Source organism: Melospiza georgiana, chromosome 3, assembly GCF_028018845.1.
Source record: "Melospiza georgiana isolate bMelGeo1 chromosome 3, bMelGeo1.pri, whole genome shotgun sequence".
NCBI lineage: Eukaryota > Metazoa > Chordata > Aves > Passeriformes > Passerellidae > Melospiza > Melospiza georgiana.
In genome coordinates this window covers 100075723-100210764 of record NC_080432.1, presented here as the reverse complement: position 1 = coordinate 100210764, position 135042 = coordinate 100075723, and the positions used below count along the sequence as shown (strand labels likewise).

At 41.0% G+C, this 135042-nt stretch overlaps 4 protein-coding genes across 6 annotated transcripts; 2 read left to right on the top strand and 2 right to left on the bottom strand.

The window, feature by feature from the left end:
- Positions 1-7802: 7802 nt before the first annotated feature.
- On the top strand, positions 7803-14491 carry LOC131080966 (glutathione S-transferase-like). Its single transcript, XM_058019775.1, has 7 exons — positions 7803-7855; positions 8933-9045; positions 9642-9693; positions 11897-12029; positions 12897-13038; positions 13732-13863; positions 14181-14491. The coding sequence occupies exons 2-7, from the start codon at positions 8959-8961 to the stop codon at positions 14298-14300; spliced, it is 666 nt and encodes a 221-aa protein (XP_057875758.1). The 5' UTR covers positions 7803-7855; positions 8933-8958; the 3' UTR covers positions 14301-14491.
- A 2150-nt stretch (positions 14492-16641) lies between these two features.
- Positions 16642-27468, top strand: LOC131080965 (glutathione S-transferase). 2 transcript variants are annotated; one of them, XM_058019774.1, is made up of 7 exons: positions 16642-16724; positions 20826-20932; positions 22318-22369; positions 22612-22744; positions 23363-23504; positions 26277-26408; positions 27135-27468. In XM_058019774.1, exons 2-7 carry the CDS (start codon positions 20846-20848, stop codon positions 27255-27257), a joined length of 669 nt encoding a protein of 222 aa, XP_057875757.1. In that variant the 5' UTR covers positions 16642-16724; positions 20826-20845; the 3' UTR covers positions 27258-27468. The 2 variants fall into 2 exon arrangements, with proteins under 2 accessions (XP_057875757.1, XP_057875756.1); XM_058019773.1 differs by lacking the exon at positions 16642-16724 and adding an exon at positions 17995-18233.
- Positions 27469-28584: 1116 nt separating this feature from the next.
- Positions 28585-37093, bottom strand: TMEM14A (transmembrane protein 14A). 2 transcript variants are annotated; one of them, XM_058019776.1, is made up of 5 exons: positions 37010-37093; positions 35649-35734; positions 33940-34041; positions 30473-30557; positions 28585-29475 (listed from the first exon to the last, which is right to left on the bottom strand). In XM_058019776.1, exons 2-5 carry the CDS (start codon positions 35722-35724, stop codon positions 29442-29444), a joined length of 297 nt encoding a protein of 98 aa, XP_057875759.1. In that variant the 5' UTR covers positions 35725-35734; positions 37010-37093; the 3' UTR covers positions 28585-29441. The 2 variants fall into 2 exon arrangements, with proteins under 2 accessions (XP_057875759.1, XP_057875760.1); XM_058019777.1 differs by lacking the exon at positions 37010-37093 and adding an exon at positions 36536-36608.
- A 36456-nt stretch (positions 37094-73549) lies between these two features.
- On the bottom strand, positions 73550-129142 carry AGPAT5 (1-acylglycerol-3-phosphate O-acyltransferase 5). The gene is made up of 8 exons (XM_058020584.1): positions 128823-129142; positions 114155-114224; positions 113831-113946; positions 108607-108696; positions 101057-101147; positions 91291-91452; positions 77749-77872; positions 73550-76073 (listed from the first exon to the last, which is right to left on the bottom strand). Exons 1-8 carry the CDS (start codon positions 129039-129041, stop codon positions 75848-75850), a joined length of 1098 nt encoding a protein of 365 aa, XP_057876567.1. The 5' UTR covers positions 129042-129142; the 3' UTR covers positions 73550-75847.
- Positions 129143-135042: the final 5900 nt, after the last annotated feature.

The following is a 135042-nucleotide window of genomic DNA, read 5'->3' as shown; positions in this document are numbered from 1 at the left end:
GAAGGATAAAGATGACCTCCCCAAAAGGGAAGAAGACTTAGGCTCCAAAAGCATACCCACTCAAACTCATCCCCCTCCTGGCAGTTCAATTTCATCCAGAACTAGGATGTAACAGGCCCCTCTGTGAGAGGCGGTGAGATCAGAAGAAAGAAAAGGGTGGAATTTTAGTTGATACAGGGGCCATATATTCAGTTTTAAAGCTTTAGTACCTGTGGAGAATGTTTATGTTGTAGTATGGGGAACAATTGACCAGTCTGAGAAGGCATACTTTTGCAAACCTTTAAAGTAACATTTGTACTTAGAAGTTTTTGTACAATTCGCTCAATTCGCTAAACATTCTCAAATGAGGAAGATTACTCTGGAGGCAAATGATATAAAGATGTTAGGCTTAACATTAACAGCCATTGAAATTAAGAAAGACATTGGTAAAGAGATGTCAGAAAAAGTAAATAAGTATTTTTGGGGGTATGGGTCTCTGCTGTACCAGGGAGGGTGAAAAATGCCCCCGCATAGTAATCAAGCTTAAGGAAAGAGCACAACCAGTTAGAATTGAGCAGTACCCCCTCAAAAGGAAGATAGGAAAGGAATCAGCCCAATAATTGATAGTACTGGATTGAGGGCTGTCAGTAGGATAACAAAGAATTTATACCCTGTGGTAGCAAATCCATATACTTTACTAACTTGTTTAACACCTGAGCTAACCTGGTTCACTGTTTTAGGCCTAAGAGATGCCTTCTTTTGCCTCCCTATCCACGAAGCCAGCCAGAAAATTTTTGCATTCAAACACAGCTTACATGGTCCATGTGCCTGAAGGCTTCAAAAATTCCCCACTCCGACTGGAGAACAGCTTGCAAAGACCCAGAGTCCCGGGAAGCTCCACAAGAGGAAATGAGGCTGTTGCAGCATGTGGATGATCTTCTAACAGCCACTCGGATGAGGGAAGCATGTGTGGCCTGGACGGTAAGCCTTTTGAATTTCCTAGGACTCCAAGGACGCAGAGTCTCAAAGAAAAAGGCACAGGTAGTGAAACAGAAGGTAATCTACCTGGGGTAAGAAGTGAGTGTTGAGCAGCAGACTTTAAGGCAGGGAAGCCATATACTAAACCCTGAAACCCCAGACAACGAAGGAACTTCTAACCTTCTTAGGCATGGCAGGGTAGTGCCAGCTGTGGGTTTATAATTATGGACTGCTCGTCAGACCCCTCTATGCTCTTATTGCCAATAGAAACAGAGATCTCCAGTGGACAAAAGGAGCCACACAGGCCTTTCACCAGCTTGAGAGTGCCCTCATGTCAGCTCCAGCTTTAGGACTTCCAGATGTAAGTAAACCATTCTTTCTATTTTCCCATGCAAGGAATTGCCCTGGGAATATTGGCTCAGGACTTGGACCCTTACTGAAAGGCAGTTGCTTACTTCTCTAAGCAATTAGATCCAACAGCCAAAGGATGGCCAGGTTGCCTCAGAGCTGTAGCAGCAGTCATGCTGAATATTCAAGAGGCACACAAGTTTACCCTGGGACAAAAATGACTGTGCTAGTGTCCCACACAGTGTCCACAATACTGGAAGTAAAGGGTGGCCTCTGGCTTTCACCACAGAATTTTCTGGAATACCAGGCCATCCTGGTGGAGCAAGATGATGTAGAGATAGTGGTGACTAATATTGTCAACCCAGCTTCCTTTCTCAGTGGAAATCAAGGAGAAGCAGTTCACCACGATTGCCTGGGGACCATTGAAGCTACCTACTCCAGCCGCCCAGACTTAAAGGACACTCCTCTGGACGATGCAGAGACCTGGTTCACTGACAGGAGCAGCTACATTGCCAGTGGAAAGCGACATTGCAAAGTACACAGTGACTACCTGCAGAGAGGTAATACAGTCTGGACCCTTACCAACAGGTACCTCTGCACAGAAGGCTGAGATAAATGCACTGACCCATGCCTTAGAAACAGCAAAAGGAAAAGAAAATAAACATCTATACAGACTCGAATTATGCATTCAGAGTCATACATGCACATGGAGCCATCTGGAAGGAGAGGGGACTGCTGACCTCACAGGGAAAGAAGAGACAATCCAGCTGCTGGAAGCATTTCAGCTGCCTGAAAAGGCATATTAGGGCACACCAGAGAGTGAGCTCGGAATTGGAGGAAAGAAATGAGCTGGCAGATGGAGAGGCAAAGAAAGCAGCAAAAGGTGAGATAATTATGGGCAGATTTTCCTCAAAGGTAAGCCAGAATACAATAACATTAATCAAAAGAGACATACAACCACAAGGGGTGGGCTACCATTGAAAGAGAGCTGGTAATTCCTTTCCATTTTCGTGGTCACTAGTGAAGGAAGGGCCACTAGAAAACACACTGGGGCCTAACTACTTAAAAGCTTTTATAAAGTGTAGCTCCTTTCCCAAAATGACCAAGGCTGCCAGCGATACAGAGTGCATTGAGATGAAGTGTTGACTTTGAAGTAGTAATTTCGACAGGCTTTCTAGAACACACATCTGATTGAAAGAATCGTTGTCAGGAATTTATATGCCACTATCACTCAGGTGAGCCGACAGTGTGAACCTTGCCTCCAGACTAACCCCAAAATACCCCCTGCCAAAACTCGGTCAGACTGGGAGAGGCCACTGCCTGCACAGCAGTGGAAAATTACCTTTTCAGAACTCCCAAGGAAAGAGGGGTATCAGTATTTACTGGTATTGATAGATACATTTTCAGGGTGGCCAGAAGCATTCCCCACCAGAACTGTCAAAGCTCAAGAGGTGACCAGGGTATTATTACAAGAAATAATACCATGCTTCAGAGTTCCAGCCACAAAATCCTCGGATAGAGGATCACATTTCATTTCTAGAGCAGTGCAACAGATTAGTAGCCACCTGGGCATAGATTAGGAACTTCACACTCCATGCCACCCCAATCAAGCAGCCAGGTAGAGAAAATGAATCATTCGATTAAGCAGCAGATTGTAAGACTGGGGCAAGAAGCTAATCTACCCTGGCCCCAAGCTCTTCCACTGGCACTATAGCAAATTCGAACTAAATTCAGGCTAAAGGAAAGCTGAGTCCTTTTGAAATGCCTCATAGAAGACCATATGGAACACAAAAGGGAATGTCCACCCACTTTGGGGAGGTAACACTGGCCACCTACATGGTGGCTTTAAGCAAACAGCTCAGAGAAATTGAGAAACATGTGGCTGGAACTCGGAGCAGGGAGTTAGATAGCCTGGGGATGATGTATATGTTAAGTCTCTTACAGAGAAGTCTTTGGAACCACAGTGGGAGAGACCACTGCAAGTACTTCTCACCACCTTCACTGCAATCAAAATCAAGAAGCAGAATGCTGGATCCATCACTCTGGAGTGAAGAAAGCCCTAGAAGTCCCTTAGAGAGTGACACCAGGAGACAATGAACTGATACTAAAACTTACTTGGGCAAAGTGAGTATATTGCAGTTGGGGGTAGTTCATACTTTGGTTTACAGAATTGTTTTGTACGTAATTATAACTGAAGTTTTAGAACTAGAGAGTACCTCTATCCAAAGCAATGCTGAATGGCCTTGGTCCCAGGCGTTTAATCAGTATACTGGATCCATGGGAGAACCTTCTGAGATAAAGGATTTAAACCTATCCACTGTAGTAATTCATGGAGATCAGGTACATGAGGAGCAGGAATGGCAGGAACAGGAACTGTGGACACTTCAAAGGATCAGAGGAGAAAAAATCAAGGTAGAGTGCTGGATGATAAATGGGACGACTTATGAGAGACCAGATGAAATGAGTTTCGTAACCTCTCCTGGTGTATACGAACACCAGGAAGTCTGTGATAGCCTAAGTGAATCAGACTGTTGGTGTAATTTCACCTTGATACAGCCTGTAGAAGTGTCTTGCCTTTGGGCTCAGGATGCTATCGGACTTTCATTTAAATTCAAAGTAGGCACTGCACTTTTTACAACAGCAGGCCTTATACAACCCATACTAGGACTCAAATAGTTCAGACTCAACCCAAACTTGAACCTGAAGTGTATGAAATAGCCCCCTACGTAGTGAGGAATGTGGGTGAACACAACTATTATTCAATCCAGAATGGTCTCTCAAACTGTTGAGTTGCTAATGCAAATTAATATGTCAAAAATCCAACCACCCTGCTCCTCCTTCCTAAAAACATCCTTTGAGGGCTGGACAACGTGGTTACAAAGACAAGTATATCTCAGGAGCAAAATAAGAAAGGATCTAACAGGGATATTAGGGACAGGATTAGGAGTTTTAAATGGAATTGATTCAGAAATACTGATGAATAAGCTGGCCACTGCAGCAGTGGCCTAACAAAATTGAAGCAGCCTTTACAGTCATCTCTATTGGCATTAGGAACTAGCCAGTGGCAGATTTCAAAAGTACTGCCAAAGTAAGAAAGTACGAAAAGGCTGGGGACCAAGACCAAAAGTTAATAGTAGAAGCACTGGGTACAGTTCAAGATAATGTGTCTTTAGCTTTCAGTTGTATACAAGCACAGTTATAGATGCAAGCAACAGCAGCTCTGATCATACGGAGAGGAAATGAAGGAAATTTTCCAGCTGAAATTCAGAAAGTTGTCTGGGATAATGCAATTGATCTTGAAAAGAAGTTTCAATACTGGTGGACTATGGTAAATTTCACCTATGATCCTGCTTCTAATGCGGCCACTGCCTTTGTGCTTACCGTATGTAATGACACTGTTTATGTTATCCATCCCATCATTGCACTAAGATTAAACCATGAAAGAACAATACTCTACCCTTCAGAACATAGAGTGTGGATACGAAAGATGAATAAAAAGTGGCAGACAGTAAACTTGGAATCCTGCATTACTAGACTAACGATGAGATTCATTTGTGAAAGCAATACTATTAATGCCCAGGATGTGTTAAAGCGAAAGGAGATGGCCCATCCTTTGATCAGCATCGAACTTCGATTTATTGATCAACCATGCACATTTTATAATGGTGTTAATTAAGTTCATACATATTGCAAAACCCAAGCTCATCATTGGTTACAGATCAAACACTAACCCCTCCTTTTGTTTTCAATACCTGTGGTTTGTTATTGAAACCAAGATTTGTGTTCTCACCCTGATATGAACAGTTCTCAAAACCTCCATGTCTGTTACTTTTACTTTCCCAAAACAGCCAAAGATAGAATGTTTACCTGTTATGAAAAAACTGCCTGAGAACCCTACTGTTTATAAAAATGTGCCTGAGAACCTAGTTATTTACAGAAACAGGCTTGGGAACTGCTGCTTACAGCTGCCTTTTACTTTTCCATCAGCTGTATATTTTCATGGCGTCTTTCCTTCAAGCCATGTCTGAGCAAAATTCTCCAACAAGGATGTTTGTCTAGACACTGAACAGAGTATTTGCCACTTCGAAGTTCATCCAGTCACTGACCAGAAAACTCTGCTCGTATATACTGGAAAAGAGTGTATGTGCCTGAGAACTGCCTGTGCTGCTGTAAAAATTGATAGCAATGATGTTATTTTGTCTAGTAGAAATCATTCTAATTTCTGTATTTGTAATTTTGTTAAGATTGTAGGGTGTGATTTTTCATACTTGGCCCCAGTGACATCCCACCAGATGATTAAAACCAATTATACAATGTATCATGGGCTATCACCTACCCCTATTGGGAGGGACCTTACATTAGTAAAACAATTAATTAAGCACCAAGACCTACTAGAGATCTTGAAGGAAATCCAAGAAAGTGGAAAGAAAACCTTAATTACTGTCCAACATGACAGAAATTAAATAACTAGAATTCTGCCAAGAATAAAACAAAATGCAGATCATCACTGGTGGGATGTGGTCTTTGGGTGGTCACCAACTTCAAATGGAATCTCTAATAAGTTGCATCATCCTACTGTAGTTTTGTTAATATTAGTTAGAATAAGTTTAAGATTATCCATTAACAAATGTTCAGCACTAAAGTACACTTGTTGTCAAAGGAATTTGGACGAAGTAAAAGAATTTACTTCCTCCGTTTAGGAAATGGGGGAATGAGGCAAAGTGGAAATTTTCCAGGATAGAAATCCATTTTGATTTAGGTGAAATGTACATTTTTGAATTGAGTCTGTGGTTAGAAACCGTAGTTATTTAGCCTAACTGCAAGGCCTAAGCTCAGTGAAGTTACTTCAGTGAAGGACAGAGATAAGGGAGGGGAGACAGAAGATGATAGAGACAGAAACTGTTATGGGAGCAGGTCAACCTGACCTAAGAATTCTTTCTGATAAAAAGGAACTAGAGGCAAATGTCACACGAAATTCATAAAAATGAATATGCATGAACCTATTGTGAAACTGTATGCCTATGTATTTGAGAGGGAGATAAAAAGAGACCTGCAGTTCTCAGAGGTACGCATGCCTTTTTAAGGAGAGCAATCTCCGCATGCGTCCAGCGCTGTAACAAAACATACCGGCTTTACAATTTTCACAAAGTTGAGGGGTACTTTTTCTTTTCTCCGCAAAACATCACTACTAAGGTTAACAAGACTGTTGAACTTCGATAAATATGTGCATTTAAGTGGTGAATTGTGTTCCTGTCCAGGGCAGGACGGTTGGAACTAGATGATCTTTAAGGTCTCTTCTACCCCAAACCATTCTATGGTCCTGTGATACTACTTAAACACCAAATAAACCAAGTTTGTAAATGAAAGAGTCAGTGCCTTAAATCCAGCTACAACTAGAGCACTGTCAGTTTTCAGCTGGGCAAACTCAGGGCTCTGTAGCTCTTGCTAAAGCCAACAGTTTCATCATAGGAAATGTCATGCTGCTGGAACCAGTTTTTTTCATTAAAAAAGGAAATAAACCCATGTTTTTCAGCAGCAAAGCATGATGAAAGATGTAGAGATTGTTGCTGGAGCTGTTTCTCTCCTGCCTCACTGAAGTATTTGGACAGCACTTGCAGCTAGTGTCCCGTAAGGATCTGAGGGAGAAAACCCCTCCTACAGTAACAAATCAATCCTTTTGTGTGACACTCTGCAATTTATACAACCACCCTGTGTAATTTAAGAAGAATATTCCTGCTCACTGCTATGTTCAGGGTAATTCAGCCAAATTTTCCATGTCTATGTTGACCTTGACTGCAGGTACTGCCTACATCAATATTCAATACATAGATTAGATAGGCAGGATGGTGCATGGAGGATTACTCTGTATTGACATTTTGAAATCAATACAGTTGGCAAAAGAAAACAGTCGGGAGTGCAGAGGGCCGTTTGACTTCTGATACCACAGTTCATTGTCTCTCGCAGTTCCCTTTGGTGTGTGTTTACACTGAGTCCAATTCAGGGAAATGTTTTTGACGAAAAAAATGTAAAAACTGACCCCAATGTCCTTTGATGAAATTGAGCAGAAGTGTCCTGAAGGAATATACACTTAGCAAGGCATAGAAGCTTGTATCAGATTTGAGCTGAATTAGTTGATGTGATTTATGTAAAGTGCCAAGGTGTAAAAAGTAAAAAAAAAAAAAAAAAAAAAATTAAAATAAAAGTGTGATTGGCATAGCAGTATTTTTTCAATCTGAATGGCCTTTTCAGACACTATAATTATTTTTAAATGGCAAATAGGAGGCATATTACCATTTTGTGCTGACACAGATACTTCCATTGATGATGATCTCTCATGTATCTTACATTTCTGCATTGTCATCATTAGTCATGAATTTGTTCTCTGTAGATGAGAAGTAACAAAACAGAGAGAATTGCTTTTGTTTGCTTAATAGAAAGAGGTTTCTCATTTGCAGAGAATTGTTGGCAATACTTGCTGTGGGAGGGGCTATAGTTATATAATCTCAAGGCAGACGGCTGAGAGCTTAGAGTGAGTTCCACTGTGCACAAGGTAAGTGGGTTCTTTTATTTGGACATGCAGGGAGTTGTATGTGAAACTCAGTCATTGAATGGGTTTTATAGATTGAATGTGTGTATGTACTTTCTTTACTAACATGGTTATGTGTACCAAATGTTAATTCTTAATCAGCTGCTTCTGAGGTGCAGAGAATTAGAAAAAGAAGTGCAGATACAACAAGTGGGGAGTGTTTTCTCTCACCTCCTCCTTCCTACTCCAGAGAAGCTGACGTGTTATTTACAAGGGGAATATGGTGGTGGTTTGGCCGTTTTCCTTTTGCTGCTGTTAAAGCTTCAGCTTTGTTGCTGACAGGGTGTCAGTAGCTGTGAGGCTGGTACAGGCTGGGCACTGTTTGGGTGTGTTTGTGGCTGATGTGCACACATGGTTCTGAGTGGGGTGGGTGACACTCTGCCTAGAAACTGTTGTTGCTTTAAGTGTCTGCCTAGAAACTGTTGTTGCTCGAAATTCCAGCAGAGCTGGAACTGGACCAAGCAAGCATTGCCCTGAGGCTGTGCCAGTGTTAAAGGCAAATCTGATGTTACCAGAGGCAAAATAATTTCCATGTTTTGGAGGTTTGTCTAAAGACATATTAGAAGCATGGAGTGTTGTAAAAGGGATTGACTGATGGAAAGGATTCCTTCCTGGCTGGTTATAATGGAGCATAATGGCTGCTGGAGAAAGCAGAGCAATTGCTGAGTTTATAGCATGTATCTGATTAAACAGTAACTGTGTTCTGAGATAATGCCAAAACACACAAATTGCACATTCAGTGTTCTGGTCAGAACAGAACAGTTTGAATGAAAATTGTTTTGGTTGACTGGTTTTCTCCCTGGGCCAATTGCTGTAAGTACAGAGTTCTGCTTAAACATTCTGCACGTGTTAGTAACATTTGAAGGCAGAATGATATGTGGCAGTATCTCAATACATTCTAACTTTTACCTCCACTGTTGATTAGGCAAAGTCTTGGACGATAAATCATTGGTTTCAAAAAAGAGAACTTTGAAAGCAAATTAGAGAGTTGAATACAGGATTGTGAATGTTTATTGCTCAACCCTGCTTTCTTCATTGCAGATACCAGGGAATCAGGAGGTGGAAACATGTCTGGAAAACCCAGGCTGCACTACTTCGATGGACGTGGCCGCATGGAACCAATTCGGTGGCTCCTGGCAGCAGCTGGGGTTGAGGTTTGCTTCTGGTCTTTTGTGCTGAGATCCTGTGACAAATATGTGCTTCTACTGTTCCTTCTGAAAAGTGTGACTGAGCAGCAGTTTCAAGCTCTGCCTTCAGTGCATTGCTGAGCAGGCCAACAGGGACCACGAGCTTGCCCTAAGCAGGGGGCAAGTTCCTGTCTCACTTGCATGCATCGTGTGCAAAGCCTGCAGGTAGCACCAGAAATGCTCCTCCCCTGTAGCTACAGAGAGAAGAAATTTAGAACCCCAGCAGCAGAACCTGGCTTCTTAATCTTCTGATTACAGAAGTCAAGCACCTGCAATTCTGAGAACCTTCAGTTAAATTCCAAAGTCCAAAACTACAGGTTTTCTTTTTTTTTTTCCCTCTGACAGATTCTGATACTCAACCCGAGATAGTGTATGGGAATCTGTATGTTTCAAGATACGAGGGCTTCTGTCACAGTGAAGGCCAATGTGCCTGAAAGATTTCAAATATGATTTATGTTTTATAAATATAAAATTGCCCAAAACATATCACTTTAGGCCTTTTTTACCTAAAGGAGGAGAGGCTAAGTCATGGAATGACAATAGAACTTTTCTCCTTCCTGCAGTTTGAAGAATCTTACCTGGAAAAAAAGGAGGATCTGACAAAGTTACGGAAGGGTAAGTTTCCTTCACTTTTTGATAATACAAGCAGCAATAATCATAATAATAAAAGTAATCAGAATTAGAATTAGAATTGCTTGTCTGAGATCACCTAAGAATTCTTAAGTCTTAGTGCCTTAAAAAGAAAATGGCATAGACTCGTTTGTACATGAGCTCTAAGAGTTGCACACTGCAGTGTTAGGTGATATCATCCACCCAGGTGCTTCAACCTCCACTGAATCCCAGAAGGGCTGAGGTCAGAAGGGACCTCTCAAGATTATCTACTCCACCCCCCCACTTCAAGCAAGGCCCCCTCCAGCCAGTTACCCAGGACCATGCCCAGCTGGGTTTTGAGTATCTCCAAGGATGGAGAATGTACAGCTTCTCTGGACAGCCCACACAGTCCAAGAGCCTTTCTTGAAGTTCAGATGGTTGACTCTCCTTTGTTGTATTGGACTAAATAGTTCATTTAGTTGTTGTTCTGCACTGGGTGTCTGGTAAATTGCACTGGTCACATGGTCTGTCTCCTTCTCCCCTTTGCCCCCTGAGCCCCAGTAGCAGTGGTTTCTCCCTTGTCTCCTCCTCTCCTCTCCCCCTCCCCACTTGTATCCCACTGCCTGTGGTTCTTTACCTCCACTCTCCAATCTCCGGTTTGAAATCTCCCACCATCAAGCATTCCTCCTCTTTTCCCCCAGGGATGTTGCCTGGATTTCCAGGTGACACGTCTCAAGGAATAAAGTAGGGCTCTGGTCCTGAGGAGAAGAGAGCCTCGAGTCTTTTCCTTTTGTCCTCGTAAAGGCTGGGATGGGCGGGGGTCCAGAGCAGCCGGATGGCACCAAACGGCCCCAGAGATCAGCCCCTACAGTTGGCACCCAGGGGTCGTCTCCCACGAGGTCTCACTCCTTTGCTTCACTTTGTGACCACTGCTTTCCATCCTATGGCCGTAGAGGCCTTTGTCTTCAGATCATCTTCAAAGTCATTAGCATCTTAGGTTGCCTTCAAAGTTGTGGTTTTATGATCCCTATGAAAACAGAGTTCCAGATTTCCAAGTTTACCTGTTCCTCTGCTGCAATCCTGCCCCCAAGGCAACAACCCACCGTGCTGGCTTCCGCCTCTGTCTTCCTGGACATGGTAATCATGTCTCTTCCAAACCAAATTGCATGCCTGTGCCCTTCACCTGGCCTGTGAAAAGCAACCTGAGCTTGGGTTAGCATTTGCAGTCCTGCTGCCCTGTAGGAATAATCACTTGGTCCCTATGTAACAGGCTGCCTTTCAAAAAGTATTTTGGGACACAAGCAGAATGCTAAATGCACCCTTACAAAGAAAGACATATCTGATCAGTCATCTGAGTCAAGAAATATGATTCCATCAAGCAAAAACTCTTGCAGACTCTCTGATCTGATACTTCTCTTTCTGGAGAACAATTTTTACATCTTGCAGGCTAAGATAAGACTTCTGCATGCTAGCAAAAGCGTTGCATGGCTCCAGCCTCACTCCAAGTGATATTTGGGGCTTGCAGGAATCTCATGTAAGTCTCTCATTCTTGCCACTTCATGCCTAGACAGATGAACTTCCATTTATAAAGTCAATAAAGTTGTCACAAAGATCGTTTTTGCTTTTCAATTCACTATTATTTATATATTCATTAGTATTCACATTATATGTGGATCAGTGCTTAGAAAGTGCAATGTATTCAGCAGAACATGACAGAAACTGGCTGGACCAGATCTTTCAGTCCTTCTCATCTCTGTGAACCTCCATGAAAATCACCTGTGTTAGAGCCATGCAGTGCATGTATTGTTCAATGTGTGACAGCTGCAAGTTCTGCCTTTCGCTGTTTCCTCAATCTCAAATTCCCACAACTTCATTTCCATATTATTAAGTTATTAACGAGTCACTGCTGCATGGTGAGCATTTTACACACTTTCCTGTAAGAATGAGGAAGGTTGCTACCAAAAGTGTTGTCAAGCATTGGAACAGGCTGCCCAAGGAAGTGGTTGAGTCTCTGCGTGTAGATGTGCACTTGGGGAGAGGGTTTAGTGGTGGAATTAGGCATTGCTGGTTTTACAATTGGATTTGATGATCTTGGGATATTTTATCCAGCCAGATTGATTCAGATTCTAAATAAAAAGGAATACGTGTAGTTTCTTTGCCTAACACATGTGTGGGTGGTTCTCACTGAGAGACTGAACTTCTCCTTGTGTTCTTCCCCTTGGCCTAGATGGATCCCTGCTCTTTCAGCAAGTGCCAATGGTAGAGATCGATGGGATGAAGCTGGTGCAGACCAGAGCCATTGCCAACTACATATCAACCAAGTACAACCTCTACGGGAAGGACGTGAAGGAGAGAGCCCTGTACTGTAACAGTACCACCTTTGCTTGTTAGACCCCAGCCCACCCTGTAGCTCAGGGAAACACAGGGGTATCCAGCTCCCAGCTGGATTCAGTGGGAGAGGGCAGCAGTGCACGAGATCACTGTGACTGCAGCTGATGTCCACAGCAGAGAGAGCCAGCTGGATTCCATAGGGCAAGTGAGCCCAGGAATCATCAGTCAGAGGTCAATGCACTTATCAGAAGAAAGCAGTCGGGGGGCAGACTGTCCCACTGATGCTGCATTTCATTTTCTCCTGCAGTTGTCAGCAGCATCATTTTACCCTCCTCACATTCAGGGCAATGTCTTTTAAGGGAAGAAAAAACTCTTCTCTCTCTAATTACCAGGAATTAGTGCAGATTTCATAACAGTTTATTGAAGGAGAGGACTCCTGGGGCGCATGTTTTCACCTGAGGTATTTCTGAATGCTTCAGTATAATAAGTACTGGTAAACACATGTGTCACGATATTTGCTAGAAATGGTATGGACCTGCTGTAAATCTTAGGCTGTCTTATTGGATTTATAACACGAGTCTGGATGGCACACATGAGAATTCTGTATTCAGGTTCACAGACCCATATTCCAGACAAGAATCAGTCCCAGTAAGAAGTGGGAGTCCTACAGTCTTTAGGTTTCCCTAGGAATTTTGCATTTGCCTTTGGCCCAAGCTCCCTCCCTGCCTGGCCCCAGTGCAACTGCATTCCAGGGGGAACTTTGCCAGGGTATGTGTGTGTGTGGGGGGGGACAGAAGAGGCAGGGATTTCCCAGCATCTCAGTGAGGTTGTGCCAGGAGTTATTGTGCTGTTCAGACCTACTGTGTGACCTGACCAAGTGGATCTCTGCCTTTCAGAATTGATATGTACGTGGAAGGAATGTTTGATCTGAATGAGTTACTCATGTCATATGGCTACCTACCACCAGAACAAAGGCAGGAACATTTTGCAAATATGATGGACAAGACTGAAAACAGATACTTCCCAGCCTTTGAGAAGGTATGTGGCAAAGAGCTAGTGGCTGAATTGATGCTGTTACCTTGAAGCTCCATCCTGGAAGCACACTGGTTTAATGGAGGAAAACAGACGAGAAGCCACCCCTGGAAAATCAATGCTCTGGGTTTTAGTGGTGCTGGGATTAAGGTGGAGACAGGATACCACAGATGGGACAGAGGGCACTTCAAATCTGGGAGAGATGTACAGCTGCAAAAACCCAGCACACACAGAGCTCCCCAAATGTCCATGTTTCAGTGTGTGTGTTGTTCAGACAAAAGACTCTACAGCACCAGCTTTGACATCAAGGTTCCTACTGAAGTGCAAATGGCCCTGTACCATACATGCTGTGTAAAAGCATTGCAGTTCCTCCTGTATCTCATACAGCTTGGGCTTCAGTGCAGCTACAGCAGGCAAGGCAAGATGAGGCCAACTGTGCTGCCAGACAGGAATGTACAAGTGAAAGAGCTGATAGATGATGCCTGGGGTGGCAGTGCCTTCAGATCATTGTTTGTACTTCAAGTATTTGAACGGCATTTCCTTCTTTCACTGACAACTCTGTGCAATGTGTGACCCTGCTTTGAAGATATATTTTTTATGAGAGAAGAATAGAAAAAGTTATATTTTATATATTTATATGTTATTTTATATTTTATTAATAGAGAAGAGACATGATCTGCATCTGTTCTCTGTCTTTAGGTTTTGAAAGACCATGGAAAAGACTTTCTGGTTGGCAACCAGCTGAGCAGGGCAGATGTTCAATTACTTGAAGTCATTTTGATGGCAGAGGAGTACAAACCTGATATACTTGCCAAATTTCCTCTCTTGCAGGTAAATGAATGAGCAATTTGAATATAGAATGAAAGGAAAGGACCGCTGATTTGCAGTGGCTGAGAAATATGTGGGAGTGAGAGGGTCAGAAGTGACTTGAAAAATAGTAAAATATCCCAAGGTCTGTAGGTGGCCTTGGCTACTCGTTTTTATATTTGTGGTATCTTTTTATAATCCCGAAAACAAAAAAGGGGGAATCATATAGCTTCTTCTGCAGCACCAAGCTGTAATGTGTCTTTCAGGGCACAGATAACATTGAAATGTCTGACAGCTGCAATGATTCTTAAGCACGGTGCTGTTTTGATTTTGTTTTGTAGAGTTTCAAAGCAAGAATAAGCAATATCCCCAAAATAAAGAAATTTCTGCAGCCTGGCAGCCAGAGGAAACCGCTAATAACTGACGAAGAGTTACCAAATGTAATGAAAATTTTCGACTGAGTCTAAAGCTGCAGAAACTATTCCATTGTGCTTGCTGACATTGGGGAAATAATGAAAACACTGAAAACCAAGTTTTGATCCTACCAGGAAAGGCAATAGTTCACTAAATAGGGGGTATATTGGACAACACAGAATGCTTTAAATAACTAAAGAGAATACCTGAAATAAATTCTTACTATTGATACTCAAAACCTGGCTGTTCATTGATTTCTTGCTGCTACTTCTATGCCTAAGATCTGTCTGGTTCTGTTTTTCTGCCATTCCCAAGAATTGTTGCAAAATTAGGAGAGATTATCCCAAACAGTAGGTCATGGTGTTTTTTTTCTGGGAAATGCCAGGAAAAGCCTGCAGGTTCTGGTTAGCTGAGGCTGAAAGTTTGGATTCTTCTTTCCTCTGAGCTGAACTTGGAATATCCTTAGACCAGATCTCCTACTGCACATCTGCTTTGCCACTAGACACTTGAAGTCTTGTAATGCAGCTTCAGCAATGTTTCCTTTATCAGGAGATCTATTGCAGCAACTTTGGAGACTCTGAGAAACAAATGCTGGTCAGCAGCTTAAAACTTGTTAAGGAAGGATTCAGGATGGCGTCAGGTATTAGTGAGAGCCTGGAATGCAGGAATCCATATTGACTTATGTCACTGTATATTAAACCAAGTTTAATGCAAGTTGTACTGGAGTTGTTCATTTTAATCACTAAATCCAACTCCACTATTGAGGTTAAAAAGACTGTTGAACTTTGATAAATATGTTCATTTATGTAGTGAAATGTATTCCTGTCCATGGCAGGAGGGTTGGAAGTAGATGATCTTTAAGGTCCCTTCTACCCCAAACCATTCTATGGTTCTGTGATACTACTTAAACCCCAAATAAACCAAGTTTGTAAATGAAAGAGTCAGTGCTCTAAATCCAGCTACAACTAGAGCACTGTCAGTTTTCAGCTGGGCAATCTCAGGGCTATGTAGGTCTTGATAAAGCCAACAGTTTCATCATAGGAAATGTCATGCTGCTGGAACCAGTTTTTGTCATCAAAAAGGAAATAAACTAATATTTTTCAGTAGGAAAGCATGTATTGCAGAGGGTTGTTGCAGGAGCTGTTTCTCTCGTGCCTCGCTGAAGCATTTATACAACACTGGCAGCTGCTGAGTGCCACCAGAACCTTGGGCTGTGGGTCCTGACTCCACGCCATGAGGCCTTCTCTGAGGATGAGCTCCTGGCATGGCCATGTAGTGTCAGGATCCCTCACAGATATCCCAGTTTTTGGTCGCTCAGAGCCTGACCCCTGGCACAAGGAGTGCTTGCTTGGCTTGCACAGGGCCTGCAGCCCCCGCCTCCCACAATTCACACAATCGCTGCTGCCTCAGGGGCCTCCGAGCCTGTCCCCTGCTCACGGTGTCCCAGCCGTGTCCCTGATGTGCAGCTGCCTCGGAGCCAGCCCAGTGGAAATGTTGTCCAGAAAATTTAGGTTTGTTACCCAGTGTGCAACAGACCAATAATTACACACTTAATTGAGACATTGACTATTAATTTCAGAGTTGTGCAAGCCTGGTTGCTTGGCGGTATTCCAAAAATCAATAACAAATTTTTACTATTTATTCATTTTAGCAAGTAAAGGCATTAATGTTAATTGACTACAAGTTGTCTGGTTCTCTTAATAATCAATATTCTCTCTTCTATGGGTTAATGCTTCTCCCTCTTCTCATGCTGATTAGTCTACATGCTCACTGCGTCTTCTGTCTTCTTTTGACTTGGGTTTCTTGAGTTGGTGGGCTGTGAGTCAGCAGTGTGGGAATCTCTCCCTGCCAGAATTGTCTTATACCCGTTCAGAGCTGATCTCAGCACAGTTGCTGAGTGGGCTTTTTTAGTTTCTTCTCTATCTTGGAAGTTCTGCCAAATGCCCTTGTGCCCCATAAATTCTGTATTTTATGTATCCACTATCAGAGGTACATTGTTCTTTTCAAGCCTTGTTAAACTCCCCCTAGGTTTGAGATCATTAAAACATGTTCAACTCTTAACAAGGCGATTCTCATGACAAGTAATTTCTCTTTCCCACAGCTGGCCTTCACTTAGACCTTGTTAGGTAACTGCTCTCTGTTTCACAGATTAGAACTTCTCTCTTGTTGATTAGGCTTGAAAGTATACAAAGATCAAACATCAAAGCACATCCCTCGTCAAGAAAATGTATACACATTCCACATTTTGCAACAGAACTCGCCAAGACTGCAGGGACAAGGCTGGGGGGGCTTTTCCCTGAGCTGCAGCGCTGGGGGTCGATGATGCGCCCGGCGGGGCGGGCGGTGGGCACGGCGGCAGCCGAGGGGAGGGGCGGCCGCCTGACGGGGCGGGAGGATCGTGTGTGGGGACCGGGCGCTGTTTGTTTCGGTGCCGTGTCGGTGCTGTGGCGGCGGAGCGGCTCGGGCACACGGTACTGCGGCGGCGGGCGGGGGGCGGGCGGCGCCAGCCCGGTGGAGCGAGTGGTTCTGGCCGGGTCAGCGCTCCTGCCCGGTTCTGGCCGGGTCAGCGCTCCTGCCCGGTTCTGGCCGGGTCAGCGCTCCCGCCCGGTTCTGGCCGGGTCAGCGCTCCCGCCCGGTGCCGGCCGGGTCAGCGCTCCCGCCCGGTGCCGGCCGGGTCAGCGCTCCTGCCCGGTTCTGGCCGGGTCAGCGCTCCTGCCCGGTTCTGGCGGGGTCGGCGCTCCTGCCCGGTTCTGGCCGGGTCAGCGCTCCTGCCCGGTGCCGGCCGGGTCAGCGCTCCCGCCCCGAGGGCAAAGGGCGAGGTGCGTGACACACCGGCTGGCCCGTCCTGCCGTGCTGCTCCAGGGAGTTTGTCCAGGGGTTATTCCCCAGCTTGTCTCCTGCAGCAGGGATCGGGACGGGCGGGAGGGTGGGCACAGGTGGGGTTTATTTGTGTTTGGCGCTGGGTACGATCAGCGGGGAAGCTGAAGAGAAATTGCTCTTTGGAGTGCAAGTTTTGCAATCTCCGGGAGTACTTTGCCTTTCCCCTCGTCCGGACGCTCCTCCTGGCTCCGGCGGTAGAAGGAAGCTTTTCGAAGCCGGACTCGGCCCGGGCACAGCGGAAGGCGCCCGCTGGGGAGCAGCTGCGGGTTAAGGCGGTCCGGAGCGATGCAGCGCTGCGCTGTGTGGAGCTGCCCCTGCGGGACGGGGTCGAGCCACAAAGCGCTGCAGAGAACTGCTCCGGGGCCCATATCCGGCTAGGAAGAAAGTTTAAGATCTTGCTTCAGATTATGAGCTTGCTGCTAAATTCATTTACTTGTTCCTCACTGAAAGGCTCGTGCCTGAATTGTTTTGGAGAAAACAACATGGGGTGTTTTTAATACAGCGATCACAGCAGTAGCTGCCTCTCTGACACATGCGTGGCTGTGGTCCAAGGAAAGTCTGATATGCTAAAACATCAAGAAATTTTGTGATTAATTTTCAGGTCCATTCTTGCTATTCAAGAAAGACAGTTTACCAATTTTGTGACTCTTTTATCACTGCTCAGTATTTTACAAAGGGATATTCATTGCAGAGCCATAAAAGGGTCACCAGAATAGCTTGCAGCCTTATGTAAGTGTTCAGCCTGAACCCCCAGTTCGGACCTTTAGCAGTGCTTTTGCATGAGGACATTGCTGGCTTTTCAGAGGATACGTCCAGGTTTTCAGTGGAGCACTGAGCTGAGACTGGCAATCAGGGCTCTGCGTGGGCTGAATTTTATCAGCTCCAGCTCTGCTTTGTTGAGAGGTCAAGGATGTTTGCTATTTCTGCCTGTACTAGCCTGTCCTTACAGTGTGTTTCTCAGCCTTGGTCCCACTGGACCTCCCACTGCTGGAGGTTGGAGTGTTTGTCCATTCTGTGAGGGTTTAAGTGCAGTTCTCCCCTCTGGTGAAGCTGAGACCAACACTTACTTTCTGAGCATCGGGGATTGAAGTATTTCTGAGGTAAAGACGATTAGGAGCTCTCTTACTTGTTCCAGTGTAAGTCATTCATGGGAAATAGAAATGAGGTTTAGATCATGGTCCTGTGTGTGTAGGGCCTGGCAGGGAGCTGTGGCAAGTCCCTTTTTGAGTGCCTTGTTCAGGTGTCAGCCAGGCGTCCAGCAGTGCTGGAGCAGATGCCAGCTCCACTCGAGACACGATCCACTGACAAGCACAACCTTTGTATCAGGGGAGCTTTGCTGCAGGGACTGAGCTGTCCAGGGACACAGACACTGCCAGGGTGTGGTGGTTTTAGTGTGAAACTGGGCAGAAATCCTAATTTTGTGTAGTGGCTTTGGTTTGTTAATTTGAGATTTTATTGACTTTGAGATTCTTTTGGTTAATGTTTTAAAGAGTGTGTTGGGTTTGGTGTTGGTTAATTATTAATGTGTTTTTTTTTTTGTTGTGAGGTGGGATTAAGAGAAAGGTAAAGTAGGTTTAAAATTTTAAAAGTGTATAAAGAAAAGTTTATTAACAGTAACTAAAAGAAAGAGTAATGAGAATTAGAACAAAATTTTTAGAATATATATTTTAAAATATTTTTTTCTTACTGATAATGTCAAGAAACAAAATAAAAAAATAGCTTAATATTTTAATTTTTTTTTTTTTAGTTTACTTAGGGAGAGAAGTCTTTTTTGTTAATGTTATGGAGACTTTTCTGCAAGAAAAAAACCCAGTTTTCTTGTGTTTTGTTAACGAACAGTAGTTGTTCAGGGAAATTTGTAATTGTGAAGTTCTTATTTTTTATAAGCTTTCTTACAGTTTGTTTATGGGTTATGTTGATTTATGGGATTATGTTGATTTATGTTTTAAAGATGAGTTGCTAAAGGTAAAAGTTTTTATTATTTATTTTAAAAATTATTTTTATTTTTAAAATAACAGATTTTTTTCTTTTTTTCTTGGGGGTAGAGGATTACTTTTTAAAAAACTTTTTATGGGATTACTGTTATTTTAATATTTGTTTATTTTAATATGGAGGGTTTTGTTTTATATTAATTTGATTTTTAAATTTTGTAGTTTTAGGTGTTATAAAGAAAAAGTTTTTTCTCTATAGTTTATAAGAGGATTTTAGTTTTAAAATTAAGGTATTTATGTTTTTTCTCTGGATTTGATTTTTTTACTGACTTTGTTTTTATGGTTTTTTTGTATGTTTGTATTTTGAGGGTTTTTTTCTTATTTGAGGGAGGATTGAAAGGGTTAACGTGTTGCTTCGGTCTTGTAAATGGTTACTTGATTTGTTGGTAACTTGTGAAAGAGAAAAAAGGAAGTTCTCAGGGTGTTTGTCGTGTCTAGGTTTTTAGTGATTGGAAGCTTTGTATTATTTAAAAAAATTCCTCTCTTGCTAAACTATGACACAGGGCTAGGCGGAAGCTGAGCAGTGGTTTGGAAGAGCTGCATTTTGGATGGGGGCACCTCTTTCTCCTGTGAGTCATTGCTGGCAGAGTGATGGCTGAGAGCTGTAGAGCCTGTGGAAGACAGCACCCATCACAAAGGACTTCAGTGGAGTGGCCCAGGGATGCAGGCTCCCCTGACACTGTTGTGCTGTCTCTGCCTCTTTATTGATGCCTTGGGATTATGGCCAACATTTTTACTTAGTGGCTCAGCTATGTATTGTGAAGTCAATGCAAGCATAAATAAAAGCCTGCCTGTGAACTGACAAACCTTGGGCTTAACAATGAAGCATTCTGTCAGTCTGTGCCTCTGTCTTATGAAATTTGCTTCATTCTTCTGTGACCCATTAGGGATAAGAGTACAGTGTTAGCTTTGTTTCCAGCACCAGGCAAGCTCACATCAGCTGCCCATGTCATACAGTGGCATGTGACTGCACATGGCAGGGAAATTTGAAAGGACCAAGTGTTTCATCTCAGCATCATCATCTGATGGGCTGACTTGAGCCCCCTGCTGCCAGGGGCGTTGCCCAGGCCTTATCTGCCCGACAGAGGTCAGTTCCTTCCATTTGGTTTTTGATTTTAAAGTTAAATTTTCAGGGCAGATAGAATATAAATCTCTGTTACAGTTTGACTGTAGCAGCTGGATAAGGAATGTAGAAGCCCTGGTGATATATGTTGCTTTTAAAAGCATATTTGTAAAGGCACAGGAGCTCAGGGCTCTGAATTGTCATATGAGAGAGGTGAAAACAGTGCTGGTGACACTAGTTTGGTGTTCTTTGGAAGCCATTCATTTGATACAGTACATTTTTCAAGTATGGTACGACATGTGACAAAACCAACACCTACTGAAGAGATTGCATCACTGCAAGGTTAAAAATGTGTTAGTTCAGGAGTACCCTACAGTTCTGCTTTGGTTGTAAAACTCAGTAAGCTGTTCAAACTACAATAATATATTATTTAGGAGATGCTTATTGTCTTGATGTGGCTGAATGGCTGCACATTCTGGTACTGTGTAGTTTTTCTTTTATTCCATTCCTTCACAGGAAACTTGGTTGCATTCTTCTACTTTCTCATTTATCCAACTGTATTTAATAGTTTGGAGTGAGACATTCAAAATGCTAATTTAAAGCATGCTTCCATAAGATTATCATCTTGATTTTATCAGGAAGCAAGAACTCTGAAATCATGGCGGGGAAACCCAAGCTGCACTACACCAAGGGAAGGGGGAAGATGGAGTCAATCCGATGGCTGTTAGCAGCAGCTGGGGTTGAGGTTTGTACCTTTTTTTTATAAAGTGACTTGTGATTAAAATAGGTATCCTCTGGAAGGGTTTCCCAATTGCATCTGTGCTTAGGGATATGCACATCATGAAAAATTGTGATGCAGAATGCTTAGATTGAGTGATACACTCTTGTGTTTTATTTCATGTATTCCTTGAGCCATAGTTACAGAGTGAAGAGATTTTAACATATAAAGAGAATTGATGGCTGTAATTTTTGAAACATACTTTAAGATGAGATTGTAAATTGTCGCTACAGACAAAACAGTGACTTTTTGCCAATGCTCAAACTTCCCTGTATCTCATGAGTCTTCTCCACTGAAAGACCATGCATACCACGTGAAAACTTATGAACATTCTTTCCAAAGAAAGCACCTTTTGTTCTTTGGGTCAGGACCTGAGTAGATCAGCAGATCTGCCCCAAAGGCAGTGTTAGGGGACCTATCTAGATTCACATAAGGTGAAGGCCATCCTATGACATCTTAATCTCTACATTAAGTTTTTGTTTGAATATGTTTTTTTGAAACTATTTATACTCTGTTGGAAATAAAAGGCTTTTTTAAATGGTGCTCACTTGAGAATATTGCTGACAGAGAATTTGCAGAACACAAGTGCTGAGGAAACCAAGATCTTGTCCTCATTCAAATGTCCTTATTAAAAAAAAAGTCCAGTGGATTAAAGATGGAGATAAATGCTGTGTAAGAGAGGCATAATTTACAAGAATTTTCTCAATATTTCATGTGGCATCAGCTGCTTTTTAATTGCATTATTTGGTATCAGTTTATGGTTCATGCAGGTGACTGTGGTCTTTATAACAAGGAAGTTCTTTCTGGAGCTTAATGCTTTGTACAGTCCTGTGGGGCTGGGGACACCAAAGTCTTGGGTTATTGTCTCTGCTGGAGCAGAGGTGAAGTGGAGGATCTGTTAAGGAAACTTTCCTGTCTGACCATCCAGGAGCCTGTCCATCAGTCCTTAAAGTAATTCAATATTGGTGCAACAACAGAGTAACATTATGCCTCCAGGGAGGGGCCTGGAACAAAGGAAACTGCTGGTCTTTGGTACCCTCACAGTCTAAGTGAAGCTCTGGGGTCATGGGCTCCTGCTGTGGCTCACCTGGCCAGTGCCACACGTCCCCATGCCCTGTGTTGTGCAAAGGGAGGCAGTTCCCAGCTCCTGCCTTGGGCTCCCAGGGCTCCATGAGCAGCTGGAACTGCAGCTGCTCCCCCAGCTCCTGGCACTGAATGGATTCCTCACAGGGTCAACACAATGAGAGAAGTGTGGAGAATGGTGTGGAGAGGTGAGCTCTAACTGCCAGCCTTCCTTCCACTTCTCCACTGCCATTGGAGTGACAGCATTGTTTTCTATTGTTGCTTTTCAGTTTGAGGAAGAATTCATAGAGACAAAAGAAGACTTAGAAAAATTGCGCAATGGTGAGTCTGTAAACCGTCCCCTAAAGAGAAATTCTCACACACAGAACAAAAGAACAAAAGAACAACAGGAGGGGGTTTTTTTAAGACCTGCAATATGATCTGACCTGTAAAGAAGAACTTCTTCCTTGTGGATGCTTTCATCCCTGAGAATTAGAAATGTCTTGTTCTCTTACCAGGTCTCTTCCTTATTTTCAGTGTAGTATTTCAGCAGCCTGAGTAGCTTGATCCTTTTTCTTCCCTAGATGGAGTGCTGCTGTTTGAGCAGGTGCCCATGGTGGAGATTGATGGGATGAAGATGGTGCAGACCAGAGCCATCCTCAGCTACATTGCAGCAAAGTACAACCTCTATGGGAAGGACCTGAAGGAGAGAGCCTGGTATGGTAACAGTGTGCCACTTACTAACACTCCTCCATGCCTCTTAATATTTACAGAAAGAATGTTGCTGTGAAGTATCTGCAATAAATTTGAGTTATACTAGCAGACTGTCACTTACTGTAGAGAGTTTATTTTGTGAGAATGGAAGGGCACCTCCAGAGACTGTGGAGATTATTATGGACTGGCAATTTTTAGCCAGCATCCTCTCATGATTGGACCTCAAAACTAATTTTTTTTTCCCTGAAGTGGTTTGCATCTGCAGTCTTTTCTCCCACAGCATAAATGAATACATTATTAATGGAAAACAGCATGAATTCCACTTTAAATACATTACTTGCAGACTTTTTTTTGCTTATTGCATATACTGTGAGCCTGTTTTACAGTTTGTGCTTTGAAAAAAACTGAAAGTTTTCTCAAAGTGGAAGAACCAAGAAACGAAACCAGTGTATTACATTGCAGTGTATTACTCAGTGATTACTCTGAAGTAATCACTGAGTAAAATGTTTATTATTCTCTAATAAAGATTTTACTCAGTTATCACTTCAGAGTTGTGTTTCAGGAAAAGAATCAAAATGGAAAGTTTGAATGATATATGTTGAACAAAAATATTTGTTTCAGGATTGATATGTACGTGGAGGGAACTACAGACCTAATGGGAATGATCATGTATCTCCCTTTTCAACCAGCTGATACAAAAGAAAAGAATCTTGCCTTAATCATTGAACGAGCTACAAGCAGGTACTTCCCTGTTTATGAAAAGGTAAGTGATAAATCACCAGCAGTTCACAAAGACAGTGAGTTCTGGGCTCCCCTTCCTACCCCACTCCCTCACTATTCCCACACAAATACTTTCCAGAAGGCAAGTGACAGTAGAACTTTAGAAATGTATGATTGACCAGTATCCAGCAATGTGAAAAGAGGGCCACAAAATAATTTTTGGGGTGGTTTCAGTACTGGGTCTCTTTGCTGTCTTTCTTTTCCAACCTAGCTTAGTGGCTGATGGCTCCCTAAATGCACCATTTCAATCCTTGTGCCAGCCTTCAGTACTTATTGCCTGGAAGTGTAATGTGTTACAGAATTGTTAAGGTTTGAAAAGACCTTCTAAAGATCATTAAGTCTAATTGTCAACCCAGCACCACCACCATATTCACTATCAAACTGTGTCCTCCTGTGACACATCCTCATGTTTCTTGAACACTTTCAGAGTTGGTGAATCCACCAGTTCTCTGTTCCAGTGCTTTGCAACCCTTTACATGAACAAAAATTTCCTCAGATCTAATCTAAACCTCCCCTGGTGCAACTGGAGTCCATTTTCTCTTGTCACTGGTTACCTGGGAAAGAGGCTGGCCCCCACCCTACTACAATGTCCTGTCAGGGTGTGGTAGAGAACAATAAGGTGTCACACTCAGCCTCCTTTATTCTTGCTATTCAAAGTAAAATATCTTTGTGCTTTACAGCTAAGGATCTAATTCTATGATCTTCCTTAAATCAATTGCTTAAATGTATTATATTTAGAGACTATGATTTTCATTCTCTGAATTGCTACTTGGGCATCCTTAGGTGTGCACAGAGAGGCTCTGCAAGCAAGATACATGTAGCACAGAAAGCATAAAGCAATTATTTACTGGCTAGCATGCACCAAAGAGCCTGAGCTGTGAGGGAAGGCATTCCTGTGCCTGCCATCCCCTTAGAGCACATGAGGAGGCTTTCTTGGCTAGGGAGGAGTTGGTCAGGAGGGGGTGGATTGTTCTTTTCTTCTCCCTGGAACATTGCCTGGATGTTACTGAACTGCCATTTTCCACCAACTTGCTGTTTGTTTTGTTGTTTTATTTCTCCTGTAAGGATATTTTAAATTTTTTTTTGTGTTAAGATTTTCTTGTTTGAATTGAGCCAGCTGTGATCCTCATCTCACAAGTTTGCTTCTGTTTGTAACTTTTCCTTTGGTGCCAGTGCTTTTTCAGGGCATAGTGGTTCTCCTCAGAAATCTGCCAAGGGTACAAAGCTGTGCTGTTTCTGAGCTGAACTGGGTTTCCTGCTTGAAGCCTTTGTTACCAGGCAGCTGAAGTCCACTCAAAAACTACAGGACTTGATGCAATTTCATGTCTCACTTTATTAGAGCCTTAAATTGCACAAACAAAACCCACAGAGGCTGCCCTGTAAAATAACAATGTAAATGATAATCCAGCACTTCTGTAATCAGAGTTCATATATATCCACTCCCATAGCAATGGAGGGCTGTGCTGAGAGATATTGATTACACACCCAAATCTTTCAAAGTCTGATATGTATTTTAAGTTACTAAACAATAAAAATGCACTAAAATTCTCTAAGCCTGTGCTTAGGTGGCATAAACTACTGTAATGATATGTTTTAGCATGTATGCTTCATGTAGGAGAGTCTTTAAAGTAACCCCTATTTGCTAATATAAAGACACAGCTGAACTTTTCCATTATTTTAGCCTAGTTAATTTTGTTAAAATGGTTAATCATTTTCTTTCTGTACCAGCTGTTTAAGATGTCTATTGATTCAGCTTCTCAGGGTTTGCAGTCTATGTGTTACTCATTTTGGAAGCTGACAGGAAACATACCTAGCTGTGAGAGTTCACTTTAAACACTCAGCAGTCAGATGGAGCAGCAAAAGGCAATATAAAGCCCTGCAGGCAATCAGATGCTGTGTTTGGAGTTTCCACACGGTGTGATAAACAAGCTGTGCTAGACCTTGTTAGAGCAGAGTAGGAAGTAACTATGTGAAGGGCTCAGCTGTGACTCTGCCCATGATTGCTGCCTCTATGGTAGAACTGGCAGATGGGCCTGGAGAAGCAGTTGGCTTCCAGGGTCACAGACTGATGTCTTACTGAACATTTGTTAATTTGGAGTAGCCTTGGTGTGACTTAGGCACAGACATGGCCTTCTCTTGCTCCTGATGGGAGGGTGACAGTCTTCAGGTGAAAGGCAGGCTGGAGAGCTGGTGACTGCTCTGAAGCTGTGCTGCAATGTTCATCTCAACTTGTCTGCTACACTTGTTAGATTTGGCAGGCTGTGATTCTTGCATCAGCAGTTTGCCATAAAGGAGTCCTTCCTTATGAGATAAAGGCTGGGAGGTTGTAATCCTTCATTCTGGACATATTTCAAACTGTAATCAGCAGACTCAAATTTTGCTGAAACATCTGGAAATTCACTTAACTTTTTTCTTAAAAATTAGAGGTGTGCTTACATGTAAACTGGCCTGACTACCTCTTCCAATTACTTTAGTCCTGTTCCTTTTGTGTGATTAAGTCTTTCTTGTAGTACTCGACTTGGTATACAGCTACCTGGTGCAGAAGGTTAGAGTGAGAGATGGGACTGCACACACTGAAACATGAATTCTGATTTAATTTTTTGTTTAAAGAATACGTATCGCTTTCTGACTTCATAGGTTCTTGCATGGCCTTGCTCTGCTGTGTTTTTGCAGAAATCTGTCTGCAATGAAATACCTAGATAAAATAGTTACATCCCATGTGAATTTTTTTTGTTTATTTGTTCATACTTTATAGGCCTTAAAAGATCATGGACAGGATTATCTTGTTGGCAACAAATTAAGCTGGGCAGATGTCCATCTGCTGGAAGCCATTTTAATGGCAGAAGAATGTAAGCCTGATGTACTGTCTGCATTCCCCCTGCTGCAGGTTAGCAATCATCTACTGTCAATATGGGAAGTAACAAATTTCACTGACTGTTGTTGGAAGATAATTGATGTTTACATATTTTGAGCCATTGTACTGACACTTCTCTGGTCTGTTTGACTACAAAAACCTGCACTCAGTGCACTGCCTTGCCCCAGAGCTGCTGGGGACTCACCTTTCTCCAGTTCTGCTTTTCCTAGTTGTTCTCAGCTGGCAGGAATTCACTCACTAGTGCTACCAATTTAGTCCTTTAACTGCTACTTCCATGTCTTCAAACACAGCAGCAATATCCAGAAGGAAAGTCTGTGGCCTGATGTGTCTGCAGTTCCTGTCCTTTACTTTTTGCCAGCAAAATTATATTCTTAAGAAATCATATACAAAGAGCAGTTCAGTTTCCTATATCTTGACTTCTGTAGTGCTTTGCACTGAGATATTCCTGTCTTTGCCTCTTTTTTTTTTTTTTCTCAAATATATCTGCAGGATTGCTATGTGGAGTTTTTTCTTCCAATTTTTACTAGATGAATCTTAACTCTTTAATATTAATTTTTCCCATTCCCATCTGGAAAACAAAGGTATAGCATCAGCATTACAGATCAGAAAAAGCTAATACCTTTTACTGTTTAATAAGTATGTCTGACAAGTAAAAATCCAAGTCACCTGATCTTTAAACTATAAAGGATGGAATTATCATTTCCTTAATCTCACTGGCATTACTGTTGCTTCTTACAGGCTTTTAAAGGAAGAATCAGCAACATTCCAACAATCAAAAAATTCTTACAGCCTGGTAGCCAGCGGAAGCCACCAACAGATGAGAAGTTTGTTGCTGTTGTGAGGAAAATATTCAATATCTAATCTGATGAAAATAACCCAACTGTAGTAGATTACCAGAGCTTGCTTTGTAAATTTCATAGATGTGCTCTGTAACTTGCATCATATGGCCAGTGTTGAAACCATATACTCTGAATACACTTTTAAATTAGAGTAAAAGGCTAATTTGGATCTGTTGCATCTAGAAAGAAGAATTTCATGAAGCAGTTATATGAAATAAAATATGCTGACACTTGGTGTGTGTTCAATTATAGTTCATGCCTGGTAGGGTAAAATGATCAGTTGTAGCTTCTGGAGTACTGTAGAAATGCCACATGATCCCCAAACCCATTTTAATAAACTGCCAGACTGAGGAGTCACACCCTGAAAACTGAGAATTCATTTAAATTCAGGCCTAGAATCTTCTGGGTTGGTTCTTCAGGAGGTCTCCTAGAAAGTTCACTGTATTTCACAGCTTAAAAATTAAGGAAATAAAAACTTTTAAAATAAAATTAAAATTCATGATCCTTTTAAGTTTATGGGCAGAAGTAAAAAACTTTTCTAATCCCCACATGAATCTCTTAGGAGTGATTTTTTCACTGAAAGATCAAAGTCCTTGTGTTTAATTGGCCTGCTGTGATTTTCATCTGCTGAGAGCACTTATTCCCTTGCTTTTCTTTTTTGCTGCTTGGCTGGCTGGTCAGTGAGGCAAATGCCCCTTGAGTGGTTTTTTTATAAGGTTTTACGTTCTGCAGTCACTTCCCACAGTTATAAAGCCAAGTGCTGTGGCTGCTTACCTTTTCAGTAAGTGAGTTTTACCTCAACAGTGCTTAAAGCATGCACTACTCTGTCAGATTCTTTACCCTAATTTGATGAGAGCAATCACTGTTCCCTTTAAGAACATTGCCATAAGCCATCCTTCTTTGCACTTAGTTGTTTCTCCTCAGCAGGACTCCAACTGATTAGGCAGTCAGCCAGGGTGCATGAAGAATTGCTGCCCAGCAAAGTTAACTCCTTCCCTGACTTGTGCCTAAGAAGAGCCATGTGCATCTCAGAGGTACAAACCACACTGCCCCACTGCTGACCTCCAAACAGGTTTACATTAAGATTACCTCAGTAGCTGGAAGCAGTGCTTTGCCCAGCACAGTACTTGTTTCACTGGGCTATTCCTCTCTTCCAGACAAGTGCTATGATTTAGGAACCATCACAAAGGAGGTATCATGATACACAATAACCTTCATAAGCGAGCTTTGTGTGAAAAAAATGAAAAGCAGCAAAGTTTCTGTTTGTCTTCGAGAGGGCACCCACCCATACTGCTTCCTAACGATTTTCCTTATATTCCCTGTACACCAGAAGACAGTCTTAGCCAAGCTGTGAGACTTCAGGAATATTTATTTTGTACACAAATCAAAGCAACTTCAATCCCTGAATGGTTTGTGACTGAACAATCTCTTCTGCTTACCAGAGGGGAGTTCAGCAAGATAATCTGTGAAAGAATGAATGGCAAACCTATCCCAGAGCACTGAGAGCTTGCAACCTCTCTGTGCAGCATGATGACAAACCTCAGCCATGGTTCATGTCACTGGCAATTTACAGCATGGAACATGTTTTAAACCACTACTGAGTACACAGCAGAGCACCAGACTCTTTCATTGACAAAATGCCTCACTCATCTGCTTAAAAAACTGATAAGCTTCAAACCTGTTACATTTTATTTGAGCACAGATTTTTTATATTTAGAACCAGGAGAACAAGAGCGTGGGTTGGAAAGAAAGTTGTTTTTTTAGTGCAACACAGTACAGGCCCAAGACTTTTTTGATTTAGAACTGATTGTTTAATCTCAGAAACTACAAAATTATACTTCAATACAAGATAGCTTTTTAGCATAAACATGTATTTATAGATATTCTTTCAGAGATACAGTGCAAGAGTAATTCAGTTTCCTGGGGTGCTCTGCACCCCTAAAAGAGATCAAACTTACAAAGAAAAATCCCATGAGTTAATAGACTGCTTAAAAGAAAGTAGATCAAAATATAAGAACAAAACACTTGCTTTAGTTTTTAAAAAAGCTTTTAAAATATCAACAACATATCAATAATCGATTAACAGGTACAGATCTTTTTCAGAAAATATAAATGCAGCGTAAGACTTGTGTTCAAACTTGTCTTTCAAGTACGGAGAGCATGTCTGTCTGGTGGTCATGGCAGTCATATTCAGTTCTAAATTCTCCTACAGCAGCATAAGCCTCAAAATCATAAATAGGCTGAAAAAAAACCAAAACAAGAAAACATAAATATGGCTGTCATTAATAAAATCAGTGTAAGTCATCATTAAATAACAGTGCATTCATAAGTAGCTGACACTAGAGTCTCTATTAAGCTGTCTTTTCAGGTGTCCAGACCTCCAGTCTCAGTGTCTAGAAAAGCAAAGCCCACCTAGGCTGGAAAAGCAATCCACAATGGACAATAACATTTTCCAGTGTAAGTCCCGATTCTTAAATTTTTAAATTGCTTCTGATTTTTTCCTCCCTGTATGTAACTGAAGTAAAACAGAATGGTGTTATATTAAATCTGTAATATTTAAATGAAAAAGCTACAGTTATTATTCCTTCAGGAGATGGGGATTCTGATTTACACCTGGAAAATGTTTTGCATTACAGATTATTTGGGAAAAAAGTTTTGAATTTACTCCATAATTTAATTCCAAATTAAGAGATTCAGAAAATCATATTTTCCAGAATGCTGAACAGTACCAATAAAGCAGCTGGAACAGCCAGAATTTTTTTAAAAATTTGCATTAATACTGGCCAAAGTTCTTAGGTCAGGTCTAAAATGTGCTGGTTTTTAACAGTACTGTGCTTCCAGTAGTTTTGAATGCAGCACTTCTAAACCAAAGTGTTAGCCTATTTTTTTTAAGATGACAGTGTTGTATGAAATTAGACTAATTTTATTTGTATGTGTTTGAAAACACTAAGGCTTATCTAGGTTGTTCCAAAAGCCTTATCAATATGTATTAGTATTTAATTGCTGCCCTCTCCTTTCTGTGCTGAGAAAGTCACTTCTCACCAGCTGTATCTGCCTAGTAAGATGAAAAAGCTGCTCACTGGAAAAAGGACTGTGACCTCCAAACTAATTTCATTTAAACTGTGTAGTTGCTGAATGACAGTGACTTCCACCAACAGTGTCTTGAATAGGGTGTGAAAGGGCAACTATTTGATAACCTGTGAAATCTTTACAATAACATCTGCAATATGTATTTACCTCAGGCATGCTACTAGTCCTGGCATTAATTTCTTGGACCTCTTGAACCTCATTCCCATTATAATGGTCAAAAGAAAAGATGAAACTGTAAAAGACAATTCAATATGTTTATGTTCTCACTTTTCTCAGTGGACCACTCAAGAACACGCAGAGTTATCAAATGCCATTTCTGTTTTTCTATGAACTGCAATTTAGTGAAACATTAGATCAGAAACAGAGTCTATAAAGACATTCTTGCTTTTCCAAAATACACCATTATGATTTCTTTTAGCTACAAATAAAGCTTCCCTGTGCAGCACAATGCTGAATCCTATTCCATGAAGACTGGGTAAGTTTGTCAGTCAGTCAATTCTACTCACCCATATCTAAATTCATGGGGATACCAACAAAGTAGAAAGAATCTTGGCCATGGCAGTCACATGAATATTGAATTACAGGAATAGTGTCTCATAAATCCCACCAGTCTAGATCACTGCAGCTGTTTTCAAACTATTCAAGGAGCTAGAGCAGTCAACTTCTTATCTGTTTTATTTTTAGGATATTAGCTCTTTAATTGCTGAGCCTTAAAAGCTATATTGGAAGGTTTGCCACCTGGTTTTGCTACAGAATATGGCTATCAACATCTTCTTCATGACTACAATTCCTCTTTTGCTATGAGGGAACCTTCCTTGCCTGTGGGCAAGAGGTGGGCAGCCCAAGAGGGCAATAAATGCAGCACAAGCAGCAGAGAACAACTATGAAAGAAACTACAACTTCTTCCTGGAGTAGTCTAATCTAAAAATGGAGGCACCATTGAACTCATCAGGCATAGGGATTTCACTTTGAACTATGGCTGCAGAGTGCTACATAAATGAGAAGATTGAGGAGAACACATGAAACTGCAAAGATAGCTACCTTCATTAAATAACTGGCACTTGAAATGCTTCCTAAAAGTGGGCAGAGAGGCAGGACTTCTCATGAGCAGCTGGGCTTTGTCACTTGCACAGCCAAAGTAATGGCAGTCACACAGATCTCCTCCCTTTTTATGGTGTAGTTAAACCATCTGGCTAATTCTCTTCAAATTCCACTGTCTAATCCTGGGGCCAGTCCTGTGTTCATAGGTGTCAAAAATTAGTTTTAAACCCACTTCAGCATACAAAACAAGCCCTGACAGTTACAAGTATCTTACAGAACTCTGCCAACTATGTGCACTCATCAAAGATGTGCTGCGAAATAAATATTATGCTCCATTATCCATTGCTCTTATTTTCTAGTCACATAGCCTTGATCCTCTCAGGAATGTCTCAAGGAGTGAACTATTCCACAGCACGTGTCTTGCCAGAGTCCTGAGTATATTTACAGTTTATTACAAACTACAAAGCACATTCACTCTGTAATGTTCTTTTTTCCCCCATTGGCTTTTCATACATTCCAGAGACTTTTTAATGCATTCAGCTTTCAGACCAGATTTCAGAAAGTGCTATACATTCACTGTTTCACCTTAAACCAAAGAAATTCAATAAATCAAGAGCAATTCAATCCAGTGAATCACACACAGATCAGAATCAACTTGCATTATGAATGCTACTAACTCTTGCATACTGAGATTTGAATTTCTAAATCTACTTCAAACACATAAAAATGCATTAAAGTAGCCAAGAAAACACAGAGCTTATTTCAGGTGAAGTAAGAAAATGCTGGAAATAGTAATGTATAAAACAACTAAGATAATTTGCCTGGGGTACCCCTTGGCTACATACTCTTTGTACATAGAACAAGTTACAACACTCTCACTATCAAGGTCTTGTAGTAGAATATTACCTAAATTACTGTAGGAGAGTCTTGCATAGGTGAAAACTACTGTCAATAATTCTGGTTTGGATGGATGGGTTGTTTTTAGATTTCCTAACCTTTTGAAGGTTTGGGCGCTTGCTTTATTTTACATTGTAATTTATTGTAGTGGTTTCTAAGTTCAGAGTGGTCACTTCCATGCACTTAATTTCCATCTTTGATTTGTGCTCTAGCTGCTTTTCACATTTTGGCATGTTAGGCACAAGTGAAAACATTCTAGTTTTCTACAAAAGCAATACACACTTGTAATAAAAAGCAATTAAAACCTTTCTTTGTAAACATTCTAAACTAAGACTGCTTTAAAAAGTCTTTGTTCCTTTTACTTTATGTAAGAAAAACTTTCTAAGGCAGTTGTAGTGAACTCTATCTCAACTCATTGCTGTAACTTCTGCTAAACAAGTACTGTACATTTCTCCAGTTGAGAAACTCCTCACATGCCTATGGCTACACTAAATGTAAAACACTGGGTATTTTAGATATCAGACATTCAAAAGCACATTAATGGAAAATTTTGTATTAGTCCCTTCAAGACCTGGGAATTGGGAAATGGGCTGCATTTATAAAGTTTTAATGTGTCTTCCATAAATTCTGCATCTAATTTAGTGACTAAATTGACCCATAGGAGTATAATAACATACACTACTTAAAAGCATCTCACACTAATGTGATTATAAATGTACATATATTTAAGGCTATGTCTTCATTCCAAAAAAGTTTTGGGTTTTTTTTAAACAGTGGGATAACTTAATCTGAGCAAGGTCATGGTGGCAAAACTGGAAATCCAATTTAAGGCCATCTAGGAGCAGATCAGGTCCACAATTACCACCTTTAATAAAGAACTTGCTGGGAACACTTTGCTGTCAATGCTACTCAACATTTTTTTAAAATAGAAATTTTTATAACTGTGATTGGTGCAAAGCACAAAGCCAGAATGAACAACACACCACAAATTCTAAGCTGAGAAAAACTAATTGTGTACTCACACAATCTGGATTTAATGCATTTTAAATGCATTTCTGCATGTGAAACCACAGCCTAAACCACCTTTGCTAAAACCATGAGTGAGACAATCTCCCAACAGCTCTTATTGCATATTCACTTGTGCAAGGTTTATGTCCCCCAAAAGATTTTTAGATTTGTAGATTTTTGCCACCATGAGGGTTTCATGGCAAACTAGCTGCCATGACAATTATTGCCCAGTCTGTATCCTGTCTTCTTTAGCAGCAAAGGAAAACCCCTAAGTTGAACTGTTCCATTCCCTGGGAGCTGAGGATACATTATGCAACAGTGGATCCCCACCTCCTTTATTGCTCAGATTGCAAAATTCAATCTGTAATGATTTTATTACAGTACTATCTCCTGTTTATCAGCTGGATTTCGCAATATGTGCAATGTTAGGCAAACATCTCATAAAAGGAGGGGCTGCCAGAGGGTAACACACACCTACTGCCTTTGTGTCAATGATCTGCCTTACCTCGTAAATGGCTCCTGATGTTTCCAAGCTAGGCTGAAGTGCTGAACTCTAGTTAAAACCCAACATTTAAACCAAAGCAATACCCAAAATTTACTAAAAAGAGAATTTTACGTGCAGTTCAGGATGCTGTTTGTTTGTTTGTTTACTGTAGTGAAACACTTACACAATGATATCTTCACATTTTTGGGATCACATGTTACACAGAAAGCTCCATAAGCAGCCACAGAGCCAAAGGTGAGTCCAGCAGCTAAAGAGATTTTACTACCTGCAAGAAACCATTCCAGTGTTATTTCTCAACACAAGGTCTTTAAGCTCAATCTTTATACAGCAGCTGTCTCTCTACAATAGAACTGATTTTGCCACATTCCAGCTTACCCAGTGTGAAGAGAGAGGTAATATTTCTGTAACTGGGTCATTCTAATGTGTGGGATTAGGGGCAAAGTCAACTAAGTTAGAGGGAGATGATCAAGATCCAGTGATACTTGCAACTTGGGAAAAATATAACCCAAAATTTGGCTGTTTTCTCTATCACACTTAAGAAGGATTTTTGTAATTTCTCTGAACTGTATGTTCATTTTAACTATATCTTAGAGCACTTAGAAGTCTACAAAAATGGTAGAAATGTACCAATATATATAAAGAGTAAATTGGAGAACATGTGTGGTCATAATGTCAGGCCTTTCAGTCTGACATCAGTCCTGGACAAAGAAATGCTATCACCAACATCCCATTTAATGAATAAAGAATGAAAAAAAAAAACCCAAAAAATGGCAGTGAGGATGAAAACAAGACTTCTAAAAGTACCTTGACATCTTCTTGCTATTGAAAAACTGATTCATAAATCCCAGATATATCCCTAATATTTTAAATTTCTGAACAGACATTTGTTATATGATAAAAGTGTAGAATCTGCACAGCAGACCTTATTTGAATTAAACTGATCCCCAAATGTTTATAAATAAAGAATTCAGATCCCCGATGCCATTTAGTTCCCAATCCTTTTGAGTATTTTTAATCAAGACTTTGCAACAAAATGTAAATCATAACCAATAAAAAGTCAGCTAGATCTGCCACAAGGATCGATCAAGTATTAAAGAGTGAAGAGAACAGGTGAATGGGATAGTCAGCGAGTGCAGCTGGCTGCAAACACAAAACCACAGCGTTTTCAGAAATTCAGAGATGAAGCCGTGTCTCCGAGAGCAAGGCATGGGCACACTACGAAGGGAGACGGTGGCCCCGAACCACAGGAATGGTGACGGACAATGGCACAGGGGCGGTGACCGATGCGTGCCGGTGCCCTGCGGGGAGCGGACGGGAACGCGCCCGCAGCTCCCGCCCGCCCGTCCGCGGAACCGCTGCGACCTCTGCCGGGCGCTGAGCCGGGACACGGGGCCGCAAATCCCCGGCAACACCGAACTAAGCTTTGCGGTACGCTGCCACCTAAAACGGACTCGTGAGCTTACTGTGAAAGGCACCATTCTAAAGTACCAGAGAATTAACCATCATGAGTAGAGGGCTTTCTCCCACCGTGCATCTGGAAATGTCAGAATCAAACCTGGATTTCTCTGTAGAAAATAAGCTTTAATCAAGGATATACTGTGCTCAACATAGGAATGATTGAAAGGTGATGAAAAAGCCCAAAATGTATTTAAGGTCAAAGATAACATGACAACCACCACTCTTTGCCCTGAAAACAAGCTTACTTAAATGCTTAAGTTGGCTCAAGAACATCTCATGAAACTCAGTGCATTTACAGCAGCATATGATGGATGTAGAATGCACCTATGCTAATTACAGCAAAGTTTTAATGTCTCACAGTGCACAGAAGAAATCAAATGCTTCATTTCCAAATCCTTCTGTCCCAGTACTAACCTTTACGGGTGTATGCTACAACTCCTCCAAACACCAGCAATGAAGCATACGTAAAACCAATCCAGTCAACAGCCATGGTCCCAGCCCTGGAAAAAACCAAATATATTGCAACTGAAGGCAAACAAATTCCTTCCTCCTGGTAAAAAAGAATTCATTATTTAATGGGTTCTAAATAACACTACACTCTCCTAAGTCATGTTTGGCATTGTGTCAAAACATTCAGAAGGTGAAGGTGTGCCTGCTGGCTATTGCACCATCCTTTCACTAACTGCTGCCCTTCCTCACACCCCACTATAGGGGTATACTATATTTCCATTAGGAGTTTTTTTGGGATATATGTGCCATACATTTTTCCCAGCCACAAATACATGTATGCATGCAAAAAGCTTGACACCATCCAAAGCATGTTTAGTTGCACTTGTGTCACGCTGCTGAGCTGAGAGCACACTATGGATACGTACAGGTCTTCTGAGTGCTCAGCTCAGGGCTTGCATCTCCTTTCACCAACACTAGACCTGGAGCACTTCAAGAGGCATGTAACAAACACTGCACCCGGCAAAAACCCGAATTTTTAGAGTCTATTCCAAGTTTCCAGACAGAAACTTAGGCTGTTCTGGGAAGCTACACATACAGGTACTTTATCCTGCATCTATGCCCCTTTTATTTCACCTTTACATTTCGATGCATCGTCTGAAGTTAGGCTTCTGTTCCACAGAAAGCATTTAAGGCTCTGTTGTGATGCTGGTCCCTACTTCGCTGGCAGTGCTGTGTAAAGGCAGGAATGGCAGTGCTCAGCAGCCAGAGGGCCCCGGCCTCTCTGCCATCAACGGTGGGACACACCTTTGCCCTCCTCCTCCCAAACTAATTAATCACATCCTTCTTTATACCTCAGCGTCGGTGCCCTTGACCACAGCGTTAAAGGGTGCTAGCAAAGAGTGCTCACTCAGCATTTCACGTCAGGCCTTTAGTATTTAAAGTAAGCAATTCGCAGCGAGCCCACTCCTCCCCAGGTCGTAACCCCTCAGGACAAAAGGTGGCGTTAGGGGGCCATGGCCCCCCGGAGACCGAGGTTTGCACAGGCGGGGCCAGGGATGCAGGGGACAGGAATTCCCAGGCCTTTGATGAGTCTGGCCTTCGTGGCCGCCTCCCGCCCAGGCCCCCAGCCCGTATCTCGCTTCCCAGCGCCGCGGCGCAGCCCCCGGGCGAAGGCAGGCGCCTGCGGGGGGCGGCTCCGGGGCATGCGGCCCCCAGGCGGAGGCGGCCCCCAAGCGGAGGCAGGCGCCTGCGGAGGGACGGCCCCGCGCCCCGCCCAGCCGCCCGCTCGCCCCCCGCTGTCCCCCGGCAGCTCAGCCCAGCCGTACCTCGTCCTGCCGCGCCGCCCTCCGACCTGCCCCGGCCCTGGCTCCGGCCCCGCCTCCCGCGCCCGTCGGGCTCCGTGGGGCGCCGGCCCGGCTCAGCCCCTCGGCGGCGGAAGGAGGGCGCCTGTCGCCGTCATGGCGGCGGCTCGGGCCGGGCCGCCCGCAGCGCCGCCGGCGGAGCGGTGGCTGGCGGCGCTCGGCGGAGCTGGGCCGCGGGGGACAAGCGGGTGGCAATGAGCCGGCAGGGCCCTTGTGGCCAGGGGGCAATGGTATCCGGGGATGCATCGGGAAGAGCGTGTCCAGCGGGAGGCGATTCCTCCCTCCCACTCGGTCCTAGTGAGGCCACATCCGGACTGCTGTGTCCATTTCTGGGCTCCGCAGTAAAAGACATGGAACTACTGGGGAGAGTCCAGCGGAGGCCACAAAGATGAGACGGCATCTGGAGGATCTCTTTTATAAGGAGAGGCTGCAGGACTTGAGTCTGTTCTGTCTAGACAAGAATGAGAGAGATCTCATTCATGGGTATAAATCAAAGCTGGGTTTTGGGAGGGCGGTGCCAGACTTACTGGTGGTGTGCAGCAATAGGACAAGGATCAATGGCCATAAACTAAACCACACAAAGTTTCAGCTCGGTTGGACAGAGCATGGTACTAGTAATGAACTAGATGGTCTGTATGGGTCCCTTCCACCCCCAGCAGTTCTGTGAGTCGTGGCTATGCTGGTGCAGTAGGGCAGCACCCTCTGTTGGGGCCCCTCAGTTACTGTGCCCTGCTTCAGGGTGGGCATCTCCTGTTTGAGACTCCTTATCCGGTCATTCAGGCTCTGGAAAGGTCCATGGATATTTTACTCTTTAAAGGCCAACCCCCCTTGTCATGTTTAGGATGGAAGAATTAATGAATGGAGTCCCATCTGCAGATCCACTTGTCCCCAAAGTGCGCCCATTCCACAGAGACAGGGTGAGGGGCTGCTGCCTGCAGCCCCCACAGTCGCCCTGTGACTCAGCAATGGGCACTCATTGCTGTGTCAGGCACCCTTCTGCCCCCTGCCCCTCTCATAAGCAGGTTCCTCTCTCTCCTTGCTTGTGTATTTTCAAAGTCTGAGAGCTGCTGCATGAAGCCAGGTGAGCAGGCACGTAGGCTGAATGCTCGGATGTGTTTGTCAGGGTAAACATCAGGAACAAGCCCTGACACTCTGATACTAAACACGTAGCTCATTTATGAAACTGCTCGATGTGGTTATTTTAACACCCTGACTTCTTGTCTGCTAGCCCTTTTTGCTGGACCTATTCCACTGCAAGCTATTTTTGTCCATATTTTGTCCCCCTCCGCAGTGTTTCTTCAGCTTTTTCTCAAGTGAGCGATTCTTGACCAGCACAGGCCGTGTCCTTCGGGGGTGATACAGGGGTGCCTGTGTGCAACGTTCCCCACACTTCCCTTGTTCCCACAAATAGACTGAGCATAAACATGGCCACAACAGGGAGAGACTCACAATGCCATGTGATAGGACTTGGATACCTGCCTCCTTCAGGGGTCATTTGAAAATCTCTGCCAAAATCCTGTGTTTCCTTTAGATTTCTTTGCTTAAAGGTGTGGGAGTTTTCCGCTCCAAAGAGCTAACTGGAAAGCAAATCAACATTCTCATTAGGGTAAACATATCTAATTTCCACTCCTAACATTCCATTTGTTTTTTTCTGGTAGTGTTTAACTGCTGCAATACAAACCCACTCCATGTGAGCTGTCCAAGTCTGTCTGCTCAGTGGAAAACAGAACTGCTCTCCTTATCTCACCACAGTGTCTGTGGGAAGGAAAACTTAAGGTACACCAACTTTGGAAAACAAACATAGGACACTTGAGGGCAGGATGGCTCCAAAATGCAAACAAAAAGTGGATTCATAAACTGAAATCCAGAGAGTGGATTTCTTGATGAAGTATTATGAGACTTGCGGCTCTTGAAAAACACAGTAAAATAAACAGGGAATTAAATGGAGCAGAACCATGCAATTCTATTTGTGGGGATTCCAAAGTGCAACAAATACAGTATCTTTTGGCACCTCTAGGATAATGACCAGTTGTGTTCACTGATTCAATGATACTCATCACTTAATAAGACTGGGTAACCCTGGAAGTCTGAGTAAAATTTGAATTCACATAATTATATGCTGCTTATTATGTTCCCTTCAGTATTCAATTACAAAAAGTATTTTTGTACTGTTTTCCCTAAGGTTTTACTTAACTATTGTCTGATGCAAAATGGTTGCTGTATTTTACAGCACAGATGGGAGGTTTTGAATAGGAGTAGAATTAATTAAATTAGTTTTTGGTAGCATGACAAATCAAACACCTCAGTCCTTACAGAGAGCTCTAACAGAGTTAGCAACATAGCCAGTGTTACTGTTGCTGTGTGCTTTCTAGTATAGTTTTCACTTGCTTGTTACTGCCAATCTGAGCTGAAATTCCCCTGTTGGGTGTCTGCTTCCAGCTGTTTTATTTTAGTTTGTTTTGGTATTTTGTTTTGTATTATGATTTGTTTGATTTGGTTTTGGAAAGTTCCATTTACAACAATTGAGCCAGCTACAAGGATGAATTTAGGCAAAATACATGGTTTTGTCCATTATAAACATAGCCATTTCTCTGAACAGCCCCTAGCATCTCTTTGCTTTGAAAAAACAAACTTTCAAATCTGGCAAGAAAATTCTCTTAGTTTCAGGGATATATTTTTCCATCTTCAGAAAAATGTGACCTGAACAGGAAAAGAGTTAAAAGTGTTGAGTGGAGGCTTCTTAAAATTGTTCAGCCCTGTCCCTAGAAAGTTTCACCTGTATTATGAGTTACCTTGTGTTAGCCCCAGCTAGAGACTCACCTGAATGTAGGCATTCTTCCGTGAGAAAATCTGAGCTCGTGCCTTGCTTTGCTTATGTCGTGTCTAAAACAAGAAACCTCTAAGGGGCTTGTGTAACACAGCCCATCACTCTCCCCTGGAGCATTTTTGCTGAGGCTATCTGTTGTTAGAGAAGGTGTTGGCAGGAGGAAGCACATGAAAGACCCCTGTCTCTGGTGAGATGTTTGTGCTTTTTGTTGGTCTTCCTGTATTAACGCTAAGCGCTACTCATAATCGTAAGCTTCCAGTAAGCTTTATTGCTAACTGCTATCCCAGAATATAAAGTGATTTTCCAGAAGGGATCTGGAGTGGAATGGTGTCTCTGAGTGGAAGGAATGGAAGAGTGCCTCTGAAATCCCATAGACAGAAGAAAAGATACTGAGATGGGGAGAAGAGAGCAGCTAAGCACCCTGAGACAGGTGTCATTCTGGAATATTTTTGTGCAAAGGCTGTTCTCATTGGGTGGGATTATGGAAAAGGAAGAGGAGATAAAATACTGAAGTGCATGTTCAGAGGCTTCAGGTTTAATGATCTAGTTAATCAAGGAAGGAGTCAGTTGTTATATTCCAGTACAAAAAAGCAACTGTTAGGTATAAATTCTGTAAGCTTTTATATACACACTCATAGGCAGATAAGTGGTGGGAAGGACAGTGGTGTCAAAGTAACAGAAGCTTGTTTTAAAAAGCTGAGGAGGTTGATGCACAGACTGATGTACAGCTTTCTGGGCTGACTTTGTGGGTTATTACACTGCAGTTCTGAGGTGTCACTTGAAAATTTAGTATGAAAGCTTAAATCTGGAATCATCAATCAAACAGTAAAAGACAGAGATACTGTTTTTAATAATAACTATGAAGTAACCTGGCAGGCAGTCGCACAAATTTAAGGCCTTTTCTATGAATTAACATGGACTAAAGGCTGCAAAGGAAAAAGAGATGGGTTCTTGGGCAGTGATTTCAGAGGAGATGGTGCTCAGATTTAACAGGTCATTGCTGCCAAAAGGGCCTCGTCATTTCCAGTTTTGTGCTCCAGTCTGTTAATTTGTGAAGTAATTGATGAGTTTTGCTCCATCTCTCCCAGTCCTCAATGACTGAGTCAACTCAGTAGCCTGGCAGGAATATAACCAGGCAGAAAAGTTTACCACCTTTTGCTGAATTCATTCAATCAGTCATTTGTTTAAATTAGTTATGTCAGGAATCTTTACAAAGCATCAGAACACGAAGGAAGAGATGGGATTGCATGACCAGCTGGAGGGCTGGAGAGAGTCTCTGTAGGCATCACCAAAAAACAGTGAGATAACCTGAAGTTGTGCATTTTCTTTGACTTGTCAGGGAGCTTTGCCTGCAAGAAACCATTAGGTATGGCACCAGCTGAAATTCTTGGTAAATCTGGGGAAATGCAACCCATGATTATTGTTGGTCAGTGGTATCTCAGGAATCTTCCCAGATGCTGAGTCCAGCAAACACCAAAAAAAGGTGCATGCCCACAGAAACCTACCTATGGGCCTTGCAAGCTGACAATATCCACAATATTAGGGTGAGAAATTAGGTTCTAGCTACCTGTAAAGGTGGAGAGGTCAATAGTAACAAAATGCAAGAATGGGGTTGTGGTATGCAGTGGTTTGAGAGAGCATATGTTAGATTGTTTCTGCTCACCAGGCATAATCAAAGGGCTGTAGGTGGTGTTGGGAGAGAGTGGTTAAACTGCCTTGGCTTCTGCTCAATGTAGTGGTTTCATTTTCCCAGCTGAGTTCTCAAAAGCTGATAGATTTCATCTGAAGAAATGGAGGTTTTTCTCTTCAGTATCTCAGGAATTCTTGGTCTAACTAAATCAGATTAGGACCACTATCCGTTCTCTGCTACTGATATATCCACATTTTCCATCTTTATAGTAAGTATGTGGATTTTAAAGTAGTGCATGAAGTCAGAGTGAAACTCGAAGGGATTTCAGAGTGAAACTCGAAGGGATTTCACTTTATTTGAAGTGGGTTATTAGTCATTATTTGGTGTTTTCAGCTGATTGAAAATAACTCGTGAGGATGAAAGCTTCTTGGGTGAAAGAAGGGATTTGTGTGTGTGTGTGTGTGTGTGTGTGTGTGTGTGTGTGTATTTTCAGACCCTTTCCCTAATACTTGTCATCCTATGATAGACAGCAGATCTCTGATACCTCTCACCACTATGTGCTTGTACAGAAGGGTCTGTTTTCACCTGCACATACTGAGAGACAAGTTTTTCAGACAACAACTCACTGAAGGACAGAGGCACAGAGGCACTTGCCCTCTCCAAGAAACACCAAGATACACCAGATACTCCAGGAATTACCTAAAACCTGTATGTGCCTCAAAGCTTCCTGGTCTAAAAAACAGTTTGAGGCTAGGGAAGCTTTAGGATGAAAGTTCATATATACATGCCCTGTCCTTACTCTTTCCTAGACATCAGTTCATGCCTGCTGTTGTAACTCTTCCTCTCCTGCCCTTGGCCATAGACCAAGACAGGAGCATGAGCTGGCTGAACTTTGTTCAGGCCCAGTATGGGCAGGCTTGTGAACAGGAGTATCTCCACACCATAGGCATCCTCCAGATCATCCTCACACTAAAAAGAAGGAAAAGTAAGATACAACATCCCTCCCAGATGGAGGAGCTCTCTGAGATCCTAGCTTTTATGGGGTGCACAGAGTGTGGCTGAGGCTGTGATTTTGCAATAACTTATTTCAGTTTCTGAATTCCCCATTCTCAGTCAGTTCCTTGACCCACACATTCAGCAAGCTCTATGCTGAGCCATGATGATAAATCATCAGAAAATTTAGCTCACTGCTGACATTTTTGTTCTGAAACTGCAATCTTAGGTCTGATCCTTAGAGATGATCTTTGCTTATGTTTTGAAGAAGGGACTGAAAGATGGAGGGACAGTCCCACTCAAACCCACATCCAGTACTCTCATGGATCAAATACAGGGAAGTGAAGCTACTCACAGCATGATCCTCAGAATGGATGTAATCAGGATTTATACAATTAAGGCAGTGGGTAGAGTGAATAAAGATTGATGTTTTCCAAATCATCCAGAAGTAGAAGTAGGGACAGTTGTTGAAACTAGTAGGAAATTGGTTTAGAAAAGATAGAATGGAATATACTTTTTTGTAGCAGACATAATGAACTTGTGGAATTTACTGCTGGCAGAGGTTTTGGAAGCAAATGGGTCAGCACACTGGAAAGGAGACTAAACAGTTAAATGGACTGCATATTCATAGACAGATGCAAAAATAATTTAATAGGGATATGCTCCCTAGCATCCCTAATATGATGATTGTGGATGCTGGAGGAGAATAAAGGAAATTTATATGCCTGGCTTGTTCTCTTTAAATAGGATCTCTTGTTATTAAAGAAAGGATACTGGGGATAGCTGGATGTTGGTCTAACCCACACGACATCCTTTATGTTCTTTTCAGGGCTCTGATTTTGTATCTGCAGGGATGTGAGGATAAATACAATGCTGGTAGGAGTTTGTATTTTAATTTTTGAAGATGATACCTCAGGGTTCTCTTACTTCAGTGAGACCGGAACCATAGGTTGCTAAAACTGCTTTGTACCCTATTAAGGAAACATACACTTTTAATACAGTCCACATAATATCAGTGCTTAGATAGGGACTCTTAGACTGAACTATAGCCCTCCTGATGTTGCACTTTCCCCTGAGATCCTTTTGCTTTGTCTGTGTAGAACTTGATGAATACTCATGTCTCAGGAAAGATTTTGTAAGTTGTGATAGAATTTCCCCCAGGATATCAGTGTATTTTGGAAATATTATTTGATAGTCATCTGTTGGAAAATATCTAGTGCAGCTGAAGGAGAGAGAGTGCCAGATTAGACAGATTACTAGGCATGAATCCCAGCCCTTATTTGTGTGAGTACTCCTTCTCCCTTTAGATAATCTCATTAACATCAGGAGTATTGCTTACAAATGTACTACTGAGAAAAAGTGGTGAACAGGCTTAGGGCCTCAAAGCAACGTTCTTTTTCCAGCACTTTCCTTTTGAAATTCTGACCTTTTTCTCATCAGAGTTGGTACATCCATAAGGAGGACCACCCACTGCTCAGCAGCCTCGGGTAATGATTACCAACCCATCTTTTACATCTATCAGAAGTAACATTTTTAAGAGTTCAGATGTTGTTTTCCTTCCCTTTCCTAAGCTCTTCCCACACTTAGAGATACACAAGTACTGTGTTTCATGCTTGGTTGGTTATGAAGCCAGATCTTTTGTCTCTGAGGGTTTTTTTGGTGCTCCTCCAGTGCAGATGAGCCAGGAACCTTCCACAAACATGTGCTAGAGGAGCCCCCAGTGGGTGGTGAGACTGGTATCTCATGGTGGCTGTCATCAGGCAGCGTGGGTTAGGATATGTCTTGCCAAGCCTGCCTGGAGAAGCACAGCTCAGTGAGACCATAGGGATATTGCCTAATAACAGCAGTAACTTAATTTGAGAAAAAGAGAAAAAAGCTGTCTCCATTTTTTTGTGGCTGAGGATACCCAAAGGAGTACTGCTGGGAGTGCAAAGGGAAGATTATGAGCATCAAATGATAGAAAGTGGTTACATGTCTACTGTTGGGTGCAATTACTCATGCTTGGAAAAGATGGAGTAACTTTTCTTTATACACCTAAAAGAAGAAGCCAAGTTGAAGTACTTACATAATTCAGCCACAAACGTTAAAGTGTGAGATAATGCCAACAACACTGCAACATAAAATCCAGATTTCAAGCCAAACACCCATGAAGGAAGAAGAAGTATTCCATGGAAAATATCATATTCTTGCAGTCTTTCTGACCACAGAGTTACACTCATTATGGTAAAGCTATAATTGCAGCCTTGTGAATAGAGTGCCACAGACAATGGCCTGTCAGTGTTTTTCCACTATAAACTCTCATGTGAGGTTTGCAATTTTGTGAAATACAATTATCTTTGGCTGGGATATTCAGCTACATTCTCATCCCAGAAACTGACCTTTTTTGTGTGCATGTTTGTTTCCTTTACTGAGTTGTTCAAAGTTCATTGTTTGGTAAGTGTTTGAGCCTTTCTGATTGCTTGGCTGCTTGTGCCTTATCTGTACTCTGAGGATGTGTGGGGAGTTTGCTGTCACTGGTAATGCATCAATGCTTTGTAAAATTTAGGGCTGTGAGGCTGTTGCAGAGTCCACACTTTGGACCAAACTGCCTACATTTGTAGTGATGTGGTTTGAGAAAGTCAGGGCAGTGGGATTATAGCAAATTAGCACTGACTAGCATACCCAGGCATGCACAGCTAAACGTGCTTTAGGGAATACTAGAGTATATTATTACAGCTATGGAAGGAAGGAGAATTGGCCAGGCCAGCTAAATGGGTAAAATTGTAAAGATTTGTCTGTTTAAAAGAAAAAGAAATTCTGAATTGATGTTTCAAAAAAATCTTCTAAAACCTGTAGGATTAGAGAACCCCTGCAACACGCAAAAAACACTTTTGCAGTTCTGATTGTGGTAATAGAGATCCAAATCAGTCTAGTTCATTTTTTTCAAGGGGGAAAATACAGTGCCAACATTGCATGCTGATTCCCAGATTGAGGTATGTTTAGTTACAAGTGCTAGCCATGTAACACCTGCATATGAACTCCTGTAGAAATAACACATCTGAAATAACCATATGTGTAATGCCTTACTTAAAAATAATTATTTTGAGAAAAATATCACATGCACTTAAGAGATCTCACCTGCAGTTGGATACAGTTCAATAAACATGAATTTATTCAGTGTCAATCAATGCTCTCAAATAATGAAATCCTTGTGCTACAGAGATCTCTGGTTGCTTCAGCAACTCATTACAGGTTGTGGGGTAAAGCTGCTGAGTTCACATAGTTTAAATAAATATGAATCAAAGCAGTTTATTGCTTTATTAGCAGAGTGTAATTATACAGCAATCAGTGAACTATGGAAACGAGATCAGTAGTACAAATAGGCAAAGCATGCTAGAGATTTCTTCTATAACCAATCTGAGAAATATGCAGGTACACATAGGCACAGAGTTGTATGGACCCTCTCAGCTCATGGGCAGTATGGGTTACAAAAACATCCCTCTTCCCAAAGATTGCATATTTCCCTGTTTACTTGTCTCTTGTAGGAGATGTGGATCCTCTATCTTTTTACAGATCCCTGAAGTTCCCTACAAGTCATGGGCTGAACCACACACCCTTTAGATAGTTGTTTCCCTTCTGAGGTCTGTCCTGTTATGAGTTTTCACACTTCTTGAATAATTTTTTTTCAGTCTGGCTCCTGCTTTGTGTCAAGTATTTTTGTAATTCCCCAGTAACTGTTTAATCTGGCTGATGATCATCTTCTGTAACATGATCAGTTTGGGCAAATGCTGGCTGGGCAGTTGGGTGTGTTTCATCTGCAGACACACACAGATACTCAATTCACACACATCTTCATCTTCAGGGATGACATTACCTATGCCATGCTCTGCATCCCTGGCAGATCCATGCTGAGGAAGGGCCCTCCTTGGGAGGTGCATGGGCCACAGGAGCAGGGAGAGGAGCAAGGGGCATGGCCAAGCTGCCTGCAGCCATGTGGCTAGCACTGTTCAAACCAGAGTGACTTCTGTTCTGGATGCATCCCCCTCAGTAGATGGTAATGATAAGTGGGCAAGCAAATCTATTTCCAGAGTCCCTTCATGCTCCAAAATCCAAATATAAAATTAACAGTTGCTTTACTAAATGTGTTTTGAACACCTATTATGATTCTCAATAAAGGCATCGTAAATGGGATGGAAACAGCAAATTGGATCATTGGAAAAACTGCAGAGAGACCATCTGGACCTGGATCTTTAATGGATTGTGAAGAATTTACATTTCACACTCCCACAGTTTACATTTTTTTAGGTGATAAAGACATTTGGATAATTTTATTTTTTGGGTGTTTTACATAAAACAAAGAGCAATGATTGAAACTGGAACTGGAGTCAGGAAATAACTTGATTGTGTACAATGTGGTAAAGTGCTAACAAATACCCATGTGCTACATGATTAATTTAGTATAAATGCCAGTTGTGGATTTGATTTGTCAGCAGTTGGCTTGGGTTTTGAGATTACTGGCCAATAATTCAATTGATGATTTGATCTATAACAGAATCTCAACTTTTGGGAATGAAAGAGAGTTGCAGTGATAGTGAAATGCATTAACTATATGCAGAGCTGTTAGCTGCTAGAGTGGATACTGATACGTTCTGGGGCCTTCATGCAGCTGGTGAATAGCCTACAGTATGATTTATGGTGGTAAATCAGGACAGGGAATAGAACCAAGTGACTGCTATTGTTTCAATATGTCTTCATGCAGTGTTTTTGAATTGCAGATACAGAGGCAAAGCACACTCTGGGTCTGTCTATAAATACAGCTGCAAAGTATGGCACTGCTCTTGCCTCTGAGTCAGTCTCTAATCTGTGTTCTTGGCATATCAGCACTGGGCCGTAGGGAAGGGCCATCTGTCAGAGGTAATTGAAAATGGAGGCACTGACCATCTGTGGTATTTAAAGTCTCCTGACATTTTTTGTGAGCTAAAGGATAATTCAGTGTTAGAATTTATATTGTGTCTACCTATTATCATCTACATTTTTCAAGGGAATACATTACTCTTGGTCTGTTGTCTTTAATTTCCATTGCCCATCTCTTTATGTCACACAAACCTATTTTTCACCCCTCTCTGCAGTTCACTCTCAACAGAAGTGACTCCTGTAAATCTTTGTAAGTTTGAGAATTTTTCAGAAGATGTGCCGTGTAAATTACAAGTTACTGTTATCACTGGACCAAGCAGAAACTTCCCTTAAAACCTTAAGATTTGACCAGGCTAAAATGGAATTAGATCTGGTTTCTACTTTGCAAAAGTCAATCAATGCTGTATTACATTGCTTTCCCATTTTCCCTATGGTGTAAATGATTTAGCAAATGGAAAGGCCAGCTCTATTCCAAAGAAAAGATGTATAAATGTGTATAAAGGAGTGCCTGCAGACTCCCTTTATATGCGCAGCTATAGCTGTTAACACTAAATAATAATGTACAATGCTTGTGGGATCAAACTCTTGATTACATTAAGAAATTAATAAAGATTTGTAATGCTTATTTTGCATATCAAACCGCTGAATTTTATTTAAACATTTTTGGGTGTGTCAGTGTGAAAGAAACCGGCTCTGTCAGGTACACAGACACACACACACAAAGAGTAAGTTTTCTTTCTTCCAGAAAAAAAAAAAAGTTGTTGGAATATTTTTGTTAACTATGCTTCTAATCCAGGCATTTAAATACTGTACATATGCTGAGCTCACATGAAGAGAAAGAAAAGATATAGAGAATTTTTATTAAAAATGCACTCCCAGCAGGATTTGAAGTACACTACTTTGAAATACAAAGCCAGAACTTTATTATCAAAGCCAAGCAAATTTTCTGAACATATTCAAGGTACTGTTAGGGCAAGTGAAGGAAGCCTGTGAAGTTGCTTGGAGTTCAATAGTATAAAAACTAAAACACATTTATGTTTCAGCAGATGGTTGGCAGAAATCAGAATGGAGCCCATTTTTTTGAGCAGGATCTGCATGCGCACAGAATACAGAGAGGAGAGACTAAAGGCCCATTTTCTGCACAGCCTTGTGCTCTTTCCAGGCAAACACTCCATCAGTGTTAGGCAGTGGGGCTCTGAGGATGGGATGCAATATGGAGCACAGAGCAGCTGAGTATGAAGGCTGTGTATTTGTGTCCCAGAGAAGCCAGGCAGGGGATACACCAGGGTATTCCACCTTTCCCCATAGCATCCTCCTCTCCCATTTCATCTTCATACTGCAGCGCCAGGAGAAGAGTGCAGCATATAGGAGTTGCAGAGTAGAGAATGCAGAGGCTGCCCATGACATGCTCATCCCTGACACCTTAGAGTAATAGTGGTGTTGGCAGTCCTGGCCCCTGCAGTGTGCTGAGGCTGCAGTGCTCTGCACACCTGCATGAAGCAGCATGATTTGGACCACAGAGAGTGCTGTGGCCATCTGCCTGTTTATTTTCAGAGTTGGAAGCTGGCAGCTGGTTGTAGAGCTGGGAGGAAGGTGACTTTGTCACCTCCCTGTTCCTGCCACCTCCAGAGCTTGCTTCTAAAGGCCTGAAATGAGTTGCCAAAAAATTTCACTGAAAGACTGACTCTTTCTTAGGGTGGAAGTGTTCTTCTCAACCACCAGAGACTAGAGACTAACTGGCTTTGGTTTCCAACAGGAAAAAAATTTATTTGGATTTTAGTGGTATTTTTCTTCCCTCAGAAGCATTTTGAGGTAGAAATAACTGCATGAATCCTGTGTTAGGATAATTAGTCTGACACAAACTAGCTATCAAATTCATCACCTGAGGGAGTTTCTCAGCTATTCTTGGGTACCACATTGCCTCACAGAAGCTTCTGCTGTCTGTTGCATTCCTGCTGCTGTTTGCTGTCTCTGAGGAAAGGAAGGAATTTGCACTTTTTTAGGGGTTGGTTTGGAGGCTTTATAGAGGGAGGAGGTAAAATTGGTTCAGAGCCTTCAACCGCAGACTCTATGAAATGCTTGTGTTTCCAGCATGGACGTGGTGCTCGTGGTCAGAGTCACGCTTCCAATACTACAGTGAAGGAATGTACTTCTGCAGCTTCTAATGCTCTACCACTGTTATCTCTGTCACCATCATCTTCTGGGACTAGAAGCATCTAATTTCAGCCCAGTCTGTCAAAACCTCTGGTGATCTGAATTCCCTTTTTATGCCTTTGCATAGAGCAATATCTTAGCTGCATTTGATGACAGTGGTTTTAAAAGATAAGGAAGCAAATTCTCACTCTTGTTTATGATTTCAGACTCTTTTTGACAAAAGGTTCAGTGCACCCACATTTAAATGTAACTTAGTGTTCTTCCTTCCTATTTTTGAAACTTACTGTGCATGTATATTATGGAAGACGGATGTTACTAGCACAAAACAGTGTGCTTGTTATCTATTATACCATGATATATTTACTGAGAAAATTTCAATAAATAAACCACAGGCTTGAACCTCTGAACCCTTCTGAACCAGCTGATTCCCATGGTGGGTTCAGGAGTTTTTATGGATGGATGCTGTGTTCTCATGAGAATTTTACTGAAGCTCATAGACTCGAAACTGACTAGCAAGAGAATTTATGAGGTTACATGGGAACGATCACATCTTTCATTCCAACACCCTATGAGTTTATAAAATGAACCCTTCCTTAAACTGTGCTAGAAGAGTGTTATTGCAGCTTTAATAAAATACCTCATGTTATCAATGATTTCTCGTCAGTCAGAACAGCTGGTTAATTTTACCAACTTTTCAGTTTTCAGTTATTCTAGATTAGAGAGTTGATTAAAGGTTTTTTGCTAAAAATTGCGGGGGAAAAAAAAGAAAGAAGGGGGAAGGTCATAAGTTACTAAAGGCATCAAAGAACCCTTGTCAAGATGGATAATAGAAAGGGTGAATAGTGTCCATTATGCATTTGCTTAGCCTCTATTCTGTTTATCCTCTTGAATCCTCTCTAAAATTCCTCTTGTGATTTTGTTTAGATTTAGAACAATCTTGATGTTCTGTAGCTGCTAATTATCCCACTTGAAATTTAACTTAAAATGTTATTTTGCATCATGTAATTGAGCTGGAAAGTTGCCTAATCCAGGAGTTGAGGTCTGTGCTGGTGAACTACAGAGGAAGTGGTCTAAGTAAGACTCCTTTCTGGGGATATTCCAACATTTTATTACATTGTGTGTACTAATGAGTAGAGAAAAGGACTGTGAGCCAGGAAGGGCAGAGTTTTAATCAAATGACTCATGATATGGCCCTCGGCAAAATACGTGACCTTGTAATTCAGTCATCTTAGCTGTAACAGTGGGTAAAAATAGGGGTTCAGTGTAGTGTTCAGGCAGATAAACAGTTGTGCCTGCTTCAGCTGCATTCAAGGTCTGCAGTTTTTTTCCTCCTATGGAATAGATACGATGGGAAGACAGAAGATCTCCTTTCAGCTGCTCCAGAGAAGCTCAAATCCAAAAGGACATATTTTTCTGTGAACAAGAGCTTTTAAAACTGTCAGATGGTGGTCAGTCCTTTCCTCTGTCTGATTCACCTGTGAGTGATCAAATTTGTTGGCCATGGTGATGATCAGGTGCCAGGGAGACCAGGCACAAGGAGGATGAAGATGCACATTTTGAATGGTTGGTTCAAATCAGGTAGAAATTGCTGGTGCAGTTTGCCCCACCAGACAGAGCTAGGAGACTGTCTGGACTGCACAGTTTGGGACACTGATGCCCAAAGGCTGTTCTTTAATTGGTACATGATGTGCATCAGATTTCCAAGTGGCACTGGAAATGCTGGCTTGGCCACCAACAAGCTGTGGTCGTTTAAGATGTCACAAGCCTTGTTTTAAATCAAGGGTACATCTTTGGTACTTGGCTAGTGCTGTGCTATTTAGAAGCAGCCTGTTTCTTCTGCTGCTTCCTTCAGCTCTGTGTGTTAGTCCTTATGGCTGTCTTGGATCGGGGCCCCAGAACTCCACCTGGGAAGCTTCAGGCTCTCAGCAGTGTGTGGAAGCACTCACCTGTCCCCAAGATCCTGTCAGATAAAAGGTGCCATACAGAAATATCAAGGAAACCTATTATGTGTCTAAATATTTCAGGCCCTAAAAGAGGAAAAGGACTGGTTCACTTTGCCAGATTTGGAGCCACCCATTTTATTTCAGTATTATATTACACACTGCATTCTCATTGTCTTTCAGAAATGTGGGGAAGAAAACTTGGGGAGGTTCTACTGCTTACCTGATCTGCTTTCACACCTTAGAGACCTGTTGTGATGGCAGAACAGAAGGAGTTGGAGTATCCTTGGTTCTTAGCCTACAGACTTAGGAGAACTGCATTTTCATATGATTGTTTAAGCATAGGGAAAACATAATAAATATGTCCCATATCTCTAATCTTTGCTATCTCAGAACAGAAAGGAATGGGCAAGGTAGATACTGTAGTGCCTTTTGTAAATCAGTTGATCTGTGTATTTTCACATGTTTATGCAGAACAGGTTGACTAAGCCTCTTGTGCTTCAGAGAGAAAGTATCCTTGAGCTAACATTTTACTGATCCTGTTAAGATTAAAATAGGACGAAACTGTGTACAAACAGGACTACAAATCATTGAAGTTATTTAATAAGAGCAAGACACCAGGTTGGCTCAAAACCAGTCTGGAAAGGCTCTTTGCTGATCACATCTGGCCTAATTTTTTTTTCTATCTTATGTACTTTTATGAATTTGGTTATCTTCTCTTTGACATTTCACATTCATTAGGTTTCTTGGTTTTTTGGTTTGGTTCATGTGACCACAGCAGTTTTGAGTTGGATCATTATTCCTCAAGTTCTGCAGCAGTTAAGGAACAAGTGCAGAAACACTGTTTTATTATTTAATAAGGTCTTTACATTTTTCTCATGTTTATCAGCCCATGAATCCACAATGAATATCATGAATCAACAAAGAGGTTCATTTTATATCTCTGAATCACCATCAGGTTCTCATGGGACTATGTTGCAAGTAATGCAACTGTTAGGAATGGGCCAACAACAGTTTGGGTATTTGGTGTCTCTGGCAAATAAAAAGTTGTTCCCCTCATAATTGTTCCCTTCAGTCATATTGCTGATTATCTGTGTCCTTTTCCTGACAGCCCAGCAGAGGGGATGGCTGCTAAGCCTGTATCTCTCCTAGAACTGCCCTACTTTGCTCTCTGAACAATTATTTCAGGCTCTGGCAAACGTCTGTTTGCACAAGCAGCTGGCCTGGTGCAGCGTTCTGGCTGACACTGGCATGCTTTTACTGCCTTGTTCAGGTCAGCATCCTGCCCTGCTGCCTGTTTGCCAGCTCTGGCTCTGCCAGCTCCCCACGCTTCTTCAACCAGGGCTGCAAAACACAAAGCTTACTAGTAATTGTTTAGTGGCTTAGAGGTAGTTTTAAATGTAGGAAAACAGATTTGATTGTTGTGACCTAGCTAGGAATTATGATTTCAACTTGTCCTTCCAAGTGTGCTTCACTATTTTAGATATTTTCTAGTAAGATATTATTTGACCTTTGTACTATCTGTCAGTGATGAATCTCTGGCCTAATCTAGGATTGTGGTGCCCTATTCATCCATCCTGTTTATCTGCTAGCAAGAAAAGCACTGGCTGTTCCCTACTCATCCACAAAGAAGAAAAAATGCCAAAGGCCTTCTCATTAGCAGAGTTCAGGCTGAGAGAAGGGATGATCTGAGCAGCATTTCAATTTGGAGAACTTCAAATAAAATTTAAAAAGAGGAACTTCTAAAGAATGTTTTCTAATTATGGTTTCTGCCAGTTTTTGGAGTTGGAGTTTGGATTAAAAGAATGAGAGAAGGAATCTCCTTTTCTTGAGGTTGTGGAATAGCACAGAAATGTTTTGGAAATACTACTCAGCCATTTTCTTTCACAGCCAAAGAAAGAAAACCCAAGGGAACTGTTGCCTTCCTAATTGTGGAAAAGTACAGGCCTGCAACTCAAACATGCTTTTCCCATCTTCGTTTAAATTATGCATTATAGTTTAAACTTATTTCCATAGTGTGGAAAACAGTGGATAAATTTGAACTCTAGGTCATGAAAGATATACATATGAATATTTGCAGAAAATGTCCTCATTGGGTGCTGCTTCAGAGTATCATTTCAATTTTAAAATTCCACATCCTTAGAACAATTATGTCAAAGAAAGTTAATTTCATCAAATATAATTGAAGTATATAAAATGTTCTTTAGATATGTTTAAAAATATAGTCTGATAAAATCGCTTTCTAATGGCACTACCATTTTATTATTTATTATTTTCAGGCATGTTTTTGTTGGCATTTTCATCTATGTTTGGCCTCATTTTAATGAACTTTTAACTGCTTAATAGTGATTATCTGGAAAACAAGAATCAAAGGTAGTTAAAGTTCCTCAGACCTAAGAAGAATACACAGAAGTACTGCTCAGCATTTTATACAGTAAGCTGTGGAACAATGAGCTATAATTATCTCCTGTTAAAACAGCAAAATAAGAAATATGCCCGTTTAGGCTTGAAGTTGGCAGCTGTTCAGAAGGTTGAGACAATGAGAAATTGTGGAAATTCATAGCCTTATTTTTCCTTCATGCCTCTTCTATGTCAGTTTTTTAGGTTGTGTATGGATGCTTAAAACTTAGTTGCTCTGGAAGCTCTGTATTTTATCCCTTCATTGTTAATAGTGATAGCCTGAAGCCAATAAAACTCAAAAAGATGTCAGTTGTCATTTTTCTAGGCACTAGGCAAAACACAAATCAGCCTAACATAGTAGTTACATACAGTTCAAATAGATGGGAGAAAAAAGGAGGCGGCAGCGTCCTCATTTTACAGATAAGGAATTAAAATAAATTTAAAAGATGGCAAGTGTATGGCTCATCTTACTGACCTGAGCTGCAAGTTAGATGCTTTATCCTGAGCTAGCTGCTTGAGCCCCTTTCCTGGCAGACACAGAAAGCCCTCACTAATTTATCCCATCTCTCTTAAAAATCTATATTAGAATGGATAGAATGGGTGATCCTGTGGTGAGGCTCTTGCTCTATCTCTCCACTGACTATAAGGGAAGCCAGAAGTGAAAAGTTTTGTCCCCAGTCCTCTCATTGCAACTGGAGGGACTTCACGCAGGACTCAGCACTTAGTAAACATCATCTTATTGGGCTCTGCCCATCCATCCAACCATTCCAGGTCTCTCTGCAGAGCCCTGCTACCTTCCAACAGATCAACACAGGCTCCCAGATTAGTGTCATCTGCAAATTTACTGATGGAAGACTCAATCCCTTCATCCATATCGTCAGTAAAAATATTAAACAGAACTGGCCCCAGCACAGACCCCTGAGGGACACCCCTGGTGACTGGCCCAGCTGGATGCAGCACCGTTCACCACGACCCTCTGGGCCTGGCCATGCAGCCAGTTCCTAACCCAGCACAGAGTGCTCCTGTCCAAGCCCTGGGCTGCCAGCTTCTCCAGGAGTGTGCTGTGGGAGACAGTGTCAAAGGCCTTGCTGAAGTCCAGGTACACAACTCCCACAGCGTTTCCTGCATCCATCCTGCATTCTTTTATGACCAGACAGGTCACCTGGTCATAAAAGAAGACCAGGTTGATCAAACATGATCTACCCCTCCTAAACCCATGCTGGCTGGGTCTGATACCCTGGCCATCCTGCATTTTGGCCACAGTAACCCTCTGCAACATTACAGGCTGGGGATGCTGAGGCTGGACGGTGCCCAGGCAGAAAGGGACCTGGGGGTACTGCTCAATAGCTGGCTGGACACGAGCCAGCAGTGTGCTTTGGTGGCCAAGAAGGCCAATGGCTCCTGGCCTGTGTCAGGAATGGTGTGGCCAGCAGGAGCAGGGAGGTCATTCTGCCCCTGTGCTCAGCACTGGTGAGGCCACACCCTGAGTGCTGTGTCCAGGTCTGGCCCCTCAGTTTGGGAAGGACGTTGAGACACCTGAGTGTGTCCAGAGGAGGCAACGAGGCTGTGAGGGGCTGGGAACACAAACCCTGTGAGGAGTGACTGAGGGAGCTGGGGGTGTTTAGCCTGGAGAAAAGGAGACTCAGGGGTGACCTTGTCACTCTCTACAACCCCTGAAAGGTGGCTGTAGTCAGGTGGGGGTTGGTCTCTTTCTCCAGGCAGCAACCATTGATAGAAGCAGAGGACACAGTTTTAAGCTGCACCAAGGGAAATATGGGTTGGATATTAGGAGAAAGGTTTTTACAGAAAGAGTGGTAAAGTACTGGAATGGTCTGCCCAGGGAGGTGGTGGAGTCACCATCCCTGAATGTGTTTAAAAAAAGATTGGATGTGGGACTCAGTGCTGTGATTTAGTTGAGGTGTTAGGGCATGGGCTGGACTCTGTGATCTTGAAGGTCTCTTCTAACCCAGTGATTTTGTGAATATGATTCTGTAAATATGAAACACAGGAGGTACCATCAAAATACAAAGAAACACTTTTTTTCTGTGAAGGCGACTTAGCACTGGCACAGATAACCAAAAGAGTCTGGGGAGTCTTCATCCTTGGAGGTATTTGAAAGCCAGCTGGATATGCTCCTGGGCAGCCAGTTCTCAGTCACCCTGCTTGAGCAAGCGGGTTGAACCATACCATCTCCAGACATCCCTCTGAACCTCAAAAATTATGTGAATCTGTGAAATTGCAATATTAGGAAATACAAAATATCATTAAAATTATAAGGCCATTCATGTTAAACTACTGAACCTGCCAGGAAGTTCAGCAATGTTTCTGAGAATGAAGGAGGGCTGTTCAAAGGGAGCTATCAGCCACATTTTTTTCACATGACCAATACTACAGTGCTCTATGAAAACTATTCTTTTATGAGTATTGTCTTCTACTGGAATTGGACTCTTCTTGAGGTACAGATGGGTGAAATCATAGCTGCCATCCACCAACAATTTCTTTAAAATCTCAGCATGGCAGAATACTCCAGAGCAAGTGTGTTAGATGACTAGACACCTACCTCATGTTCAAAGACGATTGCCTTGCTTATACAACCATATTTTCTTGTTCAGCTTTGATGCATTTATCTAGGCAGATACTCTTAGCTGAGCTCACAAACACAGCTGTATCCAGACAACATGAATTTTATCCCAAGGAGAAAACTGAAGTGTTTGGTGTGTCCATAACAGCTGTGGACTCCTCAGTTTACACCTCTCCCTGACTGCAGCTCTGTGCTTGTGCAGAGCAGGTCAGCACTGCAAACACTTCAATGAGCCATTGCCACGGTACTCAAGCCATCAGTGCAGCACTGCTTGTTTGTCTTTCTTTTTACATGAACTTTGCAACCTCAGTACTTGGAGTTATCACACCTGGTTGTGTCTAAACTCCAGGTTTACCTGGGTGCCTCTTTATTACACTGCAATCCATACAGCAGATTTGCCCAGGTGTGCAAACAGCACACCCCCGCTGCTGGCCAGGGCTGGCATTCTGCAGGGAGTCTGCTTTGCAATTGAAAGAGTGTAAGACAATGCTGGTTTATCAAAAAAAAAAAAAAAAAAAAAAAAAGATAGGAAGACAAAAGATACTATTTACTGCTACTCATTAACAGAATGAGTCCTGAAAGCCTGCAGTTTTCCACTGTCCAATGTGTAAGAATTTCCATTGCCAGTTAGCCTTAGCCTTTTAATTTTATTCTTACCTAAACAGAAAGAGTCAGGACCAAGAGGGGATAATTCACTTTTATCTTGGACTTTACCCCAAGGCAATATTACCAAGTAAAATAAATACCTTGTATACTAAAGTATAGAGATTTGGGTCTAGGAAAAAAAAATACGTAGACAAGATTTAGATGGGTCTATGTGAAGTTGCAATTCTAAAAATTACTCTTGTTCTGCCCCAAATTTGGAAGATTCAACAGAACCGAGCTGTATTAATTTCAAGGCATTACCTATATACAGATATATGTTCCTAGAAACACACATACATCTATATAAAGAGATTTACAAACTTGAGCAGCATCACATTTGACTCAAAGAGTGAGAACAGAAAGAGAAGATCCTTTTCCCTTCACCTCCAGTGTGGACTCTCATGACCTTCCTTGGCATGGAGTGGGCAGCCCACACCAAACACCAGAGACAAGTTTCCTTGAAAAATTCCTTCTCTATTTGACACAAACACATTAAGGTTAGTTAGAATTTGTGTGTCCTTTGTGAAATATATCCTTATTTAAAAGTGAAGTTTTGTCCTTCTGCATGTTCAATTTTTAAGATATAAAATATACCAGGCATTTGTGAGGTGGAAAGCTGATGACAGTCCAACAAGACAATGTACAGACAGAAAGAGGAGAAGAGATAGAAAAATATAATGCTGAATTTTTGTGTGTTTGACTCCATGATGAGTTTTAACACATTGTTTCATGCTTTAATCTTTGTTTGGTATCTCACTTGTTATTGTAACTTTGCCTAATTTTTCTCTCTCTTTTCTTTCTTTATGCTATTTCTTCATATAAATACAAAAAGCACAGCAGTAAGCATTTAAAACAGAGAGATCAGAATGACTTCAGTTGGCTTACAGCAGGGATGAATTTTCTCCCTTGCCATAAGCAGAGCCAAGGGGAGAGATGATGTGAGGAATGGACCTCTTTAATCAGACGCAGACTTCTCACATTCAGACAGTTTTAAAATCATCAAGGCCACACTCTTTATCTGTCCACTCTTCCTTATTGTCCTTTGCTCTCACCATCAATGCTTTGGTTTTCTTGAGATACACTTTATGTCACACTGAAATGATTGAAAGATGGTTTTCTTGGTGTAATTCATTGGCTAAGAAATGAATGTTAGTGACCACCTCTCTATGGCTTTACATGTTACTTTGGAAAGCAGACATGAAACTTTACAAAGATGGCCCAGTAGCATTACAAACCTACCTGGCAGCAGCAGTTTCCCAGCTGGAAACGAACAAGAGCAGTGAAAGAGGCCCCCAAGTTTAATACCCTGGGTAGGCAAGGGAGAGCAGGTGCCCTTTGTGTGCAAGCCAGGAACTGGTTACCTTGGCAGTCACTGAAAGCCAGATCAAAAGGCTGTTTGAAAACCATGACTTTTAGAAGCAAAGATGGGAAAAAACATCTTTCTTTTCTAGCTCTGGATTTGGGAGATAGAGGAAACAATAGTTATTATATAGATAGAGAGTCATTTGAATTCTGCCTCTCTGCACCTGATCAAACAGGCTGCAGCTGAGAGGCTGATATGCCATCAGGCTTCCTGTGTGATACAAACCTGATAAAAATTGTTGCACCTGAAACACCTGAAAGCACAAAGCTTAGAAGAAAACAGATTCCAGGAAGGAAAAGTAGGGCAACACAGAAAGAGTCCTGACCCAGGGACCCTGTCATTCTGGCATGCCTGGATTTCAGAGAAAGAGCAATGGGAAGAGAGAAATGGTCTTTTCTCCAAGTATGCCTTGGATGGGCTGCACAAAAACACTAAAGACACACTTCCCACCTCACTTTCTTTAATCTTATCCCACAACACAAGTACATAAACCCCATGTACCCTTCTCTTATTAGAAACCCCCTCTCCAGGATGATAGTCTCCTACCTGCTACTCTGGAATTCCTAACATACTCCAACCTTCCTTCCTTGCTACAGCAGCTGGAATTCCATATCTTTTCTCTCTCCACAGTAGCAGAGTAGACAAAAGAGGTCTCTCAGCTGCTGGCCTGCATGCAGGGGCTCAGCAAGCACACCAAAGTGGTATACTAAACCCTAGCACCCCACACCAGCCTTGGAGATTTTAAAACCTGACTGGACAGGGTCCTGGGAAACCTGCTGTAGGTGGCCCTGCTAGATGACCCTGGACTTGGGCTGACCACTTTTCTGAGGTCTCTTCCCACCCCAACCTTACTGTGGTTATGTAAGCCCTGAGCTCCATAAGAGGCAAGAGGAATTATGAAACTTAACTGCCCTGTTGAGAGTCACAGAGGTACAATTTGAAAGGAATCACCAAGTGTCAAGCCTGGTTTTTAACCACATTTGGTGCCTAAATGAAGCCTCTCTGCAAACCTTGGTCAATTTTTCCTTTGAGAAAAAGCAGACAGGAGAAAACATGACCTTCCCTGATGCCTTGGCCAAGGACAGCCCCCAGTGACTGCCTTGCTCCTGGGCAGCAGGAGCAAGATGCAGGGATCTATGGGCTGCAGCATGAGGAATTGTGTAAACTGATGGAACAATGGGAAATGATGGGGACATGCATGGGGACAGGTGAAAAGCTGAAAACAAAATTCCAGTTTAGTCAGCACATTCAATCCTGACAGCTTTAGACAACAAAGTGTAAGTCAATACTGCATCTCCAGGGCAGCATGGGAAAGTCAGGCGGCTGTGTCTGTGTTCATTAGGAAAATAAACTCTTAAACATGATTGCTATGAAAAGTATATCCATTGTAAAGTGAAAAGGAGAAATTTGTTCTGGTAAAGAAGCTGTCAATTCTATTTAAGGGATGGTATATTCATAGACCCATTATAATCTGTTCTAGGTAAAAGAAACAAAATTACTGCATTTTCACTGAGAATGTTGTCAAAACAACTTTCAGTACAGCTATTTTGAGAAACAAAGTAATACCATGCAATTAAAAAAACATTATATTTAATAAACTTCTACATTTTATCCACTTCCACAGCTTTATCCACTTTATCAACTTTTCAGCTTTATGACAATTTCAGTGTTGGCAGCCATTCTGATCTTGCGTTAGCAGCAATGTGAAATACAGGGTGTGATCCCATATAATTTCTGTCACCACTGGGTAGGGCTGTACTGTTTATTTGCAGTGATCCAAGGCTGATGGAAACCCATGGCATGGCCAGCATCCCCTGGGCTGGGCTGGGCTGGGCTGGGCTGGGCTGGGCTGGGCTGGGCACCACAGGCTGTTAAGCAGGTCAGCTTTGCCAAGTTAGTCTTACAGGGCCTGCCTCCTAGTTTATGTTGCTCTTTTGCTTTTGGTTTTATTTTGATTTTTAAACTATAATGTTGGAGAGAGCATTTGAACACTAGAAAATTGTTCTTTGACTGAAGCCATCAGAACAGTGAAGGGAAAAGTTTATCCTGATGTCCTGGGGACTTGGAAGGGGCTGGTAGTGACATCTATGTCATTCAGGGGGCTATGAACACATCTGTGGGAATTGTACAGGATAAGCATGTTTGAGACAGTAAAACATTGTGGCTGTATTAGCATGGATTAAACACAACCTTTTAAGAATGCATACTGACAGACTGGAATAGAAGCCTCACCCTACTTGCTGGCAGCACTACCAGCCCTGCAGCTCTGTCATCAGGAAGGTGACTGAAACAACTGACAGCCTGGCTCAGACTCATTGCTCTTAGCTCTGGTCCTTTAATTTTAGTCTCACATTTTTTCCTGCTCACTCTAGGCACTGTCCTGCTGACCCAAGTACAAGCCAAGGAATAAGCTATGGCAATGGAAAGTGCTGCTGTATGACTGCCTCACAGTAGAGACTGGGCTGATAGCACTGTTTTAATAAATAAAATACTCTCCCTAATCCCATTACTTCTCTGTCCTTAACAAATTATATCAGATTATTTGAACAAAGGGAGAGATGTTCTTTGTGTTTCATAGACCAGAGACAAATATAGTGGGAAAAAGAAGAGCTCTCTATCACTGACAGAGAAAAAGGGAAATCAAATGACAAGGGGAAAAGGTGATTAAATGCAGGTTGTATAATGTGAGTTTCCCCAGAGAGCTGTAAGGCAAAATTCAGTTGGAATGTGGGACTGTGTCTATTGGATGAATACACTGCTTTTCCATAAGAATGCTGGGAAGTGATGCATGTGACCTGACCCTGTATTGCTTGGCTCTGGAAAGCTCAGGTGAGCTTATGGCATGCCCAGCTGCACACTGCAGTCATGCCAGCAGGTCTGCTCCTGGCTCTAGCAGGATTTCCCTTTGCAACCCAGGAACATCTACCTTAAAGGTTGTTATAAACTTTCTCTTCCTCATTTTACCACTTCATGCTATCAGGCTTTTGATCTCTCCCAAATTGGATTATCCTCTTATCCATTCCAGTTCCCCTGAAATCAATGAAGTCAACATAGTATAAGTGGTGGTGAGATTGTACTAGAGATTAAAGAAATGCAACAGGTTTTACATGAAAAATAAAGATCCACTCCAAGAAACAGCATGTAATTCAGGATACAAAAAAAACCCAAGGCAAAACATGGTGGAGAAAAGAGTACCTCAAAGTGAAGAGTGGGAAAAGACAGAGGGAAGGGCCAAGATAAAGTTGCAAACATACAAGAAAACAATACACAAAGAGATACATTGTGTGTTTGGCTGAGAGCAGTGCTCTATAAAGCACAAAGAAGGGAATAAAAAGAGGGAAGACAGCATGAAATAAGGATGATAGAAACAGGACAACTGAAGAGAGAAATAAAGTTGAAAGCTGAGAATGTGGAATGCTTTTCCATTTAAAAAACCCACAAGCACAGAGAAATGTAATGAAATTGTGCGCTGAATTCATCCTGTTCAGGCTCATTTTCCCAGCAGCAGTGATTACTGCAGCAACCAGAAATGGGAGAGCTCTCAAGGTCATCTCATCTGACTGCCTGCAGAGCAGAGCTTCTCAGAGCCAATAGTCTTTTATTTGATTCCCCTAGCTTTTAATAACAACTAAATATATCCCAAGCTCTTGGCAATGTGAGTTATGTTCTCTGTGAGCAGTAAAAGCATGTGCTTGATCTTGACCATGAGGGGTACATTGTGGAGGCGAGGGAAGCTGTAGGTTGCAGTGAGTATGTTGGCAAGGACAAAAGTTAGAATGATGGCCAGTTTAGAGAGAGGTGATGCTGGTTTGTCTGTCCTTCCACAGTTCACTCAAGAAGACAGGCCTCAAGGAGCTCTGCAAAGCTCTGCTCTCGTGGAGCCCAGTCCTCTGATGTGAGACAAGACCAATTCCTCCTTTTTCTGTTCCTTGGCTCTCATTGACTGTGGGCTGCACAGACAGCTGCACATGGCATGTTGTTGAGTACACACCAGGATGCCTTGGACATTCTGGCTCTGCTGCAGGTATTTCATTACAGGAGTTTGAGAAACACTATTATAATGTAATAAAATACAGCCCTGCTTTAATCATGCATCATTCTGCACGGAGAGTTAAACAACAGGAATGCTTAGGAGATCATTAGCACCACAGAGCAAGAGATCTTGCCTGAGAGGAGAAATAAAACTTGTAACAGTCCAGTGACTATAATGCAAGTTTGTTGAAAACCAGATAGGAGTAATTTACTCTGAACCCAATGGGGATGTGTCACAGCTGAGCCCTGTGCAGAGCCCACAGCCCCAGCTGTCTCATTGTGCCATGCTTTCAGTGTGAATAATGGTGTTAACCTTCAAGGTTTGTTTCTTATCATCCTCTAAGAGCACCACTGACTACCTTGAAATGCATTTTAGAAGTTTCTGAAGTAAGTTAGAAATAGATCTGCCCATGGCTTAGATTTTTCCTTCTAAAAGTAGGCACATAATTGCATTTTCTGGGCTTCCTGTTTGCTTGAGCAATAGAAATTTCTGGATCAGAGTATGGCACTTAGCCATGTAGTTCACTAGATGCAGTACATCCAACATTGCCTAACAAGACTGATCTTTGTATGGGAACATTGCTAAATATAACTCGGCTTCTGTTGGTCTCCACAGGACAAAACAAGTAGCTCCATATCAGCTGGATATCAAGAAAACAAGGGGGCAGAGAAAGCAGACCTGACAAGACGGCAGATTCCTCCCGAGCCCATCCTCAAAAGCAGGGGGGTGGGATCCTCCATGACAGGATCTCAAGACACACAAGCCAAACCACACACACCTTGCTTTGGCAGCTCAGTCTTTAACAATCCCTGGGAGGCTGGCACCCCACGTCCCCCTCCGTGCCCCGGGCCAGGGGCAGAGGGTGGGAGGGGGTGACCCCTCTGCCCAGGGGGGGCTGCACTGCCTGCACTGGCTGCAGCCCTTCCCCCTGGGCTGCAGGTGCTGATGGAGGCAGAGGGACGGGGCCCAGCACCCACCCGGCTCAAGGCAGCCCTCCTGCACCACGGGTTCTGTGCCTGAGCTGCTGGGGCTGGGCTTTCCACAGACACACAGTCAATATAACGAGTCAGGCTGGGCTGTCCTTACAGCCTGCAGACATATAATCAATATAATGATTCAGGCCGGGCTCTGTTTCATCTGGTCCTGGAATTGATGTCTAAAATTGTTCAGATGAAGGAAACACTGACATGCATTTGCTTCCCAAGGAAACACTGACATGCATTTGCTTCCCAAGTGATATTATAGAGAAGTAAAAGGGTCTGGACTCCTCTGTCTCCTATAAGGCAGTCCAGATCTGCTCTAGCTGTGTATATCATGGATATCTCAAGTTATCTGAGACAAGTGTGATGCCAAATGCTTTGTCTGCACAGCTATAGCTTGGGGACCTGCTGATCACCACCCACAGATTTAAATCAAACACCCTTTTTCTAGCTGGGACAGCCAAGAATTGAGTAAAGGAATGTAGAGGGCTTGGCATGGGATCCAAAGACAAAACAGTCCACACTAGGGATCCCTCAAAAATGAGATGAGAAAGTCTTTTTTCTGGAGGAGGTGGAAGTTAAAGCACAGGGATCTCTCTTCTCTTTGGTTTTTGCAGCAAAGTAGGAGATATGGGGCATGGGGGGGAAGTATTTTGTTCTGTGAGATTGGCTCATTTGGTCAGAGCCAATTTGGTGCTAATATTTGGTGCTAATAATGACAAGGTTGTGGGTTCTGTTCCTGTGTGGGCCATCCTCTTTAAGTGTTGGACTTGATGATTTTTGTGGATCCTTTCCAACTCAGAATGTCCTGGTTAGTCAGTGCATGGAACCTGAGGCCCAGCTCAAGAGGCTCTGCATGGGGCACCACCTGTGAGCCACCCCGTGTTTCCTGAGGCTGCTCAGTGAGCACCGCTGGGTTTGCCTTGCCTGAGTCCTCAGCCCCCTTTGATCTGGCTCAGACTGCAGCTCGCTGACCCCACACCACACACCTGAGGCCACTTCTGATTCATTGCAGACCAGAGAGAACCTCATATATAGAAATTAGGCCATGGTGCATTTATGGAGTTTCCTACATAAAGCATGGGGCATTAAGGCTTGTTACTGTCACTGATTACTAAAAGCAGCTAAACTGAAGCTCAGAACCGCTTCACATATTTTCAGTAGGAAATCATAAATCTTCTCCATCATTTTGGCACTCCTCTTCTGCCCTGCCATGAAATTCTGTTTTCTAAACTGATTTCCTTGGTTTCTGCTGTGAATCTGTCTTGCTACTGTCACTGGTTTCATTTATTTGACCATCCCACAGAAAAAGGAGCAGGCAGATCTTTTATTCCTCCCTGCAAACAGTATTTATGCCAGCATGGGAGGAGAAGCATCATCCTCTCAGAGCACCCCTCAGGACTGAGGGCTCCTTGGAAGGCAGGTTTCCAGCTGAGGTTCGGGGGTCCTGCTGAGTGCAATGAGCTCAGGTCTGTCAGACAGAGCTTTTCGGGCTTGTCCTGGTTTGGGCACATATTGCACATCACCTGGGAATGATCTGTCCTGGGCTGGGCGCATCCCCTGGGAACGAACCCGCTGGGAATGAACCCGCTGCTGATTTCCCTGGCCCTTGGTGCGCCCTGCTCAGTGAGCTCCCGGCCCCGCTCTGCGTGGGGGTCAGGGGGGCAGCACTGACTCTAAAATCCGAGGATCAGCTCCCTGCCCCTTCCCTTCGCTGTCGATGGTGAGAACGGCCCGGCGCTGGCATCTGCTGCTTCGCCACGAGATGGCGGAAGAGGCAAGCGCTGGGCTGGAGCTGCCGTCGAGCGCCCGCTTCCCTTCCCTTCCCTTCCCTTCCCTTCCCTTCCCTTCCCTTCCCTTCCCTTCCCTTCCCTTCCCTTCCCTTCCCTTCCCTTCCCTTCCCTTCCCTTCCCTTCCCTTCCCTTCCCTTCCCTTCCCTTCCCTTCCCTTCCCTTCCCTTCCCTTCCCTTCCCTTCCCTTCCCTTCCCTTCCCTTCCCTTCCCTTCCCTTCCCTTCCCTTCCCTTCCCTTCCCTTCCCTTCCCTTCCCTTCCCTTCCCTTCCCTTCCCTTCCCTTCCCTTCCCTTCCCTTCCCTTCCCTTCCCTTCCCTTCCCTTCCCTTCCCTTCCCTTCCCTTCCCTTCCCGGGGCTCGTTTGGGCACAGTAGGATTTTCTGCCAAGGGCAGGGTCGGTCACAGCCCGGGCTCCCCAGCGCTCTGGCACAGGGCTCCCGAGGGAACATCTGTCCTACAGAAAGTGCCTTCTCAATATGCATTGGCTACCTTAGAGTAGCCGCTGTGTCACAAAAGCTGTGCATGCAGGGCACCTCAGGTTTGATGCTTCATTATAAACCACACAGAAAAATCTGGGATTGACTTCTTCGCTGCCGTGAAAACCAACGTGTCCCTTCTGTGTTTGCAGCTTAATGTGGGAAAACACTAGATAAGGGAAAGGAAAAGCTGCCAGTCCTCATGCCCCAGCACCCTGCATTCCCTGTGTGCCGGTGTGCTCGCTGTGGGCACAGTCCCAGAGTGTGCGTGGCATCAGCATGGGCGTGCTGCTGGATAATCCCTGCCCCCTGACAGCTCTAGCACCCTGGCTTACAAGCTGTCATAGCTCTCTGGTCTTCCTGTGTAGCTCAATGTAAGAGCTTCTCCCGGGACAGGAATTAGGTGTGAAATGTTTCAAAAGGCTGAGCTAGCCCATGTCACTGTGGGGGCACTGGGGATGGCAAGTAGGATAAGATGGGGCATTCAGCCCCAGGCTCCTGCCTCCAACTGAGACTGAGCTTGCAGGGACGGAGTGTCACCCACCGTGACTGAGGCTTGCTGAGAGGACAGGTGAGTTTGAGTTCATTTGAGGTCATTTTCAGGGAAAAAAGTAGTTGGTACCCCAGTTCTCCAGTTTGGTGAGTGATGACAGCAGAAGTAAAAAAGGCAAAATACACAGAGGACAAAGCCTCACAGGACTGTGGTGGCCGAGTGCCTTGGAGTGGATATGAGCAAGGGGAGGCTCGTGTCAGACAATGTGTAAGACAGCATCCACACTGCATGTGTCAGCTGGGCCCAAATTCTGGGGTTTAATCCAAGATGCTGGCTGAGCTGCTGCTGTCGTGAACAAATTACATCTTAACAAACACTGGACAAGCCCCTTGGCTCATACTTGCCTCTTCACCGAGATCTCTGCTGTTTGTCTGAAGCTGCTCCTTGGCTCTCTTCCTGTGCAAACTCAACAGAGTCATTGAGGTGGCAGGTGGTGTAAGAGGAACTCTTGGATCCAGAACAGAGAAGGATATGAGGCTTGGCAGAGTGCTAGGGTCTTACAGCTCTGCTTCTCACAACCAACTCGCACAGCATGAAGATGCAAACTCCAGCTGCACTGGCAGGCCAGCGTGTCTGCAGGGCTAAGGAGGATGCTGAAACTCCCCAGAATGAACCCCATGAGCCTGAACATCCAAGGCATGTGGCTATTGCTAACATGTAGTACTGGCATGCTGTATGACTGAAGAGCTGTGTGCTGTAGGGTGCTCTTCATGACAGGAATCGCTTCTCTTTTCAATTAAAGCCTGCATTCTTTCCTTCAGCCTTAAGTCTCATGTTTCTAATGCACTTCATAATCAAATTGTCAAAATTCTTCGAGGCAGTTTGGTTACAGCAACACTGACCCCACCTGGGTGGCAGGACTGATTCCAAGCACTGGAGACTCATCAGTGCTAGATGATAAAGGTACACTCAGGAACAGTGTTAGAAACTGATACCCAGTGAATAAAACACAGTATTTGCTTACATGAGGAAACAAAACACTCAGATATTCTGCATATGACTTAGCTACTCTCTGCTTCAGCCCTTTGGTTTAATTAAACCCTTGTAACCTCATTTTTATAGCCAATCTTCCTAGGCATATTACTGGGTTTGGCTCAAGTAGCCAAACTTCATTACATGGAAAGCAAATCTGAGATATGTGCAGCCATAAAATGGATTCACTGAAGACATCAAGTTAAAAACAAAGACTGATCCAAACCACAACCAATCCCACATCGATCCTTGAATCCAAATTTTCTCAGAGTTTGAGGCTGAGGGAGGGAAAGATGCAAGCTACATGGATGGCTGATAGTGCAACCCAAATTTTGCACTGCCCAATGCATCTTGCCTTTTCAATTCTGGGATTATTTATCATTTATATATATATATATTTATTATTTCTTACTTTTGCCCAATTAGCAAATATTTAGCCACACTTTGCTTGCCAGGTGTGTGTTGAAGGCTGGGTTTTTTCAAAGTTTCAGCCAAAATAGCTCATATTTCTGAGAGCACCTTTTTTTCTTAACCTAATCATGGCCAGATTGAAGCTAAACAAAAAGTCACTTTCCCCTCCCAGTACTCTGGAAATCCTTGAAAAGCAGTGGTGCTTTTTTTCTTACTGGAAGAGGGACTTGGAACTGGACAAAATTTAACCTTGCTGTTGAGATGGACTTTTTATACTCTCAGTGAAAATTTGGCCAATTCACAGAGCCTTGGATAAAAACCAAGCCAGCTGCAGTTCACATGTGCTTGCCAGAGGCCAGCCAGAGATTGCAGGCTTTGTTCTCTAGTGAGTTCATGAGCATGGGACATGCTCCAGGACTTGGAGTGGGACTTCCCTAAACTTGCAATTCCTAACTGCTTCAGGCCAAAGCAGCTTTAAATCCAGATCCTTGAAAGTACAGATTTTCAGGTTGTTTTTATTTTTTAACTGCTTGTTTCCAGTCTACATGAAGGACATCAGGTGAACGACATTCAGTGGAGGTAAGACATGCAAGAGGAGATAATTTGGAAAAGTAGACTTGGAACAGACAAAGGGAATTCTGGCAGAGAACTGGAGGAACCTGAAGTCTGTGAACACTGAGGTGGGAATCAGGGGATGGAGAGGAGACTAAAGCACAGCAAAGCATGGAGGCAACTGGAAAGTGGTGTGTGGGAAAAGGATGTGAAGGATTTCATTTTGGCCTCTTTGCATGTTATTCTGAGCTCATTTAAGAACACTTGAGCTCACTCAGGTGGTCTTCCCATCCATTACTGACTCCTTGGTAAATAAACCTGGCTATGAAGACAGAATCATGCATTTCTTTCTGATACTGTCATGATGAATATTATAAAAAAAGTGCCAAAACTTCACAAAATAAAGCATTTGTTGAACACCTTGAAAATGCAAGGAACAGCCCTGCCATCATATTACAAACAGAAAACCAGAGTCTAGAAGTATTTCCTGATTATTCAATCCAAGAAGTACATTGTACCAGGTATAGTGATGTGTGCATGTTCATTATGTGTTGCCTTCTGCAGCAGCTGCAAATCCTAAATTCTTCTGCAAACTAGGCTTAATTTAGGTCAGGCACCTAAGGAATAAGGGAAGCTTATAACTGCATGTGGCAAGATTTGACCTGAGCTGAGAAATAAGAGAGGGATGAGAACTGCAGCCTGGCAGACCTTTATTCAATTATTCTGCAGCATCATTTGATCCCAAAATTACTCCAAACTTGGAGGGTTCAGGAGTACTCCTTCCTTTCCAGGATGTCATATAATTTGGAAAGGACTTTTTTTTTTTTTCTTAAACTTCAAATTTGTTCTACTATTAAAAAAGGAAAATGAAGTCTCTGTTTACTTCAGCTGAGCCTGGTGTGGCACGTGCTGTAAGGCCTGTGGTGCTGCCATGCCCACCCTTGTGCTGGGACTCGCTCTTCAAACAGGCACGTGCTTGTCTCACTGTGGCTGCAGCTCCCATTCCTGGCTTCTGCAGGGCCAACTGATGGGCTGCCCAGGCTTTACTGCAGTGCCCCATCCTTGGTGATGGGACATGTCCCAGTTCACACCTCTGCTTTCATATGTGTTTGTGCTGCCAAGAAGGATTGTTAGTTTTAAACAGGCTCTGAAAGCAGCGGCCAGCATTCCAAAGGGAAACACAGGATGAGCTAGCGACAGCAGCCGCTTGGCATTTCCAACCCTGCAGTGCAAAAGGGGATGTGTTCTAAGCACTGAGATTTCTTGAATCTCTTGTGATTTTGTCAGGAATACAATTGAAAGTATCAGGATACGTACGCACAATCTCTCATTACTGTTTTAACTTAGAAAACAATACCATATCCTGTGCCAACAGAACTACTATGGGTTATGCAGAATTATTTGTCAGCTCTTTGGAATACCTTTCCTTTTCTGGACAATAAAATCACCATTTCTCCATCTTCCAGAGAACTTCTATTTCTTTGTCTTTAAACACTGTGTGAACCAGGTTATTCACCTATGACTACAACCAAGTCCTGCTACAAGTGTGGCATTCCCGAAAGAAGTATTTCTGCATTTTGATTTATCTCCCCTGGCTATAAAAACAGTGTGTGCTTTTAAAGTCTTTTTAACATCTCTCAGTATGTGACCATACTAATGCAATCCTTTGTGATAAACAGGAATTTATTAAAGCATCCTGATGTCAAACCAACTTTTTTTATACCTCGTGAGACAAAAAGTGAAGACTTCTTAGTTTATAGAAGCCAAAAAATACTCATAGATTATACAGATTAAGGTAAAATTTTTATAGCCTGTTTATCATGAAAGAGTTTAAAAGACTTGGGTGCAAACTAGCTTAAAGGCAATGCCATTTTCTGAACCTACAGTGTTTCTGCTAAAAGTGCAATAGGACACTGTAGGAGATGCAAATGCCTGCTAAACCGTGACAGCCTTAAGCAGTGACTGTAATGCATACAGCATGAAAAGCAATTTAACTTAATACCTCCAGTTCAGGTTTCAGCCTTGAGAAATCTGCATGTTCTATTTGTGCTTAATGATGTTGTACAGCATTTGATACTTTTTGGGATCATTACAGTGTCAACTCTCCCATCTTGGCCAACGGGAAATTAAATTCTGTTTTCCTTGTGATCCCAACTGGATGAAATAGTTGCAGAGCTGAATAAAGCCAGGGTCTGGTTATATCCAGAAATTCAAAACTGCTTTGACAATTTCAGCCTTTGTGAATGCCCCTAAAGAAGACAGGGAAGGAGGGTCTTGGTGTGGAGTGTGGGACCCAACAAGTGTAGTGGTGACAAGATCTGCTGGTGCCCATGGTGTGCTGGACTTATTCCTAACATGGAAAGGCACTTCAAAAATATGGCACTTTAGGGTGGAACCCTTCTCCTGTTCCTTGTCTGTAACCTCTGCCTGCAGACTGGTGTGAGCCATGGGCCATCTCTGGCTCCACCTTGTTCCTAGGGCAGTTCAGAAATGTCCTAGGACCAAAGCTGAGTGCAGACATCCATGTACCCAGCCAATGCCTTTGGCATCAGGCAGTCATGCTGGTGCTATAAATCTTCAAATCTTTTCCAACCTAGCCAGGTGAAAAGCAGCACTGGGAACTCCTTGAGGGCATGGAATTGTGGGAAAAGTAAAACATCTCTGGTCTTTCTCAGGCCAGGAGTTGTTGAGGCTGTGTCTCCTGTTTCTCATCCCAGTGACTGGGCTTTGATGCCCTAAAGTAGGCATAACCCTGCAACTCGTTGCTCATCCATGCTTCAAAGCACCAATGAAGCCCAGCCCACCCTACAGAGAGAACACCACATCCTGGATACTTTGCCAACAAGCCAAGTGGGTTTTAGGACCTACCACTCTGAAACTGGTTGTACTGGCAGCCCATGGTAATGCCTCTCATGGGCTGTGATGGTGGGACTGGGATTTGAGGGGCCTATTTTCTGCAGAGGTTTTGTGGGGAGCCCAACAGTTCTGATCAGCAGCTCTGTCACTGCACAGACAGAAAACTGGCAGCAACTTCTGCCCCTGAACATCTGCATCCTCTCTAGATTCTCTGGACCTGTCAGGCAAACAGGTTGAAATGGCTCTGGTTTGAATTAGTCACACAGGGAATACAAACACAGACATCAAAATGTCCTTCGAAAACAGAGTTCCCACCGAAGATAAAAGGCTGTGGAATAGTTTGTACAAGCCTAACTAATGGAGCTTTCACATCACAAATATGACCCAGGAACAAGTCACTGTTTTTCAGGGCATTGCCTGGCCTTTGCCTTTACTCAAAGCCATGCCAAGTGCCAGTCAGTGAAGGAGCAGGCTCTGGCACAGGCAGGAGGGAGGGAGATCCATCTCAGATGTCCAGTATAGACTTGACAGAGTAGTTTGGTTGGAAGGGACCTTAAAGACCATCTAGTCCCAAGCCACCTGCCACGGGCAGGGACATGTTCCACTAGCCCAAGTGGCTCAGAGCTCAACACGCCCTCTTTCAACAGCAACACCTCCTTCCAGCCCAACAGCAACAGACCACTGCCTCTCCACTGGCCTCTGCCCACCACATGCCAGTCCTCTAAAGGAGAACATATTACAAGGACGTGGGTGGCAGTGGTCAGTCAGCAGTTTATCAGGCTGAAAACAAATAGGGGAATCCTTCAGTTCCAGAAGAATGAAGGAAACACAAGATTTGCATCAGTCTGAAAAGTTTTGAAGGATTCATTAGAAAAAAGGGACTGCAGTCAGCCCAGAGTAAGGCTGCAGATCTGGGACTGAAACTGGACAGGTGGGAGAAATATTCACCATGCTAACAGGGAAACTGGTCCCCACACAGGAAACAAATTTTCCCTGGAATCACTCAGATGTGGTCATGCCTGACTAGAGCTGATGTTTCTAATATTTGTTTCAGATTATTGTTCCTTTTCCTTCTCAGAATATGCTGTGTTTTGCTTGTGTGACTTTTGCTATTATATAAACTAAAGTAACAATTTCTTCTTTTGTCTTATGCCCAGCAAATTGGGCAGCACACTTCACTGGGACCACAGAGCTCCAAACTGATGAGACAGGCATGAAAATGACAAGAGAAACCCCACTGTGTTTGCTCCAAGCCCAGCCACCAGAGCCACTGTGCTAAAAAGTGACCTAGAATTGCAGGTTAGGACCAAAGCCTGGTTCCCATATTTAGAATGGAATTGCATTTATAAAGCAGGTGCCAAGATCTTGAATCTGTTAGCTGGTTTTCTATTGAATATTTGAAATTTCTGTCATTAAATTTTTTTTTATTTGGAGGTGGGTATGGGAAAAGTATCTTTTTCCACTTTTAACACTAAGCCAAAAATCCCAAACCTTCTCATGGTCCTCTTCATTATCCAAACACAAAATAATTACCTCTCTCTCCCTTGAAGTAAGTATAAACATTCTCTGCAAGCTAAAATGCCAAAACAATCAGGGGCCAACTTTTAAGTACTAAAGGAAGTTTTACAGGTATGCTATATTTGACTGAAAGGAGAAAAAACAAGTATTACAGCAAAATGCTTCAGAGGAGTTAGCAAAGGATTGCATCTGGGTGGAGCCCTCGTGTCCTCCTCAGCCATTTCTTCACTCCAGTATCATGCAATGTTTTGTCACTTCACTTGTTGTGCTCTCCATCACGTAGGTTAATGCTTGCTCAGCTGAATTCTTCCCCCAAAGTAAACACAAGGATTTCATTGTAGAACTAGCATTTAGTGGTCTTGCAAGTTTTACACACAGTTTGTGTATATGAACAGAGTGGTATTTGTGGGAGGGAAACAGCTCTTATCAGAGGCACTGATACAGCTGGCAAAGGCAGTTTTTGAACATAAAGGTCCTTCTGAGATTTAACACATCACAACAACTTTGGTGGCATTGCTACCAAGATATGCTTCAGGTATTTGCTTGCAATACTTCTTCCCTGCCCCTGGGTCTGTCCACCCTCTGCCAGTGCTGTCAGGCCAGGGCCTGTTGCCACTGAGGCCGATTCCTGGGCAGAAGCTGGTCCTGCACACTAATGAACATCATTAATGAGCAGCAAATGGTGCACGTGCTCAAGGGCAAAAAGCTATTGCCACTCGACTGACTTGGGGGTGTGTTGCACTGGAACAAGCACAGATCAATCCCAACACATTTCTGGCTGCATGGGAAAAAAGACAAAGTTGTTTTCTTTCAGGTGACTGCTTCTCACACAAGTCCTTCCATCGGGGACTTAAAATCACACTTGTAGCCTTTGTTTAAACAGCTCCCAATTATAAACATGAAAGTGCAGAAAAAATTGAACAAGCAGACAGGACAGAAAAGTTGAATGAGCATTGGCTCTTCTTATTTTAATGAAGAAATATTTCAAGTTAATATCAGTGCATATTTAGAAATAGCATGTGATACTCCCAATGCCAAATACGTCAGCAAATTACAGTTTCAAAACTTTATAAATTAATGGCAAGGAAAAAAAAATGATTAACATAGAGAATAAGGTTCAAAATAAACATCCTGTTTGTTTGCTGCACTGTGTCAATTATATTTCTGGTACTTAAACAGCAAGAGAGATCCAATATTTCATGTAATTAGGCTCTCCAAAATAGCAGTTATTTTCCTACAAATGAATTAAGCATTTTGCATTTATTTTTGATGTATAATTAAATGTTATTCTTAGCTGTTACAAAGAAATTTAGCCATGTCAGAATAAAATTTCATTCCATGACTGAAAAAACACACTAACATAGGAACGTTGCCTTCTCATTATACCCACTGGTAACAGTCAGCTGAGAATAGGAAGAACTACATGTAAGCACATTTGGCTGTTACATAAAATGGCTTTTTTTTTTTTTTTTTTTGTCTCACAGCCTCATAACAATACTGTTTTTCAACATTGTTCCCAGTCATTGTTTTTAAAATGGTTCATCAACATATCCTGAATCAATCACCGATATAAATAACTCCAGTGACAAAATCCATTATGGAAGGACACAGAACTGCAAACTGAAAGTTGTACTGAATGATTTTAAGGTGGAACTGTAATTCCTCTGTAATACTCTGTTGAAAACAAAAACAAAAACAAAAACAACCCCACACAGTAAAACCTTAAATCAACTGGCAATGGTGGAATCTGAAAAACTGAGATATAATTTTAAGAGATGTTTAACTCTAACAAAGCAAGACAAATCATACTGAAGCTAGAAAAAGATGCACATTTAAAGCTTGCAAGTGTGATATAAAAATATTCTCTAGTTTTTTAATTTTGATACAGGAGTCCAATTCCCTAATGGAAGAAGATAAAATACATCTTCTTTCCTACCCCATTGGTGTATATATAGACTATTCCCTAGAATCAGGAAATGGCTTTCCCCAACAATGATACCAGTCTTGGGAATCTCAGACTTTCATAGTTTGTTGATTTTGCTTTTTAAAGTATATTTTCAAGCAGGTGAAATACTGATAAGATATGCATTTCATTGATTATTATCTACTGTGCAAACCATATATATCAACCCCATAATTTCAACCTAAGTGCAGTCTGCATGGCCTAGAACAACTCAAATCTAGTGGGATACTACAGCACAAAGATGACTGCTAGCCTATGGAACACCAGGCTAGATCAGGTCAGTGGGAAAGGCACACGCTCCAGATTTACCAGGAACACCTGGAGGTTCCTCGTTACAGTGATTCCATGCACTTCTCAAACAACAAGGTTTGCTTCCAGAAAATCGTGAGGTAACGGGAAACTTCTGCTTATGGCACATACACGTGGAGGAGGAGTGTGAGCTCAGCTGAATGCTCGTGGTGAGAGGGGTAATGCAGACACAAGGGAGGCTACAGGGCTTCTGGCCAGAAACAAAAACTTCACATTTCCTTACACTGCACACATTCCTTATGCACAAACGTGAGGTGCGCAAAAGAAGCTGTTTGCTCGGTACCATTTAATGTTTTGCATATGTAAAATAATCACCTAATACTGCAATATAATCAAAAGTCATGCACTAGATAAACAGAGCTTCTTCCCCATGAACAGTAGTTCTCAGGAACATTTTATGCTGCTTCTGGTAACATCTCATGATTTGCCAGCTTACACAGTCCCTTTTAAAGAACACAGTATTTAGTGAAAACTGAAGAGTGAAATTAAGAAAAAAAAGGAAAATTTTGATTTTAGTTGCGATACAGCTGGGATAGATGCAACTGAGCTGCTGTAATGCACCAAAGAGTAACAAAAATTCAACATGAATATCAGAAGAATAAATATATACCCTAAATTAATCTCTGTAAATACATTCACAGGTCCACATAAGACACCCTTATGCATAACTCATACTTTTTCAAATCTGCAGAGAGAGATAGATGTTAGCTCATGGGGAAAGCAATTTATCATATGACTCAGTTTATCTGTCATTATTCCAGCAAAAATCAGTAGCAAATTTGAAAATCTACATTTATTTTCCCCAGACCAACCACACAGAGGCTTAAGTCACAAAATCTATTATTTCCAATATTCGATCAATAAGGCTTTATTTACACTTTTTTTCTATAAAGTCAGGAAAAAATTTGGTGTAATGTGCAAGAAAAGACTGCACATTTCACTGATTGGAGACTAACATCTGCTTATGGTTTAATGCTAACCCACAGGCAGCCAATTAAAGTTCCATATATCCATGTTTTTACATATAGTTTCCTTCCTGATTCTGTCAGAAGCATACTAGCAGTCAGGCCACCTAAAAACAGCAAAGATGGCAAAGTTTTCTTGAGGCTTAGTTTGGAATGAACACTTTTCCCAGGGAACTTATTTCTTCTTTTAGAATCCTTTGCATCATAAAATTCTATTAGTAACCTATAAGCAGAGAAAAAGGAGATGGTCAGAGTCAGACAGTAACACATTTTAAGCAAACTTACTTTCATCCAGTAACTGCTTCTAACCAAACATTTTTAGTAAATGACTTCATAATATGTAGCAGCTCCTCTGTAACAAGTTCAAACAATAAGTACACCTTACAAATATGATGCATGTCAAAATACTCAACCTGAACCCTTGGAAGCATTAAGGCCATATTTTCCTTGTGGACCAACCACGACAGTGAATATAAAAATCGACAAGAATTGATTTCATTCAGCATTTAGCAAAAAAGTCCAGAGCACTGTACAATATTATATGACAAAACAATACACTGAGCACCAAAGGAGGAGGAAGTATCTTCATAAAATAAATTAATGAATAACAAGGACACCCAATACACTGAATATATTGGAAGCTAAACATGCAAGATGCTGCATTACTGGCTTAGTAGTAACCTTTTTCCTCCTAAAAACAGTAATAAACAGTAATAAAAACAGTAATAAACGGGTCTGGAAATTCTGAGGTTTTGTTTTAACTATCTCTAAATTTGCCTGACAGACTATTTGGTCCCAGGCAAGATGTTCCAGTGAACAGGAGCTTACAATGACACATGGATGATTCAGTTTTGTTCCCTTTCATTAGATAACTAAAGGGACAGACATTGGACAGCCTTTTATTTTACATATCAGCTACTTGTCTATTTAAATTAAATTCAGACTTTCTATTTTTCAAAAGTAGTGATCCTAAATGTCTAAGACACTTTAGTAACAATGTCATGTTTACAGATAGTCATGTTAACTTCATGAATTCAAAGTTCTCAGGAGAAATGAATACATTTTTTATTTCCATGGAGTGTGAGACTGGCAGAACAATATCAAAGAACCAGGGAAATTTCTGTCTCACTCAAAGTATTCAAGGATTTAGAAAGTAAACAGATTCACCTCCCTTAAGCAGGACTTCAGATCTGGCAAATTAAACCATCATCTCTCAAAGAATACTTAAATCCTACATTTAGACACAAAGTCCTTCTGGAGAACAAGGCCCCCCAGGATCTGCTGCATATACTCACTAGTGACCTTATCTGGAGATGTTGGAGGAAGCCAGGCACTTAACTTCTGCCACAATTCAAAAATGGACAAATGAAACTTCTACTTCACCTTGTTTCCCCAGTGAAGGTAGGAATTTTGGGGTTAACTGTGTTTTTATCCAGTCGCGGTCTGGATGAAAGATTTGTAAACAGTATTGGCAGAAGAGATTAGATCAAGACCTGCCCCTCTATCACTCCAACTTAACACTGATTACAAGGGCAGAATCACACTGCTTTTTCTTGCTTGCCTACCACAGGCATCTTACATTCCTGCACAGGACTTGACTACAAGAAGATGAATGGGGAGTATTCAGATGAATGAGTCTTGCCTGGAACATGGACTCACACTTCTTCAATCTAAAGAAGGACAAAACCTGAGGAATCCCAACCTTCTCAGCAAAAGGTATAACCACAAGGCCACATTATATTGTATTATAGTACATTAACAGGAGTACCAACATCATCCCTTTTCAGAGAGCCCTATAGCAGGCACCACTTGGAACACAGAAATCATGGGTATATTTATTAGTATAAAAGCAATAAGACAGAGTCTTGAAATAGAAAGTTCTCTGTATTTCTACTCACTTATCCTTTATTTCAAAACGCTCATGAAGCCACCTCCTCATATACATCTGCTCTTCTGGAATGTCCTTCAGATCAATTCGGTCAATGAAAATATGAACTCTTGGGCATTCCTTACAAAGAAACTCTAAGAAGAGAGCAAAACAACATGACTGAGTTACAAAAACACTGAGTTATAAATACACCAAAAAAAAATCTGACTGTAAGTGCCTTGGAAGCCCAACTTCAGTGCTCAAAAACCTTCCCTCCTTATGTTTGGATCCTGAGCGCTTCACTGAACTTAGAAACCATCTGGCCTCACACTTGAAATGGTGGACCACTATCATGCACAGCATGGAAGAACTGTCCAAATATGCACCTTGTTAACTGTAAAAGGCTGTGCTTGAAAATATTACCCTCTGCTTAGCAGCAATCTACTCACTCAATAGTGTCAGATACAGCAACTTTGATGTCATAAATCCTGCAATTTTGTTTAAAGTTAGTAATCCTCCTTGCTTGTCCTTTTTAAAATCTAAATTTAGTTTGCTGCTGAATGACAAAATTGGAATTATAGTGATTTCCCAAAGCATCTCCAAGAGAAAGTATGCTTCAGTTTAAGCAATAATCTGTAATTAAAAAGTGTAATAGGATAAAAGACTTAGAACAAAATGCTGCTTTCTATATTGTATCCCTTCCTTTTTTTTTTTTTTCTGTCTCACAAAGCCTGAGACAGCCCTATTGCCTCCCCCCTGCCCCCAAATGCCATCAATTTATCCCTAGACAAACTTACCAAGCAAGCATTAAGGACAAACAAAACTCCATTACTCAAATGGCCTTGTGGGATTTCTTACAACTAACAAGTAGTAAAAATACTGGGCATGATTACTGTAATATACTGCATGTTGTAAATGTGAAATCCTGCACAGTGTGTATTGGTAACCATTCACATTTATCAGTAGCAAGGGGAATGGCAGTAACCACAGTAGCCCCGGACAGAGATTTGCATGATGTGAGGATAGAAGTCCTCAGAAATTTGGATAGGAATCCTACTTTGAAAAGAGACCAGAAGTGCCTTCCTACAATACATGCAGGCAACAAATGTAACACAGACTGGGTGGTCCCTTTAGGTTGTTGACATTTTTCGGACAGCAGTGCAGATGCACAGAAGACTTTGACCCGTAACTGTAAGGGGTATCTGGAGGAATGAATCTGCAAATAAATTGTTACAGCATGTACATCTTTATTGTTGTCTGCCAAAGCAGATATCCCCCATTTGTTTTTCATCTTTACAGGATTATTGATTTGTAAGGACTCTGCTGTAAAAGCAGTCCTTATCACATACTAGAAATTGCTTTAAGGAATTTTAAAAGCCTGTTCATGCAAATGTGTGTGTGTACTTGCACAGGGGGAGGAAAGGAGAAGAGATAAAGAGATCCCTAAGGTCTAGAGGTGCTTGGATGCAGAAATCTGTAAGGTGCTGTGTGGCTGTGTCCGGACGTCGTGCACAGAGTCCACAGCATAAAGGGAGAACAGGGCCCCACAGCATCAGCTGGGGAGCTGGATGAGGGCTCCATCCAGGCACGAGTCTACCTCTTGGCCATGGAGCAGCAAGCATCTCTTGCCAAGAGGCTTCTGGTAGAACCTTCTCCCAGCTATTAGATGGCAGTTAAGTATATAAGATGGCAAGTTAAGGACCTGGAGTCTGGAATGATGGTACATGTAGACATTTCCTTCAGATTTATGTGCAGTGCTTTTACTAACCACAAAGAAATCTATATTATCTGAAAGAAATTTTTTTTCTCTTGCTTTAATGTGAAGAAGGGATTTTGCAGGGCTGTTTCTCTAAAGATACTATCCAGGCCACTACATGAAGGTCAGTGACTATATGGGCACCTAAAAGCATTCTATTAATATCTTAAAGTGACAGATGTATTATCCATGTCTTAAATGCTTATAATGTTCATGATGTACAAATCCTCTTTTGAGTGGCATTACCTATTAAGTGGAACATTCTAATCATATGCAAAACTATCTAGAAAACAAATGCTTGGAAGCCAGATGATCTGGTCTTTCAGAAAAAGTAATAAGCTCCTATATAAAGCATCTATGGTATGCATATTCAGTTAGAGCTGAAGATTGAGCTCCAAAAGATACTTTAAAAATTCTGTGCATTGTATAGTGTATGTTTCTTTTGCTTCATAGCACATGGGCTGTTCTGCATAGGAACAAATAAGTCCTTATTGATGTTACTTATAACTCTGTCATAAATTTTTAAGGAAAATTATAAACCAATCAAAACTCAAGACATAAGTATTTAAAAAGAAACGCTTTCCCCTACCAAAGCTGAAGTGTAGCAATTCTATAATTCTACTTAGAGAAAAAAATCCCCTCCTCAAATACGTGAGTGCTGCTGCTGGCTTTCACCTCCGGCCCAAGTTCCAATGCAAGCTGATTCTTACCAGCTCCCACTCTGGTCTTCTTCAACTACTCTAAATTGAATCCCCATATGTGAAGGTCCTAAATTTTGTCATTATTTCCAACCTTTTATGAATCCCTGCTTTTTCCAACAACCTCACCCTCCCTTTTGAGTTTGACTTAGTTCAGCCTCACTCAGGACTGTGTGATCTGCTACTTCAGGTACTACCCTGGGGAAGGTCATGATTCCCACACATTGATTCAAAGTCCTTTTATCCAAAGTCTGGATATTCAGGGCATCTGCAGATGACTATAATGCATGCAGTCAGCCAAGTCAGTCAAATACTGACTAGTATTTAATTATCCAATTCATGTCAGTGTTTAATGCAACTAACCAATCTACAGTGTTACAGCAATCACATAAGAACACCATTGGATAAGGACAACATATTGGAGGTTGATTGTGAGAAGAAACAGCTGGATTTTATCACCATAACCTCCAAAAGTTTGTGGTGGTCCCATGACCCTTAATTTCACATTAGCTTAACTCCCAAAAGACTTATGTAATTAAGCTAAGAAACAAAATCTTATTGAAGCAATTTATTATGCACAAATTACATCCAACTTCAGGGACACCAGCCCTTAAGGCCAACATCTGACAAGCTTTTCAGATTCCTAAACTTGCCAGAATTTGTTATAATTAACAGCAGGAACAAGCAAGCCTGAACTTTCCTTCAAGAGACAAAACAGAAATGCACATCATACATTACAAGCAAACATTATGTTTGGGATAGCATTAGTCAAGAACCCTGTACAATTTGGGTTAAATGAACACTAACAACTTTTGTGTGGGAGCCAAATGGACTGGCTTTCGTGTGGGACATAATTTCCTAATAAAACCTTCTATCCGGCTAAATAACAGATACAAGCACAAAATGTTTATAATGCTTCTAGTGACCAAGCACAGCAGAAAGAAGGAATTGAAAATTGTAATAAAGTGCATTAAACATTTTTTGTTATTGAACTGTGACACTGAACTGTATCCCTCCTTCGGTGAGACAGGATTCACACTAACACAAGGCTTCAGAGGGGGGACCAATGCAGCACTGGAATTAACAAATGAAGTGCAACAGACTCCAGGAAAGAAATTGAATCCAAGGAATTTTTAATTGTAAGCCAATATTTGAGGCTCCTACAAAATTCTACCAGTTCTCAACTGCTCACCTTCAAATGCCAATTAATTCTCTTTGGAATTACTAACATTACCAAGGAAACTGGGGGAGGAGAGAAGCTCCGAAACACGGATTTTCTGTAAATGAGAAGGGACAAACAACAGACTACCTTCCCCTTCTGAACCACATAAATTCATTCCACCACTCCAAATTATTTGCCTTGTCCCTTAAGAAAGTTGTGACAGCAGTGTTACACTTAAACAGATATTCCAGTTTTCAGTTACTAATGAAGTCTATTTTTATATGCACTTTAAATATGACAGCAATAAAGTAGCTCAGGTTTCAACCTCCTACACCGACTCTTCCACTGCAATGTAATTGTTGCCAAAGTCCTTCAAAATTAAGAACGGACAAACTGAGGCCTTCTGTCTACTTTGAGAGCCCTCAAGTCTCTCTGTTTTAATAATTTCAGTAATATTTGTGATAAACTGATAGTGATATCACAGGAAAAAGAAATCTGAATAATGTATATTTATTCTAAATAACTAGCATTTCAAATGTGTAAAAATACATCTCTTCAGTAAGAGAACATGGTATATTGTGATTTGTATAGTTTTACAGGCATAGCCAGCAGAGTCACTCCTCTAAACTGTAGATTCTTTCCCCACTTCTTAAACTTCCATTAGTCTGGACTTCGACATTCAGCTACCAAAGCAGTTTGTAAACTACGTCCTCTTCAAAGAAAGAAACCCCATCTCTCCACTTCCATTTACTTTGTACACGAAATTAACAATCAAACAGCAAAACAAACATAAATTGAAGTGCTGTGTTGTTTCTCAGCTTCATGCTTTCCATCATCCCAAGCTGAGCTGACAGGAAACTATTTCACGACTTGCTCTAACAAAATAAAGCAGCAGTAGAGCAAAGCAGCGCTAGACAGGAAAGCAAACATCCCGGGCCAGTGGAGCTTGGTCACAGGAATGGCCCCGGGCAGCAGCAGAGGAGCAGCACCTGTGAGTACCTGTGAGTAGCGAGGACGCAGCAAGTGTGGAGGGGATGCTGTGCAGCCCAGAATGAAGCTCACAGCCAGGAAACAAGCCTGCACTTGAGGAACAGAGCTCTCAGGAATGCTGCCAGTACCTTGTGCAAGGACTTACATGCACACAGAGATCAGTGCGCGCCTCCGTGCACAAGGGGCACAGTGTAAGGAGGGTACAGCTCAGGAGATGGGGGATGTTTTGAACTGAGAAATAGGATGCACTTGCATCATTATTAGGCCAAGGTGCTGACCACGAAAACTGAAAAATCAGGGACAGTTTCTACTGGCAGTTGGGCAAGACTGAAAGTCAGAAAAAGCAACTTGCTCAGGTGGATGTAACACGAGGTGGATGTAGCTAAATTCGCTGTGGGGGCAGATTCAGAAGTGCCTCTGTACCAACATGAGAAGCCTAAATATGAGGTCATTACAAGAATTACTGGCACCTAGAAATCACTCCTTCCTGTAACACAGGCATCCTGGTGGGCTTGCAGGAGTGGGCAATGTTAGGAGACTACCAGGAATGACAGAAGAGGCTGTAAAAGTGAGGGTAGGGTGCTGTGCATGAAAGATTATATGAAGTATAATAGCTTTATATTATAAGGGGACAAAAGCACAATAAAGTCCTTGTGGATAGAAAATCCAGATTCTACTAGAATATATATATAAGATAAATAATAAAATTACTTCCAAGTAAGCTTAATAATAGTGAGCAGAAACTGTGAAACCAGACTGAGACCTGCAAGTTCAGGAATGATAGCAGGAGGCTGAGATTCTAGCTACCTTTATTGAACTGCATTGATACTTCAGCAGGATAAGCAGGGAAAAAAATCCCTAATAAACCCAAACCAAGATGACCCAAACAATTGGACAAAAACATCAGAGAAGAAAAAACAATATTTCCTGGAAGAACTAGTAAGTTAGAAAACCCACAAGAAAAGATGCTGTTGCTGGTGTGGTCTTGCTCTGCAACCACAATACAATTAATTTCAGAGCTGTAGAGAAAGGATCCAGCACAGAAATGCAGAATTCTTTGGGGTTGGCCTCTTCTCCCAGGCAACTAGTGATAGGGCAAGGGAAATGGCCCCAAGGCACAACACAGGAAATTCAGGCTGGATGGATATTAGGAAAACCTTCACTGAAAGAGTGGTCACGCATTGGAACAGGCTTGCCCAGGGAAGTGGTGAGTTTGTAATCCCTGGAAGTGTTCAAAAAATAAGCAGATATGGCACTTTGTGATAAGGTTTGGAGGGTGTGGGTGGTGTTTGGTTGAACTTCATGATCTTAGAAGTTTTTTCCAACTTTAATGATTCTATGAATTAAAGGAAGTACACAATGGGAGGTAAGGCAAAGTGTCAAAACACCCTATAATATACAGTCCAAAAGAAGGCAACCTAGAAGCTATTAGAAAACTCACCAAATACCAAACCCCAGAAAAACTTGTAATAGAAGCTTGCATAAAAGATGTGTAACACTGCAAAAGGAAAAGTCTGTGTGGGTCTGAAAACAAGCTGTATGACTTTAATGGGAAAATCAAGGAGGCTACCATGATACTCATACCTTCTTCTCCGCTCTGAGGAATGGAAAGCTCATCCAAATAAGGAAAAACCACAAAACTACTCAGGCCAAATGTAAACATAAACTTAAGAGGACTGAAAATGAACTTGAAAAATGGAAATTTTAACTTTTTTCAGTATATTAAAAGCAATAAATTTGATAAGCCACTGGTAGGACTGCTGGATGACAAAAGTGTGAAGAGCAGCGCTCATAGTCAAGTATAAGCCCATGCAAGAGAAGCTCATATATCTGCTTGCATAATTCTTTATTGTTGAAAATGTTTGATTCCTACACCCACAGCATTCTTTGTACCAGATCATTCAAAGGAACTAGATCAATAAGTAAACAGACAGAAAATATTAGACTAAATATAAATAAACAAGTCAGATGTCAGGAAGTCACCAAGACCAGACAGCATTCATCCAGAAGCTCTCAAATGTGGAATTTAAAAACAAAGATGTGTAACCTATCATCACAAACAGCCATTGTGCCAGAAAAATTGAGAGTTTCCCTTCTACAAATGAGGACTTTAGAGATGATGCTGGGAAGTACAAAAATATAGACCAGAGTCTTACATCACTGGGTAAGATAATAGGTCTGTAACAAAATCACACAGATAATCACAGTCTGTTGAAAAAGATTTGGTGGGGATTCTGTAAAGGGAAATCCTGTCCCATCAACTTGCTGGATTTCTACAACAGTGTCAAGGACCAGGTGGATAAAGGGGATTCACTAGACATGATATTTTTGAATTTTCATAAAGCTTCTGACAGGGTTCCACATTGAAGGCTATTAAAAAAATTAAGCTGCCACAGGATTAGAGGAAATGATGTTTTAAAGACTGAAAGCTGCTTAAAGGAGAGGAAGCAAATGGAAGGCCTTAGGGATGGAAAGGACTTGGCCACTGGGGTCCTCCAGGATCGATGCCAGGACTGGTTTTACTCTGTCTCATGACTGATGAGTTGAAGAAGGGAGCAAACTGTGAATGCTCCAGTTTTTCACATTTCTTTCAGAAGACTCTGAGCTCTTTTGGGTAGTCAAATGTTGGCTGAACTTCAAAAAGCCCTCAAAGCTGAACAAACAGGGTAAAAATGTGGCAGCCAAGCTTCAGTGTAAACAAACATGGGGAAAAAAAATAACCGAAACCCTGATTACATGACGCTTAACTTGGAATTGGTGGTTACAATCCGGGAGTTGCTGACCCTTCCCTAAAATCATCCTCTCAGCAGCAACCCCAAATCCCCCAAATACTGGGCAGCTTGAGGAAGGACATCAAGAACAAGGCAAAGAGAGCCACTATACAGATAAAGAATATGAATCCCTATTTTAAATATGGTGTGTAGTTCTGGTCTCTGCATCCGAAGGAGGATGTAGTGGACTCAGAGAAGGCCACAGAAAAGACCAACTAAAACATTTAAGGAGGAAAAGTACCTCCATTACAAAAAAGGAGACATGAAAAAGGCAAATTTTCAGTTTGGAGAAGGGAAGCAGAACAAAGGATATGACACCTTTAAAAAATTATATATATATATATATATATTTATGTAAAATAAATCCTGAAGATGGCAGATAAGAACTATAGATCCATAAATCCTGAAAATTCAAGGGTAAATAATCATTTGCCTGTATCTTCCTGAAGATGCTGAGATCTAAAAAATCTTAGAAAATGGTATCTATAGTTTGCTACACTGATATTAACAATGGAGAGCAGCACAGTGTCACTGTAAGTTGTCTTGCTCTTCCAAGATGGCCTCTGATGAAGACCCACAGAACTTGCACATTATAGCTCACTGAAACAATCTTTGAGTGGCTTTAATGTGTTATTCTAACAGATGCAGTCTGGCCTTTGTACTGCTCTGTAACAATATGTGAATATTGTATGTTGGCTGAGTTAGCAGGAGGTTTCCTACAAAAGTGTAACAGCTTTGATCAACAGGCTGTCAGGAACAGAACCTGGATCAGATTAGGTCTCTGGATTACATCGAAAGGGTATCCCATCACTGGTAACTAAAAGTGAGCAAATTCAGGAGATATCTGTGTCTTTCCTGGAATATTTTTAAAGTGTCAGAAGTGAAAAAAAGGCAACAAAAAATACAAGGAGTGGACCAGTTCAAAACTATGCTCTCTATAGCAAAAAAACAGGATCTGTTAGGAACTATGCCAGTGCTGCTAGCATTGATGTTTTTGCCTTCCTTTCAGTCTGTTTTGATAACAGGGAACAGCACCACAGAGTAGAAGGAAAGGATTGTGATGCATAAAACCCCCAAAAATAAACACAGACTCTCAAAGCAGCAACATATTTTTGGCCAAATCTGACGGTGTGAAGAAGTTAAAGTTGTTTTTGTTATCCTCAGGGTTTAGATACACTTTTGCATAAAGATCGGGAGTTTCTTGAGCCTTTGTAAATAAATGGCTGCTTGGGGAGTGGAATGCTTCCTCTCACATGTGCACGAGGTCCAGGGTGCAGGGTAATTTTATGAATCTCCAGTGTAAATACTTTCAAGAGCCTCTTGTGTAGCAGAGGTTTCCTGATGACCATTTGTTTTCAAATAGAAAATTCCCAAAGGGAAGCTCCAGATGTTTACCTTCAGTAAAAGCTGCTTGGGAATAACTGAGATACACAATAATCTGGTTTATAATCAGAGAACACATGCCTGGGGCTCAGAAGGAGTTGCAAAGGGTCATTACCCCCACCAAGGGGGTGTGAGCACACAGACACAGTGCCCACAGGTGTCTGTGATTTGGGAAAAGTTAGACACATTTAGGATCACCTGAATCTTACATTCTTCCTTAGGCATCCAAGATTGTCTGATGGTGGAGACAAGAAACTGAGTTACAGGAATTCCAAACACAGCTGACATCTTTGTGTCCTTGTTTTCAGATGGATAAAGAAGCAGAGGTGCTACTATGCTCAGACTGACCTTCATTTTCTCTGATGAACTACATCAAGGCTTTCATACACTCCCATAAACTGATGCTGCCCTTCAGTGACATGTTGTTTTTGACCAGAAGTACAATGTTCAATTCTTACAGTATGAAAGGTCTAATCTACATCCTTTCTCTGGTTACTCTAAAACAAATGACATTTACTCTTCAATATTCTTCCATGCAATAGAAGATGACAGCTAGCACAGATCTGAAAAGATTATTAGTAATTTATAACTCTAAAACTTCCTTTGGACTGTTTCATACTTCTGTTAATATTTATCAGCTTAATAATTTAGCTTTTTAATTCTTTCCTTGATGGTTACATCTGTATCCATGTGCTTGTTATCCTTCTTTGGACCTGGAGAGACAATGGATGTTAACAAATTTGGGCCACAGTCCAGACAAAGAATGTTTTCTATCTCTCCAGTTTATTTTCTATAGTCTTGTCTTTTCTATAGTCCCTGTCTAACTGGGTTCTAACAAAAGTACAAGCTTTTGGAAAAGTGTACTTTCCCCGAGGGAAGTTAGGCCAGTCTGACCTCCTCAAATTATACTGATCAAAGTGATGTACAGATTTTCAGAAATGCTCACATACACAGGCTTTCAAAGTGTTTGTTCTGGAACTGATATACAGCAGAGTCAATAACTCTCAAGAATTCCTCTGACTTCTTTAAGGCAGAGTCTATATATACTTGCTATTTTTATTCAGTGTTTATCATTGTCACATGCTGCTATTTCACACACTCTTTCATCTACAATGGCCAGATAAATACCATCTGGTTACACTAAAGCCTTCAGGCAGAATAATAAAGATGTAGATGTGTACATAATGCTCTTTCAGGTGCAAGAATGATAACAGTTCCCATGTCCCATGAGACCTGCCTTTTAACACCAGACAAAGCTGGATGAACGTTTAGCACATTTATTCAGAAGGGGGGAAAACCACATTCTCATCCTTTCTTCCCAAAATTATTTCTGCTTTTCACTTGATGACAGTGTAGTAAAACAGTATCAACAAATTCAAAAGTTTCTTGTCCTCCTTTTCCCTTCTAAATAGTTCTTCCAGACTTCTTCCAGACTAGGATGTCCTTCAGCTGTGCTGCAATGCCCATATGATTATTAGCATCTTATTCTAATGACCACAAATAAAGAGTGCCTAGCAGCCTGGTCCTCCCCAGGCAGGACCATGATGTTCTGGCACTAATGATCTGGACAAGCCATCTTCAGGAGTAGAGAGAGGGGAGAAATCTGTGGGAAATTGCTATTCTTTGGAAAGGCTGCCAGGTGCCAGATTAACTTCCACCAGAAATGTACCAAGATCCAAACTTGTAATAAAGGGAATGAACAAATGGTAGGAAAAAAAAAATCCATCCATTGGTTACAACTGGATGTGAAGCAACAGCAGAAAGCAACATCCCTGTGTAAAGCTAATCTAGTCTTAGTCACTGTTGAGGACTAATCAAATCTGATGTCTTCTAAAACAAACTTGCCACTGAAAAGTGCCAAAAAAATATCAACACGTGTAAGTAGTGACAAAAAGCTCAACACATTTGGAAGTATACAATTTGCCTGCTCTAAAATGGCACCATGTTATATCAGGTATGTTTGGCATATGTTTGGCAATGTTCTTATGGTGAAACCTATACTAGCTGTGTTTTAATCCTATTGAGCAAGTCAACAGTATATTTTAAATTGCTGGACTTAAAAAAAATTCAAAAATTGAATTTTGCTAAGAAAGACTACTTAGACTAAAAGCTGCATACTACAAAATTTAAAAAGCAATTCACCCTTTCTTCAGATTTTTTCCCCGTTCACATTTTCCTAACAATTTCTCAGGCAAAGTGTGATAGCACTCCTCACACTAAAGTCACTAAAAAGTTCATTTTAATCCGTTTTGTTTACTACTGAACACAACAGCCAAGAGCTGATGATGTCCCAGGTAAGTATGGGTTTTTCCTAAAATGGCATAGGCTCTTCTGAGGAATTGAGATTTATAGAATTGAAAGCAAAATGCATTTCAAGAAACACTGTATCTGTGTGGAATTCAGATTTCATTCACATGGGAAATGTCATAGTATGGGAAATAAAGTCCTCAAGTAAAGTTGTGTTTATCAGAAGTTTGTTTTCCATGCAATAAATTTCCATCAGTGTTGCTGGATTGAAAAAGACATGTCAACCTTATCTTTTAAAAATTACCAGGATTGCACTGCCATTTTATTCCGATGAGAATGAAAAACAAAATTCTCAACCAGCCCTGACACAAATATGAAATGTTCATATGAAATAAGATGTGCTTTTCATGTGTGCATAACTCAATTTAGCACTGTGAAAGAGAAATAATGCTAAAAAATGTCACATGCATAAGTATGCCTAATTCATTTCTTGTTATGTTCCTGACAGACCAGTTGCTGGACTTCTGCATAATGAATGGTGCAATGATCTTGATCTCATACAACAGAAATTGTTTTTCTGTCACTTTGAGTCTGGAGAGCCCAAAAGAATGACAACTATGTTCCACCCTGTAATTCATAAAGTGTTCCTAATCTACATAATTTATATTATATGAAATACATGTGACTGCCACAATAGCATGGAATGTGATGTTGATCTATCACGGATCTATCATTTATCTGCTCTGTAAGGGGTAACAGCTGGTTGGCTGCACTTCATTCTGTATTACTGCCTTATTTTTACCCCATGGCTGAGCCACTAATTACCCCAGCCCTAACAGTAAGCCTGGCTGAAAGATATGCCTGGAGTGCTGCCATGGAGGCTCCAAAAGGCTGGAAGTGGAGTGGCCACCCCAAAGCATCCGATTCCTGCCTGACACCAGGGAAATTCAGCTTGTTGGTTCCCCTTCCATAATTACATCATGCTTCATGCAGACCATAAGGTTCAATAGGTGAAGAGGTCTTGTAAGGAATTTGAACATTTGCCATCTTATCATTAGGTAATGACATTTTAATAGTTTAATTAACCATTAGGCAGTGAGAAGTTCAGCATGAGAATGGCTGAAACTGCCTAGTAATTAAGTCATGAAACAAGATATGCTGCAGGGAAGGAGAAACAATCCTATTTGTTTTGAAGGGGGTCTTAGGGTTGGGTGATGGGACAAGAGGGAGGCTGCTCAGTCTACAAAGGTACAATAAAAGGGACAGAAGGCATTTAAAAAAACCAAAAAACTGTAAATAATAATAAGAACTTTTGATATTAAAAATGCCCCATTAGGAACAAGATGTACATAAAATAAAACCATCCTAAGATATGACAGTAAAATACAAGTGTTGAGCTAATATACAGTGTTGACAGTGTTGTTTCTCACCTATCCTGAAGAATTTTAAACAGGGTGAAGATGTAAAAATAGACAACTGCAGAACTTCTAATCAACTAGCACCTGGGAAGCAGTGCATGTGACACAAGGAGTTACACCTGCTAATGAAGTGACATGGAAAGAACTGCACTACAAACTATTTTTAGCGGCAGAAGGAACAAGTCCCAGTGACACTGGGTGAGCTGAGGAGCAGAGAGTTAGGTAAGTTCCCTGCAGGTCTCTCAGTCTACACCGATCCCTCAGCCAAAAACTCTGGATTGCTCTGTGGAACTACTGTAGCTGTTTTTTCAACTTGGTATTTGTAGTGCCAAAGACTCAAAAGTGCCACTTTGAGCCAACCAGCAACAGACAGTCAGGCACAGATACAGCTGAGTAACACAGCAACTACAAATGGAAAGAAAGATGATACCTGGCACTCCAGTAACAGCACAGGCAAATTATTTACTTAGGAATAAATTATCAGTCCACCACCAAGCATAATAAACAGCAAACCCTGAAGTTCTCTGTCCCTGAGTTTTTCCCAGCAGAAACTCCAGAACATGTTTTCTGGTTACAATACTCAAGGAATGTAAAATCAATCTGATTTTCTTAAGGTCCTTAAAGGTGGGTAGTTTAAAGTACTAAAGCAAGTGAAGCCCACTTGCATAAAATGCTGTTGAGTGTTTGTAAGATTATTGGCTGTGTGCAGCAATTTGAAAATTTGTCAGTAGAATACTACTGCTATGCATTTTACCTTTAAAATATGTGCACTTCAGCAATTAGATGTACATGTGTATATGTATACATATGTAGCACAGCAGAGGAAGCGAGAGAGAATTTTAGATTATGCCAAATCCCAGTGCTAGAAGAAACATGAAGGTAAATGGACTCTGCTGCCTATGTCTCCAAGTTCCTTTTGACTGCAAAGGGCAATTGTATGTAGAACTGGAATAGGGAAGCAGAGGGCAAAGGTGTCAAAGGTAACTCCTGTAAAAGCCCAACGATTAAAACAATGCCCTGCCAGGAGGGTATAGGATGGCTGAAGTGCTGTGGAGATTATCTTCAGAGCATTTCAAAGCACCTGAAGTTGGTTCTGTATATAAACAAGCATACAACAGCTACAGTATGTCTCATAAACCTCAACTCACCTGTCATAGATGGTGCCAGTTTTCTTTGCCCTTTGTGGTCCACAGTACCTTCATAAGCCACAGTCACATCATACACTGCATCCAGATATTCTTTCATGGAGTCAATGGCTACATGAGTCGCCTTCACCCGTGGAGTCAGCACATGCTTTAATATAGCAAGTCCTAGAGGGAAAAAATAAAAAATAACTACAGTGTTTGAAATTAAACTGGACTATATCCACAAAAGGAACATCACACCAAGGAATGTCAGCATCTCCATTCAAAATCACAAGAGCTTTATTTTCAATGTCAATTCTCAGTTGAGAGTGTGCATGTGTACTCACTGCTTATGCTCTACTGAACATATGTAGAAGATGAAACAGAAATCCTAAAGGACATTAACAATAGGAAGGCTGCTCAGTAAGAGGGACCTTCTTTACAACTCCTCACTAGAAGTAGTGATGGTTTCAATGTGGCTCATGAGTGATGACACAGCACTTCTCTTTATTGTTTATGTGTGTCCAGCTGAGGTGGAAAAAAAGAGCAAATCATCTGAGAAATACTAAACATACATAGCACCACCTCCTGAAATTCTGTATCAGAAAAAGATTTCACAGATAATCACAGAGAATTTTAAGCACACCTAATGCTCATCCAGCATTTTACTTCCCAAGGACAAAGCAATTTAGTGAACATACTGAATCCTAACCTACTCACTATCCCAGCAGAATCTTAGCAGCAGTGGGGCAAAATACAGCACTGAGAACCAAAACCAAGGAGGAAATCTTCTGTGCTTCTCTGCAAACAATCTGTTACAATTGCCTTGGCTACTGACAAACTCTTCGCAACAGAAATCAACTTTTAACTTTTCCAGGCCAAGCCACAGAGATAGGTATGTCAAGGACACATGAATATCAGGTTTAACATCACATCACACATCTTAACAACAGTATTTCATATCCATGTTTACTTCAGTTGACCACTTCCACTTAGACCATACTTAAGAACATTAATACACATTGACCTCAAGAGTAAAAACCTGGTTCTTTTTCCAGAATTTTAATAAACAATGACTTTGCAAAATTAAAACCAGCAAGCAAATAAGCCCAAACCCAAAACCTTTTCTTCACCTGAACACAGCTCTTCCACATTTACTTGAAAGGGATTCTAGGGAAAAAAAAGCATGCTATGTAAAATTTTTCAGTATTTTTCTATGCGTATCTTTCTCAAACAGAAGTATCAGAATAAAATTGTGGCTTTTCATTTCTAGTCTATTTTTCATTGGCGTACTCTTCAGTCCATTTTTAAAGAACCATCCATTGGTGAATCTACTGGTTCCTGGTGGGTGAACAGGAAATTTTTCTGAACCAAAGTATTGTGCTATTGCTTTTGATATTTTTCTTCTTGCTAAATCAATTCAAAACATTCTATATTATGTCCTGATTTTGTACTGAACTCCCTTGCTGGATAAAACATACTTTGATCTAACTTTATGAAAATATCTAGTGAACATTGTAAGATAATACTCATCTCTACACCACTCTTCACATTCTTAAGAGTTGATCATTTCAATATAAATCACTATCTTGATTTTTTAATATTTGCTAAGAATCTCCTTGTCTAAATGCAAAGATAAAAGACTTTTTATTAGCACTCCTTCTGAAGCCATTGTTCCATGCCTTACCGGCAATAGTGATAACTGTCTATAAAAAATGTTATATGGATCATGTAAATATTTTGAAGCATAACATAGTGGTAGTGTTTTCTTAGCTTGTGAACTGTTACATCAAACAGCTAATTATGTTATGTTTCAAAATGTTTACTCTGTAAATGAAGCTCTGAATATTCTTGTGCTGTGTCAGCAATGATATTAGTGTGGACATGACACTCAACACAACTCTTGCTGAGCCAAATTCCCAAACATATTCTAAAAACACTGTCATTCCTTTCCTTCCTAACTCATCTTCCCCTTCACCAAACTATTACTGGGAGGAAGAAAAAGGGAAAATTGTGAGAACTGAATCATCTAGACAAATTATTGTTAGGTATCTATGGCTATTAACTGCTAATTATTTTTTCATCCATGTCCAGTTCTGATGATGAAGATGGTCAGTGACAATCTGTGAAGTGCAAATGAGCCACTCCTATTCCACATGCTCTCAGTGTGCTCTTGAGAGTTTAAGTACAATATGAGTATGTATCTAAATCAATAAAGTCCATAATCCATTATTCAGAAACACTACAGTGCATGATAAACATGCAGAAACACCAGTTCAGCACATCCTTTTAAAGAATCTGTTCTATAAAAACATTATCACATATTCTTGCACTTACTTATGATCTTTGCTAAAATCAACATAACAGAATTTAAATCCAAGTAGTTACAGTATAGTTACCTTGGCAAGCTGCCTGCATCCAATTCACAAAACACACTGTGCTTAAACTGTTTTTAATGTTGTGCAATACAGTTAGGACCCTCTGTCAAAGTATTTAAGGTCATGAGATTTTATTTTAAATGCCAAAGAAAATGAACTAGATACTAGTAATATTGTAATGTTCTACCTTAAAAAGCCATAGCTTTGCTCTTCTAACTTTTGAATGATAGACAGTAAAAAAAGGAAATCTGAAGAAATATGATGAACAGTGATACTTCAAAAATCATCCATTTACTACATTATTGTAAGATGCAGAATTACATCAGAAAGTCTGAAAGAAAACTGAATGAAATAAAATAATTACTTTGGCAAGTACAAAGGCCCAAATTATTAACATCTATAGAACTGATTTTTTCACCTAAACACAAAATAACAAAAAAGACACTAAACAAAACATCATTTATCTAACTTCATCAGGATGAAGTAACACATAATAGCAACTAAGTACAATTCTGTGTAGAAGATTGCCATTCTCTTGATCCAGGCCAGAAACTCAAAGAGCTGTTCAGTACAGGTAGGCCATCCACATTTTCAGAGTTGGACTTTGTTAGTTATATTTCTACCCTTGATGTGTACACACCACATTTGAAAAAGTAAACAGTAAAAACTGTCAGCTCTAATTTAAGAATACTCTATGTGTATTACATCAGCATTACCACATTTCATCAACAAAAGTTCATTACTCACTGAAAGTGGATGTCAGAATTAGTTTGAGGTCTCCACACCTCTCTCCCCTCCCCATGAAACTATGTATTGAAACTTTCATGTACACAAAAACTAAAACCAGGGTGAAAACCAATGAATTGATTTCAAGAACAATTAGATCTTTCCTTTTCCATGTGAATGTGGGTGCAGTGAAGTGATTAGACAGAAATACTAATTAGACAGAAAAACTGCAGCTCTGCAGTTATGTGCAGTGTCCCAAGTACTCACCCAACTCTTGAGCTCCCATCAGCTTTCTGGAATGCCTCCAGTGATTCAAAGCTTTACATATTGAAACCAGAGTCCATAATTAGACTTAAAAAATAACAAACGGTGGGAGAGCTCATCCATTTGTATGCTAGTATTCCATCAACTTAGAGAAACAGGACTCAGATGATAGCAGTATAAAAAACTGCATGCACTAGTAAAACTGTTTTTCTGTTACAAAAGTATACAGGAAATGCAACTAATCTCCACGGGAAGAGCATGACAGCAAGACATGGGAGACAGAATACATTGGTACACTTTCTTCCAAGATGGGTACTTACAGAAATACAATGTAGCTTCTTGTTTTCCTATCTTAATTTCCTATGGATGGCTTTTAATAACACAGACCCTTACTTCATTCTAATGCTTGGTCTCAAATGCTACTCAAGGTCCATAACCTACTCTTTTTTAAAACTATATTCTTTGTCCACATCTCACTAAGCACTTTTAGACCAAGCCTGCTTTCATGAAAGTGTAGAATAAATACCACCAAAAGCTATTTTCTTTAGAGACAATTCCAAATAACTTTTAAAGATACTGAATACTTTGAATTGCTTTAGAATACAATCGAAAACTAATGCCAAGGTCTAGAAGGGAAACATTTTCAATTCGCTCCATTGAAACACCTCTTTTTTATATGACCTGTAAAACAATTTTGAGATAAGCATATCCTGCATACACAAACATCTTAGCAGAAAGCATATTTGTCAAGCTAAGCTTAGCATTAAAAAATATTTACATTAGCAACTTTTCTGCATAAAACCAAAGAAGATAATAAATGCATACCTTAAATATTTGCTTGATGAAATGACCTTTGTAAGAAATTGAATGTTAATACAAAATTCCAAAAACGCCTTTCACCAGGGAAGATTGTTTTGTCTTCATTCAGCAAAAACAAGCCAAGTTAAACTTAAGAAGCTTCTCATCCCTTTGGCTTTGACTTTTCAGAGTTAGTAGCATTAGTAGTAGGAGGGCTTTGGATTATTTCTATTTATTTTCAAATTTTTTAAATGCCATTTGTTAACATGATAGAATTAACATTCTACTAAACCAAAGAAATTTGTGGTGTTTGGGATATTCTGTGCAGGGCCACGATTCAGACCCAATGATCCTGATAGGTAACTTCCAACACAGCATATTCTGTGATTCTATGACTGACTACTACAAAACGATAAGAAATCCACACATAGATATTTTGGCTACATACAAATGAAATAAACTTTATACCAGAAGTTCGCAAAAAAAATAACCATCGTGTGTATCATGGGGTCCAATACCATTAAAAAGACCCAGGCTTAAAAGATTTACAGTTTGAATTAAACAGATCCAATAAAAATTACCACTTCTATTATTACGACAAACTTAGTTAAATCCCTATGAAATATGAGTCCCACCTATATATTAAGACTGGACTCACCAACTCAAGCTCACTGACTAGTGGGGAAGAAGTCCTGCACTTTTAAGATTTCTAAACCCATGGAACAGAGCCTGAAAGGCATCACCAGTATGTAAGCTGAGTAACTGCATCAGACTTTGAAGACAGGAACCATGTTGGCTGACCACTCCCACACAGTGGAAAACAAAAGCAAACTTGACTACTGACTATATACTTAAATACTGGAAATTTGAATGCAAAAGCTCAGAAGACAAGGGGCAAAACCCATGCCATCATATTCTTAGCTCTTTGAGAGAGGAGAGGAAGAAATATTTGATTATGGGAATGTTGCAATATGTACCATTAGAAACATGGGAGTCACTAACCATACTGAAACATGGAGGGAGTGCCCATCCTGGCAGCAATTCCTGGAGTCATCTCACCCAGGCACCTACTTTGTGCCAGGAGAGGACAATGAGGTGTATCAGGCCCAAATCCAGCTACATGGCACACATGCCCCTTAGCTTGAAAGCCTCCACCAGAAATGAGAAAACCTAACACACATCTACGTCTGATATTGTGGCAACACGTGGCTTATGTAGCTTGTTGTAGGTGTAAAATACCAGCAAATATTATTATTTTGGGCAAAAAATATAAATACTGGATTAATTAACTTTACAAAATTCAACTTGTTCTATGATTAACTCCTGCATTAATCCTACTACAAATAATGAAACAACTTAGTTTTAGAGACTTTTGCTTTAATTTTTAAATGTCAACAAGTGTCCCAATACAACCAAACAAACATACTTTGAGTTTACCTTCTATCCCAGGTAAGAAGCTGATCTGAGGGAATCTTCTGCCACTTGCAAAAGGTGTGAGTAAGCCTTCAGTTTTTGGAGGTACTAGCATTGCCCTTAGATGACAACATTCTCAGTTCATCACCACAAAATCAATATTCCTGGAAGTAACCAACTTTCTGTTGCTAATTCTGACCGAATTCAAATCACTGTACAGAACTTACAATGGACCCACCCTGTGTGTTTGATTTGCTTGTTTCATAAAGAAGGAAACCATCTTTTCTTGCTAGAAATTGAGATTTTGTGTAGAACTCAAGCCCTATGGTAAAACAAACTGTACCATGAATTATTATTGGTATTTTTAAATGCTGCCTCTCTTTCAAGGGCTTAGAGTTTTAATTTTTTTGCTGCCTGATATCCTTCCATCCTATTCACAGACAGTTAAGATTTATTTAAATATTCATATCAGTAAGTGAACACACAATAGTTGAAATCAGGTATGTCACAATACTTCATTGTATGTCAATATCAGCTTTTCAAAAATTAATTTTAAATTTCATTTTGTTGAACTGGTCCTAGGATCAACTGTAAAGAGCCAGTAACTGTATGCAAAACTTAAAAAGAACATCAACATATGAGAGACAGCTCATCAACTGGTCCCACTAAGAGCAGGTAATTAAGTTCAGCCCAAGGATTCTGCCTAAACCAATGAATCTTATGTACCTTCTCAAGAAGAGGATGCAGCTCACAGAGAGTAAAAGTAAAATCCCACAAAAGCCTTTTTATACTTCCTCTCTGCAAAACTACTAAAACACATAAACACACTATTGTCAAAACCAGTATTTCAGACAGCATCATAAAAATTGAGTTATGCTTGTGCTCTAGGAATAGCTTTGTTATCTTTGGGGGTAATAGCTCTGGTTGTAACATTGGTTTCTAGTTTAATTCTTCTTAATTAAATCACTTTTCCCAATATTGGACTTGCAGTATTTTGTCAACATAAAATTGAGCAGAAATGTAGGGAAAAAAAATCATTTCAAAGTAAAAAAAAAGGAAACAAATTCCCCTATGTGTCGGTCAGGCCCACACTGAAGCACCATGCTCTGTAACAAATACACTAAGATGACAAGACTAAATTATTAGCCTTCAATATGTCCCCACAAAGAATGATGTGCAATTTTATTTAAACTGTAAGTTACAAGATGTCCTCCTCATTCCTCTGGCTGGCAGAACTGCTGTGTGTTACTACCCTTCCTACAAGTGCAGGAAGTGAGAAGTCTCTGGGATCTCTCGGGCAAGCACGGCAAGGTGTGCTGGCTGGAGCTCGGCAGTTCAGTGAGAGCGCTCCCGGGACACGGCCGTGGCTCAGCCTGCCCGTGGCCGTGGCACTCCCACGCCGCAGCCCAGCACCCAGCCAGCACCACAGGGACACCGGGGCTGCTCAGGGCAAGCCCCAGGGCAGGGCCAGCAGCACTGCCCAGCAGCAGGGTGGGACCCTGGGGAGCTGTGGGATCTCAGCACCTCAGGACTGATGTGCAGAGTGACCGAGACCACCCTTGGGGGGCTCAGGAGTCCTGGAATGTTGCCAGAAGTGTCTGGTGGCTGGACTTTGATCCTACACGGGAGACGACACCTGCATGAGGATGGGAGGATTTCACTGGGGTAAATGGTGAAGGGATAAGTTAATTAGAGAGTGAAACACAGGGTTTAAGATTTCTGTACAGGGGGGTCTAAAGAAGTAAGATGGAGGAATTGGGGCGTGTCCTGTTCTTCTTCTTCTTCTTCTTGGCCTCCATCTTCTGTGGTGATGTTGGCACTTTGGGATTGGTTATTACTAAAAGTGCACTGGTTAATAAGGGTAAAAGGTATTGGGGAAAACAGGTAAATATTGTATACATAATACGTTTACCTGTATTACGTATAAAGATAGGTGACCGCCCCGGGGGCTCTCAGCGTGCTCATGGCTGGCTGCTGTGCAGACCTCTGTCGGGCCGAGAGAAAATCTCTTAGATAAACAACTAATAAACACCGAGACCGAGAAAAACCCTGAAGCCTCTTCTCGTCCTTTGAAGCGCGGGCGGTCCAAGGCCACCCCAGGCCTTTCCAGGTCATTAAAACAGCCGAGAAACCGGCAAGGGTTTTTTCTCAGCACACTGAGAGCCCCCGGGGCGGTCACCTATCTTTATACTCAAAATTACGTATACAATATTTACCTATTTTCCCCAATACCTTTTACCCTTATTAACCAGTGCACTTTTAGTAATAACCAATCCCAAAGTGCCAACATCACCACAGAAGATGGAGGCCAAGAAGAAGAAGAAGAAGAACAGGACACGCCCCAATTCCTCCATCTTACTTCTTTAGACCCCCCTGTACAGAAATCTTAAACCCTGTGTTTCACTCTCTAATTAACTTATCCCTTCACCATTTACCCCAGTGAAATCCTCCCATCCTCATACAGGTGTTGTCTCCCGTGTAGGATCAAAGTCCAGCCACCAGACACTTCTGGCAACATTCCAGGACTCCCAAGCCCCCCAAGGGTGGTTTCGGTCACTCTGCACATCAGTCCTGAGGTGCTGAGATCCCACGGGGAGCTGGGCTCACATCCTACCAGCAGCCACATGGAGCTCCCCATCCCCACAGCTCCCAGTGTACTGGGATGTGCCCTGGACTGGCACGTGCTCAAGGCTCAGCCCTCAGAACAGCCTGGTTCTGCTCTCAGTGTTGGCCCCTCCTTCTCAACACACAGTGCACGAGGGATGCTCCAGTTCCCCTGAGCATCTGTATCTGTGTGGACATGCAGGTGAGCAGAGCCCCAGGTGAGCACAGACTGCCTCCCATCCTCCCCACCTAAAAAGTGGAAACAGAGGCCAACAACAAAATAATTTAGCAGTGGGGAGAAGGAGATCAAGAGGATTCTGCAACAGAATTGGAGACACTTCTTGTTTAATAATTATTTGTTGTGAGAGTTTTTAAAAGAAGTAATTGTTGCAAAATAAAATTAGATCAGTACTGGAGAGAAAACCATTACAATAAACAAACAGGTGCTCTGAAAGCACAAAAGCAGCGTTTTACTGTTTTGCAGACTGCAGAGATATAATTAAAAGGTGAAATAAAATAACAGTAAAACAGTAAGAGCCTTTTCCGTGAAGAAGAAGGTGAGGAAAAAAAACCTACCGAACAGCCCCCTCCCTCTGAACTCTCAAAGAAACACCAACCTAAATGAAACATTTGACTTTCATTTCCGACAGGAAACTGAAGCGATGAACAAATACTTTATGACTTCAGCTCTCCTGCTCATACACGCAAACAAATTCCATTCTTCCCAAGGAGAAGAAAAGCATATATCCTTTTGGACAAGAGCTAACAATACTTAATAGCTTGATTATATCAACAGGCTGATTCACAGACTTGTGAATTCATTTCAGTGTGTCACAAAGATGAATTTACCAGACCTATTTGTTATTCTTTGTTTACTTTTAGAGTGAATTATTTCACTTTTGGTCAACAGGAAAAAACAAAATCAGGAAATGTGCTCACTGAAGTGTTGGATTTAAAGTTTACGTGCCTACGATGTGAGAAAGTATGAAAAATCTTGGGACTCTTGGATTTTCTGCAAGCCTTTCTGAAGATGAAGTAATTCCATCTGTGCTATAGAGACAATGCCAACAATCAAAGCAACTCCAGAATAAAGTTCGACCATAGAACAGTGAGACTGGAAGGTGAGAGAGGAAGAAAACCAAAATGCCATAGGAGTACTAACACTAATTAAAAGTGAAATGATGGAAGACTCTTTCTTTTAAGGCACAACAAGCTTTATGCAAAATATTCTTTATACTGACTAACAACTGTAATTGGAGCTACAATATCAACTTTGATGGACCAGTGCCCTGATTCAGTGTAGGCAATTCCTACAACCTTAAGGAGCAAGAAGATAAGTAAATATACAGCTATAGGGAGAAACTGCAGCAAGCCTTCTAGAGTACTGCTACTATTGTACATTGTAAAATGTGTGAAATGTCTGTATATGAACTACCTTAATCTTACTCTGTAAGCAAAACAGTAGTTTATACTATTCTAAAGCTTTAAATACCAAGCAGGTTTAAAAGTCCAGTTAAGGTGAGACGATCTTCATATTATGTAACAATTTTATATAATATATGTTAGCACAGTAACAAAAGAATTCTTTCAAAATTTATTTTGCTTACCTTCCTTTTCAGCAAATGATTGACTATCTGCAATGACTTTTGGTATTTCTGGATTGTAACGAGTCCCCTCTGGAAAAATCACTAAATACATCTGTAGAATTAAAAAAGAAATAAAACAGACAAATTCTTATAATCAAACTGACTGCTTTTACAGAAATTATCAACACTTTATAGGTCCATATTGTATTTAGCTCACACCATTGACTACTGTAAGGATCAAAAGAAAATCAGAATACTTGAGCTAAAATTTCTTAGCTCTAAGAAACTTACTGCTCAAGGTTCATAATAATTTCCTTTGAAAATACACCATAGAATATACTCCATGTGATTTAGGAAGGGAGACAGCATGTGTCAACAGAAGTCAGCAAGTCAGGAGCAGCTGATATCAACAAGAATACCAGTTTTAAGAGATTTTGAAAAGACAGACAAATAAATCACAAAGTGACCAATTTATTTTAGTAGTGATCTTGCCTCTAGTCTTTCCTTATACTGAAATATACAATAATTCATTCATTATTAGAAATACTATAAATTGAAATTATAGGTCTGTTGGGCATTTTATGTCTCTCATTGAATTGGATATTAAATATATTAGGAACTCAAACTCATAGTTTAGCGTAATTTGAACTTTAAAGTCACATTCCTTTAAGCATGAGTGTGTGCAAGGTTAGATTTCCCCAGTAAATTAATTTCCTTGCCTGTTCAGCACCAAATCTATGGGTTCTCAAATGACTACACAGGTAAAGGTTGCCTAAGTATCTGCATATCTGACTGTAAAATTATGTATCCAAATAGAAGGAGTCAAATTTGACAATTTTCCATTTTCTTTTGAAACAGAACAGAGCGGTTTCAGGATTTTTGTGTGTGTGTGCATCATGCATAATCTCCTACAAACAAAGCTGATGCAAAACATCACTTAAACAGTGAAAATTCCATATTGGGGGCTCATCTGCAGAAGCAACTATGGTCACAAATGATTACTGCTATGGAGTTAAACATGACACATTCATAGTAAAATGCCTACTGTAAATACTTAATAAATTAGCTTTGAAGAAAGCAGTCTCAAGAAAGATATGAAAGAAAATAAGATAATGGATTTACAAAACAGTCCAAGGAATATTATCAGTGATTATACAGAGACTTTGATAATTGGAGGGCACATCACAACTCAAAAAGAGACACATAGGAATGCAACTTTGTGCTTCTGGCCCACAAAACATCAGAGCGTGCTGGTATTTGCACTTAATGATTGTGGAACAGCTACAGAAAGGGCTGAATGCCAAAAGACAGGCCCCAGCAAATGACCTCTCTAGAATCACCCCACAGTGAGGAAGGTTGAAAGATGCACTAAAATGCAGAGGTGGGAAGAAATCTAGGAAATGTGCCAACCAGAGAAGCCAGCTGGAGATCAAGAAAAAGGAGAGCTGAGTACATAGCCTAGAACCTGACAGGGAAAAAAAAAGGAAACAAACATCAAAAATAGCAAAACTAGTGTCAGCAGAGTAAAGAGAATTAGGAGAAAGACTGTACAGTATGTTTGGGGGAAACTGGCAGACTGCAGAGGCAGGTGAAGTCCAAGAATGTTCAAGGACCCACAGAAATCCAAGATGTGTATAGATCTGGTGGCGAGGGAACAAAAGAAAATGGGTTTAGGAGTCAAGGTGCTTACTTTTTCATATATAACTATAGCATAAGTATAGGGACAAGCACAGGAATCCTTAGACCCAGATGTAGTCCACACATCCCCAGTCATCTATACATTTCATATAAGAAGTATAATGTTGAAATATTTAAGTGACTAAGTAAAACTTTTCAGAGGTAGCTGGAAAGGACATTAACATTCAAATCCAGATGCATTTTTCTTTCTTTTCATATATGTGCTTATGTGCAAAACTTGTAATTTGGATGCTTAAAATGGTACCTCAAGATGAGCTGTTCTAGTTCCACCCCCATTAAAGACTGCATTGCTCAGCTCTAAAGGGTAATACAGAGACTGTAACAGGTTATAGAGCAAAGGAAATGAAGAACACAGGACAGGAATACCAGTCTCGGTACATAGCTCAGCACTTACAAGCAGGCAACATTGTTACTGGTCTTCAAAGCGGATAATCACCCCCAAAAGCTGGTTGCACAACAGGGAACAGTATCTACTTACTGCACACCTATGTGTAACACAAACCAGGGACTGAAATTGTATTTTACTTACTAGTAAACCTCTACAACACAAGCAGCCAAACAGGCTTGTTGACCAGAATCTGAATATCTCCGAGTTAAAAGCATACTAACAAGACAGAGAACTGGCCTTTGCATTAAATTCAGCATATAATAACCTACTATATAGCTCATTAGGACTGTTTTAACAGTAGAATTCATGAATGTAAATAGATGACCTACTTATACTCACATACAGTCCTGCACAAGACAAAGATACCCTGCCAGTGCCAGAACCACTTGTACAACTGGCTTTTCTCCCACCGTGGGCAGCAGAAGTTAAATCCTTAAGCACTATTTCCAAACACTGTAAAAACTACAAATCTCTAAGATTTTAATAACTAAATAAGCTCCCCTGAACTTGAAATAAGAACTTGTAGGAACATTTTAATTGCCTAGAAACACTAGCTGCAGTTTAGGCCATTTTTAATACAGATTTTTCAGTTAGGGCAATTAGCTACATAAAAGTTACACACTTTATTGCTGCAAAATACAGTGCTCATGTTCAAAACAGCAGTGACAGTTTTGGATTACCACAGTCCCTGATTCACTGAGACACCAATTTTAACCCAAGCAATAGGTCCCTATGCTCAGGTATGCATTTCATTCCATCTGTGGAACAGGTGGGTGTCAATAAACTTGGTATATCTCATCAATTTGAAAGTTTCAAGGAGTGGATCAGGATTCATTTAGTAGAACCCTACTGATTCTTGTTGGAGCCAGAAAATCAAAAAATATGTAAGTCTTTTGCATTTGGCCAATCAGGGGCTACCTGAAGAGTCCCCAGTGCCACAAGCCACAAATGCAATGAATGGAAGATGGTAGCTGCATTCTCCCAAACAGCAATGCTTCATTTCCCCAGCACTGTCAGGGTCTCACAGGCACACAGAAATGGCAATGGCATTAAGGGGGGGTCGTGCTCCCAGAGAGGAGACAAGGCAGCTGAGGGAGTCCCTGAGATAGATCCGAGTGCCACAAATTGAGCTGGTGTGGGTGGAGCACGGGAAAGCAGCAAAGTGACACACAAGTCCCTGGAATACAGAACAACCACAAACATACAGCAAGAAAAGGTGGCCAAGGGCTTTGGAGAACGTCCTGGAGTGAGTATATGCTACTCTGTAGAAGAAAATAGGGCATGAAGAAGTGGTAACTATTGACTAAAGGTATCTTGCATTCACTGTGCTGCTCTCATGTGAAAAAGGGAAAACAAATATTTTAATTTATAAAATTCAAAATTGTCTTACACAATGCATGCACTTGCTTAATTTTAATATTATTATTAAATTATTATATTTAATAATTATTTATATTATATTATTATATTTAATAATTAATAATAATTATTATATAATAATTCTATTATTATAATTATTAATATTATTATTATGCTGTTGTATCCTGACAGCTAAACAGATTCATATCTGCATCCCTTTAGACCACTGCCTGGAAAGTATGCTTCTATTGAATTGGATGAGAAACACTACTACTCAGACCAGTAACTGAAAAGCAGATGGTATGAGAAAGCCTATCTGGTAGAATTGGATCAAAATACAAAAGGTGATGTAGAAGAAGCAGGCAAGGACATCCGTGATTTATATACTTGTCAGGGATTTGCAAATTAGTAACCATATCACAAAATTATTACATTAAGCCTCATAGGAGTTGTATTAATTAAATCTCTATGTTTTTATTGTTTGATTAGCATTTCTTCATATGACAATGATTACTCTAGGACTGAATGAATGACAAAACCAAAACACATAGTAATCAGCTAAATATTGGTTGTACAGGGTTAAATCCCACATCTCAGAACACAGATTTCCTACTCTGGATGCATGATAAAAAAAAATAGAAGCGACATTTTCAGTCACCAAATTGAATAGTTTGCTGTTCAGAAGAGTTAACTTTTTTTTATAAATCAAGTAGATTAAGCATATCAAGTAACAGCTGGATACCCATTCATTGGGCTTACATTCATCTATGGCTTACATTAAAACAACATTAACACAAAAGTGTTCTTTAAACACTGTGACAGTCTCTGCTCTCACAAGACATATGATTGCAATTTGTTAGCAATCAGTCAAATTTTATGGAATTTTAAACCAAATCACATCTTGAGTGAATTTTATCAACAAAAGTCCTAACAATGCACCATTTAAGCATATAATTCAATGAGAGCTTGAAAAACAAAGTGACTTCCAGAAACAACTAAGAAAATATATTAGTTCAAGGTGCCCACTAAGAAAACACAGGTGCAGCAATGTTTCAGTCTGCTATCAGCTTTGTGCCTGTCTGACACTGCTGGGCTGCATCTGGGAAGAGGCACGGACCAGCTGCAGAGAGAAGGGGCTGCTTATAGCAGACAGGTGGGTGCAAGTCACAAGACAAGGTGAGCAAGGAGAATGATGCAGTCCACTGCTGTCTACACAAAAGGAGGCATATCAGAGCACTGAGCAAGTTATACTGTGCATGTAAGAGGCCAAGAGGCAGCCTTAGTTTGCCTGTCAGTTTTAACTCAAATGTACTTGTCATACCTTAAAAAAAAAAAATACACAGAGAAGCAGTAAAGAACTTGCTATGCTAAGGAGAACAGAAGACTGGTTCTGTTTTCCTACACATCTTCAATTTCTTAATGGGAAAAGGGATTGCTCCAGACAGACTGAACATTAATCATCTGGATTCTCTTTTTTAAATTGCATGTGGAGAGAAACTGTAAATAACAATGTGACCCTTAACACAGATTCCCGTCCATCTCTTCTTTATTGGTATATAAATCTTTCCTGAGCAGCTGAAAGGCCAGCTCATCTCTAGCACCACATTAAAGAAAGAACTCCACCACGTACACTCAGAATGACTAAGCTACACCAGCTGCCCACTACAGTGAGGAAAGTCCACCCTGAGCTGTACCATACAGTGCATGAAAATTCCAGAGTCACAGATTAGTTATTTTTGCATGAAGCTGATGAGTTCAGGGCATACTTGATCAAAATGTCTTCATTTTAAAAGCAATATGGTTGCTTGCAAATGTCATGCTAAGTTTCAGATCTGCATGAATAATGCAATAAGGACACAGGTTATCATGTTCTTCTCACAGTAGTAACTGTAGGTTAAAGGCCATTTAAGAGCATCTACATTTAAATTCTCAGATAAAGTCAGCTAAAAGAAGTTTAGTCTTCCCTCAAATGACAGCTCAATCGTCTGTGTCTTTTACCCCTGCAGATGCAAACATTTGCCTCAGTAAACAGGCTTTTAACAACTTTGGTTTTGTAAATTTAAGTGTCACTCCCTATACATTTGACTGATTTTGAAAGATTTTAAACAATTAATTTCTGCAATACTTATTTCTCTTCTATATTGCAATGCCTGATAACATGAGGCAAATGGCAACAGCTGCCTGCTACCCAGGTCCAGGTTCTGTGCTCATTTCCAACAGCACCAAACTCCCAGAGGGCTAAACAGCAGCAAAAAATAAGCATACCCAAGTGGTCTCATATTAATTAGGCATTAACTTTGATAGGTTAGGTATAGGCTTTCAATCTACACACAACTCAGGAGGGAGAAGAAAGATGATTCCACAAAGACTTCTGGATTTATTTCACTTACTAATCACATGGAAAGCAGAACCCACATCAGTTCTTATCTTTAAAGGAAAGCATTATGCTTAAACCTCTCCTTACATTCCAACTGTGCTAAAATGACACACTGCAGCCAGGATGAACACCATTTACAGGTTTCCAAGGACATAATCAGAAGAGTTTCTAGGCACATCTTCCCAAGATTGTATTAAAAGAAAAATACACATTTTTCGAAAGGAGATTAATTCAACACAGACTTCGAATTAAGACTCTTACCACAATGTAAACCTTACAATAACAACAAACTCCTGCTTTTTAGGGGGTGCAGAGGGAAGGCAGAAAGCCAGACTCAAGCAGAACCTGTCTTTTTAGCTAGCAAGAAAGCCATGGGCCTATCAGGAAAACACCTTGCTGGCTTATTTCATCCAGACTAACTAAAATGAACTTAACCAGCACTCTTCAGGGGAAAAAATTGCTTAGGGGGATGACTACAAGCATGTTTCATACATCCTGCAAGCAACCTTCACTTATTCCATTACACTCCAAGTTTTACAGCAAGTAGAATCTTTACCACTGACATATGGCAAATAATGAGGCAACACAAGCTCTTTACATCCCAGAACCCTCCCTGCTAATGAGGGTGCAGGTTGCCACCACTGAACATGACCATCTTCTCCATGGACATCATTGATTAGATACTGTTTAGTTGTTGTAATGTATTTCTGGCCTAACTTATATGCTAACAATTGGAACTTTCTTTTCTTAATTATAACACAAAAAGATAATGTTAAATCTTAACTGAAGACAAAATGAGTTTGAGCACTGTCTGAAATAGGGACACTTTACTCATTTAAGCCTCTCAGTAAGCACAAGGTCAATTTACTTTTTCAACAGAGGCACATGCACAAACATAAACTCACCATCTCCAAATAAGAAAAAAAATATGCTATTATGAATCTCAAAACAGCCCTTGAATTCTTTTTACCCAAGTCTCAGGATATAAAAGTTTTGACAATATGGGGAGTCTAAGTCCTAATAACACAATTTTAAATAAAATGGAAGTTTAACTGTTCTATATCAAGCCTTGCTTAAGTTGTTTTCTTTTAGCTTGGCCAAAAAGGAAGAAAAAAATCTAATGCACAGCAAGTAATGGAAGCAAAGCACAGCGATTCTAACCACTGAGCCACAAACCATACAGGGAGTCATGAGAAAAGTCACTTGGCAGTAACAGTCATTCTTCAAATAGAAAATTATCAAGAGTTTGTTTTCGGTATTTTTCCCTCCTCCAGGCATAGCAGACAAAGTTATTGAATTCTAAGATGTCATTGCCATTAAAAATGATTGATCATTGTGATGACTAATTAACATTTGGTAGGAAAGGTTCTTGACTTTTAGAAGTCGAGTGTATCAGTCTCTGACAAGCACACAGTAGTCAAAATATTGTCTTTTGAAACAGAGGGTTTTTCCTTTGAAATAGAGGTTTCTCAAGGAAGGTACTATAGTTCATGTTCTAAGTCCAGACCCCCCTTGTCCTCTACAGAGAGGACCACAAAGCTGCTGTCAATCATAAGGAACCAGTCAAACTTTCCTCAGTTTAATTAGAGGTATCACTCTAATCACAGAAAGTAACTGTAAAAACACAGAAAGAAAACAAATCCATGATTACCATCTTAGTAGTTTGTGGATATCGGGCATGGCTCTTTTCTCCAACAAGCCTTTGCCATTAAAAAAGTCAAAGAAATGAGAAGGAAGGTATAAGCTTACTGGAGTCTCAGCTTTCATCTGGGCCTGCAACTTCTCTCTCATTTCCTTCTCATTGAATTTGGCACTTCTTTTTACATAGACTCCTCCATGCTATCAGAGAGAAAAAAAAAGGGAAAAGGATTAAATATTTAAGTAGTTTAATGTAGAATAGCTGACAGAAGAACAAACAAGAGACAATGACAAGTCATCTTTATGACTCACGCTGCAAATTGCCTACAAGAGTTTCTCTTATCGCAAAAACATGTGAAACTAATTTTACATTTGCATATACTTCAGCTCACAAAATCCGTTTAAATAAAAATCAGATATAAACCCCCCCCCAATGCATTAGACACTTGAAGTGTCATGTTTAAAGGTGCTAAGTAATGAATTAGAGGATGGCATTAGAAGTGACCCCAGGGTATTTATTCCTGGCAACGCTGACATGCAGCTTCATTTGTATATCAAGGGAAAATCACAGAACTGAAGTTACTCACATGCAAGTACTTACAGGTCAATGCTTTCAATTCTATGTGCCCTCTCTTAAACAGTAACTAACGCAAATACTGGGAATGCAAGTATCATACTTCTACATACAAAATTTATCAATAGCATAAAAGTAACCTGCGTAGTTTTTGAAAACCTCCACGCACTTTACTAGAGAACCAGACTTTTAATAAAGAAGTTATATACCAAGAGAATAATTAAATAAGTAAACCAAAGTCTTCACAAAGCAAAGAATTCTGTAGAAGTATTTTTACTGAAAATTATTATAAAAAGTAAAACTATGTCCTGGAAGAGATTAATTTTATAACTTGTTGCACACAATTTATCACAGAATTTCAGTAAAAGTAGACACAAAAAGAAATTTGCCCTATCATTTCCCTCTTCCACCACATTGTTTTATCTACACAGAAAGAGTGTGTAAACAAACAAGCACCAGCTATGAACTACTGATACAATGAAGTCTGGAAAAAACATGATTAGCTTCCAAATAACAGAATTTCAGGTTTAAGGTACAATGTTTTCATGGTGACTCCGTAACTTGGTAATACTCTTTTCTGTTCACCATAACAATTGGTATTAGGATTTGTCAGACAACTTCTGTTCATTTATGGTTTTGCATGCTCTTAACAGAAAGATGACAGCAAGATTAAAACTACTAAGAGCTGAGCCTCACTCAAATACCTGATCTCATGAAAAGATACAGTACATGGTAGAAACAGGGCTGGTGGCTGTGTGCAGAGCTGAGTCCCTGGCATGGACAGGAATAAAATTGGAGGGGTTAGGAGGAGGCGGGCAGAAGAGATGGTCATGCAAAGTGCTTTCAGCATTTGCTTTTCATGGTGTGGAGAGATGGCTGCTTAGCTAGTGGTGCTTGATGTGACTTTTGAGTTGTTCTTCAAAGACTGCAGTGACAGGGAACAGAAAGCCAATGACCCATTAACTCCATACCAAATATTCTGTCTTAACTTTATCATGTGTGGTTCCCTCCCAAGGTGAATTAGCCAGCTCTAACACTCAGCTCTGCTGCTGTGACTGGCAGGGGACCAAAACCATGAACAGAATTCCCCAGCTTGGCTGCGGCATGGTGTTGGGACCATCCCACAAGCAGTTTAACAGTTTCAGACAGAAAGCACCATGAACAGAAAAACATTTCTGCAGCTGTGTAGTAAACAGAGCCTCATGTTATCTCCACACTCCACATGTAAGACCGTTTTCAAGGTCTGACACAATTAAAGGGAAACAGAAGCTAAAGCAGACTTAAGTACAGCTGTATTCTGACACCAAACACAACCATCCCTTCCAAAGGGGCAAACTCAGTTCGGTATGAGAAAAAATTCATCTACTATATAAGACTTCCATGTAATGGGTAGGTCATCATTCTCAGCTAGGTCAAGCCTTGATAAATAAGTGAAACCTGGAATTGAGGCATTGCCCTACCATCAAATTACTAATCAGCTGCAGTAAACTGGAAAAATACTGAACCAACTTTTCCTTGTTTGATTTGTCAACTTGGACAAATGAAGTTACTATTGGACTTTTTGGTCACGGACACACACCATGGCACCAAAGATAGATCTGGTGTTGCATGTCAGATATTTTAATGCTCAGAAATAGATTTGCACTTCTCAAGTAAATGAGCACAGAGTCATGTAACATAAGAACAGACAAAGTATCACAAGATCAGCGTTCCCTGCATTCACTCCAACTCCACCACTATGGCAGGTCCCCATGGCTCAGGGGTACAAAGCTAAAGAGAGGCAGGATATGTGGCTAAAACTCAGGAACAGCCAAAAGGGTGCACAAGTTGATGCTGGATAACAGAAAAGATAAAGACATATTCTCTGTGTTAGAAAGTCAAGCAAACTGTGGGGTATCAAAAATACTTTTCAAAATTACATCCCAGCCTCATCAAGGGCATAAGATAAACGGGAATGAATTGGATAGTATAAGCGAATAGGAGCGATGGGATGCATTGGTAGCAAATGATAGGAGCAAAAAAATATTTCAGATCCACCCAAAAATAATAAAGACAGCTTTAGGAAAAGAAAACAGTTCTACTTAATAAATCAGACTTGGAACATAATAGGTTAATTTAAGTGTTTCTTTTCTTTCCTTGCTATTAGATAGCTGCCTCAAAAAAGAATGCTAGTTATGTGATTGTATATAGCTCAAATTCCCCAACTTGTATTGTATTTCCTTTTCAGTAAGAGATCAAATATATGAACGCTCTTCAAAACAGATTTCTGGAAGTACTGTTTTTTAAGGTTATAATTTTTTTCCGCTGTACTTTAAAAGCCCCTCTCTCAGTCAACAATGGACTGTGTTTACAAATATACTTCCTTTGTGCCTGAATTTTGCTCTCCTGGACATCCAGACCACGTTTATTTCCAAACAGGATGTTTACCTGAGGAAGGGAATATGAATTCCGTAAGCATGGCGTAATTATGTGGCTCTGGAAACTTTTAGTGGAGTGTAAGTGACATCACTGACAGAACATCAACAGGAAGGGCAGGAAGTGTTTTATGTTTTTGCACTGTTTGGTGTGATAAAAACAATAAAAATACCTATTAGCTTGCACTGCAGGCCTTCTGCATCCCGTCTCGGTCATTTAGCCATATATGCATCACCACTGCCTGTCAATTGTGTCACTGATTTAAATATACATATATAAATGTATACATAGTCACCCCCCACTAAATCTTGCAGAAGTTTTCTTTTTTGAGGAGTTCAAATATATATTTAATATATACATGTTTTGATTAAAAATGTAGGTGACATTCAGATTAATTTCCACAGGAACCTCCTTTTAACAGTCAATATACAGCTCAGGAAACTGAGCACCGGATATTCCACATAGCAAAAGTAATTTTCCAAAATCTTGAAAAAAATAATTTCCGGAAATCTAGTGATAGTGAATGGAATATATATCCTGTTTGTATTTTAATTAAAGCAGACTTAAATCACAACCAGTGTAATGACTAAAGGCAAGGACAAAGAGCAAAATATTTCCATGCAGCACATCAGTCACTTTGGTGGACAAAAATTGTAACAAAGCATTAAGGGCAAGCATTAGACAATTGAGAATTCCATTTTCTCCTTATGCATACCCTTAGTGAGGTATGACAGGGTCTGACAGTTTGTAGTTATTCAGGGGACAGGGACAGCAGACCTACCAATAAAAGAAATTGTGAACAGTTTTCTCATTTTCTCTGCAGCATACACTTCTCAAAACATACCTATTTTACCAGAAACTATGGCAATCACCCATGCTCCAGCCTAGATCTATAGCCTACTCACTAAAGTGCTCATTCAAAAGACAACAAAGATTTTCAACCATCAAGCTGAAGACATTGGATGTGCTGCAAAGATGAGGGAAAGAGTAAATCCAGGAGGATTTGGACATATACCTGTAGTTGCCTACTCTTCATACACTCCATTACAAATTAATATAGTTCCAAACATACCTAATATAATATTTTTCTCAACCTTCTCCACCTTCTTGGCCTGTTGGACAGGGCTGGCAGTCAATTCAATCAAACAGTCTAATTCTATTAGAAATATTTTCCTAAGCGTGTGGGGGGTTTTGTTTTGGTTGAGATTTTGCGTTTTTGCTTGCTTGTTTTGTTGTTTTGTTTTGGTTGGTTTGGTTTTTTTTCTTAATTTTTTTTGCCTGGGCAATGGGGTGAGGGACAGAAAGCAGATTAATATTCAGAGAACACATGAAGAGAAAATGCAAAAGACAAAGGAGAGAAGTCTTATTCAATAAGCACTTTGGAACCACTACCCAAAACTCTATCCATTTCTATTCTACTAGCTAAGCACCCATCTAAACCCTGAGATAAGTACCATGAAGCCATTTCTGCTCACCTAGAAAAAGGACAGTACTTCCAAACCCTCCATCTCTACATTTTATTTTGTTTCACATAGAAATAGTTCTGCTTTCAGAAAAAGCAAAGAACAGACATGACAAATTCACAGGGGATTTTAGAGAAGTAAGCCATCTACACTGCTCTCCACCATTTTAGACTGAATATCATATCCACTCAGTATGTTGGCTGCTTAGTGACCATGGCCCACTGTTTCTCAGTATTTGTATAAAACTGAGTCACATCAGGTTGAGCTCTCAGACTAGAAGGAACAAAAGGAATATTATGCAGAAAGAGAAGAAAGAAAAAGGTAGGAATACTGTTAGACTCAGGTTTTTGCTTAACTGAAGTCCAAAATAACTATCAACATTTTCATGGACGTGGGATCTGTCTTTCCTCCACACTACACTAAAATCTAAATTTTCTCTTTTATATAGTGCTAAAACCTAAACAACTGAAAAATAAAGAAGTACATCAAACAGTAATGCCAATTTCCTTCCAATTTGTAGCATGATACACAGCAAAATGAGTCTGTTTACACCTGCTAACCTTCTGAGAGCATGACTACAAACTGGAGTTTTAGATTGTAAAAAGAACAAAGCTTTAGAATATTCTGAAATATTTAGAATATTCTGAAATACTCCTAATAGACTCCACAGCTTCAATTCTATTATAAGTATTCATTTAGAAAAATAAGCTGAATTTTTAGTAACTGTTTCTCAACTTAGATACACATCTAACTACACTGAGTGAAGCCAGTTGCTTTCATGTTCAAATAATTGAATGTCAACTCAGCATGCATGGAAAATAGGGACAAAGTACATCTTGCATGTTTGACTCACAAACAGCAAGGAAAGAGTGAAGTGGCTCACCTGTGAAAAGTACCACCCGTAGAGTGGAAGCCATTTTAAGCCATCCTTCAGGACATAGCGGACGTGCCCGAGCGCGTTCTGCCTGATTGCCAGCATGTCCGCGATAATCCAGTCAACTGCAATGACAAAATCCCAAAGCAATCAGCTAAATTACCTCCTAATTGCCACTGATGAAACAAAAAGTACATGTTGTATGTATAAATGTCATTAAAGGTTTCTGAACTAGAAGTTCTTGCTTGTTAGGGCAAGCCTGGAAAGAGACACAGTAAACAGACAAGCAGATTTTAAAAATCTATAAAAGTGTTAAGCAAAAGAAATACAAACCTGTACACTGATGATTTGATAAATATATTACATTTTCTTTATTTTTTGGCAAATCCCCGTAGATAATTACCTAAAAAAAATTAAAAAATATGCAGTATTACTTTATAATTTATTTTCATTGCATTAGGCAGTGATGAGATCCAATGCAGTAATAGGCTTTTTACTACAAAAACTGTCAGCAAGTTGGCATCATTAACAGACAAACACCCTATCACTACATCATTACCCACCACACAGATAACTGTCTTATCAACAAAGCTATAAATACCAATTAAGGATGGCTTAAGAAACTTATTCTGTTCTTGTGCCATAGCCCCAGAAGTGGATCCATGGAATGTGACCTTCAGCCACAAGCTCCCTACATGAATATAATTGAAGTTGATGAGGAATCACAGACATGTATAAAATAACCATTTAATTTACACATCTAATGAAAAAGACATGCTTTATCCAGACAACTGCCATCATTCAACCTAAAATGGTAAATTTTCCTGGATTACATCAAGAACAAAATCTCAACCATTTGCCATTATTTTAACCATCAAGAGTGAACAAAAAAAGCATGAGGTTAAGGAGTGCCTTTAAATTAGTCTGTGGCTTCCAAGTAGCAGGTTTTTTAATATGTTTTTCCTCTGCTACATTAAAGACACTTCAACCTTGTAGTGTCTCACCCCTGAAAGGTACTGGTCTACTAGAGAAATAATCTTCTGAGAGCGTGACTACAAAACAAGATTCTGATGCTAGAATCTAGGTCACCCTTTTAAAATGGGTTCATTCAATTAATTAATTTCTCATTTTATATTTGAAAATAATTTAAATTCTGAACTGAAGAACCAATTCACCTATTCAATTACCTTTAATAAACATTTTCATTATTAAATGAAGCATAGTTTTTCTCACCAGTACATTCTAGGTAGGCTTTCACCCTTGTTCTGCCAGTGGACATACTCCTTGTCTCTAGAAGTTGGTTGTATCAGACATACATGCTACTTTGAAATGATTCCATTTACCAAAAAAGCAAAGTGCTATATGGAAGGTTTACCCACTTATTTTTATCACTTCCCTAGTCTGGGCACTAACATTGATCTCTTAAATGGTATAACTTAGTATGCCAAGTCTCATATTGATCCTTACAGGAGGTCTCTACCAGTATCTCTGGAAACTCTGTGCATAGCCTGTGATACTGCATGGCTAATGTCTCATATTGTTAACTCTAGGCAAAAACCCCACCAAAACACTGTATGTTTCACATTCCTGCTGTTTCTTCTTTGAAAATACAACCACACTGTTGATCAAGTTATGCTTTGAAGGCCAAAATCAGATATTGGCAAACTGCGATACTCAGTTAATATGTGAACAAGAGATCATTCAACATTTCCAAAAATGAAAAAGGCATGCACAATAAATTCTAACTGAACAATATCTGTAACAAGTTAGTTGACAAGTATATTCTGAACAGTATCTGAGAAATTTGAACGAGATTTGAAATTTGAACAAGATTCTGCTATAGGAGTAGCCTTCTCATTGAAGTACCAGAATTTATAACTTTACTGCTGACACTAGGTACCACTCACAGTTTAGAGCAAGGTAGCAGTCTAAGGGCTGACCTTACAGTTCAGGTGCACAAATTCCTCTGAAATAAATCTTCCTACTCTCACTTATAGAGTTAAAACTTCATTTTACAAGTGTATGCTTTCCTAGCACTGTTATGCACAATGTCCATAAATTCTGTTTTCTTTAATTTCAAGTTAAGACTCCACTATGTAGTTTCTGGCAAAGAGAATTTTAGAGTAAGAGAGAAGGCCCAATACAACAAATCATTAAACCAGAAGGTCTTGAATGCTATTTGAGCTTTTCTAAAATGTAGAGAAAAAATAAGAACAAGAATAAAACAAAACTTGCCCTTAACCCCAAGAGCTGCCCCACACAAGAAAAAGGATTTGAAATACACGATTTATAACTTCAACTTGTAAATATTTCCATTTTAATGTACCAAGTCAAAATCTCAGTGCAATCAGACCCACAATTTAAAGCACTAGCTTTGGATTATTGCATGGGTAAAAACAAATATAAAGGATCATTCCCATTAAAAAATATATATTTGCTGGTGTCTGCCAAATATAACAGTTAATCTGCGTAATTTTTTATTTCAGTAAGATTGGATCTAGTTCACTTTTTAACCTCAGAGGAACACCCACTCACTGTTCCTGTAAACAACTTCTATGCACAACATTATGGCTTACCCTAAGGGTTAGATGTGTTTACATGTAATGGACCAAAATCTTTTACTCATGATAAAACACACTGCCAAACTGTTGTACAGAACTAAAAAAGGAAAAAAAAGTCTCATTTATATTAGTTCTCACTAAACGCACGAAAACTGGATGTTTCATTTCAAAGCAAAGGTAAGAATGAGAAAATCTGAAAGCTCTATGTTGCTTGCTCAGATGGCTCAGCCTAAGAGGATGCACCAGCTTTATCTGCAGCATCATCCACTTCGGCACCGCCCATCTCACAGATCTCCAGGGAAGGCTTACACAGTTCATCAAAGGCCAGCAAACAGCCATTCACCTTAGACACTCTCAGTTAAAGAACTGAGAAACAAACTTACAACTGTTACTACAAGTAGCTAAGAATGGCAGCTTCCAGCCTGCAGTCCCAAGGAGACACCTACTCTGGGCACCCACGCAGCTCTCCCTCTGAGACCATAGCATTTTTGCTTTATCAGGCTTCTGAAAATACTCACCATACACAACAGAATGGTAACAGTTAAGAGCTTTGAATCCTACAGAATGTCCTTTTCCCTTTGAGATGATGTCTGAGGAATTAACCTGCCTGTGTATAAGCAGAATAATCTACTCAGGACAAGACTCCAATTTCTGGTCCTCTGATGTGTTCAGGTAAACCAGAGCACCTCATGTATATTATAGATGCAGAAGGAAACAATACAGTACTCTTCTTCATGGCCTCCAGACAACCTTTGACTCCCTGCTGTTTTTCTTAGCTAACTTTGCAGAATTCCTTGCTGTAAAGGCTGTGCAGCCTCCTAACTCTCACATTTTGCTAGTGCAGATGTTTGGGGGCCACAGTGAATTACAAAATCACAGGATATTCTGAGTTGGAAGGGACCCACAGGGATCCTCGAGTCCACCTCTTTAGTGAATGTCCATATGGGGATCAAACCCACACCTTGGTGCCTCAAGCACTGTGCTCTAAGGCAGCACTTGAGTGACTCACCCGGGACAGCAGGGCAGAAACAGGAATCCACAGTGCCCACCTTTATTCAAGCCCCTTTGGATGTAACCTGAAGACATCAGAGTGGCATAAAGACTCCCAGCCCTCCTCAGAGGAGCAGCGCTGCTCCCAGGATGCACACAGCATCAGCAGGGCTGGTCGTGCCCCTGCAGCCAGTGCCAGGGAAACAGCACAGGACAGGCAGGACATGCTTGGGAGGCAATTTGAATTTTAGTTTAGTGTTTCACATATTTCATGCATGGCTGTCCAGGCACTACAGTATACATATATTCTACCTATCTATCAGCTTAATGAAATGAAAAGTGCCCTGTCAGCCACAATGAAGCAAGTGAGGAACCTGTTCATTTAGAATAGAATCTGCTGTTAAAAAAAAAAAAGGCACAATGAAGTCAAGCAAAGAAAACAAGTCAATAGGGAGAGCAACACAGCAAGCCAAAGTAAGTAGAAATTTAAGGGAAAGTGTTTAAAATGCAGATGTACAGTCTAACACCGCAAACATTACTTGTGTACACAACACTGAAATGTGTGCTTTTAGCCAGGTTTTGGTTGCTTAACAGTCCAGTCTGCAGTAATGGGTAATACAGTTAATGTGGGCCTTTCACATCTGTTTACACAGTAGCACTGTCAAACTCAATACAGTGAGGTCTCAAATACAGGAAACTGGATGCTATTGGATCCCTTCTGGGGATCCCTTCAGCTTCCATGGATGCCACACACCAAGCTGTTCACAGGCTCAGCAGCCACAAGACACACCTCAGGGTGTCCTGTCCAGGTGAAGCTTTGATGAATTAGCAGGAAATGACAAGTAGTTCTGCTGGGAGAATGTACTGATTCAGTGATAGGCTGATCTAGGTATGCAAATGGGAGCTCCTGGGGGATCTGGTGACACCAGGTTCAGCTTCCCTACCAAACTGCTTTTTCCAGTGCAACATACTTAACTATGGCTGTGCTAATTGTGGTAGCTCGTGCAGCAATATGGAACAGTCCTGCATGGCAGCCACACCCAAATAACCCATAATATGCACACGTTTTCACTGAAACAAAGTGGACACTCCTAATTTAGAGTTAAGAATTTTATTTCTTGCTTATGAAATCTTGACCTACCAAAGAAAATTAAATAGATAATTTAATCACATGTTAGCAGTATTAGCTCAGTAAACACTGTCATGGCAAAAATAACTGTAGGTAAAAGTAATCATACTATCAGAAGATCTGCTGGTCAACTGGTGATCACATCAAAGTCCTAGCAAAGAGATTAAATTAATATTGTAATTGGATGTGGCTCATAATGGGAGCAGTTAGAGGCTGATCTGCAAGCAGATCTTCTGATAGCGTGACTTCTGCTTCAGCAACATTAAGGCAATACAACTGGTTATTGCTGGTAAAAACTTGGGCCAACTCATCTGGTGTCTATCAGTCCACCAGCACACTCAGTCTTGGTTCCTCAGACTTCTTAATCCTCCTCCCTTCTTTATTCAAAGATACCAGATGTGAATTAAAGAATGATATCCCCATCTTTGCTGCTACTTCAACAAAACTTACGTTCACTGGAGCACTTTGTGAAAGCAAAGCACTGTGTTAAGGAAAAACATCAGCTTCAAGCACAGGCAAGAGAAACTGGGAAGAGGGATAAAAGCAGGATATCAGGGGAAGAATATTCCACCCCTCTTCTGGAGAATGAGTCAAGACATCAACACTTAAAAAGGACCACACAGACTTCCTACTCAGCTGTACAATCCTCACAAAATGCACCTCTCTCCACTTCACTATTTCTTCACAATTACTAATGGGGACTGCATGGGCCGAGAGCATCTCTGTTAGCTGGGCACTATACAACACATCTACTAAAATAAATAGTATCCTAAAACGTATTTCTCATCTGTTTCTTACAAACTCTGGATACAATTTTCTGGCGAAAGGGTGGAACTTGCATGACAAACCACCAAATCCACTAGCACGTACCCGTGCAAGCCAACCTCTGCAGCCCTGCTGCAGGCATTAAAAACCTGCCTCGTGTCTCAAGTCCTTTGAGCTCCCAGAGAAAGCACCTCACACCATAGAATCTATTTACCCTGTTTGACTAGAAGCAGGCTCAAGACAGGACACAGACAGGGAATCTCTACTTGGGGCTGACACATTTCTTAAGTTTTTAGATGTCTTACTATAAGAATTTTAAATGCTTATATTTCTTCACGGAAGACAAAGGAGCACTTTTATTCACATTTAACAGATACAGGTTTCACTTGCCTGCAGCATAAGGAATATGAATAGAACAGAAGAGGAAAGACTTTGATGGTATTAGTTGCATTTTTTCTAGATCTGAAAAAAAAAGTTTATAAATTTTCTAAAAAAACCTTTAGGACACATAGCTCTAAGGTAACGATCATACTATTGTTACATGTCATAACCTCTTTAGGGACTATCTGCTCAACACAGAATTGCACAAGTCTGAAGTCTGCTGCTCAGACAGCTCTAGCAAGCTCAGCAGCAAGCCATAAAATCACAAAGCAATCCATTTTATTGAAGCAGAGCTCATTCAAACATTCTGCAGCTATGTATTTTGCTGGGGTTCAGTGGGAAAAACCTTACTAAGAGATTAATCTCTGGAGAATATTGAAAAGATTCCTATATGTAATGTAATTAAATTTTTTAAAAATACATTTGTGACTTGATTCAATCAGAGAGCACAGAACTTTAGAAAATACACTTATTGTCGTTTAATTTCCTTTTTGTAAGAAAACTATAATAACAACCTATTTAGATGAAATAGAACTATATTATATATGAAGCCTGCACATTCTTATTTTCATACTAGTTTTTAGCCTTATGGTATAAATTGACAAACTTCTACGAGTGTTTGGTTATACTTCATTCCATGTACTAGATACATGCATAAAAGTCACTTTGTTCTGATGCTGACTGTAAAGGCTTTACAGATTATGAACTCAATTAAAGATAATTGTCCTCTGTACTCCTCAGCTCTCAGATGAATCCTTAACAAAATTTTTAAAAAGCATCTGTATATCTTAAATGTTCCAGTCTTGATAACAGTTCCAGTCTTGATAATGCCCCAAGATTTGCTATGATTTTAAGATTCTGACATCTAAATTCTGAAAAATCCTATTTTCAGTGCCCAAATAATTTACAGTTCTTTCTCCAAATTACTTGCTTTTGATTACAGCGCAGTTCAATGGCACAAATCCATTGTTACAATCAGTGACCATCTGGGAAAAATCAAAATTAGAGTACCTAAATTTCATCATAAATCACCAGTAATGAAATTTTAAAAATAATAACTGCATATACTTCAGACATATCTGAAAGGTAATTATTTGCATGATGAGATTTCAACAGGAGTGTTTTTCCGAACATTTGGCATTTTGGCATTATATAAAACCTGAACATGGCTTCTAGTACAAGAGTGGAAGTAAGTATTGCACCTGTTTCAATAAGAGAAAGTCTCCTTTATAAGCTTTTTGCATCTCTGGAGACTTCCTCACGCACATTTCAGTAATTTCCTTAAAAGAAGGGCAAAAGCAACTCACATACATGTAGCTATTGTTTACTTTATTACCCTTCTGTAGTGGAAAATATGTAACATCCATTTAAGCTCACTCTGGAAATACCCTTTGCCCACCACACAAGAGCAGGAAACCTTGTAGCAGTTTGCAGTGTTTCCTCCAGCCACAGCTCTTTGTAACGGGAACTTGGCTTTTAAATGCCTTGGATTTCACGGAGAAGTTGTTTGCATCTCTATTTGTAATATTGTTACAAGTGTTTGTAGCAAGTAGAGACTGAAAGCTGCTGGGAAGCTCTCAGCGAGTGGATATGAATGAGGATGATGATGATGAAACCTCTCTAGCCTCTGCTTGTGATTGTGAAATAGGATTTCTGAAAGCTTCTCCACACATCATCAGTAGGTATTTAGAATTTAAGCACTCTGGACTTTCACAGTAAGGCAAAGGGATCACTACGGAGCATAAGAAGATGTAGGGAGATATCTGCAACAATTCTGCCTCCAGAACTGAACACAGTGAACTGATCAGCCTCAAAAATCGCCACATTAAAATCACTCTCATCTATCTGCTCACCAGCACAGTGTGTGAATGAGCCGGTTCACCTGCAGCTTGCTCAGAACTATGCACTGTTTGCTTACTCAAAAAAAAACATGCATGCCCCCAGATTCCCATGCAGCCCTATGAAATGGAACAAAGTAACTCTTCTAGTCAATCTGTAAATTTGCCAGGTAAAATTATTTCAACTACCACAATCAATTCAAAGCAATCCAAACTCGGATTTTTTTATATCTAGTCATGAACTAAAATACAAAATTTTACCAAATCATGTATAGTTTATTTTACATTTGAAAAATCAAACTAGCATAAATGCTATTTCCTACTCCCACAGAAGATCTAGTTGTAACAGAGAAGATGACAAGTAGTATGTGACAGAAAAGAAATGAACAAAAGAAAATAATTTCCCTGGCTTTTTATACCAAATCCCTTCATAGGATTCAAACTGTCAGAAAAGAGATTAAAGAGTATTTTCCCCCTGAGAAGATCTGCTTCCTCATAGCTGTAATGTCAAAATCCCTGACATCTGAGCCAACTTTATCTAACACAACTAAAACTGAAAAAAGAATACCCCACCTGCAAGCCTACGGCAAAAAGTTTGGAAGAAGTGCACACAAATGTTTAACAATGAACAGAATCTTCTGTTGGCAAGAACAGGGTCTGATGGTAGAGCACCAGGAGAAAAACCATCTAAATTAACAATCATCCTTACATAAAGTACCTGGACATATTATGTAAGCAGAAGAAAAGGGCATGGAAGAGCACTGTAAAACTCCACAGCCCAGCATCTACCAGAACAGAGTTAAACACAAAAAGAGTATAGTGTATAAAACTAATGCTGGCTAAAAATATAGCAATAAATATCTCTTTTATTTATTAATGCAAAAAATTACACTAAGTCAGCACAAATTGTAATGAAAAATCCACAAAAATCTTAAGATATTAAAAAAAAAGTATATTTAAACAGAAAATTTTAAAACCATAAGATTGCAAAACTTACTGGTCAAATACTTGGAATCTGATTTTGTAAGAGCATTCAAACTTGTCCATGGACTCCTTAGCTTTTCCTACCTGACACATACTCTCCAATATTTTCATAAGTGCATGCAGCTAACTTAAAATGTAAACACCTATTTTTTAAGTTGTGGACTGAGACAGATAAGGCTCTATAAAATTCAGATTCAGTTGTGACTTGCCATTTATGAAACATATGCTAGGCAAATCTCCACACAAAGCTACTAGTTTATGAACCCAAACAGCAGTTTTGGTTCAGGTAGCTGATACTTGATTTCTAAAAATGCTAACTAGACCTCAGATTTTATTTATTTTATTTTTCATATATCAGGCAGTAAGTGGAGGATGATCAGAACCAGCACTGAATGCAGAACCTCTCCATACTAAATTCTTTCCAGATTGCCCCAAAGCCAGATCTGCAACAGACTGGAACTCTCGATGGTATATTGTTGAACAAGAGTCCTGAAGGACACCACTTTCACCTTCAGATCTATAGTCAAAGGCACAGGATAAAAAATGAAGATATATGCAAATATTTGGTTTGCAATATCTAAAACAGAAAGAGCACAAAGTTAACACACCTAATCTATTTTTGCTACCTCATACCACAGTTGAATGTAAGCGTCTAAAATTAGGCATGCATCTCAATTTGAAAGCTGCATCCCTCAGGCTTAGCAGGTATCACTTAATTTTTGTTCTAATAACACAGAGAACTTAGCTGTGTACTACAAAAGACATATATGCCTGGAGACAGCTGTACACTGAAATCTCTAATGAAATGAAGCAGGGTAAACCTTCTCAATGGAGCCAGAAAAATTTCATCACAGCAGAAAAATTTCACTGGGCTTCTTTCAAAAGTTTATCACACAAACATGATACACTTCCCTACCTTCTCCTAATTTCTTTCCAGTCTTTGCATTGCACAAGTCCCCACATTTCTATCACTTCCCCAAGACCTTTACTTCACTATTTCCACCATCGCAATTAAGTTACAAGCATGATTATTTTAATCTCTCAACACACCTCACAAGAGCTAACACTGTTTCACAAAGCAGCAATGTAACCAGGTACTAACTGGGGTTACTGTCACAAGCCACATGAAGGAGGAAAGCTCGAGCCCTCAGAGGCTGCTCAGCTCCAACCTGAGCTTAGAGGTTTGCCTTGATGGCAGCTCTGCACATTCCCGCTCAGCTCCCACACCATTCCAGAATCCTCCCACTCCTGAGCTGCCACACAGGCAGGAGAGCTCAGGAAACTCAAGAGCAGGCTCATATACCCAGGCTCACGCCAAAATGCAACTGCCAGCACTTTCCTTCCAAACACAACTGAAGAAGGGTGAAAAGTTCTGTTTCCTTTGGACTTTCTGGTTATGGCATTTGCCTGGGAAATGGGTCCTCATCTAAAGAGAAGCCAAACCCTGTCAGAAACCAAACCTTCACTCTGCTATGATGAAGCCTGGTTGTGATGCCTCCCCCATTGCAGAAAGGGAAGAACCAGGTTCCTAAGAAAAGAAAAACTACCCCACCAACAGCAATCAAAGCACCTCCTTGTATGCTGCAACTTGGCTGTCAAACTTGCACTACCTCTTGCCTTCCCACTTCCACCTTGGGCCCTCAAGAATTACCTGTTGGGCAGCTGAACAGCTTCAAAAGGAAAAGCAAGAAGTAAGTAAAGATTATCTTGCCTGGGAAAGTCACTGTCCTGGGAATGAAGATGGGCACAGACACTCACTTGCACTGCAAACTGGTCAACAGCTTCAAGACTAAGCATGCATCCCAATCTCAGACACCAAGCTCTCCTCACATATTTCCTAGGAAGCCAAGATATGAAAAATATCCCAGGCTCTACTCCACTGGAAAGTACTGTCAAGAGTTCTGCAGTACATTTGCTCTACAAAGTTTTAGTTTGCTCTGAACCTAAGTAGTTTTCAACCCTATTGAAACACAGCAAGTCCAAGCTTCAATATCAATCCAGGAAGCACTTCACACTGTTAAACAAGCATCTCTTGTATTTTATAAAATAATTGTTTAGCTCTACTAAACAACACTAAGGTATTATCTGATTCTTACAGCCTTTCCAGAGCCCTGTAAAGACAATGAAGACCAGAATTCAGAATTTCATTATGTCTATTAAAACACCGCTTCCAAAAACTTCTATTAATCAGGAAGTGGGGGTAGGGAACACAGCTGACACAAGTACTGAACAAAATCCTTGAGCATTAATTCAATTATGGATTTCATTCAATTGTCAAAACCTTTCAGATGAAAATGATCCTTTAGGAAGCAGTCTGAGTGATTATTTCTTCACCAGCATTCAGTACAAAATATCAAACACAATTACAACAAAAAAAGTTGAAGAACATTTAGTTCTCATCTGATCTGAAACATGTTCACAAACACAATAGGCATTAATTTCATTACCCTGACAGCAACTGGGATAAGATGCTCAGGGTCAGAGAGAGATGAGAGCATTCATCATATTCAATTACCAGTCCTTTCAGCCTTTCAACCATTCTAATCACACACACATTTGCAGCATCCTGGTTTTCACATTCTATGGCAAGACTCAACTGTTTATAGCCTGTTTGAAATGGAAGAGACCAGACTTCCCTGACACAGTAAAGAGAAAAGCAGTACAACAACCACAGTGCATCAGCTACTTGATGATTCAGAAACCTGGGGCCAAACCAACTAGCACCTGCAGATGGAAGTCCTTCAAAGTGCATGAATTGTACCTGCTTGTACCAGGAACTGCTCTAACCCATCACTGATAAAATTAACATCCTTTGCTCTCTGAGACTCTCTTAACATGGAATCCTTTTCACTTTATACAATATTCCTCCTAGAAAACAGTACTGTAGGGCACCTGCATCTTACAGCAGGACAGGTGAGAAGTAACACAGGGCCAAAGCAGGGACGTGCTCTCTGTGCCACTTTCCAATAACACTTCTATACATTTCATGACTCTGAGTATATAATCCAAGAGATTGTTGAGGAGCACTGTCACAATGCCACAGATTAATTAATTAAAAATATTTACAGCTGCTTGATAGAATTCATGGATGCCCGCTGAACTGCAATTGCACTGATAAATTTACACAGCATTATAGGGTTTCACTTTATAGTCACACTGGCTTTGTCAAGTTTACCTCACAGCACTGGGATGTTGTTGTTGCTTTTTGTACTCTCAGTACTGGTTCTTCAGTCTTCTACTGCCAACTCTTGCATGACAGTCAGCAAAAAGGACTATTTTTGGCAATTCGTTAATGAATTCTAATATTATTGGAAAACCTAAACTGATGCCAAGGAAGCTTGAGTTCTCTCAAGCTTTGTAAAACAAAATTGTTTCAATAGAAAAAAAGAGTCTGACCAAAATTTAAAAAGAGAAAGTATTTACAACTAAATACTTTTTTACTTACCAAGTAAAAAACTTTTACAGTCGCTTCATAAGCCACTCTCTAGGACCTAGAGCTCACAGCAATTATAGCTCTGGAATTATTTTATATCTCAAGTCAAATACTTAAGAGAAAGACTAATATTTCAAGATTTTCTATCATGCAGATCAGGTTATCACCTTACTTAGTCACATTTCAAAACAGAAGAGCTTGCTATAAAGATAAAAAGCCTTCCTAGCATGAACTACAGTTTTTGTTTTTAAAGAATTGGCTAAGAACTTTCAAGTCAAGAACAAAGAAAAGAAGAAAAATACACTTGTGCATGCAGTTGTGAGACAGATTTAGAAGCTTAATTGATTAACAGCAAATGATAGAGAGAAACATCACCTTTTGACAAATAAATAATTAGAAAAAAATATCACAATAGACTAGTATTTGAATCAAAAATATAGTCAGCCATGTTTATGTTCATAACCAACTCTACCCTATTAATACCCACTCATATTACTGGGAATTTTGGAAATTATTTTAGGATCAGACACTTCAAATATCCACAACTGGTTTAGCATGTTCTTGTATTGAAAAACCACAAATACCTTAAGTGTAAAACCGAAGAATGCTAAACAGTACATAACATTAAAGGCATTTTAAAGCAACAGTGTTAACAAAAAGTCACTTAAGCATCTGTAGAATCCTAATGACTTGAGTGAGACTACAAGTTCCAGTATTCTGATGGATGAGGTTGTCTCCTATTTATTCAGGTACAAAAATAAACATCCCAACACTCTTCAATTGATTGAATAAATTAACAGATTTGAAAGAGATGCAGAATTCCTCCCTCCCATGGCTCTTACGGCGCCTTAGTGCTGGTAGAGCCCTACAGCTGCCTTTATGAAGCTACTATTTTTTGCTGGTTTACTGGAATTAAGTTTAATGATGCCATACTTCTGCATCTAATTACATGCCTGAAGACAGCCCATCCACAGTGGGTCTCAGGTTACCATCCCAATCTCACACACTCAGGCACATGGTTAACTTTCCACTGTGAGTTTCAAGTTAAAACACGTGCAGCATTCACTAAAGTCGGTCTAAAAGGACACCCTGTTTCTCTCCCTTAAACAAGTGGGGACTATCTTCCAGTTAAATGACACATGGGTTTTAAAGGTTATAGCTCTTACCTCTCTACACATGTATTGTATTTTCCAAGCTTTTATTTGCCTTCCAGTCATGGTTACTATTTTATTTATCCTATGACACATGCCTCCTCCTCCACAGTTTCTTATCATTATTTGTTGCTTACTGTGACAAAGCATCTCTATTTCAATATTCTCCTAATCGATCTCCTGTTAGTGGCCTATAATTGATCATCACCATTTTTCTGTTTGTATGAAGTTTATCAGTGCAATAAAACAGAGGCCAACAGATGATGGCTGCCTTGCTGTTTCTTTTGGTTAGCATTTTCCTTTCTTTAATATCACAGGCATTTTTTGAATAATTGTTCCTTTTAAAAATTCTAAGCGTTTGGTACTGTCTGCACAACAGTTGTAAGCAGCTTGAGCAGCTTTTCCATTACAATTTATACACTGATTTTTGGCTCTCATTCTTAGAATAGGTCAAGTTAAACTTCTGTACTACTACTTTCAGCACTTAATGACCCAAGTGTGTTATTACACATTAAAGTATCTGCACTAGAGACACTACATAAAAGAGAAGGCAGCTAAAACTGTAAGTACCTGTGAACTACTGCTCCTTCTCCTTTTTTTTTTTTTTTTTTTTTTTTTTTTTTAGTATATCAAACACAACACAAGTTAGCTTATTTGGACAAGAGGTAAGGTGAAGCTACATAAATTACAAGCTGAATCAAAAATTACCACCAAAAGAAGATCTTGTTTAATTTTGTATCCGCTCTATTTACTCTGATGTCAAACTGCAACTCTTGTATCTTTAGCTGGCTTAGAGGGTTTCCCAAGAGTCAGTATGAAAGCAAGGCCTACAACTGCACTCAAGAGGGGAAACTAGGGGAGATCCAGCCTGATTCTGAAAGAAATGCTTCATTACAGAGTGGAAAAAGGCCTTAGCCATGAATATGAGAAGTCCTTATTTGTACGAGCTCTGTCATCTGTCAACATATATTGCTATTCCTTGCTCTCAAGCACCTAAAGCTGACACTATCCTCAAACAGCCTTCTGTATATTAAAAAAATTTTGAAGGTCATGTTTAGACACAGGAAGTGCCTGTCATTTATTACTTTTTAACATGTAGAATTAAAAGTCTCCTTGCCTAATTTCCAAATTACAGACAAATACAAACCTCTCAAACACTGAGCACTTTGTGAGGTATTATCATCTGAATGCAAATACCCCTCTGATCATACAAGAGAGGCCTCCAATTTCAACTTATTAACCTGAAACTTAGATTCCGAATAATCACAATCCATGACTGATCCAAAATTTAAGGGCCAAAGAGTGACATGAGGCAGACTGCACAAAAACTAAAAATCTGCACTAATGGAGAGATTAAGTGATCTATTTATTAAAACCTTGTACTTGTATTATGTACAATTATAGCTGACGACAGCTTTCTCATCTGCTGCCAATTTAATGCTACAGATGTGCAGCACAGGCCACAGGGGTTCAAAGTGTGCAAAGGCGGCTGCCATTCAAGTGCTGATAGAGCACGACCGGTGTCGCATCTCTTCCGTTTCCCGACCTGCAAAACGAACACAACACCAACACTCCGTGAAAAGCATCACCAGAGGAGCAGCGGCGGCTGCGGAACGAGGCGGATCCTCTGCGGTGCCGGGCCCAGGCCACGGCCGCACCTGCCCGCGGGCCCCACGGCGGCCGGCCCGAGGGACGAGCCCAGAGCCGGCACCACGGCCGGCCGCTCCCCGGACCGCCGGAGCCCCCCTGCCCTGCCCGGCCCGGCTCACCTGCACGCCCGTGTAGTTCTCGAAGAAGAAGAGAACCATGCTCTGGTAGATGGTGTACAGCCGGTCATCCACCTCGCGGTAGAAGCGGGCGGGCAGCACGGCGGAGAGCAAGCGCCAGGCGCCCCAGGCCAGCATGTAGGTGGGCGCCGTGCCCATCATGACGGCGGCGGGCAGCACGTAGCGCATGGAGTAGGTGTGCAGCACCAGCGACAGCAGCATCTTCCCGCTGCCCCCGGCCTCACCGGGACACCCACATGGGCGGCGCGCTCACACACAGCCCCGCAGCCCCGCCGCCCGCATCGCCCGCCGCGCCGGGCACACCCGCCAGGCGCCCGCGAAGCAGCAGCGGCGGCGGCGACCGCGGCCGGGAGGGACGGGGAGAGAGCGCGGCGTGAGGGGCACCGGCTCACGGCTCCCGCAGCGCCGCTGCCGCCACCATCTTGCCCGGCGGAGGCGGAGCCGCGCCGCAGGAAGGCGGCCCCGGGCCCGGCGCTTCCGGGCGGGCGGGAGGGGCCGCGCTGGCGCCGGGCCGGGCCCGGGCCGGGCCCCACGATCAGCCCCCGGTCTGGGACACCCGCTCTGTGGCACTATGTGCGTCCCCCGCCCCGTCCCGGCCGCATCCCCATCGCTCCTCATGCAGAACCGGCAGCAGTGGGGGCGGGCTGCTCGGCTCCGTGCAAAACGAGACACAAGTGTTTATAACTGATGAGCTTAGTTTGTATCAATTATATCTTAGCATAGGTTAGAAGAAAATTTAGTCCTTCCCCCTGGCCGTCCCCCGCCCCCTCCCCACCCTCGCACTTTCGGCCTGTGAGCCCAAAGTGGAGCAGTACAGCGCAGCTCTGCCTTTGCCAGCTCCAGGCAGCGATGCTCGGGTTTAGGAGGCATTTCACGTGCCCCGCACTAGCAGGCAGCTGCCGGCCTCGCCTCTCTTCTGCACCCTCGGCCTCTGCCCCCCAGTACCCTGTTGGCAGCAGAAGCCGGAGGCACCATCTGCTTTTGAAGAAAATGCAAGAAGTCTTGCTGAAAACAGTCTAATAACCTTCCCAGAAGAAATTGCTTATTGAGCTCTAGTCTGTGGTGAAGCGTTTATTCCTTGTCTCTAAAAAATAAGTTCTATCCTGAAGCTTGTGGAGCTCTCACTGTTTTGAAAGGAGTGGGTGTGCAATACGTTCTGCTGAGATCTGCTTCCTTTGCCAGGTTTTAACTGGGACAAGCTTTGTCCTTTGCTGTTGTTGACCTCCTGCTAGCTGGTTTTTAGTGTGCATTGAAAATGGCATCCTTCAGTTTATTAGTCTTAGGTACAAAAGATGTCTTTACCAGTTTTAAAATGTTTCATTTTTATTCCTTTGTATGTTTTTCATCGTATAACAAAGATGGCCTGTATTTTCCTTGGTGTATTTTACATTACAAGTTTTCATTTTTTGTTACTGTTTGAATTTGTTTTTTCCTTCCACTTTATGCTTTTTCAGCACTCTTAATCTTTTACCATGCCATACCACACACACATGCCCATGTTCACACAATTTTTTTCTGCTTTTCTTAAATAGATATTTTCTACAGGATCTTTTAATGTATTTTCTCTCTTTGTGAAGTATATATTATCTGACATATAGATACCATCTTAGTTACATAAAAGGTACAGAGTCCACGTACTTGGGCTTAGGGCTTGATTTACTAGTGTAATTATATCAGTATGATGTTGTAATATAGGGTTGTAATGTCTGCAACTGAATGAAACTCAAACTTTTCCATTCAAAAAACAAATACACCACCGTGATGAGATCTGGGACCCTGCCACCAAGTCCTTGCTTTTCTTGATTCACAGTTGCTTTTTATTGCAGATCCCTCTGAATTGTGCCATGGGAATTTCAATACCAGTCTTTCACCTTATAGACGTCAGAGGAAAATAAGAAGAATGTTATGATATTTGCTATAATTTGTCATTTCTAAGTCCTATGAAAGCATAGGCCCCAACTACACCTCCTTTGACCAAAATGCTCTCTGAGCATTTTACTTTCAGGTGGAATGAGAAAAATCACCCAATTTAGAGCAATTAGTACTCCTCAGTTCAGATATTAAGACTTCAAACCTGTTTTTATTTTCTTCGATATAACAAACTCAATATTTAAAAGAATAAACAATGTTTCCCCTCTGAAATTTTGGGGGAAAAGCATTAGTGAGCCATCTATAAGGTGCTCAGTCTATTTTTTGTGAACATAATTATTTGGTATGAACCTGATTATTCTAGTGTCAGGTTGTTCTGCTGGTGGTTGCCACACCTAAAGTGGCCAAGCTCACTAAGCTCTGGGAAAAAAACCAGACGTTAATCTGATAGTGAAAAATATCTGTAACTGCCTCTAGAAGGAACCACAAACTGTGTCAATAAGTGCCAGCTCTGAACGTTGAGGGAGTTTCCCCTTTTGCTACTCACAAACCCATGTTTCACAATTCCATCACCTACTCACTGCAATTGTCAACAGACTAAGCAAAGCCAGATAACATCAGATACATCAGATACAAATCAGTCTCCCTTGAGCTTTAAAATTTAAACCTTTACAGATAGTCTTATCTTCAATATCCTGGAAGATGATGTACTGGTATCAGTTCTGTTGTTAAATGAGATAATGTTGATAAAAGAGACACAGATATTAAGGCCAAAGATCTAGATCCAAATAATTCCTGAATTCCTAGAGTCAAGGACTTTGGCTGGGAGCTTGGGCTTGCTATGAAGTGCATGTCATGTGGGGAGCTAAGCAGTGCATAATAGGATCCATGGCCATCATCAGTCTGTGCAGAAAGCTGATTGCGGTTAGCAGATTCAATATGTGTTTGTGTAGGGTCAGGTAAACCCAAACAGTGAGCACAGTGGCCTGAGCATGGTCTTACAAGTTCTCATTCTGTGTTTCAGAAGCACATGTGTCCGCTTGAGACACACAATGTGTTACAAAGTTTGGTAACACACTTTTTAAAATGTGGCTAGAGAAGATACAAATAGACTTCAAGGGACTGGATTAGACGTGGGTTCAGTTTGTTGAGGGTATCAAGCTCACACCTCACATCAGTGAGGTGGGTGCCCTGCAGGGTAAGAGTGAAGAACATCTCTCATGTTGAAGGTGCATTTTTGTAGTGATTGCTTAATGTAACATAAAAAATAATTATCCTAGGTTACAATTAGACTGGTTTAGACAAGTAGACCTGTTTAGATTACAGGTCCTCTAGATGCGTGCCTTTTTCTAACAATGGCCACAACCTTCTGTATCTGTCTGCATTTGCTCGTGGAAATGAAGGCTTCCTTGAGTCCTGCAATCCTCTCCAACCTCAGGTGAGAAATGTAGTAGTTCCTCTCCATCCCTGACTCTGTCCTTGCCGGGCTCCTTCTGGTTCCTCTGCGCCACTGGACGCTCTGGCTCCCTTCACACAGAACATAATCTGACACAATATCTGACTGGTCCACCTCAACAACGTGTCTACATGCCTGTGTTCCACTTGCTCCATTCCTTACCTTCAGGTCCTGCCCAGAAGGGATGTTTCTTACCACCAGAAAAGGAGGAATCACACTGGACCAGCTAGTATTCTGAGCTAGTTCTTGAGGATGTTTTCTGGGTGGTGCTGGGCATGGATGTGTTTATGGTGGGATTTACACAGTCTTACGCTTGCAGTGATAGGGGAACAAGTTCAGCTTTACACTGATTGAGGCAGGTTTCAGCTCTTCCTGTCTTCCAGGAGATTCCTTCTTGTGGATTTGGTTATACTTTTTGCCTCTACAAATAGTAAGAATGGCAGATACAGACAAAGTAAGGATGTGGCAATCTTCTTCCAAGCTCTCCCAGCCTTCTCCAAATCCCCTTTTGTGGTTCAGGGTCTGGAGCCAGGTCTAATTCACGAACAGATTTATTCTACGTATGTCTACCCATTTTTCCCTTTACCTGTATTTGCTTTTAGCCACACTGCAGTCTGTGTGACAAGCAGTAGAATCTCCTTTTGTTTTGAACCTGCCTCATCATAATTTCATTTTATGTACCTTAGAGCTTATATTGAAAGACACAGAAACCCCCTTTCCACTCTCTTTTCAAAGAGATGATTCCACTCATGATTTTTAAAGACCTGTGTAACACCCCCTTTAGGTGATCTGTTTTCTTCATGAGAGATATTATGTTCACTCATAAGATTTATCCATCAAAATTACTTGCAGAATCTCTGATATGTGTCTAGTATAATATGTCACCATTTAATAAACCAAATGAGTAAATGAGGAGAAGCACATTTTTTCCAATGGTTATAAAACACATCAGCTGACGCCAGAGATATGGTGACTTTCAAGACTCTGCAGATTGTGGAGGAAACAGAGTTTTAAGGAGTGCACACTCTTTTGCATCAAGCTGCATCACTATCATCTTTCATCTGCCTCCAAGCCTCTGTTTCCAGTCTTCACCCATCAAACTCTCAGTCTCCCTTCTGAAATACATCCTCTGGTTCTCAGTTCTTCTCTACATAGTTTTTTCCAATCTCCTTCCCAGGCAAGCCTAGCTAATTCTACTCCCATGACTCTGTGCATCCCATTGACATTTCTCACACAATGTCCATCTCTTTTTTTTCCTAGTGAATCCTGGTTTGCTCTTAATTTCCCCTGAGAGCTCCTAATCCTGTTATCCACTCTTTTTTATGTCAAATTCTCTTTGCCAGAGCAATTCTAATTTTTACTTCCTGCCTACTTGGTCACAGTCCAGTCTTTCCTCAACAATTCTCAGCCATAACTTCATCCTAGACCAGCAGTTCTGGCTTGGCCTTTTCTCCCTCATTTGGTCAAGCTCTCAGTCCCTTTCTGTGTAACTTGTGTGGCCTCTGCCCCTGTGGCACTTGGGTGCAGGCAGGGACAGCACTGAGACAATGCCAAAATAAGGTACTGTGGCCCTCCCTCTGGTCCTTGGATGGCCTGAAAGGGCCAAAGCATGCTGTGTCTCAGGAAGGACAGCATCCATAGAGCCTGTTCTGTGAGCCAGGATTTGTGCATTTTAGCTGGTATACTTGGGTTGTGCATCAAGCAGTTACAAACAGATTTATCAGAGGTTTGTGTCTTTGCCAAAGTTGAGCCAATTTTCACAGGGGGAGGAAGAGTTGTGCCCATAGCTCAAATGCTACTCATGACCTTATCAAACAAATCTCTGCTCTAAGGCCAAAGGTAGTAAAAATTAAAAGGATTTCAAGTGGCATAGCAGAATTGCAGATTTTCTATAGCTATATTCCCTAAAATAATGCAGTTTAAGAAATTTCAACCCTCAATTTTAAAATAAGCAGGGATGATACAACAAAGACAAGCTCTTCGAAATTTGAAATTAAAAATCTGTTAATAAAAACCGACTTTGATACCAGACAATGCTACAGTTCTTACCTGCAATTAGGGCTGTGTTCACAGTGTAAACCCAGCTGAAGGATGAGTTAATATTTCTATAGAGAAGCATGAGAAACCTGGGATCATGAAAGACCTGGGAAGAGAATTAATGTGGTGTGCCTAGACACAGATATAGCTGTTTGTGTTTAGCAGAACTAGGAATACCAGTTGAACTGTATTTATGAGTGTTTAGAGAAGAATTAGTTACCTCCTTCTATCTAAAGTTTTAGTTCTATACTACCCACAACCACCTACAAGGGTTTTAGTCATAGTAAACCAACATTTTTGCATGAACAGTGTGGCATCAGAATAACAAGACTGTGGCATGGAAGTACTTTGCTGTAGGAATTTATACCTGCAAGGTTGTCTGAGTCTGACTGTGTCTTATCTGTGTATCTTGTCCACAAAAGAAACAGGCAGGCTTGCTACTGAAGTTCTGCAGCTTTAGGAACACTGGGTTCAAGATACAGGATTCCCATCTGCTGTTGTACAGGTTATTTTGGTTTGCAATTTATAAAATTAAAGTAATGCTTATCTCACAAGGTCATTGTAATGGCAAATTAAGTTTAGAGCAAAGAAACTCCTGTGATCAAGGGATGACATGAAATCTAAGTTTGCCTCTGGACTGCAGACCTGACATTATATGTCTGTGCCCCAGTCCCCTTGGTGTAAAACCAGGATAATATTTCCTCCCCACACCCTTTATTTGTTTAGATTGTCAGTAGAGCCAGTTGGAAAAATTTTGACATGTTTCTAATTGAGCATTTGCTGACTCATCAAAATCTAGTGTTTCAATGAGAACTGTCCTCGGCTTCCTGACAGCTTGCT

What these genes read in the sequence shown, in the direction of transcription:
- AGPAT5 (XM_058020584.1), bottom strand. Translation starts at nt 129,041, where the DNA reads ATGCTGCTGTCGCTGGTGCTGCACACCTACTCCATGCGCTACGTGCTG. An exon ending in AGAACTACACGGGCGTGCAG is followed by an intron (nt 114,225 to 128,822) that starts GTGAGCCGGGCC and finishes AATTTTTTTTAG; the next exon opens with GTAATTATCTACGGGGATTT. An exon ending in CGTTTTGAAATAAAGGATAA is followed by an intron (nt 76,074 to 77,748) that starts GTGAGTAGAAAT and finishes CTCTGCTTATAG; the next exon opens with GTTACTAATAGAATTTTATG.
- LOC131080965 (XM_058019774.1), top strand. Translation starts at nt 20,846, where the DNA reads ATGGCGGGGAAACCCAAGCTGCACTACACCAAGGGAAGGGGGAAGATG. An exon ending in TAGCAGCAGCTGGGGTTGAG is followed by an intron (nt 20,933 to 22,317) that starts GTTTGTACCTTT and finishes GTTGCTTTTCAG; the next exon opens with TTTGAGGAAGAATTCATAGA. An exon ending in CTGCATTCCCCCTGCTGCAG is followed by an intron (nt 26,409 to 27,134) that starts GTTAGCAATCAT and finishes TGCTTCTTACAG; the next exon opens with GCTTTTAAAGGAAGAATCAG.
- TMEM14A (XM_058019776.1), bottom strand. Translation starts at nt 35,724, where the DNA reads ATGGCTGTTGACTGGATTGGTTTTACGTATGCTTCATTGCTGGTGTTT. An exon ending in TGTAGCATACACCCGTAAAG is followed by an intron (nt 34,042 to 35,648) that starts GTTAGTACTGGG and finishes GGTTTCTTGCAG; the next exon opens with GTAGTAAAATCTCTTTAGCT. An exon ending in GGACTAGTAGCATGCCTGAG is followed by an intron (nt 29,476 to 30,472) that starts GTAAATACATAT and finishes GTTTTTTTTCAG; the next exon opens with CCTATTTATGATTTTGAGGC.
- LOC131080966 (XM_058019775.1), top strand. Translation starts at nt 8,959, where the DNA reads ATGTCTGGAAAACCCAGGCTGCACTACTTCGATGGACGTGGCCGCATG. An exon ending in GACGTGAAGGAGAGAGCCCT is followed by an intron (nt 12,030 to 12,896) that starts GTACTGTAACAG and finishes TCTGCCTTTCAG; the next exon opens with AATTGATATGTACGTGGAAG. An exon ending in CCAAATTTCCTCTCTTGCAG is followed by an intron (nt 13,864 to 14,180) that starts GTAAATGAATGA and finishes TTTGTTTTGTAG; the next exon opens with AGTTTCAAAGCAAGAATAAG.